The 144,179-nt window shown below is 36.4% G+C and overlaps 7 protein-coding genes across 9 annotated transcripts in view; 3 read left to right on the plus strand and 4 right to left on the minus strand.

Annotated features, from left to right (window-relative positions):
• Nucleotides 1–2,137: 2,137 nt before the first annotated feature.
• Nucleotides 2,138–10,391, minus strand: LOC149064775 (uncharacterized). Its single transcript, XM_089254787.1, has 8 exons — nucleotides 10,090–10,391; nucleotides 9,918–9,982; nucleotides 8,289–8,396; nucleotides 7,277–7,581; nucleotides 6,825–6,977; nucleotides 4,264–4,475; nucleotides 3,967–4,114; nucleotides 2,138–2,645 (listed from the first exon to the last, which is right to left on the minus strand). The coding sequence occupies exons 1-8, from the start codon at nucleotides 10,206–10,208 to the stop codon at nucleotides 2,424–2,426; spliced, it is 1,332 nt and encodes a 443-aa protein (XP_089110913.1). The 5' UTR covers nucleotides 10,209–10,391; the 3' UTR covers nucleotides 2,138–2,423.
• Nucleotides 10,392–10,441: 50 nt separating this feature from the next.
• Prx2 (Peroxiredoxin 2) lies at nucleotides 10,442–11,414 on the plus strand. The gene has a single exon (XM_089254788.1). The coding sequence runs from the start codon at nucleotides 10,683–10,685 to the stop codon at nucleotides 11,265–11,267; it is 585 nt and encodes a 194-aa protein (XP_089110914.1). The 5' UTR covers nucleotides 10,442–10,682; the 3' UTR covers nucleotides 11,268–11,414.
• A 6,942-nt stretch (nucleotides 11,415–18,356) lies between these two features.
• Nucleotides 18,357–30,069, plus strand: LOC149064777 (NAD(P)H oxidoreductase RTN4IP1, mitochondrial). Of its 2 annotated transcripts, none has more exons than XM_089254650.1 (10): nucleotides 18,357–18,426; nucleotides 21,029–21,259; nucleotides 22,243–22,394; nucleotides 23,792–23,860; nucleotides 24,008–24,132; nucleotides 26,327–26,375; nucleotides 26,766–26,902; nucleotides 27,593–27,776; nucleotides 28,095–28,187; nucleotides 29,686–30,069. In XM_089254650.1, exons 2-10 carry the CDS (start codon nucleotides 21,034–21,036, stop codon nucleotides 29,860–29,862), a joined length of 1,212 nt encoding a protein of 403 aa, XP_089110776.1. In that variant the 5' UTR covers nucleotides 18,357–18,426; nucleotides 21,029–21,033; the 3' UTR covers nucleotides 29,863–30,069. The 2 variants fall into 2 exon arrangements, with proteins under 2 accessions (XP_089110776.1, XP_089110777.1); XM_089254651.1 differs by lacking the exon at nucleotides 18,357–18,426 and adding an exon at nucleotides 19,173–19,276.
• An 827-nt stretch (nucleotides 30,070–30,896) lies between these two features.
• Nucleotides 30,897–44,019, minus strand: LOC149064778 (protein FAM76A-like). 2 transcript variants are annotated; one of them, XM_089254653.1, is made up of 9 exons: nucleotides 43,688–44,008; nucleotides 42,869–42,930; nucleotides 41,461–41,521; nucleotides 38,801–38,956; nucleotides 37,637–37,800; nucleotides 37,471–37,545; nucleotides 35,677–35,812; nucleotides 35,227–35,328; nucleotides 30,897–32,995 (listed from the first exon to the last, which is right to left on the minus strand). In XM_089254653.1, exons 1-9 carry the CDS (start codon nucleotides 43,766–43,768, stop codon nucleotides 32,906–32,908), a joined length of 927 nt encoding a protein of 308 aa, XP_089110779.1. In that variant the 5' UTR covers nucleotides 43,769–44,008; the 3' UTR covers nucleotides 30,897–32,905. The 2 variants fall into 2 exon arrangements, with proteins under 2 accessions (XP_089110779.1, XP_089110778.1); XM_089254652.1 differs by having other exon boundaries at nucleotides 30,898–32,995; nucleotides 37,637–37,812; nucleotides 43,688–44,019.
• A 2,492-nt stretch (nucleotides 44,020–46,511) lies between these two features.
• LOC149064779 (protein FAM76A-like) lies at nucleotides 46,512–58,492 on the plus strand. The gene is made up of 9 exons (XM_089254858.1): nucleotides 46,512–46,877; nucleotides 49,451–49,512; nucleotides 50,777–50,837; nucleotides 51,069–51,224; nucleotides 52,958–53,121; nucleotides 53,259–53,333; nucleotides 53,579–53,708; nucleotides 54,923–55,024; nucleotides 56,279–58,492. Exons 1-9 carry the CDS (start codon nucleotides 46,794–46,796, stop codon nucleotides 56,366–56,368), a joined length of 924 nt encoding a protein of 307 aa, XP_089110984.1. The 5' UTR covers nucleotides 46,512–46,793; the 3' UTR covers nucleotides 56,369–58,492.
• A 3,797-nt stretch (nucleotides 58,493–62,289) lies between these two features.
• LOC149064780 (uncharacterized) lies at nucleotides 62,290–68,518 on the minus strand. The gene is made up of 2 exons (XM_089255022.1): nucleotides 68,440–68,518; nucleotides 62,290–63,225 (listed from the first exon to the last, which is right to left on the minus strand). Exon 2 carries the CDS (start codon nucleotides 63,199–63,201, stop codon nucleotides 62,686–62,688), a length of 516 nt encoding a protein of 171 aa, XP_089111148.1. The 5' UTR covers nucleotides 63,202–63,225; nucleotides 68,440–68,518; the 3' UTR covers nucleotides 62,290–62,685.
• Nucleotides 68,519–98,264: 29,746 nt separating this feature from the next.
• Nucleotides 98,265–144,179, minus strand: part of LOC149064781 (uncharacterized protein ZK1073.1-like) — a 105,115-nt gene continuing 59,200 nt past the window's right edge. Inside the window, exons 3-13 of the mRNA XM_089255407.1 lie at nucleotides 126,577–126,640; nucleotides 118,300–118,417; nucleotides 116,086–116,148; nucleotides 114,416–114,476; nucleotides 113,864–113,950; nucleotides 113,171–113,248; nucleotides 106,337–106,446; nucleotides 103,507–103,545; nucleotides 103,198–103,333; nucleotides 102,984–103,035; nucleotides 98,265–100,897 (exon numbers count right to left, since the gene is read on the minus strand). Of these exons, the coding sequence (XP_089111533.1) occupies nucleotides 100,740–100,897; nucleotides 102,984–103,035; nucleotides 103,198–103,333; nucleotides 103,507–103,545; nucleotides 106,337–106,446; nucleotides 113,171–113,248; nucleotides 113,864–113,950; nucleotides 114,416–114,476; nucleotides 116,086–116,148; nucleotides 118,300–118,417; nucleotides 126,577–126,640 (966 nt within the window). The 3' untranslated portion in view covers nucleotides 98,265–100,739. The remainder of the gene's footprint in view (nucleotides 100,898–102,983; nucleotides 103,036–103,197; nucleotides 103,334–103,506; nucleotides 103,546–106,336; nucleotides 106,447–113,170; nucleotides 113,249–113,863; nucleotides 113,951–114,415; nucleotides 114,477–116,085; nucleotides 116,149–118,299; nucleotides 118,418–126,576; nucleotides 126,641–144,179) is intronic.

A 144,179-nucleotide genomic window follows, 5' to 3' on the forward strand; every position in this document is an offset into this window, starting at 1 on the left:
TCCATTGGAACACTTACATTGTCAAATTTACATATATACAGATTATTCTCTGAGAAATGTCCAAAAGAAACTATGAAACACGAAGAATTTTGTGGCTCATTTCAAAAGTAAAATACAAAAAAAAAAAAATCTTATTTCATTGATAACGTCATTGATTCACGTCAATAAAATACCTTTAGAAAAATATTTGTTTAATTTCTTTAAAAAAATTGGTAAAATTTAAACTTTTCTGAATGATGCTGAAATAAATTCTTAATTATTAAATGAAAATTTGCCAGGTAAAATAATTTTTTTTTTTTTTTTTAACATAGAGAACAAGAATAGACTAATTAGAAAATCTCAGTCTTGAAAAACTATTAAAATGTGACTGGGTAACTTTTCTGTAAGTTACCCAGAAATTCAATTCCCATTCTTTTGGGGGGTGTACTGAATTTGAAATGCTTGTTTTATGAAAATGTCAATCGGAGCGGAATTTTGTTTAAGCAAAATATTGGTTATAATTAAATTAAAAAATTCTATGGCAGATTAAATTATTTCTTTTGGACAGACAAGAATTCCTTTTGGCAGATGTCACATTTCAGTCAAGACTTTAATCATATTCAATATGGGAATATCTGTTTTTGGCCAATGAAACTCATGAATCTTGCTTGAAATCAAATACAATGTAGTTATTGCTATTCTGTTTATAATCTAATTTACATAGTATTACCATATGCTTAAAGACCAGGGGAAACGGGTATAAAACAGAAGCATGCAAACATCTATGCTACATTTATTTTTAATACGCAAGGATCTTTCCTGACAATTTTGAGTTCGATTTTTGTGGTGGTGAATTTCAGACCAGTAAATTAAATACAAGATAATATAGGATACAATTTTTCCAAGACCAAGTGTAACAAAGGAAACCGTTATTTTTTTTAAATGTTTGAAAATATTCCCTCGGGCTTTAGAAGAAAAAAAACGCATATCCTGTAAAACGCAATAGTAATTTAGATTAAAATGATTTTGTGGGGGAATGTTTGAAAAAAAATTAGATATGTGTGAAATATATAAAATTTATTGAATAAACATGTGAAAAACATTTTGTCTATGCGTTGAACTATCTACATGTATAAATGCTTCAATAAAGCAGTTATTCTTACGATGTCAAATTATTTTCTAGTTAATGTATCTAAGTCAAGGCTTGGAACTAGAGGGATAAGGCAAATTCTAAGAACAAAATTGAATATTGTGTTTGCGTTTCCCGTCAAAAAAAGTCCTAATTAAGGCTCTTGTACGCTTATGTTTAATACTTTTGATGTCTTTAAAAATCTATCACAACTATGCTTTCAATTTGTTCAAGATTTTTCCATCAACTTGTCCATTGGATTTAGTTGGAACAAAATATAAATTTAACAAAAATATTTTTCTTCCTAGGTTAGCAATAATTCAGTGGTGTTTGGTCAGAATATATATATCTCAAAACAGTGATTTTGAAGTCAAGTATTTTCATTGTCATTTAAAAATCGAAAATAAAGCATACACACAAATGAAAATATACATCAGCATGCTTAGCTGTACACACGTATTTTTGCACGTATCTCGTTTCTAATTGGTTATAATTAGCAAGACACTTTTAGATCAAAGTGTTTTTTTGTGATATCTTCTGACCAAATACCACAGAATTTTTTTTGTAAATGGCTTCACAACAATGCAAGCTTGTGAAGATTTATTTGAAAGACCTAATAATATACTCACTATCCAGTTGTGCCATCAAAATTAATAACTTGCCACATTTTCACATGTTACTGAATTCTGTTAAAAGAATCTGTGATTCATGTCTCAAAATTGTTTTCACATGCATGTCAGTCACATAGCAACTTTTATGCATTGGAATTTTTCAAAATCTTGTTGCTCTAAGAGAGACCTAGGTTTTGGTTTCTCTTATTCTCCAGCACATACTTTGAAACATCCATATCTTGAATTTCATTAACTTTGCAGATATGTGATCCTCTCTATCTGTTGCAAAAAATTGTTACGCGACCACTCTGCATACAATTATATAGTAAATATCCTGTATTCATTTGCTTTCTGAGACGCTTCTTTTAGGATCAGCCCTTATAAACACATATTTGTGTATTAAAAGGAAAAGAATATTCGTAAACAAACATTGATCAAAATTTTAATCAAATGTTGTAAAGTAGAAAAAAATATGAAACAAGATTGAAAATGAAATCAATAAATTTGGCATCTTGAGAAATTTTACTGATAGGATTTTTTCCACTCTTGGTATAAGACTTCCAACGAAAAGTTATAAAGAAATTGTCACAATCAAAAATAAAAATTTTCTCCAACACACACATGGTTATAGAAGGCACATGAATTTATCACATATTTACAACCAACTATTTGATTGCAATTGGTCTTTGAATATTTATCACTGTTCATCTATTGTAATGCACCCATACAAAGTCACTCGCTTTCAATTGCTTAGATGGTTCAATCCTTGCAGGTCTACTTGCAGTGACTGTCTTCAGTTGACCAGCCTCTATCGTTTTCCCTCGAGGCAGCAGTTCCTTATGCATCAAATGGTTATCTCTCTCTGTTGCAGCTGCTGCTGCAGTCATTTCTGGACATGATCCACTCGGGGATGTTTTCCCACTTTTCTGAAAGAGGATTTGAAATAAATTATAGAATTTTCATGGAGCAAGTTTTTATATTATGGAAATGGTTTATACAAGCTTTTCTATGCAAACACTAAAAACAGGACACAGCCATAGAGTGAATGCAGAGGAACCCATAAAAGACTATCTTCAGAATGGCCTTTTGAAGAGGTGAATACATATATAGAGAGAAAATGTCTGAACCACAGAAATAATTGGCCCTATAGGTAGATGTCTTCCAGATTTTACTGTGTGTGCATTCTTGGAATTCTCCAACTGAATCTCTGGGCAAAAACCAGCTGCTACTTAAATCCCATGACTATTGCTGAACACCTGCATAGAATGCCCAGTGAGAAATATTTTTTTTTTATAATTCTATGCAGTTTAAAAATTGTGATACTATTTTTAATCATTTTGGGATCAATTACCAAAGTCCAGAAAAGATAGCTATAAACCCAAAAAGAAAATTAAAGGAAGTGAAAAAAGTGGCTTTGTACAAGAGTGGTTCAATCTGACTGACTGGCATAGTTTTATTTTATGAAATTCTAAGGGAAACAATTTTGGAAATTTTTAAAGTTTTTCAAAAATTGGTCTTAGCAATGAGCTTGCCTTTCTCTTACAGCTAGGGTCACACGTCAAGCCTGGTCCAATAGTCATTCGCAGATATTCCAATGTCTGCTCATCCCCTGCTACAATGAAGTACCAGCAGCATAAGCTGGCTGCACACTGACCCAATATTTCTTGGCGACTATTTGCTTTCAAAACACTTTGTGTTATGACTTAAGGGTTTTAACCAATGTGGGGCCACAGATGGAAGGTGGCTCATTTGACTTGGAGTGGAGTCTGGAAGATCCTGATTATTCTCTTCTATCAGCCTGTCCCATACGTTCCAAGGTTGGTCATGTGTGAGTAGTGTGGCCGTTCCACCATAGGCAATGATCAACAAATGCTGGTTCAATACTCATCACAAGTTTCAGAACGAATTCCTGACAAGTACAGAGGTTTAACTATAATAAAATTGTGTCACAAACTTCATCAATATAAATAAAATGGCCTCTGACCTCAATTTATGTACATTTTGTTTTGTATCTCAAGTAAAACTATCTTTTGAATTTGTTGTTTTTTTTAATAATATGACTTTTCAACATTCCCAAGGCAGTGTCTTCCATTCACTTCAGATTACTGAGCACTACCATGTAAGCTAACATCTAAATAAAAAAAACCGATAGAATTCAGGTTTTACACTATCCACAATTTTCTCAGGGAAATGAAAATATAATAAATGAGCGAGCAATAGTTAAATAAAAAGCATGAAATAGCTCACATTCTTGAGCTGTTTGTGGAACTCAACAATTTCTTTTGCCTTCGATACCATCAGTTTTGAGACGTTGTGATACTCTTGGAAAGCTTCAACATGATCTTGATTATTTTGGTTGGTATTCTCTAGCTTGTGTTTCAAAGAGTCTTGTTTCCTGTTAAATGAACACATTAATCGAACATTAGTTTTGTAATAATGCAGAGATGAATCAAGAAAGGAATGTGGACTCAGATTTAATTACAATTCTAAGTTTACATGGCGAAATTAAAAGGACAAATTAAATTATAATAGACTTATACCAACACTGTCATATCAGAAAGCTCTTTAGCTAGTCTTTTCAGTTCTTTCTTCATTACTTTCACAGTTGTAACATCTTCAAATGATTGAACACTTTCACAGCAATGGTCAGATCGTTCGCTTGACTGGACAGTTTTACACAAACCTGCATTATGCGTTTTCATCATTCCAATGATACTCTGAACGTTTGCGGTCAAGGAATGACTGGCACCAGCTGACTGATTGAAGATGAAAAAATGGCATTCAAATTAATCTGGTATTTACCACATGCTCCATATAAAGCCTCCTCAGCCCTTAAAAGGTCATTTTAAATTTTATTTATTTATGACAGTAAAACTGCTTAATATTATTTTCTACAGACTGGTGAGTATAAATATGTTACTACCAAATTGTCGTCTAAATACTACAATGCGATAACTCAAAAATTTGTGATTTTTAGATAAGTACACAAAATGACACACCTCAGCGTGCACTTCGATATGCTGCAACAACCTAATCTCTCAAATTTGATTCAGCATTATTGAATAAACTAACAAATGAACCACAAGCAAGAAATATGAACATGCAAAACCTGTGTTGATGTAATATGAAAGGTTGTTGAACTAAAATTAACTTCATTGATTAACATTTTTCTCGTATAGATAAGTGTTTTTATTCGTGAAGGCAAAACCTCCTGTCATTTAAAGTAAATGCCTGGTGGCGACTCGGTATATCATATATGGTGCTGGATTTCTCAATTCACTCGAGGCACACAATCAAAGGGTCATTTAGCAACAACTAAATGAAAAACATATTCTATTGGCAAGATTGTTTCTTGCCCAATAAATAATGTATTTATGCATTTATTTGATGTGTTTCTGACTTGCATGATGTTGCTTAATAATTTAAGATTACACATTTTTATTCTTTCAAAGATTTAATAAGCTTTGATAAAATAATGAGCAATTTTTTTTTAGACTTTTTCACTTTTCCTATTAAAATTTCAAGTCCAACAATATTTATGTTGGTGCAGCATCTATTATTAAATCAGCTATTAGGGTATAGAATTCAAAACTTTATACAAAAAATTTGTTTTTTTAATCAGGGAAACCTTAGTGCTCCCATTGTCATACATTGAAATATATGACATTCATATTTATTATAGGTATCTTTTTCTCAGCCACCTCATTGGGCATTTTGCCTGTTGTGGCATTATATCTAAGTTTAGCACCCTATATTTTTCTGCAATTTTTTCCATGCACAAAATCTAGAAGTAGAACAGCTTTCTTTCTGCAGTGTATCTAGGGAGTGTAGGTTCAAGTCTATATTTACTATATCTCCTATATTTCTTTAATCTAGAAGTTTACCACATTTCAATAGCATGCATACTATATATGGGTTATTTTTACATTATTATCATTGAAGTTAAAAAAAAAAGCAAATTTAAATCAACGATTTTTTAACAAAACAAGTAATTTAAAAATGTCTACAACATGAATATTTTATTTAGCTAGGTAAATAAGTGCTGTTTAGTGTCTCCTGTAGGTGACACAAGGACTGAGGAGGTTATAATGAAGACAAAAAATTCCATTCATCTGTGAAATAAAGTATTCAATTTTAAAATAATCATTTTAAATCAGTTGTTTCCAGTAGCATACCTAAATAAAAAAGCTAATAAAAGTTGGCATACATGCCAAAAAATTCACACATCAGTTAATATATTGTTTCGAAACTTACGGCAAACTTTTAATGAATTACAGCAACTGCCATGAGAACAAACTTTAAGCTCAAGCTGTTATTACTGTTTTTTAAAAAGCAATGTTAAAATAAATTTTCTAAAACATTCTGTCCAGCTGAATAAGAAAAAAAGGAGGGATCTCTCCTATTTTAATTCCATACACTTTAATCCGGGGGAAAATACTGATCCTGAAAAAAAGATTTATTGTTGCCTAGTGGGCTGTTCTAATGAAAATTTCCACACAAGCGGTTGTGATTTTTCCCAAAAAGACATTATCGTCAACTCATGTATTTGAGTTAGTAATGAATACGATATTTTGGATACCGTTTGCTAAACATATCTGTGCTAGTTGATTTCACATGTAATTTTTGTTGCATATTGTCATAAAAACAACTTAATTACAAAGTAAATGCTGTTTATTTACATGTAGAAACTAATTTCTTCTAAATCGTACCTATAAAGCTTAACAGCTAGGTCCACTTGTAAAGTAATTCACTGATCATTTATCATTAAATGCTCAATAGTAATTTTATGTTAACGTTCTACGTAAAATTGGGGCTACTTTGCAGCACCCAAAAAAGCAGGATATCAAAAAATTATGATTTTTTTTTTAATCAGATTTTTTAAATTAAAATTAACTGACGGCTTATTGACTGAAACAAATCTTGTTAATCATTAAGAATGCATATTTTCATATCACCTATTTTTTTTCACCTGATCTCTGAAATTTAATTGAGTATTAATGAATAAAGTACAAATTTTTAACAATAAACAAACAAACTACAAGCAAAGAATACAAACACCAAAATTCTGTGTTTATGTGAAATGAAAGGTCATTGAATTTTCTAACCTGTCCCACAATAAATGGAATGTCAGAAAATTTCATATGGTAATGCGAGTGAGGGCTTGTTCTTAATCTTGTGCTTGATCCTTGATGGCCCATCGATGAAGGCATTGAGAAAATACTTCTGGCAGTTCTGGGTATGTCTCTTGTTTCTAAATGCTGCAGAAAAAGTAATAGTTCTCAGTGTGTGCTGAAAAGCTAATTTTAAAATCAATGTGAACAATAGTTTTGTTAAACAAAAAAAAAAAAAACCTGGTAACTCACCTTCAATTTTTATAGGCCTACTTTGCCCAGAAATTTATCTAAACTAATTACCTTTAGATTACTTTAGATTACCTTTCAATAAGATTGAAATATTTTGGAGACTTGCATTGGCGTATTGCAGAATTTTACTGTAAATTTACTTTATTGTCTCTACATAACTCCTAAATGTAATTAAAAATATATCAGGCACACACCTTTTGCGGTTCAGGTTCTGTGCTAATCTTCGCAATTTCAGCCACAGAGTTTTCCTCTACAGTAGAACGAATGAAAGGCAAAGTTCTCTCTGATGTTTGCGTCTCTTTCTGAAGTTTAGTAGGAAACATATCTAAATTATCATAAGCCTGAACTTCTTGTGGTGATGAAGAGATTGTCTTAGGAACACCATTTTGTTGTGAGGATTCGGCTCCAGATCGATTCTGAGAATGTTCTCTTATAATTTTACGGGTGTATTTCAGCTGCAATTCCAATAACCTAGATTGCACATCATCAATAGATAGATCTACACAAAGGAAAAAGAAGACTTAAAATCAATTATTTAGAAATAAAAATGAATGCAGCCCTATGAAATAGATTTATATTCAATTATAACTCAAAAAGAAAAAAAAAGTTGTATTTGTGGATCTAATTGTTTGAGATTTATTTCACACTGCAATATCAAAAAACATTTCACTGCTAAAACAAATTGCAAAGTTTGCACATGTCAAACCATAAGTACAAAACTTAGGCTTGTAAGGTAATCTGACCCTTTGGAGAATTTTATCTTTCCAGCAAGGCCATTCTTAAAATATCCCAATTAATTTAAAATATGATGTAGCACATGGGAAATGGATGCGATATGTATATAAATTCATCCTAACTTTTTTATGTAGAACCAACCCCCCCCCCCTTCCCCTCTGAACCAGTAAAAGTTGAGTATGATGATTGTGTCATTTCATGTGTTTATCATTCATACAGTCGAATCTTGTTTTAATGAATACCGTTATAGTGAAAGTCTACTTTTTGCGAACACGTTTCTAATCCCCAGATAAGTTTAGATAGAAACAATGCAAATAACTGGAATTCCCTTATAATGAAATTTTGTTGAAATAAAGTGATTTTACCGGTTTTTTGGAGTTTATTATACTGGGATTCAACTGTATCTGGCCACGAAAAAGTAGTGAAGTTCTTATGCAGCCTTAAAGAGTGAGAACTTTATGGAATAATTACCAGGTTCAACTTCAGCTTTTGGTTGATACTGAGGTTGTTGTTGACGTTGGGCCTTTGACTCCAGCTCCTTAATTCGTTCCCACAATTTTGAGAGAGCTTTGTGGACTCCTGTAATTGTTAAAAAAAAGTAAATGAGTGATAAGATAGAACATGAAGAGTGAAACTTTATTGAACATGAAACAGTTGCTGTTCTGTTTTCGATTCCCTGTATCCCATTCTTCCTTATTTTTGCAAAAGCAGATGTTTTGCCAAACATAGGAAAATTACTCTGGGACACTTTTCAATACCACACTTTCTTATATGAAAATATTTTCCCCACTAAAAGCTGCCACCTATTTGTTGTCGAATTTTTAATGATTGATAAATACATTTGCGTAATGTAAATGTATTTAGCTATTTATATGGATAGCATTTAATATATTCACGTGTCATTAGAATATATTTTATCTTCATTTGTTTTCAATAATTATTTTTTCCATTTTTGTAAGTTGTTTTCAAGTTCTTGTGCACCCTTTTAATTATTCCCTATTCCCCCTTAGGGAGCTCACCGCACAGGCTGGGAATCACTGACTGACATAACATACATGTGTCCTAAATCACTAAATCTTAGAAAAATTAATTCAGGTAATTAATTTAGCAGCCCACCCCTAAATACCAGAGCCAGGACCATCTTAACAACCCCATAGCCCCAGGACAAAAAGATGTTTTCAGGCTCCAACCTAGCAACCAATTTACACACTTAGGATACTCTACAACAGGGTTTTCAACCACTGCACTGTGAGAGGATCGTAGGTGTGCTGCAACAGTTTTTTAAATAAATTGACAAAATTATTTCTAAAGGAGTCCAATATCATTTTCATAACTTATCATTTTGTTTGAGAAATGTTAATTGTCTTTTTATTACAATTTAGGGAACAATTTAGCTATAAATTATTTTGTCTAAGTAATTAAATCATTAAAATTGTATATTTTTAAAAATTTCAATTCAAGTGTGTCACTACACTTCAAGCATGCAGAGTTGAAGAAGGTTGAAAAACTGCTCCAGAAAATCATAGTGACAAATCTCATTATCATGAGATCCTTATCCCTCTATGCACTTGAGGTCCCACGGGTAGGCAAGGCTGCAAATAGATACTCTGTTAGTTACGGCAAGGATTCATTTTGGATCCCCATGCAATGTTAAAGCAGTACGCAGCCCTGTCTGGGAAAAAGTTTCTTTCATAGGTCTCTTTTAAAATACACCCCCCCCCCCCCGATAAAAATAGCACCATCCTGGAATGGAGCCGTATCAGCACCATCCGCTGTGGGGGAGGGCACTTGTAACTCACTTAACTAATCTAATTATCATGAGCACCTCTACGCACTTGAGGCCCCACGGGTGGGCAGGGCTTCAGCTAGATACTTGGTTAGCTAGAAAAGCATTCACTTTGGATCCAGTGTAATGTTAAAGAAGCAGTAGGCGGCCCTGTATGGAGCTGGGCTACTACGCTGAATTTTTTTCACAGATGTGTTCAAAATACGATGAAAAATTATAACAATAATATCCATCCCGGTATGGGGAGCCCTGTCAACCTCCTCCACGTGGGGTGGGGGGAGGCGATCATGTAATTCAGTTGTATAAACACTCACGTTCACTTTCCGAAGCATGATAACCAGGTATAACACGATCAGGAATATCACCGATTTCATCCATCCTAGCAAAAAATAAACAAATAGTTTTGATAATTAATCAATAATTCATCGATCAAGTAATCAAGTCAAATCGCTAAACATGCCGAACTTGATTTACTCAAATAATTACTTCGAGTCTTGTTTTGTTGTTTTTTTTCCCCGGTTTTTAAAAAAATCCGAATAACCACTTTTCGCGGGAGATTTGACGGAAGGTAAACAAAATTGCTTGTTGCCACACACGCCAAACATAAAAAAGTAGCAATGAGGGGGAATAAAACTTGCAAATTCGATTTTCCTCAAAGTTTTCACATAAAACACGGATTATTTCCATAAAGTTTTTGAAAAAAACCAATAAAATTCACATTAGCAACTTTTTTGACATTGGTCAAGGAAATGACTGAATTTTATTGCTCACCCACCACCACCATCACTGGATCTTGCATCATGATCACCATCATCATCAAAACCGGTTGTGGTAGATGTGTGTGCAATAAAATTGAAGCCAGAAAGCCGGATATTTCTTTTTGTTCTTCCGTCTTTCATTGCGACCGGTTTGGTTAGGATTACGAGGAATTGTCGGTCATAAATAGGTAGGGTTTCCCCCACCCATTGTATTTTTTGCACTTCCGCAAAGAAATTCAGGGTTTCTTGTCGCATTTATAATACCCTTTCCAGACACAGTTGCATTTTTCTGTCTGAAGTTTTCCGTCTCGCGTGAAAGAAATGGCTCCCGAATTGACCAAGCCCGCACCCGATTTCTCGGGCGTCGCAGTAATCAACGGCGCGTTCAAAGACATCAAACTGCAGGATTACAAGGGCAAGTACGTGGTACTGTTCTTCTACCCGCTGGACTTCACGTTCGTCTGCCCGACCGAAATCATCGCGTTCAGCGACAGGGTCGAAGAATTCAAGAAGATCAACTGCGAGGTCATCGCCTGCTCTACGGACAGCCACTTCAGCCATCTTGCTTGGATCAACACTGCCCGGAAGGACGGCGGACTCGGTAAGATGAAGATCCCTCTTCTCGCCGACAAGTCCGCGAAGATTGCCAGGGATTACGGCGTCTACAAGGAGGATGACGGCATCGCCTTCAGGGGTCTCTTCATCATCGACGATTCCGGGAAGCTGAGACAGATAACCGTCAACGACCTGCCCGTGGGCCGCTCCGTCGACGAGACTCTCCGACTGGTTCAAGCTTTCCAGTACACCGACAAGCACGGCGAAGTTTGCCCGGCAGGTTGGAAACCCGGCGATGACACCATGAAGCCCGATCCGGATGGTAGCAAGGCCTATTTCGAGAAGCACTAAGATGGGTTTTTTTTCACGTTTTTTTTTTTTTTTTTCCAAACTTCAATTATGTGTTAGTAACAGTAGCTGTTTTTCTATGTTTTCAGTAACATATACTTGGTTTGAGGAGCATTTTAAGTTTAGATTAAAACACTTTTGTTTTGGTTATTCTGTGTAGGCCTATGTAATTTGTTGTTGATAATTTCTCTATTAGATAGAATTGTTTCAAACTTTTTAGAAATTTGGACATTAGGTCAGGTTTTCGCGAGTTTACCAGTTCGTTAAACCATGCATTTAATTTAGACTAACTGAAGTTGAAGTAGGTATAAATTTAACTAGTTTATCATGGAGTTTACATCATTTTCTAATATTCATTAATAGAAATTATCTGAATAGATATGTGCAGTTGAATGCTGTTAGCGCTAGAAGTTTAATTTAGTTAATGTGATTTTGATATAATACCAAGCTCGTTATAGCATCAGAATTGTGGGGAAACTGGTGGCATTAAATCCAGGTTGATTACATAGACGTAAACTTGTATTGGGCCCCGAAGTCTCCCTTAGGGGCTGTTCAAGTATTATGTAAGTAAATTTTTAGCTATTTTTGACCCCCCCCCCCCCCAGCAAAATTTCTTCATCAGCTCTGCCCCTCTGAATCCTAACTCACATTTTTATAAGGAAGGGGGAGGAGTTGATGACGTAAGCATTATTCAAACCCCCTTCCCCCCTTGTCATCAAAAGCCAGCAAATCAAACCTTCCCCCCCCCCCCCATCGATGACGTAATACTTGAACAGCCACTTAACTCTTCAAGTTACTTCGTCTATTGAAGTTACTTTTATTTTAGCATTGGCAATTAAATATTGTAAAGTTTATTTTTATCAATGGAATATACTTTCCATTGTATACCCCCTATACTTTTAGTTTGCACCTGAGGAAAATCTAAACCTTCATTAAAGGTATGGTATTTTGAAGAGGGTCTTTTGCTATGCTGTTTAAAACCAGTCATTTGGCTATGATGACATATGGCGTCGTGTCAATTTTTAGTCTATATCTCGTGTTACAACTGAATAATTCCTCGTACAGCTTTGAAATCAAATTGCTCGTTATATATATATACGAGGAGTATTAGTTTAATTGATGCCATGGTAAAAGTGTGCACCTAGTTCAATTACCACATGTTTTTTAAGTCTAGGATTTTTTTGGGGGTTCTTTGATAAATTGATTAGCAGGTAAAAATATTTTATACAATTGGTTTTTTAGAATAGTTTCTTGAATTTCGGTTCAATCTCATTAAGACCAATTTCTTTAATATGAAACTTTTTATATTGCACGTGATCAAATAGCTATTGTATTAATTTTTACAAACTAATTTGTTCATGAGAGCTGTTTTGTTTCAACGATATGTTAGGGTCTTTATTTGTTATATATAATTTAAAATGTTTTTTTTATTTTACAAAGAATCTGAAAGGTCAAAATTGAATTTCAGAGAATTGAGTCAGCAGTGAATATGTAGTTTTATCAGCTGTTTTTTAATTAGTATTCTAGGGTTAAGCATAATCAATAGCAGCTATGTTTGTTTTGTAATATATTTATTTACAATAACCCCAGAAGGCATGAAATGCACTTATACTGGAAGAAGAGAAAAAAAAAATCCTTGAGTTTTCTATGACCAAGGGTTTGAGAAACTTTACAAGAATTTTTATACTTACGTTTATATATACATGTGAATAAGTTTTGGATTTGGTTTAGGTTGAAAGAACCTTATATTAAATATAAAAGATTGAATATTTTATATTTGGGCGTAACATGCTATTGAGTCTGAGTCTGCATCAGTGAAAATTTTCAGCAAAAGGAATTCGTGAATATATATACCAGCCTATGTTTGAAATTTGGGCGAAAGAAAAACAAAAAAACAAGGCTTGACGAATCAAAAAATTCTATTTTGGTCACTATGGCAACATGGTGCCTATTGTCACGTCCTATATTAAAATAGTTACATTGTGTAGTTTTGTATTGCCTCCAAGGGTTTGAAGTATGCTATATCCCAGAAAACTTAATTTTTTGAACCAAGGGTTTTTGGATATAGAAATTGTGTGGGGTAAAAGTAATTTGTTTTTCGTGAGCAACTAACAAGTTTAAATAATACATTGCATTTGTGAATTTGGAAGCGGATAATCTATTCAATTTAAGGCTTTTTACACAAGTTAGACTTAATTATATAATCGACTAAATTTTAAGTACTATGCAGTACTATTCTATTGATTATGCTAGACGTTAAGGGCTGTTTGCATCGGTTTTTAGTTTCTAAAATGGTTTTGATTTAGCCGTAAAATTGACTGAAAAAAAAACCTGGTTTACATTCCATCTCCTTGCGTGGATCTTGGTACATCACAAGCAGTGAAATTTGTCCCGCCTGATATATTTTTTAAATAATTGCAGTAAAATTTTTATTTTAGACATCTTACTATAATTTTCAAGTTTGGAATTGAAATTGTGGAATTCTGTAGAAAATAATTTATATATTTTTTCAAAGTTGAATTTTTGTTTTTAAATTTAAATATTGTAAAAGGGTCTTGACATTTAAATTCCTGAATTGTGGGTTGAATAACATCATGCACCAGTAGACGTAGCCTCATATTGTCAATGAGCATTGACTGTTTGGAACAGTTATTTGAGAACTTGAGTGATTAATTTGATTTAAATGCTGTCTTTAAACAGGTCTTAAAACGCAGTGTTTCGCTTAAGCTAGATATGACTGGCTTATCATTAATTGTAACAGGAGTGTGTGTACTGAATTACAGTCAATGTTCATGAGTTATTTTAATGTAAAAAAAATATTTGTTTAAGCATTCAATTTTAAACAATACAACTTTGAATACATAAGTTTAATGAGTAGGTTTTAAAACAAATAGCTAAGTACATATTAACAATAGGTAATGTATTACCCATTGTTAAAATAGTTTTGAGTACATGTGCTTTAAACATACACGATTACTTGTTCAATAATTCTGAACTAAGAGTAATATAACCACTGGCGTATGCAAATAGGGTGGATGGTTTGGGGTTCTAACCCCCTTTTGAGCCAAGATTATATTGTGTAGTAAAAAGACCCACCCCAGAAGGAAAAAAATCAAACCCCGCTCGAGAAAATTCTGCGTATGCTTATGAATATAACTATTCAGGCTCAAAAAATTTTCATGTTAAAGTTGCTTTTATGATGAAGGTAAACTCATAAATCAATGATTAATCAAAATTTAAAGAAGCATTAACAATCACTTTTGTGATTGTTAATGCTTCTTTTAATTTTGATAAAAATTTAATTGTTAATTTTGCTTAAGCAAAAGTGAATCAGTTACTTTGACTTCACTATGCTAGATCTTCTAACACGGGAGAGTAGAAAAAAAGCATAGTATTTAGACCAGCAGTTCTCAACAGTGCTCTGTGTGCATTCACCAAGGGCTCAGCAGCTGCTTGAGGAAAATAGAAACTTATATTTTTTAAATTTACTATTTCTAACCAATAAAATAAATCTAACTTAGAATAAATAAAAAAAATAAGCCCAGGCTCAATTATAGAAATTAGATTAGAAAGGGCTCGGCAAGTCCAAGGTTGAGAATTGATTTAAATGGAAGTTTAAAAAGCCAATCCGTGCAAGTCAATTTTGTCTGAATCACTTGCATATTACAAGTGCCTCTTCATTGTTAAAATTTAGTTGCCAAAAAGCATTGTAGTTGCTTTCTTCATATTGGAATAGTAGATGGTGCCTGAAAGTTTAACCCCTCCATTTTCTTTAAAATCTTTTTAATATTCATTGACTAGTAATATCTGATTACTAAGTGTTAATCTGACCATCCAAGTAGTCACTGAAATTTTCAAAGCACTTAGTCATTGTTGAAGTAAGGGCAACTCTATAACCTAGCATTAGGAAAAAAAATATCTGGGTTGGGCACATTAAAATTGGAGTTGCATACTGTCAAACTAGACGCGACTCAGGCTGTCCCTTCCGGGATGTAAGGCTGGAGTTGCATACTCGCACACATGAATTTAAGTGATTTAAATTTTGTTTCGGCCATCAAAACACTTTCATCGATATTTAGTTTGTATAATCTTGACTCAAAAGCGCTGAAGTCTGTATGCAAATTGAATTAGGATGACTGAAATTATATTTCTCAATTTATTTGAAAACGAAAATTTAACGGGTCTGTGTGCCAAATTTTTTCATTCCTAGAATTGACATCGTGCCCCCCAGACTTCCAAGTCTATCTCCACCTATGACGTCGGGGCAAAATGTCCGTATATTTGCGTGCGTATTTAATACCGTGAAGTGTCATTTTGAGACTATTCTGAGGATCCGCGGGTGTGGCGAAAGTTTGAAAACCAACTGAGCTAGAGAAATCGAAATGTCTCGAATTGTCGCTAGAAGTCATCAAGGAAAAGCGACGTTGGGGGAAAAATGTTAGTGATGTGAATACGTTTTGAGCCTTGAATCGTGTTGGTAGGTATTGACTTAATCGAATTATCTCATCCTCATCATCGGTTTTGGATTCCAGTGCCGTCTTAACGCATGGCCCACCCAGGGCTAAAAAAAAAAATTCGTAGCTACATTTTTTCGATAATTCAATAGGTAGGGCTTCAGTGAAATCACTTGGCCTGCCCCCCACACCATCCCGCCAATGATGGTATCGTTTGTTAACTATTTTAAAGACAATGTCTGGTCTATTTTGGTTGTGAACTGCTCGAGATATAGCGGGAAACCATTTTTTACGAATCGGGGCAGCGGGACTGTTGTGCCCAGATGGAAAGAGATATTGAAGTCGGCGCGATATCATTGAATGCACCTTTTAGGAATGTGCATCTGACGATACCATTGTTTTTGACTTGCATTAGGTACTTCCTGAGATATGAGTGTTTAAACTTAAAGCTTAGTCTCTCCTAAACTTTTGTTCCATTGCCCCCTTAAAAAAAAAATTAACTCTCATTTCCCCATGGCCCCCCCACAAGGGGTGGGCTGACAATTCTCCAGTCCTGGGGCGATTTTCACCATTTTTTGTTTTTTCACGCTTCTCAACCTTTTTTGACTCGAGGAGCCCTTTTTTGTACATAAGTTTTACGGCAGAGAACTTGTAGGCCTCTTTTATTTATCTATCGAATTTACTGATTTATATTTTTCTCCAGTCGCTGCGGAGCACCGGTTGAGAACCCCTGCCCTGGACCATTCCATCGCCCCCGGGAATCGCTGGTTTAAAGGATTTCGTCACGCAATTATATTAGCTAATTGTATACGTATTCATGTCTAAAACGTATTTATAGTGAGTTGATTTCGTAATGCAAATTATAACTGCAAAAAATTTCAACTGCGATTTCCTTGGATCTTTTCTGCTACTTGCAGTAGATTGAAATGAATTTTACAATTTTTTCAAAAATGACTAGGCTGACTTTTTTTCAAAGAGGGGAATACGGAATCTGAAACACATAAGGGCGTGGTAGCCCAAGTCGATAGATACTAGCCTTAAGTACCAAGGGATGTTTAGTGATGTCGAGAGTTCGATACTGGGTTCGTCCGTCAGAAACGACACAACAAGGATTGCTACCGCAGGGAGTCCCTCACCGAGGGGTTAGCGCACTGTCACAAATGACAGCTTGAAGAAAACTGCCGTTTGGAATCGACTACAAATTGTAAGTCCCGGTCTAATTTGCCCTCCTGTGAGGAAAATGACCCTGGTGCGATAATGATCCAATACGTGAAATTGCCACAAGTGGGCGAAGTTGCCAATTATTACAGAAATTAACCAAAAAAACGCCTATGGCGGAAGATGAAGCAATTCCACAAATTATCAATTTTCGATAAAATTTATAAGTGGGTAATTACTAGTGGCCAAATTATACTAGGTGTCCCGGGAAATACGCCGCAGTATTTTTTGCCGTAAGGAGTTCATCGTGAGGTGACATGATTCATAGCCTACGTAAATTTTTTTAATTTTACTAAACTTATTTATAGATGAAAATTTTCATTAAAAAACGATTTTTTTTTATTAATTTTAACGTGACATTTGTGATGTTCATATGATTTTTTGGAAATTACAGGATTCAAAACTCAAACGTACAAACATTTAGGGGAAGTAGAGAAAACACAACAAATCACATAGGAATGTTTGACCGGAAACCTAAACTAGATCAGCTGGAGGACAAACGAAGATTCAGAAAGAACAAGCCAATAATGGGAGGAAAATTTTTTTACTTAGCGATACTTTCTTAACGCGTACTGTTCTCGAATTAAGTTTCACAAGTGATCATAGTTCTTACCATGCACAAAAAAAATAGAATGAACGCGATCATTAATTAGATTGTTTTAATTATAATTTTCATCTGACATTTGATTTTTTAACGGTTTTCTTTTGGGAAATGTACAGGGTGATTCAAAACTCAACGTACAAACTTTAGGGAAGATAGGAAACCCCAACCTGATCAGCTGGGGGATAAACGAAGATGTACAAATGACAAGCCAATAATGGGTGAAAAAAATCTTTATCATGTTCTCTATTATCGCTAAATAATCTTTACATGGCGTACTGTCCTCGTGTAAAGTATCACAAGTGCTCGAAGTTCTTACGGTCTACAGTTATGAATAAAACAAAATTGTGATTGTTTTGTGTTTAACTCCCCAAGCCACTTAAAAAGTTTGTACGTTGAGTTTTACCCTGTATAATTCAATTCTGTTAATTGCAATAGCTTTTCATTTCCCCTCCGTTCCCGATTTTTTTTTTCACATCTGTAATAACTAAATATAATTTTCAAATTTATACAAGTACAAAAAAAATATGGAAAAAAAATTTACCAAGGAGAGAGGAGAATGTGTCTAGAGTGAAAAAATGACCCACATTGTAACTGCAAGTAAATATCAGTATGAAAAACAATGTTGAACGGATAGGACTGAATACGTACATAAAAAAAAAAATTTGGAAACTTTTAAAATTTGTATTTTTTAACGGCAATTTTTCATATTTTGAATCACGATTCTCCCGTAATTTTTTTGAACAAATATGGTCAGGGAGGTTTCCGAATTCCTCGCGTCAGGGGTGAAAAAACCGTGAAATACAGAGCTGCCGGTATCGACCTATTACGGAGGAAAGTTTGTAAACAAACTAAAGTTGGACGCAAGTTTTCAAAGCAGAACTATTCGGTAACTATTTTTTCTTTTAAAATATATGTACTAACACTGATTTCATTGCTTTAAATATTTTTTGTTAATAAGTTTCCTTCAAAAGTTTTTTTTTTTAATAAGTTTTCCCGATTAGAGACGCGGTTTCTGGTTCTCGCAAGGGAATCTATATTTACAGCTATTAAGCATTTACTTTAATTCAAATCACTATTGTCTAATCCACACATACACAATTGATGGTGGGGGAGGAGTACTAACGTATGACCCGCCTAGTTCTTTGGTAACGCATATAGAATCGCTGAGTGGCCCACAGTCCACTCAGCTATTCTCTTACCTCGCAGTAAAGGTGGTTAGCTGAAGTTGGTTTTCTGTGGTTCTCAACTTCGAGGCGCGAATGCCAACCAATCAACTCCATCTGTTGCAAAAGGCGTCCGCGTAAAGCTCGTGACGTCACTGGAGGTTCATCTATAGCAATTGAATACAGCAGGCCAAAGCATATTCAATGGTTATAGGTGAGATGTCCTCCAGTGACGTCACGAGCTTAGCACGGAGGTCTACTGCTATAGATGATGTTGGCCGATCTCTCCGTTAAAGTCTCGCCACAGAGAGCAACAGGCCTACAAATGGTACAAATATTCAATCATTACACTTCACCTCTGAAATATAGATGGCAGCAAGGAAAAATTAGACAACATTAGATATGCACGCTTACATTTCCGGCACAACTCACTAGGTAGTAAATTTCCCATGGCGATAGACCTGAGTTGTGCTCAGTTTGTAAGAAAGAGGCTTGGTAAAACATCAACCGTGGGGGCCTGTTGGAAGTGCCTGGTCTGTTGAATCTTCACATGGGAGAAATATTTTAAATCTTGTGTGTGGCTTACACTACTTTTTTTTAAGTATTGTTTCCATAGGAACTGTAATAAAAATAATTTGTATACATCTTTTCATGTATATCCTCTATACCTGTGTTTCTCAATCACGGACCCTGAAATTCATATCGGGTAGCGAGTGATTAGCTGTTTCATTTTTCTTCATTCATCTTCTATTGATCGTGTGTTTGACCGGCATTTGACTCCAAAAAATTAATGAAACCGTGCCGAGGGCTTGAAAAGGTCGAGAACCACTGCTCTATATACTCTATGTATAGCACCGTGGCCTTTAACCCTCTGTCCGGCACAACTGATGTAATAGGCATAGCGTTCTTTTCTAGATTGCACTAGCGTTATTGAGTAGCTGTCTCTTAATCTAGCCAGGTTTGAGTGCAGAACATTCAGTTCACTCAAAACCTTACTGAGTGTGGGCCCACATTCAGTACATGGTTATTTGCCCTTCTCGACATATCCTCCTGGATCCATGCCTGTCATTAAGTGATTTTATTCTGTCCATTTTTCTGTTACCATCAACAACACCACCAGCTGTAATCATTTATAACATGCACACCAACTACTATGGCTTGTGTCATTTTTGATAAAAAAACAAATGCACACACTGTGGAACCTGGGCCATCGTATTTCTGCTTTCCCCGTATTTCTGCCCATGCTGACCAAGAAAAAATATCGGTGAGAGGTTATCATTATAAATCGAGAGGTAGCATTATAATCATTCACAACTAAATTTATAGTGTTGTTGGTGTCTCTTAATTGCCATTGTTGGTACTACCATAGAATACAGTTATAAGTATTTATTTGCGACAAAAAGTTATAATTGATGTATAAAATTCAGTTGTTCTATACTGTAAAGTGGTATAAAGTACTTTTGTGTACTACATGGAAAGTAGCTTCATGGCAGCTTCATTTACGAATTCAGACAGTAGATAGTGCAAAATACTGATATAATACACCCTCAAAAGAAGGAACAAACTGATGAGGAATTTGAAAATGTATCAAAGGTGATTCTGAATGAAATATAAGTAATATATCTAGAAAATATCTGTTTCCTCGATATCTTGTGCTGAGGGAAAAAAACAATCTCTAGGCTATCTTTCTCTACCAGTTACTGATGTCTGTCTCTACTTCAGTGCCTTGTGCCACAGTGCAAGAAATAAGGAAGGCAGGGGTCATGTCTCTGGTGGTGTAGAAGTGGGGTAGCGCCCGAGTGGTGTGGTGGTAAGATGCTTTTCTTCCACCGTGAAGGTTGCTGTCACGGGACCCGGGGAAGAAAATAGATAAGATTTTTCCCCTAACGAGCTTGAAGTGACCATCGATATATATGGTACCTTCATTTCCAACCCAATTCATTAATGCCGTAAATTGCAATATAGCAATATTGCCAGGTTTGGTAGTAGTAGTGGTGTAGATGGTAGCATGCTTGTCCAATTTGCATGAACGCTGGGTTTGAGTTCTGGCAGAGACCAGATGAATTTTCCTTCAGAGTTCACTTTGGCATAATATCCAGAAAATATGTTACCTTAATAAATATCGTTGTAGAGGGTTTTAAAATGTCAAAAAACGTATCGTTATAGAGGGGGTTTATCATAGTGAAGGATATCATTGTGTATCGAGAAGAGTTTAATATTAGACTATAGGCAATTCCAAACAATATTTGAAAAAATATTGTGGAGGGATCGAGTATCGTTGTTGTTTCCACTATTTTATAAAATTTTCATTAATTTTCTCCCCAGAAACAATGATGTTCAAGCAAATTGCTTGCCATCTCTTTAAGAGAAGGCAGTGTAAGTTATGCAGTGGGATGCACACTGGTATGATGCAAGCATGGCAAACATTAGAATTTGGCAGCTCAGATGCACTACAACTCAACACAGCAGTAGAAATTCCAGCATTGAGAGCTCCAACTGATATCCTAGTCAAAGTTCATGCATCAAGCATGAATCCTCTTGATGTTATGATGCTAGGTAAGTATTAGCTTTTTTTTATCAAACAATATAATTTTTATGCCTGAGGAGCTGCGGTGCGAAAATTTTTTTTCCAAATGTTTACCAATCGACTGCTTTTACAAGGGGACACCAGTATCGATTGGTAAGGGACAATGCGAGGTTATGGTGTCACAAGGAATTTTTCTCTAATAGGGTTGTTAATAAATGGAATAGCTTACCTCTGGACGTAGTAAATTGTAACACAATGGACACATTTAAAAAGAAAAAATATGATAAACATGTTGGGGTAAATCAAAAAGCTATTCATAATTAGTCTAAGACAACCATAATATTCTTTATGGGAATTGTATAATATTTTATCATGCGTATATATTGTTTATAATTTTTGTGATTGTGTTTTTAATTGGGTTGCTGTATTTTTGAATTATGTGACATCCATATTTGTTATGGGCAACTTTTTCTCAGCCAACTCGTTGGGCATTTTGCCTGTTGTGGCGTTGTATTTATATTAAATGTTCGTTTATAGTTGCAAGTGACAAGTCCAGTGAAAGCAGGCATATAGAATGCATATAAGTTTTGGTTTCGAGTGATAAATAAAATCTGAGATTTATATCCTATCATGTTGAAAAATATTCACTGTGGTTGATAATGAAACTTTTAGATGGGTCCACCATTTTAAGTTCCTCCAGGACAAAAGAACATTTATGTACAATTTCTAGTGTATATTTAAAGCCGGGGAGGGGAGGGCAATCACCCCCTGATGACAGGCCTGCTTTTAGAAAAGAATTTTTTTATACATCAGTCGTTTCTTTTTCACTGGGAATGTCAAGATTTTTAGGTATTGTCTAGCAATCTGAGGGGTATAAATCGGTAAATATTTTGTGATATACAGGTATTGGTGGGAAAAGAGATATGAATCACAAAAGCCTGTATTGAATTTGTGTTTACTTTAAAGGATTTTTTTTTATTAAATTCATTCTTTTATCCAATAAATATTTCAGATGGATATGGTACTACAGTTCTTCATTATTTGCGTGGATTGTATGAACTGTCTCTGACACCTAAACAATTTCCCCTGACTTTGGGCAGAGATTTCTCTGGAACGATTGTTCAGATTGGAAGCCTTGTCAAAAATCTTAAAGTTGGTGATGAAGTAAGTGAGAAATAGGTGTTTTTTTTTTCTTTTAAAATACTTTTGTTTATTTTCTAAAGCTGAAATTTTTTCTTAAATTTTTACATTTTCAATAAAATTTTTCTTATCTGATCTTCAATGAGACCTTTGCTCACCCTGTCATTCAATTGATTGATTGAGGAATGATACCTTTTTTTAAAAAGATTTTATTATTGAACTACACAAAAACTCATTGAGACCCTCCCCTGATCTTGTACGAGTGGGCAAACAATGGGGCATATCTTATAATCCGTTTGCTGAATGTTCTCATGGATACGTATAATGAAAAGCTCTTACATCAAAAAATGTATCTGGTCAATTTTTTTCTCCATAGAGAGCCTATCGTTGCTGACTTTTTTTTCCTCCAAATGCTGTAAATAGGTGAGAAATAATGTTCTCACTCAAACTGTGAAAAGGTCATTTTTGAAAAAAATGTACAAGATTTTCTTTCATTATAGGATGATGATACATTCAATTTCTGTGAGGCCAGGATCGATCATTCAAAAAGGAAAATTACCAGCATATTTAAAATTCTACGGAGGAAGTTTTATAAAATGCGTGAAATATTTAGGTAACAATGGAAAATAAACACCATTGATTCCTTCTCCATGAATTGATTTCTTTATCGAAATGTGTTGCAATATGTCGCAAATTTATAAACAATCAGAGAATTAAAACAGATGAAAAAAGCATCAACAAAAAATATCAACTACACATTTGTTGTGTTTTTCAATTTTTTGTTGGCATTTGTTGTGATAGCTGGATTTCTGGTCCTTTCCATCCGAGACCATTTCATTTTTTTAACTTTTGAGAACGGAACCCATAGTAATCAAAATGATCATAAGGATCAGGTTTATTTAAATTATTGAAAAAATGTTGTTTTCACCAGTTTTTATTGATCTTATTGTATTATTTTATTATATTAATATTGTAAGTGTACATACAATTCATAGTACTCAAATATATTCAAAGTTCCAATTTGCTATAGAAAGGCACAAACATAACCCTCCTAAAAAAATAAGTTTTGTTATAATGAGGAGAAAATTTACAACATTAAATTACTCCTAGAAGAAATATTACCTCAGTTTTCAAGTTTTCTACTTCAGATTTCAAACATAGTTGATGATGACACTACTTGGACACACATACACATAATTTATAAGTTTCGCTAAAACACTTCTGACACTGCTCCCCCACCTTTGAAATTAAAATTGTAAATTCCATATATATGTGATAGATCACGGTTGAGGATGGTTAGTAATGTAAAGCCCACCTGATTAATTTCATAATAAGAAGCAAAAGCTTTTGATGCCATGAAAAAAAAATTCAACTTGCATGCTATTGTTTCAGTCATGTTTGATTGTGCTTTTGTTTTATAGGTTTATGGCGTGATTGGCGCTCAAAGACCAGGTTCTCATGCAAATTACATCACAACTCCAGCCCCTTATGTAAGCATGAGGATTTTTATTTTATAACTGAATTAACTGATTGTAATAATTTTGTTTGTGATTATATATGTTGTAAGACACTAGTGAGAAATTTACATAATCTTCATTTTTCATTATTCCATTCATTCCATTAAAATGATTTTGTAGGTTGCCAAAAAGCCAGAGACTTTGAGTCATACTGAATCTGCATCACTAGCATATGCAGGCCTTACAGCATGGTCTGCATTAAGTACATTTGGTGGTCTGTGTTCCAGTTCAGCATATTCAAAAAGGTTGGCATTGATTTTTTTTCTGAGAATTAAAATCCATTTCCAATCACAGCATTTAATTTCATTCACAATATAATGTCTTGAGTTATGAGTATAATTTGTTCCTGAATTATAATCATGAAAAACCAGTATCTTTAAATAACTTTCTCATAGAGAATGTACTAATAGAGGTCTCTAACTTGTTCCACATACCTACAATGCTAATAATCATTTCCAAATGAATTAGCATTGATACTGTACAATGCATTTTATATAGAACTAGCTGTAACCCTCGGCTTTGCTCACGTGAATTTGGTCATCTGAAAATTGTTCTGCAATGAGTTCCCCCATATAACATTTGCATCCCATTGGGGATTAAATTTTCAGAAATCCTCTCGTAGAGGGATTCTCTGTATTACAAAATTACAAATACTGACCAAATTTCATATTTATAGCTTCTGCTGTTTGGACTCAACAATGATTGTGGTATATAACTTTTGAACCTCCCCCCCCCCCCCTCCACATATCAGATGTTGAATTTTGAAATATCTTTTTTTAGTGAGTTTCTCTACATTACAAACTAAAACTACTGGCCAAATTTCATAATTATAGTTTCAGCGGTTTTGGCTTAGCATGATTTCGCTATATAACCTTTGAACCCTCTTATGACCCTCCCCTCCCTTATGGGTAGAATTTCAAAAATCCTCTTCTTAGTTTGTTTTTACGTCATCAAATAAAACATGTTTTTTTTTCAGAAAAAAATTCAGGCCTGAGTTTCTTGTGTTATTTTACTTTTTTTTGAAATCGTGTCAATCTTTTACTGACTAGCTATATTGTAACAACACATTTGTATACTCATGTGAGAGAACGAGAAAAGACAAACTCGGGACTAAAATAAATTATAGAAAAGGGTCTGTGATTGAATGTATGTATTATTTGGCATTAGTATTCATAATTAGGACGAATTGAAAGGGATACAGTGGTAAGCTCACAATCTAGGCAGACACCAGAGTTTGATAATAGAGCAAATAAGCATCAATATTGGGATTTTAAAAAATTATAAGGGATATGTGAAATCTATCCTCCGAAGGGACCCATAACATTGGTGCCCATGTCTAGCAGACATGGTTGTAGAGCTACAAAATCAACGATGGTTTCTTTCATGGTCAATCAACTCAGAATTTAGATTAGTGAGAGCAAATTTTGTGTTTTTACTGTGTTCATCTACCTTATGTAGTGCCATCAAAGCATAGAAAGCTGTTCATTCATGGAAGGTAAATGACGAAAAGCAAAACAAACTTATTGATGATTTTATCACTCGCGTAAGCAACGTTCACTCAAATTTTTTCATTTTCCCAGTTCCAATCTCTTTTGTTTGTGGGTGGTAAGGCTACCTGTCATATGCACCAATAGTGTGTTTAGTATTTTTGCATGCACAGGATGCATTTTTGATGTACTTAGCCATGCCAGCGAAGCTTTTTTTCTGGAGCGTGCTTCATAGTAGGGGAGGTGCCATAGGATCTCTAATACAAACTGACTAAAGGGAAAAGGATCGATCGCCAGATGTTCTCAACAGAACACTGAACATTATTTGCTACTGAGAGGCTTCATGTCAATTTTGGCATGCCTGGGGCATTGTAATTGAAAGTTTTTCTTTTCCATGATTTGTTCACATGAGTGGTAAGCACCTTTTATGCATCTCTTACAATGTTGGGTGGGAACGGAGCCTGTTTATTATGTATTTTTCTGGTTTGACTGTGCTGCAGTGCTCTAATGTCATCAGTCAGTTGAGCGCAAGATTATTTGCTGGCATCTTTACTGTGAAGCTATAGATAGAATAAGATGCAATAAAATAATTTGTGCTCTACTGATCAAGAGCTCATCAGATAACATGATGGGAAATGAGTTAATTCAGTCTGCATTTATTCCCATACAAAATCATAAGCGATTAGTTGAAGATGTTTGCTTCATTCATTAATGAAATATGGAAAAGAAAAAAAAAATTCAACCTAATTTCCCTGAAATTAATGTTCTGTTTGGTAAAAGATGCCAGTGAAAGCCTTGTGCTTCACTTTTTTCCTATGGTTTTATTTATCTTGATTTGGTTTGTATTTGTTAAGTAATTTCTTCTAAATGAATTTTTTATGTCTTTCTATGTATAAATTCTTAATTATGGATATGGTGATCTGGCAAATACTGTGTTTTTATATATATACAGAGTAGCTGTATTTGGAGGTTCAGGAGGTGTTGGAACTGTTGCAATACAGGTAATATCACCTAGATTAATGTTTGAAAGTTTTATTTGTACCATCATATATTAGTGATCAGCATAGCACTCTCTGACACAGCATTGTGAATCAAAACAGACATTAAATTTTGAAAAATTAGCATGATTTATGTGTCCTAAAACATTTTATTTTGAAAATAATATTAGATGATGGTTCTCCCCTCACTAAATCTATTTTGACCTATTTTTCTCAATACAAAAATTATTACTATTGGATTTTTTTTTAAAATCTTTTTTGTATCCTTTCGATTAAAATTTCAGTGCAAAGAAACAATGTTTACATAAGTTTCAATTTTCATAATTTATTTTTGCCATCAGAATTTTCTGAATATTTCATGTAAAGAACTATTCTGTATTTAATTTATTGAAGATTTTGAGGACATGGGGTGCTAATATCACAGCTACATGTTCAACCGATGCAGTGGATATGGTGCAATCTCTAGGTGTGGATGAAGTCATAGATTACACTCAACAGAATGTTAAGTCTGTATTACAGAGTTCAGAAAAGTATGAAGTGATTTTCTTAATTTTTTCATAAACTGTGTCTTTGAAATTGCTCTTCTTAGGACTTTGATTAGATAGTGATAATTCTTGTGTTTTTAATTTTTATTTGCTGGCAGACGTTTAAAAGAATTCTTGAGTATACAGTAGAACCCTTATTTAGCAAGGAGCTGAGAACCAATAAAAATACTTGCTACATTTGTATTTAAAAAATGTAATTGATGAAATTAAGTGCTTTAGCAAGTGCGTGTAATATAATATCGCTAGTTGACCACTGTTAAGTAATACTGGTTGTAATTATTTCAGAAATGTTGAATACCTAATAAATAGAAAACAATACTTTAACTAAGTAAGATTGATGGAAAATAACTCAAGTTCACAGGCATGCACATTAGTAGATTTCTTCTTAAATTCTTATTGATCATCAACGCCCCTTTCCCTCATGGAACCCAGTACAAATCTCGGCAAACTGTGAGTCTAGAATGAATCTTAAGGTTTTTTGTTTTTCAGTAGAAAAGAGCTCGTGAAAAATCATGGTAAAAAAAATCTATCAATTAGTTGATGAAATTAATCTCAAGTTAATAGTCGAAGCAATTAAAATAACTGCTATCTCAGGTTTGTAACATTGAACTACCCGCTTCCCCCATGCGTACTATAAAGTTCCATCAGAATAAAAAAATATTTTTTCTTTCACAGGTTTGATTTTATATTGGATACAGTGAATGGTAAAGCTTATGAGCAGTGCTTAGATTTATTGAAAAAATGGAAAAATGCCAAGTATGTGACAACTGTATCACCGACACTCAGAAATGCTGATCAATATGGAATTGTTCAAGGAACAATAAAATCATTTCTGGAAGCAGCTACAGATACTGTTGCGGTATTTATTAAACTCACAATTTTTATTCAATTCGAAACAATAAATACAAAATTACAGGTACAAAATAAATGCAGAAGCACGATTAGAATACAAAATTAAAATTATTATATTGTAATAATTGTATTGTAAGTAGTCAAGGCGTAAAGGTATGAGGTTCTCTATTAGATTTTATTGTTTGAATAATCAATTTCCCAATTTCTTCACTGTGTAATTTTCAAGTGGTAGCAATAACTGAGGTACAGTTTGTTTTACAATGTTTGTTTTTTAATGCAATGAACACTTTTTATGATCTCTAATGGTCAATCTGTTTTTCTTCAGAGTGTTAAAGATGGTCGCTCATATAGATGGGCTTATGTTTTGCCAAACTGTTGTGCTTTGAAGAAAATTGCTGAAATGGCAGATAAAAAACAGGTTAACCCAAGATTTTTATAATGCTTTTAATATGAAAAAAAAAGAATTTTTGTGTAATATTTTTCTACTATTTTTTTGTGTTCTCAGTTCATGTTTCGATGCAGAATCATACTCATTATTTCTTCTGGTGTTAAAAAGTTTAACTGAAATTACCTTGGTGATCTTGATCTGATGTACTGAATTAGGGAATTAATGTTTGGAAACTTTGATAACCAGTTTATATCAAGATGGCATTAAAAAAATTGTATTATCAACATAGTATGAGGATGTTAAAGTCAGAGTGGTGTGAGTCACATTTTTAACAATTCTGACTTAAGGCTGGAAATGCAATCTAGAAGTGCTAAACTGTTGAAAGAAAAACTGAACCAAGTCCCAGCTTCAGTAGTTTGCCACTAGATTGGAAAATCAAAAATTTTTTAACATGAGACTCTATCACAACAATTCTAATAAAACCTTTTTCTCAGAGGATTAATTGGTATGAAAATTAATAGACTTACAATCTGACATTAAACTTGGCTATTACTAAACCACACATGCACCTCACCCACATTCCTCTGCGGAATTTCTAATGAATTGGTGATTCATTAAATTCAGCTGTAGAACCCTCTACCTGTTTTTTGGGTTGACATAAAATATGTTTAAGAATTCTTACAGAATAATTAGTTGTCCAGTTTGTGATAGTTTTGGTATGGTAGCTAATATTATTTGTAAGAGACAAAAAATGGCCAGGGCCAGGTGTCAGCAATATACTGTTTTAACATAATTTCCTTTGTCATAGGTGTAAAATTATACTGTGTAGCCATGTGGTTATAGTAAAAGACTTGTATTGCAAGTGCCTAAATTTGAACCCCACCAGCAGCAAATTGGCTGAATGGTTTTCTGTGGTTCTTAACTTTGAGGGGTGAATGTATGCCGACTCCCCCCCCCCCCTTCTTACAAATTCTTGCCTCAGAGAGCAACAGAGCTACAACAGTACAAATATTAAATCATTACAGTTCACTCACAATTTTAATATAGATGGCAGCACCAGATGAACACTCAGACTGTTAGGTGCATGCACATTATCCACACAACTCATTCCTCAGTAAATTGCCTATGGCAATATACCAGAGTTGTGCTCAATTTGAAAGAAAGAAAATATTTCTCACATTTTCTTAATACCTATAGAAATATTGGGTTTGCAGCCCTTCTAATATCTTTGAGCTCTTTCAATGTTTCAAATAACTTCATGCCTATGATCATTTAGTTATTTTATCTCAACAAACCTTCTCCCTTTGATTCAATCAAGAGAAACTAATCCATACAAGGTGCAGATAACTGGATTTCATACAAAGATGAATTTTTGGAAAGGATATTCTACAGGCTTCTCTTGGGAATTAAACCAATGTTCTCTCTCAATCTGGGTAAAAGTGTTATACCACTGTACTACAGATGTGTAACTGGTAAAACAGTGTAATGATTATGTAAGCTGATTATATAAGTAGTATTTTAATTTCAGATCTTGCCAGTGATTGATAAAGTCTATACATTTGAAGATGCTCCAGCCGCTTATAAGAAAATGTGTGAGGGTCATGCTAGGGGAAAGATAGTTATTGATCATGAAGATATTGCTGAAGGTGTTTGCGAGAAAGATGCAGAGCCAAACGAACAAGGTAAAATGGCTTTGCAGAATTGATTACCTGACTGAAATATTTGCTATGGTGTATGAGCCATGAAATTGATCTGATGTAGACAATACTGTTTACATTCCTGATCTGTGTACAAAGTTTTATAAATGTTAGATATCTGACGATAAGCAAGTTTTGAATGTAGCAATTACCTGTGGAAGCATAATTTGTTACTCCTAGGCTGTAATCAGATTTACAAGAGTAAACTTGTCTGGAAATAAGTTTATCTGTGATTTCTTAAAATATGTATGAGTTTCACAATATAATTGAAAACGAAATAAGAGCAAAGTATTATGAAGACTTTTTAAAGCTTTTGAGACAATCTAGACGGAATAAAATCTATACATTAAACTTTAGTAGGAATATATGGCATAGGCTTTAAATATGCCTGCTCTTTTGGTTATAGCCTAGAATAGTGGTAAATCCCTCTTGTCAATTGTGTTTTTTGAATTTAATGGGCAAAGTAGTTACCAGCTTTAATAATGCATATTTTCTATCAATACTGTCAGATCTCTGTAAATGGTCATCACTTTTAACGTCACCTTGTTTATAATATTAGTTTTCAATTTTTTTTTACCAGCACAAGTAGTACATTGGTAGATTACGATCGTAATCAAGCTACCCCTCCTATGAAGTCATTTTTATTCTATATTTCAGGGATGACATATCAAGGTCTAGACCAGTAGTTGTCAAACTTTTTATCACCCATGGTTCCCTTGCTCAATTCATGATTAATCTGCGGCTTCCCAGAATAATTTAGTAGATATTTTCCACTCATAAAAGAAATAATTCAAAGTGTAAAAAAGTAGGCATATAAATTAATATCTCCAGCTTGTCACAATGTCCCGACAAAGGTTGCAATACCTCTAGGAACCGTGATGCCCACTTTGAGAAACACTCGTCTCGACTGTATTGTCAGATTCTCAAGAGACTCTTGTAACCAGGTTTGATTTTCAGAGATAAAACTGTGCGTTAGATTAGGGTAAATACAGTACACATTAGAATGAATAATTTCAAACATAAAAACTAAAAAGGCTCGCAATGAGGAATGGTCAAAAGGTTTATTGATTTACATGAAATAAATAAGAAATGAATGAAATTTTGTATATATAAACAAAAGTCCATCAAATGTATACATAATAAAATGTAATTTATACAATGTATTTAACAAAATGCAATTGTGTCTAGTAATAAAAATATATATTTTTTTTATTAGTTAAATGCATTGAAAGTGGATGAGAGAACATCACAATTTAAAAATAAATATGTTAAGTATAATTTCACATTTTCATTAAAATTCAACACTTTCCAAATGATCTTAAAACATTTGGCACAGAGTTTCTTTTTCAGACAAAAACATGAAACAATTTTTTTTCCCATACAGTCAACAAGCAGTGCATCAATATAAATTAGCATGACAAATTTTTTTATAATGTCAAAGGCTTTGAATTATTAATGTTTAAAATCATGAAGTGAAAACAAAAAAAATTAATATCTTTGAGATTCTTGAACAGAATTATACAGATTTTTGGCTATACTAAATTGAAGTTTTTTCAATCACATTCCTTCTTCAGAATCATTCATTTTGGGTTTTCTACTTAAATTTGTTTTTATCTTTCATATTTGTTATGAGGGAACACATATAACACATATTATGGCTGGACGCATGTGGTCAGATACAGTGAATTCCACTTATAACATTCTAACTTAATACATTTTCCCTCTTAGTAAGACTAATTTTCGTGGGCCCAATATTCATCAACATTTACCATTTAAAGCGTTCTTTCATTTACATTTTTTCATGATTTTTTTGGAAAAAGTTATAAGTAAGATCCATTGTATTTATGGCTCACAATAGTTTTTATCTGAATATTTTCTGTAAGTTTCTGGTATTTCTTTCTATCCTTCATATCTTTGATCATCTGTTGTTATTAATTCCATGAAATTTTTACGTGCTTCAACCATGAAGAATAGAATTGCTATAGCTTGAGGTTTTTCTCCTCCTATCAATTTAATTTGAATATTAAGCTTATATCAACTCAAAATTGTAGCTTTATTCAAGTTTTCATGATTATGAATTTGATTATTCAGAAAAAATAATCGTGTTTTTTTTTGCCGATTATTTGAACTAAAGTGCCTAAAAAGGAAGGCAGACTTATTGTCCTCCATCTTGGAGTGGCAAAACCAGTTTTTTTGTTCAAAGTAACATCTAATCATTAGGATGGAGCATCTATTATCTAAAGCAATAATACTGATGTCACACTTGGGTTCAAAGATGGTAGATAAGTCAGTGTGGGATTTCAAGGAGCCCTAATTTGGATCTTTGGAGTTTAGATAATTTGATTCATGCTTGCACCATTCATGTCTAGGAAAGAAAATGTTGATGAACAAAGCTTTCTTTTAATGAAAAATCATATGTGTGAATACAAGAAATTATTCAAAAACTAATTATAATAAAAAAATTGTGAGAATCTAAGAAAGAAATCTATGATTTCTTTGAAAAAATAAAATGTGCTTGAGACTGCAATTATAATGTACAAATTTTTTCACAAGTCACGAAATAACATTCATTCTTTGATTATATGTTTTATGGAATGTAAAAATTGAAGTTTAGGGGAAAAACATTTAAAATTCATATAACTTTTGTAAAAATATATATAATACACTGAAATAACTCATTCAAGCAAAAATCTTTTTCAATTTAAAAATTCAACTAAGTCTTTTTGTTCAATAACTAACTACTTAAAAAATTCTCATAACATATTGTTTGAAACTCTTTCTTAACAAGGGAAAGAAGGCAATTAAATAAGTAGTCCCAGATCTTTAATACCACATTAAATAATGATTCTAACAAAATAAAATTGCAATCTGAAAAAATACATATATTTACTTAATTCAAGCAAATTCAAATCAACTATAAAATATTTGTACATCAATCACAAATCATTTGGAAAAAATAATTTTTTTCAGTAGAAATTAATACTAAAAAGTTTTTAGTTATTAAAAGAAAAATAATAAAAATAATAAGGCCTATATCAAGAAAGGCTTTACTCATAAACGTTGTGGACTGTCTGTACTGTTTTTATTCTTGTTTACTTTTGAGAGAGTGGTAACTTGCTTTTGCAGTTCTCGAACTTTAATCTAAACAAAATAAGTGAAAAAATGAAAATAAGTAGCTGGCTGGCACATTCATATACAATTGTAAAAGTATGGACTGGAGTTCTGGGCAGTCATGAATAAGGACAAAATTAAAATACAATCGATGTAATATAAATGTTATTAATTATTGTTTCAATTTCAAAACAATGCAAATCGATAAATAGGCCTATTGTATTTTAATTTTGCAATGCCATTAATTTTTTTTGATTTACTCCAAAATACTTATGTCTATTTCAATTTTAAATCTTTTAATGCTCATATTGACTCACAATGTGCATCTGTGCAATATTGCAAGATTTTTTTTATGCAAAGTTTGGAAACAACAAAAAAAAAAAAACTGTTAGCTAACACATAAATCTAGATAGAAAGTTTATGATTGCAAGCTCTGAGCTTTGATAGGCGCTTTGCCTATCAAAAGCCATCAGTTGCTGTGCAGTTGTCTGGTCATAGTGACAGACTTGAATCACAAGAACCAGGGTTCGAACCCCACCGGCAGCACAGTGGGAGGCTAACTGAAGTTGGTTAACTTTGGGGTGCAAATGCAAGCCGATCTGCCCATTAAAAGTTCTTGCCATGGAGAGTAACAGAACCTAAAATGGTACAAATATTTTTTTAGTTACACCTCACTCATAATTTGAAAAATAGATGGCGACACTTAAAAAACCATGCACACCACCAGATATGCAATCAAAATGTTAAGCACACTTCCAGCACAACTCATTTGGTACTAAATTGCCCATGGTGGGGTTACACTCAGTTTGAAAGAAAGACAAAGCCATCATAATGGGCTATATAACCCCAAATTCGGGAAAACAGCGATTCAGGGCATTTTTTTTCCTAATTTCAATATTTTTTCCATAGAAATTTTTTTAATGGAAATCAGGGTCATTTGTAGCCTCTTCTGTAGTTACCTCTTGGGTAGTTTTTTGACTGAAATATGAATGTTTTTGATACAGTGAAAAGAAAATGTTATCCTGCTTTTTTATTACAAAGTATTCGATACTCAATAAACCCATGTTTGGATGCAATAGATTTAAGAGGTACATCACAAGCAATTTTTTAAATATCAGAGGAATAGTTTTAATTTTTTTTTTCTGTTGTGAATTTTATGGGTTTTTTTTTTTTGGCTAGATAGAGTTTTGTACCCAAGAAATAATCAATTACAGTAGAACCTCTCGATGATGGACACCCATAGGAAAACTTTTGTTTGCTAATGGGGAGTGCTCGCTATTGGGGAGGTACAATATACACTAGAACCTCGTTTATACGACTTGCACATTTATAGGACGTTTGCTTCAGTCGCAATTGGTTTGTATATGTTCCTGTGTGTAAAAGTGATAGTGGTGGTTATTATATACGTGCATAATCATTGTCTCGATAAAAAAGTTTGATTAAATTTCACTATATTTATCACTTTCGCTGGCAATTATGCACAATTCTCAAATAAACTTGAAAAGTCTGATAATTTAGAGAAAAAAATTATACATTAAACCAATTAATTATTTTTACCCGTACATGATACGTGCACTACACATATTTTGCAATAAAAATTGAATTAATATAAGTGTGAAGAAGAAATAAACGTTCATAACAACATTATCAGTCTTGTAATATGTTGCCTTTCTTCACATGTATCAACATGTGCAAACAAAAGTAACATTACCATTCGGGATCACCATCCTGGACCATAGTTATGTTCAGTTAATCAAGTAATTAATTGATTTATCATCATATTTACCAATATGAGCTTGGGATTATACATAATCACCGTTGAATGTGGTAAATTCTGGATTATGAACAAAAATTCACAAATTAGAGTTTGGAAAAAAAATTAGAGATTGCCTGATTTTACTGTCTGCTAACTGGGAGTGAAATGCAATAAAGCCCTATTCCATGGGACTGGGTATTAGAAAAGTGTCGGCTAACGGCACGTGTTTGTTAAGGAAGGTTCCTTTGTAGCATGTTTACACACACTTTTCATTAGTTCTCTATTTAAAGGTAGAGCTTTCGTGTATGCACTGATTCTCTTCAGTGCCAAAAAAATTAAAATTCTTCAAATTTCAATCTTATCAATAGTGAAGAAAAAAATGTTTTGCTTTCCTGACTGATCAGGTATATGGTTAAGATTTTTCTTATATTATAAACATTGCTGGTTGAGAAATTGTTTCAATTGTTAGCACAGGATGAAAGTAAATGACTTTTTTTTGCCTTACCTGTAAATCGTCAACAACATCATTATGCTGCTTGGTCATGGTTTGAATTTTTAGTTTCAGTTCTGTTTCAAGGATGCCATTCTGCGCCTTAACTTCTGAAAACTTTAAAGTTAAGAAATTAAATCACTGACAGGAGGAGAAATAGTGAGGGAGTATCATTGTTTATGACTGAATATTATATTTTTTTATAGTTCATAAAAAATAATTTTAATAAGGTTTTTATAAACATTATCGATTGAAAAAGAGTCTTTTGGGGCAAAAGCTGTTAAGTTCATTTTCCTCTCAATGTTTTCCCAATACTAGATGTTGGCATCATCAGAAGGTGAATGCTACTTAGACACCTTTTCATGATGGTGGCAACCACTAGTGTTGGAAAACGCTGCAAATAAAATAAATTTGTGCAGAGGACAGTCTTCTTTCCTGAAAAGACTGAAAACTAATTTTATTCACCTGTTTGTCTTTTGCACACATCTGGGCATCTTTTTGGACAAGCTGCTTCTGTAGAGAAGAAATTTGGTCTTTTAGCTGAGCCAATGCCGCAACATGATCACTCATTGATGGGTCAAGAAGGCTGCTTTCACTGGAACTTAATAATAATAATAATTACAATAACATTTTGAAAGAGAGGACAAGAGTGAAATGAATGAAAAGAAATCTAATCCCAATTTTCAGGTTCCCAGGCCAATTTATTTTCCCTGAGTATTTTCCTATACTAGAAATGCTTCCCTAGAGTTGGTTTTAAACATAATCATGGAAAATAATTCAAAGATATTGAATAGACTGTCTTATTGAGCTAATGAGCCAAAGTGAAATGTAAAACAAAAAATATAGATGATGAGGGGTTTTTTTTTACTCTCCACACCAATGAAGGATATTTATGGGCTGCATATCATGGTTCTCTTTTGAACACATTTGATAGTTGATTGATAGTTAGTCTTGATAGTTTTATTACATTTAAGTAGGATGTGATAGTTCTCAAGAATCTTGACCAACAAATCAGTCATTTTGTGCCTGATTTGTTGCCACAAAAAAACGATAAATTATATTGGGATCTAACCAATTCCTAATATCTGCACCTTGATGCCACCTTCTAGAATTTAGATCCAGACAAATCCCAAGTTACCATGGCCACTAAGAAGTCTACAATGCAAAACTTTCTGAATTTGTGTAACCATTTCCACCAATAAAAAAATTCTTTTGGCTATTCTTGAAAAAAAATTTGGTTCCTAGAAAATTGGGTTGGCGCTGTCTTTTTCGATTTGTGAAATCCTACGCCCCAAAGCAGAATGCGCAGGGGAAACTGCAGTGTATGTTGCTGAACAATCTGGAGAAATTTTAAGAAAAGTATAGAAAATACTATTATTGGGAATTTTTACCACTACTGAATCAGACATTCACCTCGTCCTTATTCCTCTGCAGAACCTCTAATGTATTGGTACATGTTGGAATGTGCGTGTATGTGTAGTGAACCTGACGTGAAGTTTGTTTCTGTGTAATGCTTGTTATGTGTAGTGATGCCATCTGCCATTAATTGTTTTCTAACTATGGGTGAAGTGTAATGATTGAATAATTGTATTGTTGTAGGCTTGTTGCTCTTTGTGTCTAGACTTTTTAACAGGGAGATCGGCTTGCATTCGTGTCTTGAAGTTGGGAACCACAGAAAACCAACTTCAGCCGACCACCACTATGGTGACGGTGGGGTTCGAACCGGGGAATTTTTACAGCAGAACATTTCCAGTCAGTTAAGGGTTCATTGCAGAACAATGCAAAATATTCTGCTTCGGAGGTCATTTGATATCAAGAAAAATCATTCAAGTTCTGTAATTTATAATGTAAAATACCAAAAAATGAAACGATTTACCCCTCCTTTCATGTAAGGGAAAGCTATATTAATCTACATATATAATTTTTCTATTTATTCTTTATACAAATCAACAGTTACAGACCGATCTTCGCCAAATTTTGCATATCTACTAAACAGGACCTGACTTCAATGATAGGCTACTTTAAAAGCTTGCCAGAACTTTTAATGGGCAAAAACTGTCGGGCAACATTGCTTTGTGAGCCTCAACAATGACTTTTGGAATGCTTACTTTGGTTGTGGGGGGGTTCCCAAACAATGAGTTTCCAACATGTTTATTTCTCTACAATAGTTTTTTATTTCCCATGCTGCCAAGTATATGGTGAAGTGCCGAGCATTTTTGCTAGTGACAATAAAGACAAATCTTATTTTTGTTATATTACCTTGTTGGTAGGATACCATTAGTAGATTTCACGTTTTCTAACTTTATTTTCTTGCTTGGGCTATGTTCTTTTTTTCTGCAAAAATTTAACATTGATTTGAGCTAAAGAATAACAATATGCATCATATTTACATTGCAAATAAACAAAAAAAGGAAAGGATAGGTACTTGTGTTTGCTAGAATGACTTGAATGTGAGCGTTTGTGTGCATGATGATGACTGGACTTGCTGAGGGACATTACAGCACGATGGCTCGAACTGTTCTGCTTCGCTTTAGCCAATGCTCTCTTGTAAGACAGGGTACATAACCAGCACAATAACTTCCCATCTACCTGTACGCAATACTAAATTGTTTATATGCAAAAATTATTAATACAGCCAAAAAATTTTCATAATAAATGTAAATGAAAATAATTTTAAAAAAAACGGCTCTCGCAAATCTATTTATTATCTGCATTTTTCTTTGTTTTGATATAGTAGAATATTTTTTGATAACTAGCTTCAAGAGAATTATTCAATGGATTTCTCAACTTCTCCAATAAAATTTTGTTTTCAACTTATTATTGATGAATTTTTCAAACTTACCTCAATTTATTTTTGCCATTTTGCATTCATGTTTTGGAGAATTAAATGTAAAAATTTAATATTTGTTATTGAATATAGATTTGATTAGTATATCGGACTCGCTTAAGACTTACAGAACCTAGAGGTAAGACAAATCTTTTCTTAAAATTTCATTATTTTAGAGAAGACAGCACAGTGTTTATCAGATCTATTGGATATATTTAGGCATTTTAAGTTGGGCAAAGCTTTTTACATCTAGAATTTGAACTGCATATGGTTTTCGTAACAAGACAATTATTGAGCCTCAATAGCTAACTAGATACGGTAAAACCTTGATATAGTAATACTCTGTGGAGACAGAGAAAAAAATATCATTGTAGACAGACTATTGTTAAATTGAGAGGCAGCAGAGAGAGTTTAATATTAGACTATAGGCATTTCCAAGCAAGGCGTGAAAAAATATCGTAAGGGGATTTATTGTTATATCGAGTATCGCTACAGCAAGGTTTCACTGTACTTAATATAAATATTATACATAAAAATAATAAATTATCCACATTTTCTACAGAGCTACATTAAAATTTTAACGATATTTATCTGAAAAAAAAACAGTAAAAAAAATCAAGTTACCTGAAATATACATATTGGAACATAATGTGGTTATATACATTATTATTTTAATAATAGCTAAAGCAATAAAACAAATTTGAAATATTTTTATGTACGACAAAAAAAAAACAAATAAACAATGCCAATATTTTGCAATACCTTCTTCCGACTGTCATCACGCCGATCAAATGCACATCTCTGCTTACATTGCTCACAAGTGACTGGAGACCCATATTTCTTTTCCGAGTTGGTACACCGCTGGCATTTTGAACCAATGAAGGCAGCAATTATGTTGCAGTAAATGCATGCAGTTGGCTGTTTATAGAGGAGGAAAAATGTCAGACTTTTAAAAATTTGATTAGTAAACAAAATTAAAGTTGATCTGTTATTTTTCATTATCAAAAGACCAATATTTAGTCATATGTGCAATGCTTCTAATTTACCAGGGAGCCTTCTAATTTTGTAGTCTTATTAAAATCTTCAGATCTGAAACCAGATTATTTCAATTGTTTGTATCTTAACCTTTCAAGTACCACTAATGTTTTAACCCTATAACAGCGGTTCTCAACCTTTTTTGACTCGCAAAGCCCTATTCAGTACACACACACACACAACTTTTATATCAGATCCCTGTTTGACTCGAGGAGCCCTTTTTGTATATAATTTTTATGGTGGAACCTTGTAGGCCATTTTTTCATTTATCTATCAAGTATTTTATTTTCCTTAAGCTGCCGCGGAGCCCCTGGGAAATGCACACGGAGCACAGGTTGAGAACGGCTGCCCTATATCATAACTTATATACGTTGTTGGGTGTTGGTATTTTCAAGTGTAAGGCAACTAGTTTTTTAAATACAGTCAAACCCTGATTCAACGTATCAGAAAAAACTGATAATTTTATTACTTAAATCAAAGAAATTTTTAAATCTGGGTCAAATTTATCAGGAGCATAAACACACTCGACACAGCAAATTGTAAAAGCTACTTGCTGTAGGGTTGCTGTTACAACTCATTTTTGACACCAATTGAAAAAAAAAAACTTGAGAATGGAGTTGGGATGCATGAAAAAATTGCTTGAATAAAAGTATGTTTGGTGCACATCCATATTTTTATCGAATTCTGTCAAAGAATTTTTATCGATTTCTGCTCCCCACTTTTGTTTGTTGTCTCTAAAGAAGAGTTGAGGGTCAAATCCTGGGAAGTTAAATCTTGGGATTGTGGTTTTGAGCAATCAGTAAAAAAAAAATTAAGGATAATTTGAAAAAAAAAATTGTTATATCGAGGGTTTTTATTCATTAAATATGGGTTTGGCCTTTGTTTTTGCCAGAATTTCAGGAAAAAAATTGTTAAATCAAGGAATTTGTTGAATCAGAGTTTGTTATATTGGGGTCTGACTAGAAGTTTATTTATAAAATTCAGTTATGTATTTCACCCCTGTGACAGTGTTTACTACATTGCACAAAAATGTAATTCAGTAAAACACTGCTTTTATTAAATTTTACCTACAAAATGTATAAAACAAATTGTGGCTTTCTTCGTGGTAACATAAATAAATATTCACCATATTTGAATTGGTGTTTTTTTTATTGAAAGTAACAAAACTTATCAGGCTAATTAATTCATTACACACTTAATTTTTTTAATTGTTTTTAAAGTTTTTATTAAAACATAGTTTCCCAAACTTTTTGTTTAACCCCCCCCCCCCTTTCTTCAGAATTTTTTTCCTTCTCTTGCTCACAAACTCAAATAAAACCCATAGGACCTATGTTATACTTGTAGCTCTATCGCCTTCCCCAGACCATTCAATGCAGCCCCTTTCCTCAAAGGGTAACACTGCTTACTTTGGGAAAAGCTGAATTAGAACTAAAATGGCCTACCAAAAAATTTACATTATACTTATTTCATTTTTTTAATAATGTGTTACTGAAAGGGTTAACAGGAAAAATCTCTTCAATGTGTACTTTGCAAAAATGAGAAATCCTTGCAATCCTTTTTGAAGAAAAAATATGGGGAATTAGAGGATTTCAAGTACTGCCAATTGCCATCAAGTATGATGCCAAAAGTGAATAAAGTTGTCAGTGATTGTAAATTCGTCAAAAAAATGTCAATAGTGGAAATCCAAGCAAATCAGTAAACAGTAAATTAGAGGTGCACGATTAGTAGATTAGGTAGGGGATGCTTTATGCGACAGAAAAAATATTCATAAGTATTTTTAGTCATTATTATAAAAATATAATTTCAAAATTTAACAATTGGCAAAATAATTTTAATCCTTGATTTCAGTGAACAAAAATTCAAATGAGCTTTGCAAATAAAATGGCGATCTTTATAAAAAAAAAAAAAGGAGGGTGGCCACAATTATGGGAAACTACAGCAATGTCCTGGAAAACGGGCCATATCATCAATATATGAAATCTCGAACAATCCCCATTTTTCTCTCGTTTGCATGGCATGCTTTCTACAGCAGCAAAATATTTTTCATGTGAAAAACTACAGATTTTTCAAGTCTGGGAATCGGCACCTATGGCTTATTAACAAAAGACTAATTAATGATAATGTCTTTTTTAATAAGGTCCTGTTCTTTTTTATGAAAATACTACTTCAAATATAGTTTAAAAAAAGTTTTTTTTATTAAAGTCTACTTATATATATATGTGTGTGTGTATGTACTTTTTTTTTGATAAATAAAAGAAATTTAGAAGCATTTTCCCTGAATTACATGACTGTTACTTTTAATATCAGATAACAATTTTCATCTTAAAACTATGTGTTTCGGTGACGCTGTTGTGAAAGAAGATATTAAAACTTATGCATGCATGTACCTTTCCATATGCTTTGACATTTGATTCACACTTCCGACAAACTGTGGTACTTCCTTTTGAGCTAAAAATAAAAAAATTCAATAATGTGAACATCAAGAACATACATAAAAAATATTGCAGATAATATATTGAGATGGAAGCCCTATGAAAATGTTTGAACCCTGTGTGTTTTAACAATTCTAACATATGCCTATAATTTTTTTTCTTCAATAGCTTTTAGCTGTTTCTCAAAGAAATAAAATATTGATTTTTTTTCTTGAAACTGTGTGAACAAATTTAAAAATTTTTAAGCAAAAATGAAATTTAAAAACAACTTATTTGAGAGAAAATTTAAGGTTGAAAATTTTAATTCAAGCACTAAAATAATTTCCAAGCACTTAGAAATGAGTTCTTTAATGTGGGAAATTTTTTTTTTGCACTTGAAAATTGCACGCTGTCATATGTATTTAATTTCTGAATTATATCAGTTATTATTAAAGATGGAACAAATGTTCAGTGTTTAGCCTTTCGCTGAATATTTGGTTCAACCAAATATCTGTGTAAATGTAAGTACATCGAGCTAACTAAAAAAAAATTATATATTAATTGTAATTTTTCTTATAAAAATGAAAAATTTACTGATTATATTTAATTTTTCTTATAAATTAAAAATTTACCGTCTATATTTTATTGAATGGTATATTCTCCCCTCAACCAATAGAAAATTCTACTGCAATAACCTACAAGTGCGCATGAAGTACACAAGTTTACTGCTGAAGGATTTATGTAAAGATACATATTAAGCTACTAAAAGAGGCTAAGAACATTTAAAGAAGAAAAATAAGAAAATACGTTATAAATCTTATGATGCATTACTAGTTGAGAGTAAAAATAATGGTTGAAATTTTCTTAATTAGATGTAAAATAGGAAAGTGGTGAAAAAAAAATTTATTCCTTAAGTAATATTAAAATATGATATATTATTTGGTTAAATTTGATTGTCAGTACCATACCAATGAAAATCTTTTGAATTATCAATTTTAATGTTTATTGAAATAAGTTGCATAATTAAAATTCAATATCCTAAATTTAAAATTACCAGCAATTTTATTTTTGATTAAAAACACCAATTCTATTCATAATTGTGATGAATTTTAAGAAAATTTATATTCATCTGCTAAATATTTGGCCAAATCATTATTTATCCTATCCTTTTTTATCATGTACAAATTTTAAGTTAATGATTGCTATACTCTCTGGAAAGTTGAATTTGAAAGGGAATAATGTACAGTTTTTTTGTTGTAAAAAGTAACTGGAGGTACTGGGTTACTCTCTTTGTATTAAGATACAACCTGTATATTAATTCACTTGACATTTCTGTTGAAAACTAGTCTAGTACCTGAAATTATACTGAGAATAGCTAGCTTACCAATCTTGGAACTCGGTCCGGCAGTATGTACACTTGATAAGAGTAAATGTTCCACGGCAGTCCTGTTAGGGAAATCAGAAAAAATAGATAAAAATAATAATTAGCACAAAAGAAAAAAAATCAAAGTACAGCAATACAGATTTCAAATGTATCAAGACATGCTAAAATATTATGAACGACACTTTTATTCTATTATTAAAATTGTGTATCAAGAAAAGTCAAAACGAAACGTAAATTTCTCTCTCACATTATAACCCAATTTTACATCACATTTACTTTTGGATCCTTTTCTAAACGCACACAAAGGCTAACATAAGCGGTGATGATTTAAATATCTAAAATTTATATTTTTAAAATTAAAAGAAAATATGTTTTATCAATTTTTTTATATGTTGTTTTTAGTTTTGAGTAAATGTAGGTTATTTATCAAAATTTCTTTATAAGGGGATTCACTGTACCCATCTATTTTCTCAATGACAGATTAATATCTGAGGCACGAATGCTAATTTTTCTTTATTTCATATACTTACGTGGGTATGATAACAATGTTGTCCAGTTATCCCTAGAAGGCTATTCATCTTGTGATTTCAATTGAGTTAAACCCCATGATAGGTTCACGATGAATCATTTAATGCATTTATTACCTCAGCTAAATGCTTGGTTTAAATTCCTTCTCTAATCAATCTATATTTTTGCACGTATCAACATTCTTAAGATGGTTTTACGAATTGAAAGTATGTATTATGTATCTGATTTAGCAGCTGTCAAAGATATAGCATCTAGATGTATCTTCAGAATAATTAAAATATGAAATCTTACTTTGCATAACTGGTGTCCAGTTGACAGTTCTTCAAAAGGATATCTTTGCATGCATTTTGTGCATGCGAAAAGAGCTTCCATAATATTTAATTTTTTTAAATCAATAAATAGAATTAGTAAGCTTTCAGAAATTTTACTCTTTTTTTTTAAAGGTCTCAAGAATCGAAAAGATTTTTCAAGAAATTGTAAACAGTACTACGAAAATGTTTTCGTCAATCAGAAAAACAGAAGAAAAAGTAAATAAATTAAATGTCAGTTGTTGATCTACGGTTAGCAAGACAACAAGTGATCAGCAGTAAACACGCACACGGAAACAATGACATTATCGGTCTGTTGCCAGATTTCAAACTCGGTCGAGAACCGCAGTATTTGAAACGTTTCTTATGACGTCAGTGGTAGTCGCGAAGAGAGCGCTCCTCCAACACCACACTAGAAATACATTTTTAAGGTGTTGGCTCCTCGCAGGTAGAACTCCTTAATACAGTATATGAAGTCGTCTTACTCCCAGGGCAAATAGTAGTACATAGTCTGTTGTAGTACTAGGTATAATATCCTTGCCCCACAGATGTGGGCGAAACGTTAGGAAGGAAATGCCTTAACCATGGCCTAATAGCCAGGAAACCGCTTGCAAGTCATAAAACCGTAGTCTCGATAATTTGAGGTGAATGGGACCGAAGCCACCTCGGATTATCAAAAACTCGAATTATCCGAAAACAAAAAATGCTTTAAAATGTTGGTTTTACTAAAAAGAAAAAGACAAGCAAAAGTGGAACAAGCATACTTGCTGAATTTTTGTTCTTGAATACGATATAGATGCCATAGGATGTTTTTCAAAAACTTAAGAATGTGAAAAGGGCGCGAAGATGAGAGATGATTGAAAAAGAGCTGGGAATGGGATTGGTGGGGAACAACACTGATAGCTTTCGACAGCTTTTCCAATGACTTTACGTAAGGCGTCAGTGGGGTTTGACCCCTAGTTGGCCTTGCCGAAGGCTCGTCAAAGAAGGGTCTCGCGTATGTGAGAATTTTTTTCTTGAGCCGCCCCTGTTCGTGAACTTGGGGATGAGAAAACAAATCAATTGACTGACAGCTTTTTTCTCAGCTCAAGATGTCAAGGTAACATTTTTCTGGACAACATGCCGAGGTGAGATCGGACGGAAAAGCCATCTGATCTCTGCCGGGATTCGAACCCAGGCCCTCTTGCATACCGAGCAAACATGCCACCATGTACACCACCAGAGACACGACCTTGCCTTCCTTATTTCATGCACTGTGGCATGAGGCCCTCTTAACTTCAGCAAATAGCCCCCAGGCAGCACGGTAGAAATAGACGGCTTTCATGCACAATAACCAGAAAAATGTTTCCTTGAATAAAATCAATTATTTTCCCTCTTGCTCTATATTTTACCAACCGTATACGGAAACCGGTAGTACAATGGTGGTCGGCTGAAGTTGGTTTTCTGCTGGACCGTGGCATGCATTCTTGGGGGCGGGGGAGAGAGAGAGAGAGAAAGAGAAACCGCAGCCCCGTATTTCTACCCATATGCTTAAGTGATCTGGATATACACTGTTATAGCTTAAATGGTCTGGAATTGCACCGGGAGTCATTGAAGTAAACTGGAAATGGGCCACTGGCAATTGAGTGATTTGCTAATTTTTCTTGGGCCACTTGAGTGGTTTGGTTATTCATCGCGGGCCACATCAGATGATTCCAAGGGCCACAGGTTGAGCATGTGTGTTGTAAAGTCTGCCACTTGATACACCAAAAGACTGCTGGGAAAGCAAACAGCTCGGATTTTTCGTTGCTGAATTTTTTGTTTTGCAAAGGCATCAATGGAAATCATTTTTATTTCCAAACGGGGACTCCAACTAATTGCCAATCTTCCGTATCTTAACTTAAGGTGGCTATACACGTAACTGCACACTTGACAAGCATACATGAGCACTCTTTTTGCACAAGCATTCTAGAGCGTGTATATTTGTTGGCTAATGGCCCGCTTTCAGGGCCAGTCACCTCGGTAAAATTTTGAGTCTGGTCTGGTCTGGCATCGTTGGTAAACTAGTGGCGTGAACTAATTTTATAATGCACGTTTGTTCAAGCCCCGCGTTTTCGCAAGCATAACCATGCGAGTACCCATATTAGCCTACGCGCCCCAGTGAGCTGTGCTTGCGAGTGATTGAATTAGCAGTTGAGATGATCAGTGTGCAAATGAGTGAGTAATTGAGCAAATGTGTGCATGGAAGAGCAATTGAGGTCAGTATGGAAACGAGTGGGCAAACGAATGAGCAAATGAATCAGTGAATGAGCTAAGTAAAGAGAGCAATTAAGTGAGTGATCCAGTAAGCAAATGAGTGCCCCTAGGGCGCTCACTCATTTGCTCGTCACTGATTTGCTGATTCGCTCACTCAATTGTGAAGAATTCTTTGTCAGCGAATTTTCCGTAAATAGCTTCAGTGTACGAACTGGTGCTTGTGCCGCGTGGAGACGAAAGGGAAGTTGTCAAGCTTCATTGACTTGAAATTCTGGCGGGGTGGGGGGGGGCACATGATGATAATGTCAGTTCATATATACGAAAATGCATTAGATCAGTCGGCTTTAACCTCGACGCTGGGGGGGGCATTGCTTCCCCCCTCTCCGTATTTCCGCCCATGTCTTGAGCTTGCAGTTACGTCTGTAGCCGCCCTCACGTATTTGAGTCTTTGATGCCATAGTCACGTTTGTTTCCTCAATGACATATGGTCATCGTCACATATGTTGAAGTCTTCTGGTCGTTTTTTCTTCCCTTTTTCTTAAATATGTAGAAAAGAAACTGGCAACAGCTTCATCCTACGTACTTATTGTTGTTGTGTGCGTGTTTATCGGGGGGCAAAGCGATCCTTGCGTGTGTTTTTCTTTTTATCTTCAAAGTAATACCGGGTTTTGATAGTCTCACTTATCCGGGTTCTGTTTATTTGAGTTCATTAAGAACCGGTTGTTTTTCGATTCCGTTCCATTGACATCCGCATGACACTCCGTTCGTGAAATTTCGATCGGAAGCGAAATAGGGCATTTAAAACAAACGTCAAGCGATCACCTAATTGTTCTTTGGTCTCTTTCATCTGTGATATGGCAGCAGCTCTTTTCGCATGCACGAAGTGTATGCAGAGATATCCCTTCGAAGATCTTTCTCCGGGTCATCAGCTATGCAAAGTAAGATATCAATATCCGTTATATAATCGATGAGAAAAGTTATTGCTATTAGTTTCTATGAATTTTCGCCAACTGAGCTTATTGGCGGGCGCCAAGCATTTGTTGAATGGTGTTTTCTCTTTTCCTTCCAATGATTTCATAAGCGAGGTTGCCGCCAAATGGGTGATTTTTTTTATTAGGTAAGGTTCTCTGACCAGTTGGCGACGCCAAACATCTTCAACATCATAGAAAATGACTGCCAAAAGAAAAGTTGCACAACATTCAAGTACCCCCTCCCCGAAATAAGCTCTATAATCCAAAATGCAAAAAAAAAGTAACATCAGCGATCAAAACCAACCAAATTCTTTGTGTTAATTGCTCTTCAAAACCATTTTAGTGATACATTTTGGACAAGAAACCATGCTTTTGCTGGTGTGAGACCAGTTTCTGTTGAAAACTAGGAACAGCTATAGTAGATAATCCCTTTTTTTCTTTGACGACTTCCTTTCTAGATTTTCGGTGATTTTCTTGCTGGTTGATGATAGTCGCAATTTCCTTCTGTGTGATTTTTTCCACCCCGGTTTGCTATTATTATTTTCTTAGGCCTTCTAGGCTGCCATTCCTTGTTTTATTGTTGGTTATCATGTAGAGGTGGCGTCACCTTTTGAGGTCGCTAGTGATAAATAGGCTTTTGTATAGAGCGCTGCACAGTGTTATCGGAAAATATAATTTTGAATGGCAATTCCATTTTTAAACCAGACATGCACCTCGTCCATATTCCTCTGAGGAACTTCTAATGAATTGATACATGTTGGAATGTGTGTGTACGTATAGTGAACCTTCCATGAAGTTTGCTTCTGTGTAATGCTTGTTATATGTAGTGCTGCCATCTGCAATCAATTTTTTAAACAAGTTTTTTCTCAACTTATACTGATTGAAGTGTACTGAATGAATAATTATACTGTTGTAGGCCTGTTTAGTCTGTGACGAGACTTTTTGACAGCGAGATCGGCTCGCATTCGCGCCTCAAAGTTGGGAACTGCAGAAAACCAACTTTAGCCGACCACCACTGTGGCAACTGTGGGTGCGACAACCCAGCATAATTACCCAGGATTCTGGTCTGGCGAAATCGGTGGGGTTTGAACCTGGATCCTCGCGATGCAAGTCTGTCACTATGACCACTTGACTAAGGGTGGTTTCACTCCTGTCCCAAATTTTAAGGGGTCGGGAAAAATGAAAAAAAAAAGACGATAAAAACAAATGACAAAAACACTAACAAAAAGACATTCTGGAACATGCTAGAAAAAAAATCCCCAAATGAAAAACTGATTTTACAAAGGAGCTGCTGCTCTGTTTATTGATTTGCAAACGTGCTGTGGGCAACTTGATTAACACTGCAGGATTAATTGATCTGGAACGGTACCGCAGATTACGTAAGTGATTTGTAAATGTGTCAAAGGTCATTTAAACAATGTGTTATTGTGCTGCAAGCTGCTCTGGAACTGTGCCACGGTTCACAAAAGTGAACTAAGTATGTGTTTTGGGGGGAAAGCTTATCTTTCCATAAGTGTACCAATGTAGCAATTTTTTTTTATGTTTAAACTAGTGATTCTGTGACAGCTGCATCTGTATAAGTTTTGGCAATCCTTTATTCAGTTTTTCGTGTATAATTTTTTTTGTAGTTTTACGCATTTCCCACCACATTTCTATCGATTATTACGTATTGTAAAGGGAAGGTAGGCTTTCATGGCCAAAGTTTATAGTAAATTTCATACCTTTCAATCTGCGTGTGTGTGTTATGGCGTGTTCCAAGCTTCTTTGAAGCAGATTTTTCGTGTACTACTGCGGTGGACATCTTCAATGCTGTTTTTGGTGAGCAAAGAGATGAAACGAGCTCCTTTCCAGTCTCCAAGCTTTTGCTTGGAAAGGATCAAATTTATTGTTGTCACGTCAAGCAAATGACATGTTGAGATTGATAGGATGTGGTGACTTCTAATTGGGTGGGATCGGAGTCTTCAAATTTGAATGGTGAGGGGGGGAGGGTCCAAATTCGGAAGAGTTGATTTTCTAACCACCCTGATCTTGGTATTTTGGATTGTCATGTGCCATATCTTGCTTAAGCGCAGCCTTTCTTTGTTCCTGATGAAATTATCTCTTTGCTTAGTGATCTCAATAGCTTTGCAGTTTAACTGTAGTTTAACAGTTTAACTACAAAGCTATTGAGTAGATACATTCGAGGGGGTCTGGTGCCGCAATTGAGAGGGTTCGAAAGGTTCACTCCATCTAAGCATGGAGAGCTCGATAAATCTGGAAAAAATTCAAGTGCCAATCAAGTATTTTTGGAGCCAATAGTATTTGTTTTTGCTCCAGCTAGTAATTACACATAGAAAATTTTAGGCGTCAATATCAATTTATTAGTTGCCATGGCTATCTGGGATTATTATTTGGTCATTGTGCTCTTGTGTTTAGTATTATGTATGTTAGGAAATGTGTCAGTGGGCGAAAATATAAAACTCTTAACATGTTTTGAGCATATTTCTTTTGTGTAAGGGCTTATAATTTTTTATAATTGCTATTTTATATTTTCCCCACAGGACTGTCGTGGTGCCTTCCCTCTGGTGAAATGCACATACTGCCGTACTGAATTTCAAGACAGGTAAAAATTTTTTGCTTCACCTAATTCAATTTGATCCTAGTGTAAGAGAAATTCAGGCATTCCAAAGTGGTTCAGTGAAGTTGTCTTGTAAAACAGTTTGTTTGTTAGTAGGTTTATGTCAGAGCTAGATAAACCCCAGGCACCAGGTCACCATGTTGACTAAGTAATTAGTGTTGGGGACTAAAATTTTCTATGTATCATTATTAATTTGGAATCTGAGGACAATACAAGAATTTTCAAATTTATATCAGTGTGTCGGTCTATTTTGAAGACGGTCACCATGTCCTGGAAAAGCCTAAAGAAATATTGATTCTGGCAGGTTTTTTGTGGGGGAAAAACGTTTGGCACCTATAAATCTTTTTGCGATTTGTCAAGCCCTGGTTTATGTTGTTTTACATGAAAACAAACTTTTCCTACAAGATGAATTAACCAATGAAATCCAGCAATTTTCGAGAAATACAGAATAGAAACTAGACTGTGGGTTTAGTTTTCAAAGGATAAATATTAGGTAAACATTTTTTTTGCTAGGTAATGAGAGAAACGTTGAAGAAGAAATGAAAGTCATTGATTTATTTTTTAAATTAAAACAAAACATTTTATGGATGTTTCCATCCAAGACAATTTTTAATTAATTTTTATCCTTTGAGAACTTAACCCACTGTGTAGGCCTATCGAAATTATAGTAAGGATCTAGTTTTTATCACATCATGTGATTTTCATTTCCTATTTGTCGAAAATCATTGGATTTCTTTGGCTTTATGTTTTGCCAATACCAAATCAAGATAGTTATCACTAGCACATTGTTTTATATTTCAGATGTTATTTAGGGGTCTGTCCAGCCGAAATCTGGGTCTGAAAAGCAGACCCTTCACTAATTTTAGATCTGAAAAAATGGACCCTTCACAAGAAGCAAATTAACAAAACTATAATCTTGGTGTTTCATTTTATTTGTTGATAAATTAACTAGATTGTCTCGCTTTCCGCAAAATTACCTACTTTACATTTTCACGGATGTGAGGAAACTTTTCACTAAAATAAAACCCTGCAAAAAAAAAAAAAAAAAATTGGTCAGACCCCTTACTATTTAATTAAAAAGGTGGATGTAGCAAATAGTTTTACCATAATGTACCAAATAATTTTTTGAATTCTTTTAACAAAATGTTTACGATTGATTCAGTTTTTTTATGAATGGTTCTTTTCTTTCACTATTGTGCTAGTTTTATATATTGCAATTTCGGTTTTTAACGTGTGGTATTTTCTTCAGTTCAAAAGGAAGCACCGTAGTCTGTCGGAAATGTGAATCGAATGTTAAAGCATATGGGAAGGTAAATATGTTTTCTACTCCTTAACTATATGATTTTTATTTTATTTTTACTGTTTTTTCTGGGATTCTGTTAATTTAATCAATAAATTTCAATAAAAAAGAAAAGATATTCTTGAGATTTGACTATTAAATTAAAAATAATCACTATAAATATTTTTATCATTCCTGTTCATGAAAAAAAATCAGAATGTGTTGCTATATTATGCTCTTTTATCCCCTTTTTTTCTGACAGCCAACAGCATGTATTTATTGTAATATTATTGCTGCCTTCATCGGTTCCAAGTGCCAGCGCTGCACAAACTCTGAAAAGAAGTATGGGGCCCCGGTTACATGCGAGCAGTGTAAACAGCGATGTGCATTTGATCGGCATGATGAAAGTCGCAAAAAAGTACTTCAAAATATTTCTCTCCTTCTCTCTTGAAAATCTATCTCATTTATTGTGTAAAAACTAGGTTACCGTATATACTCGTATATAAGCCCATTTGTGTGTAAGGTGACAACCCCCCCCCCCCAAATTAAAGATCACCAAAATGATAGAAAATTAATAATATACCGATAAAAAAAATTTTAAACCGTAAAAAATGTATAAACCAATCCTAAAAAATTCTATGTATTTTTGAGGGAAATGTATGCTTCCAAGATATAAAAGTTATAATGAAAATGAACAAAACCTTCCAAATATTTTTAGTCTACTCATTTACCACTTTATGTGACAGCATTAAAACATTTTCTATCATATCAATAGCTACAGTATGGGCAAAAAGGCATGGTTGGACAAAATTGTCAGTTTACAGGTCATATAAGAGATTGTTCGTGGGGCCACAAACTATTGTAATCGTCATGCTGTATGGATTGGTACCTTTTTTTTAACCCCTTTGACGTAGAACTGTCTTCATGTAGGGGCTCACCTGCGCACTGCCTGTTGGCTTCTTGGTGTATGGGGGGGGGGGAGCCCTAGAGGACCCAGTAATGCTGAAAACATGGCTTCATTTTAGTATTTTTGTCTTCCGCAACTCGGCGAACAAGTTTACCCATTTTGTGGGCCGGAATTAGAGCACTTCGCTGTATGAGAAAGGGGATGTTGATAAAACTCTGGCTGAATTGTTTTTGTCAAAAAACTGACCTGTGTATAAGTCAATCCTCCCAATACATGAAAGATTTTCGGAACAAAAAAAATTGGCTTAAATATACATGGTATATTTTTATATGCTCACAGTCAATTTTGCTTTCATTGTTATTTTAGGTTATTTCAGGCTTTCAGAATTTGGATGTTCATATTTTAGTTTACCATGTATGTGGCCTAAATATTTTTATATAATATTTGTTGTTTTATACAGCAATTTGAAAAAAAAAGTGGAAAAGTCAGCCTAGAAGTACCTGTACAAGGATGACGTCACTCTCCACTACCTTACAAAGGTTTTTAACAACTGGCTGTTGTGAAGATGAATTTTTGGAAGGAGAAAATTCAACTACCTTTGCAGGAAATCAAACACATGCCCTTTCACTTTTTGGGTGAATGCCCTAGACCACCAGACTACAAAGGCAACGAATCTCTCAATCTTTCCTTGGAGCTCAGGTGCAATAAACAGAACCATACGAGGGCACAGGCCAAGCTTGCAACTGCTTATATGGCAACCAGATGGTGACTTATTCAAGGGGATGATGTCACTCTCCGCTACTATACGAAGGTAGCGGAAAGTAACATGGTGCATGCAACACTGAAAGTTTCAGTGAAACCACAAGGGGCCAAGATTACTAATCCTATGTGACATATAGCCATATTAATTACCATTAAGCTATATTGAACAGTCAGTTTACAAAAATGACCACCAGCGTTGTGAGCCATGTGTTGAAGGCTCCTGGGTTATTGTTATCAAAAACAGTCCCAGTGTGATTATATTGAGTAGTATATACTGTATTTTAATGATACTAATATTTGTTGAATACAAAAGAAATCAAATATGTGAAAGTTAGATTTGATCCTGGGGGAAGTGCCATAAAGAGAGCGATACTTGACATATTTTTTTTATCCTTTTGCACACCGCAGTGCATATGTTTTAGTGTTGCATGTTCTGAAAAAAGTACCGCATGAATATTAATATGTATATACATTTATTTCAGCTGGATGGTAAAATGATGTGTTGGTTATGTACGTTATCTTACAAGAGAGCTTTGGCAAAAACCAAACAAAACAGTTCGAGTCATCATGGAGCTGTTTCCCTCAGCAAGTCCAGCCATCATCATGCACATAAGCGTTCACATTCAGGTCATTCCGGCAAACATAAGTAGGCTACTTACTGATCATCTCATTCGAGTATTTTTATTCTTGTAATGATGTTCCACAATTTTTTATTCATGATTTCATGCAATATCGTTAATCTTACGTGATACTGATAATGGTTATATTCATATTGTTTTCTAGAAAAAAAGAGCATAGCCCAAGTAAGAAAATAAAATCTGAAAATGTGAAGTCCATGAATGGTACTTTACCTACAAGGTTAGTTGATGTGTGGTTCATTGTCAGATTGTAACTTTTTTTTTGTTATTATGGTAGACTTTCAAAACAGGTGATATTTTTCTTGCTCATAATTAGCGCTATTGATAAATACTGAAAAATTGAGTTTTTTCAGCTGTTTCTATTGTTTAAAAATGTGATGCTATCATTGGACTTGATTTTTATTTATTTATTTGAAATGAAAGATAGGTTTTGTTTTATCAATTGTATTTGTCTTTTCTTTTCAGTGAAAGCAGTCTTCTTGATCCATCGATGAGTGACCATGTTGCTGCATTGGCGCAGCTTAAAGATCAGATCTCTTCCTTACAAAAGCAACTTGCCCAGAAAGATGCTCAGATGTTTACAAAGGAGAAACAGGTTAATGATCTCAGTTATCTAGTAACAGAAAATATTTATTCATGTTTTCATCTTCCCCCACCCCTGCTGTAAAATATACATGCTCAACTCGTAGCCAGCAGGTCACGTGTGTCCCTCGGAGTCATCTGACATGGCCTAAACCTTAAATCTATTTTGTAAAAATGAACTAAATGCCACATTGTCACTTAAGTGACCTGCCATGCAGTTCCATATTACTTAAATGACCCCCAGCACATTCAGAGGGCACTCAAGTGACCTGTGGCACATTAACAGATCACTTAAATGACCTGCAGTGCAGTTCCACATCACTTAAGTGGTCCATTGCACATTACCAGATCACCTGATTGGTCTGCAGTACATTTCCATATGGTCTAGTGGTCATAGTGACAGACTCCTTGCATCGCGAAGACCTGGGCTTAAACCCCCCATTGTTGCTACAGTAGTGGTCAGCTGAAGTTGGTTTACTGTGGTTCCTAACTTTGAGGTGTGAATGCGAGCCGATCTCCCCATTAAAAAGTCTCGCCGCAGAGAGCAACAGGCCTACAATAGTAAAATCTTCAATCATTATGCTTCACTCATAGTTAGAAAAATTGATGATATATGACAGCATTACACAGATACAAACTTCACATTAGGTTCATAACACATATATTCACATTCTGACATGTACCAATTCATTCGAAATTCTGTAGAGGAAAGTTCATGAGATGCATGTGCAATTAAGTAGCAGTAGTAGTACATTTCTCCATATCCCTGGCACATTCCCAGATCACTGAAGTAACCCACAGCACATTTATAGATCACTCAAGTTACCTGTGGCACATTAAAAGACCCACAGTACAGTTTCACATTGCTTAAGGGATCCCTGGCATGTTCCCAGATTGTTAAGTGGTCTTTGGCATATTCCCAGATTGCTAAGGGGTGCATAACACATTTCCAGATCATTTGAGTGCTTCGTAGCACATTTCCAGATAACTTGAGGGGTTCCTAGCACATTCCCAAATCACGTAAGCAACCCATATCAGTTAAGTGGTCTGCGGCTCATTTCCAGATCACTTAAGTAGCCCGCTGCACATTTACAGATCAATTAAGTGGCCAGCGACATGTTTTCAAACCAATGGAATGGTCCCATACTGTTCAAAAACTTGAGCACCCTGGTATATATATGATATGGCGGTGATCTTCCCCCTTTAACTCATGAATTACCTTTGAAGTTTGCAGAGATGAAGGCACAACATGGGGTCCTGGAAAGAGAACTGAAAATGAAGATTCAATCTATGACAAAGCAGCATAGTGATGTTGTTGAAGATTTACAGGTATGATTTTATTTTTATTAACTCGTACTTGACAGTGTATGTGTAAACTTCTGTTTAAAAAAAATTTGACCATTCCAGAAACTTGCAAGATCAGTCTGCTTGCTTAAGTTAGGAAGCCCATTTTCACAGTATGGCTGTAATTTACCACCCATCTCATCATCCATGAGACTCTTAAGCATTAAAGAAAAAAACCTACATTTGTATGTGTAATTGGCAGCCTCCCAAATAGCCAAATTGGGTTTTCTATTTTGTTCAAAACAATTGAAACTTCTGAATAAGAATGGATTATTACAAGTATTTTTGTGCATCAATCTCAATTATTTAAATAGGCATTGTAAGTGTTTGTTGGTTATGTATGTAAACCAGGTGGGATCCAGGGTAAATGGGGCCTATAGCTCCTCCCAAAAACTGAAATATAGGAAAATTTGTTTTTCTCTTAAAATATGGGATGGACCTACAAACCTAATCAGTTAGTCACCCACTCCTGAGAAGATAAATCACCCTGTATTTTCTCCAGATGTAAACTTAGATGACTTCAACCCTAACACAACATGTATAAAAAGATGCAGGATTTCTTGTTTGTTTGTGCTTTAACAGCATCAGAAGGGGGGGGGGGCTGTAGAAATATCACGGCATTGTGTGTGTGATGCTCTTATGAGGGGTATGAGCAAAGAAGGGGGTACTCTTGATGGCAAATAAAATCAATTCCAATTTGATTGATATCTGAGGCAATGATATTTGTGATAAATCAATTTTTTGTAATAATAAAAAATTAAGAACACAATGAAGAAATGACATCAAAACTATTTTTTATCAGTTGAGTTCACACTATTCAAGCGTGTACTCTTCTGGCATGTTCTTTTGCTCATTTGGTCTATGTCCATACCACTTTAGTTGCCTGTTTGGCTTGGAAGGCTTCCGAAAGTCAAATGATGAAGCCATGTAAGTCAGGTGGTTTGAACAATTCAATGTTAGATCTCTTTGATGTGCCAAAAAAAGATAGAATTTATTGGGCTACTAACTAATTTGTCATGACATTTTTGCCTCATGACTTGTCATCTCGTCTACTTTACTCATCAACTCCCACGAGTACGACGCTGAGCACAAATAGTGTGTACCCACAGTTAACGACAGTCACAATGCATATACATTTTTGTTTCTACTAAAGAAATTATGTGTTATTTTTAGGGTTATTCATTTCATAAATGTTTGTACATTGACTATTAAGATTTCTTATTTTTTATTTTCTACTAGGCTAAAGTTCGTGTGTTGCAAAAGCAAGTTGTCACTCTTGGCAGAGCAAACAAAAATAAAATTAGCACTGACAGCCCTCAACGTTTATGAACATTATCATCTCAATCCTTAGTTAGTTATTTTCAAATCACTGGGAAACCAAATGTGTGTGTGTGTGTGTGTATATTTATATACAGTGCCTCATAATGAATATCCTACCTTAAAAATTCTACCACAGTTTTCTTTGAGAAAAAAAAGAATTATGGCAGAAACGTGTCTATAGCATGATAACTGCGAGTTTGATATGGGGAGAGATAATTAAATGAAGAAATTTACTGCTCTGTGTGCAATTTGAATGTCTAGATGAACATGGAAGTTACGAATCGGTACATCTAGTATGCAGTAATGGCCACATTTTCCCAACAAAAACATTCTATTGAATGGAAAAAGTGTTCTTTAAACTGAACCAGAGATATCTGGTGTGACAATGATTGACATAAATCATGTTAAGATTGACGAATTTAAATTCTGTCTCTACAGCGGCGGTATTATAATTTTTCTGTAGGCCTATGTATAACAATCAAAATGATGGCACAATAGCATGTTGAATGATATCTTTCAAGAGGATAACATGCGATTGCACGAAGCTTTTATCAGTGGTCATGCCTTGTGAGATGTCCAAATGAAATCCTTCACCGATTCAATCCTAAAATCAGTGACCTATTGGCTGCTGAGTGAATGATTTTCAGTAGCCTTAAAATGAAGATGAGCACGTGTTGACTATGGGTCAGTACTAGGCTCTAGTACATTAGGATATGATGCAAACACATTTCGGATCAATGCCACGCGCTGAATCCCTATGTATCAGTCCTAATACTTATCAATAACTTCATAAATTCGAAGCATAAGCCAGAAGACATGTATTTGGAAAAAAAAATTGATTAGTTACTTAATTCTGTGTTGTATGTCAAGTTTCATTTCAAGCATTCCCTCATTGTGCGACATTTCTCTCCCCCTCCCCCCTGTGAGGTAGTGCATATTTATACATGTATTCACCCCTATTTATTAGTTTTATTTATTTCATTCAGACGTTGACTTTTAATATAATGTGTCAAAATTGAATGTTTTATTATGGTTGTGCTTTTGATTTCCCTAGGCCAAAAAAATACTTTTTTGGCGATATATTTTAAATACAATGAAACTCCTATATAATCATACTTAAGGAACTGTTATAAATGATATATTGTTTTGGATGGAATTTATTAACACTATGAGTTATGTTTATTGGGACCATAGGTGAAGATACAAATGGAGTATTGGGGGGAGGGGTGTCCCAACATCAATGATGGAGTGACTGATCTTATGTATATGCTTATACACTGGCTTCCAAAAAGCACACAATGCTTGCTCCTCAGGATTGGATGGTGAGTGGAATACAAACAAGTGGTACTCTGGCAAACAGTCCCCTTCATGAAGAGCCTTCAGCACAGTACCAGCAGATATTGTCTTATCAAGTGATGCTGCAACCATGTATGTAACAGTTCTGGAGGTCATCTGTCGATTGCACTTGGCTACTATACCAATATACAGATCATCAGAGGTGTTGGCAACCTTTGGTTGACCGAGAACAGGTCTGCAGACAATGGTTTGACTTGTTTGGAATTGCTTCCATAATCATAACATTGCTGTATTAACTAAGCGGAATTGATGAGTGACCGCCATAATGGTTACATCCATGGTTGCAGAGTCACTTGATAAGACAGTATCTACCAGTACTGTACAGCAAAGGCTCCATATGAAGGGACTGTACTCCAGGGTACCACTTGTGTGTGTTTGACTCACCCATCCAATCCAGAGGGGGAGCAAGATTAAAGTGGTGTCGTGTTATATAAGCCATTGTGTGCTTCCCTTTTGGAAGTGAATGTACATGAATTGACATCATCTTGCTTGTCCATCAGCCTTTCAACCCTATCTCCCTCTTATGGTCAGGACTGAAGAATAAATATTGCTATTTAGGCCTTTAATTATAAAAGAGGGCATCGTTATATATATAGGATTTTCACTGAATATATGTTATTTATCGTTAGGATTTATTAGTTTTGCAATCACTGATTTTTCTCATCTTTGTCGATTTCTTTTGTTTGACATCAGTCATTATGTTATGGCTTGTTGGTCCATTATGATGTGTTTTAACCAATATTTATATTCGATAAATAAAAAGTTATTATGATTGAATGTATGTGTAGTGTTTAGTGGGGAGTATTTTTCTTCTAATTTAATGTATCATAATTTTGTTTTTTTACAAGAAACAAGGTGAAAGTTTCTGTAAAAACACATAAAATGGAAAAAAGGATAAAAGCTTTTCTCCTATTTTACTTGAACAGGGATGGGTACATAGGTCAGTCTAAATTGTGTAATGTGGATGAGAAACAATGTTATTTCAATAAGAATGCCATCTTATTGAAGTTGGCATTTCAATGCATATTATGGAAATTGTGTCACAAATATTCAGGATGTAATACAAGTTCACATTTATGGGCAGATGTAGCGACAGTTGAATATGCCACTCTTGCAGAAATTCTATGCAGTAGCACACCTTATATGATGAAGAATGAATCTCTTAGTCTTCAATCTATCACAGTTAAAAAAATTTTGTCTCGTATGGTAGTGATTTTCTTTAATTTTAAACCTTTCATCGGCATCAACGAGATCACACCACCTTAAAAGCCTTTTATTTTAGCATTGACAAACCCAGACACTTTGTTGAGCTGATTTCTCAGTGAATCAAATTTTCCAATCTCCCTTCTGCACCTGCTGAAAATCAGAAGTTAGCCTACTTCATAAAAAAGAAGCTGACATTTTGCTGGAAGTTTATTGATTGTTTCTATGCCAGGTGTTAATGGAATTGAGGCTAAATGATTATGAAGAAAATGATCGCCATTTAGTGATCTACACTTGTAAAAGCCTTTGAATTTAATCTGTTTATTCCCAACATTGGGCCCATGCCCTAAAAGTGGACAGTTTGAGTTCTATGAAGACTTTTAACCTTTTGAGCTCTATTTTTTTGTATCGGTTCAGATTTGTAATATTTAAACTACTACTTGATAACTTCTTGCTCTGGTTTTCTCTTTCAGTTGAAGGGGGTTTGACTAAGGGTTCTAAATGTTTTGTGTTCCACGGAAAATTTGTGCCAGAAAGATTAAATCCACAGACCCCCCCCCCCCTGCTAATAAAATGAAGAAAAACGAAGGCCACAGACTCCTTTAAAAAATAATATTCTGTGTAAAGCTTTGAAAAGACTGCGTCAATTCAACTATGAAGTTTTATTGGGGTGGTGGAGACATCTGGATTTCAGATATGCTTTGGTGAGGCATGGTCTTTTTAAAAAAAGGTTGGGAAACATTGATTTAATCGGATTGCAATAGGTCTGCAATTTGATTCCCTTTAGAAAAACCACAAGTCTTTTCCTTTTTCCAAGTTCACCTCGGCATAGCATCTAGAAAAAAGTGTATTTCTCTATGATTTGTTAAGGTTTGAAGACTCCAGATAATTTTTTATTGTTAAAATTAATTTGCTTTAAACCACTATTCGCTTTTGTCGTCATTTCTAAGCAAAGCGACCATTTCGAAGAAATCATAATGTGATATGACCCATGTTTGCGAAGGACAATATCACGCACCGTAAGAAATATTGCACCGAGACCGATTCCATCTATTAGTCAAAGTTGTAACTAATTTCACAAACCGGCTTATTTGGACCCCACAGTGGTGGTAAGCTGAAGGTTTGGTTTTCTGTGTTTTCCAACTTCAAGGTGTAAATGTGGGCCGATACCCCGTTAAAAAGTCTCGCCACAGAGAGCAAACAAGCCTACAATGATACAATTATTCAATCATACTTCACTCATAGTAAGGAAAACTGATGGCAGATGGCGGCGCTACAAATAACTAGCATTACCCAGTTCATAACACGTACATTCCAACCAACTCCAATTCGCTGGAAGTTACGCAGAGGAATGGGGACGAGTTGCGTGTGTGGCTTAGTAGTTGTAGTCTTTTCCATTAAACGAATTGCAGTGTTTATTTCATCTTTTTGTCTACCACTGTTTCCACGTTTTGCATTTCAGAGTTAGGGAGTTCTTTCTAAAACACTGTGTGTGTGAAGTAAATATTTATATTTTGAATCGTAGAGAGAGAGAGAGTTGTGAAAACAATCTATATCCACGATTTCGGTCCGTTTCAAGCTTCTAAAAAAAAGGGACATCTTTTTTTGAAAGAGTCGGGACGGACAACAGAAAATACAGAAAGCCCCGTCAAGTACGGGTGTGACTTGAAAGAAAAAAAGCTATAGTTTTATTACATAATATAGGAAGAACGGCAAAATATCTTACACAGTCAATGAAAATTCCATCATATGGTAGATGGTGGTGACGCCTGCGTCGGCTGGAAATTGAACGAAATTTCTAAGATAAGGTTTCGTCTCTGTACATGTTCTCGAATACAGGGTGATACTGATATTCCTTTACACATATATACTCGTGGGCAAAACTTTAAAGACTGGTGGAGCACATCTAAACGAGTAATTTTCGTCATACAATGTATACAGGTAGTCGGGACGCAAGAGGTTAAATCACAGACGGCGTCGTCGTTGTAATCATGTAATCATTAACGCTGGTTTCGGCACTTCTCTTTGGAAGCCCGACGACTATACCGGGAGTGTTTTCCAACAAGAGTCGTGCCAGATTGATAAAACCTTTAAGTGGTTGCGGTGTCTGTGCCGAACAGGCTCCTTCTAGTGTCCTGTTCCTAAGTTTAAATTGTAAAACCGGAACTTCGCATTAGTGACAGTGACGTCTGCAGAGGTGCCTTTACATGGGGGGGGGGGGCTTGGCAGGCTATAGCCCCCTCCTCCCAGGGGTGTAGAGAAAATTAGTTAAATAGGAGAAGGTGACAAAGTTTTTTTATATAGCACACAGGTGGTAAAACCATAAATCTGTTTCTGTCTATAGAGCGAGGGACTAAGGCAGTCAATGAATGATCACACCAGTACCTAGACAGTTTGCTAGCACGTGGGTGACCTAAAGAGTGCTCAAGAGCTTTTTGTGTAAGTGAACAAAAGACTAACCTCGATAGCAAAGGACTAGGTCGGTAAGTGACCTGGAGAGTGCCATGTGAGTGATAAAAATGAGTGATGAACTTTGATACAGAAGCGTATATTTACCGGAGTGAGGGGGGGGGGGGCAAGCCAAGCACGCAATCGTTCAGGGCGAAAAATATGTGGTATGAATGGTCAGTAAAATTAGACTAGAATGGGAGAAGAGAGCGCCGAAATTTATATAAAGCCCACAGCCGGAAAAACCTTTAATTTTTCCCCTGCGTCTAGCTGTTCACTGCTTGCATTACTACTGTAGATTCAGAGCTGGGGAAATCCCAGACACCCGAAATTGGTATTGTTGCCTAAAAGTTTTTCTTTGTGTAGTTACTAAATTGCAGGCTGAGACCAGCACAAAATGTTTGGAATTTAGCAGCGTATCTGCCAACGTGAAAGAGGGTCACTGTCCTCTGAAAAAGTCCAAAGGAGAGCATTATTTTGGACCTTTTTCTTTGGGTAAAATTTTTTTTTTGATGCCTAAAATTTTTTTCTGGTTCCTAGATTGTTTTTGTGATTTGTCTAACAATGTTATAAATATAGAATTAGTATAGAGTTTTTATTCTTAGTCTATATGGCAGTGTTTCTCAGAGTGTGCATCGCGGCTCCTAGTTGCGTCGCCAACCTTTGTCAGAGGCGTCGTGGCGAGCAGGAGATATTAATTTGTGTGTCTATTATATACACACACTTGAAGCAGTGCCGTCTTAACGCATGGGCCCACCCAGGCACGGCCCGGGGGCCTCACAAAAATGAGATTCATTTGAAATTTTCTAGAATTCACCTGGTAGGGCCTCAGAAAAACCACTTGGCCCGGGGGCCCATGATGCTCTTAAGACGGCCCTGACTTGAAGTGGTTCTTTTATAAGTAAAAATATCTACCTCCTAACTCTATTCTGGGGAATCATCAATTGGGCAAGGCAACCACGGGTGACAAAAGTTTGAGAAACTGGTCTATGGGTATGACCATACCATTGTACGACGAAAATTGTGTGTTCAGATGTCTTGCTCTCCTTATAAAGTTTATTACGTTAAAGTTATTACATCGCTCCTTATAAAGTTTCCCGGGATTTCTGATTCACCCTGTATGCACTGTATTATATACTCTACACTGTACAATTTTCCTAGGGTGATATTAATAGATCTCTCGCCTGCATTTCAACTGTTTAGTCGATAAACACGACGTGGACAAGGTTTTTTTGCTCTTCTCGTCACCAACAGCAAGAAACCTTTTGAATACAGTTCTACCGAATCTTTTCTTATATACACGCCCCACACCGGACTCATCATTTGGCGCTGGACAGCTGCGCAATATCTTGCGTGAATCGCAATCCGTAGTCATTATTCAAGGCGCAGCAACAGAGGCAACTCATCCTCGGACCGTGGCACCGATGGAAATTCTGCTGGTGCCTCCTGGAAGCCAGGGCAATGCGGTGTCTCCGGCATATCGCGCAGGGGCATCGTAGATCGGGTAAGACCTGTGACGTCGCCCGGAACAGGAAGTATTCCGTGCTCGGAACCGTTATCCACGCCGGCATGTTCCAAAGCTGGGGTGATGGCGTGGCCGTGGCTTGCTGGTTCGTCAGTGTCGTTGACGTCGTGTCTATTCCACCCAGCGCAGGAAGCTGATGGTTATGCTGGTGGAAGTCCTGCTTGGGTCTCGGCGACGGTTCTTGCCAGAAAGAGGCCGGCAATTTCCTCTGCCGTAAGGGAGTCACTGTCGCTACGCTGTTGCTGCTTGCGGCCTCGGCTGTAGATGGCGGTGGTTTGTCGCTTGAAGACGGATGACTGGTGTTAGCCATTTTACGGCGGAGTCTCTGATGGACCTGAAACGAAATTTGTCAGTGTTGAGGATATCAATTACATTAAACCTCTGAGAAGATATTTCTTCCGAAGTGCACACACGAAACATTAGTTACGACTAGGGTTCGGATTTCTGTCCGCATTTTTTTTTTCATATTTCGCTATTTTTACGTGATAGAGCATATTTTCAAAATTGTAAGGCATATTTCGCATATTTCATAGTTTTCGATGAAAAGTTAATTTTTACCCACTATTCAAATTCTGCTTCAGACTGGTTTTTCCGGTTCCCGCCTCTGACGAGAGCTCTTAAGCCGGATTTGCCTAGGAGTAGGCTTTTTTCGCCGGGTGTGAATCGAACTGAATCATTTCGCGTCGGTAGAAGCGTGTTACATAATCACGCTACGCATTTTTGTTTTCCTAGCGTGGCGCGCAAGATCAGGGTGGCTTTATAATAGCATATGGCCCAGAAATCAGCTACTATGTCGTCTGCTTGTTTCGGTTTGAAGGGAAGTGAAAAAAAAAACAAAAATGAAGTGATGCGAGGATCCGGGTTCGAACCCCACAGTGGTGGTCGGCTGAAGTTGGTTTTCTGTGGTTCCCAACTTCAAGGCGCAAATGCGAGCCGATCTCCCCGTTTAAAAGTCTCGCCACAGAGAGCAACAGTCCTACAACGGTAAATCATTCAACCATAACACTTCACTCATAGTTAGTAAAACTGGGGGCAGATGACAGCACTACACATAACAAGCATTACACAGAAACAAACTTTACGTCAGGTTGCACTACACGTACACGCACATTCCCGCATGTACCGATTCATTGGGGGGGGGGTTCGCGGGGGGGGGGGTGCATGTGTGGTGTAGCAGTAGTAGGTAGGGGCTCGGGGATCCATGATGTTCTTAAGTCAGCCACCTCGTTGGGCAATTTGCCTGTTGTGGCGTTGTATTTGTATTTGTATTTGTATCCAGAAGATCGGTGAAACGAACGGCGCACGACGCATTTAGCTCCTTCAGAAACAGTCGGCCAATCACGGCCAAAGTGCTGTCGTGAGGCGTATTGCGCTCTGTAAGGAAACAGTCATACTTTTTTTCAAACCGAGCACAACTCAGGTCTATCACCATCTATGGCCGATTTACTACCTAGTGAGTTGCGCCGGAAGTGTATCTGTGTGTGTGTACCTACCAGTCTGAGTACGTATGTAGTGTTGTGTTTGATTTTTTAGTGCTGCCATCTATATTTCAGAAGTGAAGTGAGTGATGTGTTATGATCGAATTACATTTGTACTGTTTGTAGGTCTGCTGCTCTCTTTTCAAAATGTAGATCGGCTCGCATTCGCGCCTTGAAGTTGAGAACCACAGAAAACCAACTTCAGTCGCGATCACCACTGCGGCAACGGTGGGGTTCGAACCCGGGACCTCGCGACGCGAGTCCGTCACTAAGACCACTACTACTACTACTAAATCGCACATGTACCTCGTCCATATTCCTCTGCGGAACCTCTGACGAATTGGTACATGCGGGAATGTGCGTGTACGTGTAGTGAAACCGGACGTGAATTTTGTTTCTGTGTAATGCTTGTTATGTGTAGTGTTGCCATCTGCCACCAGTTTTTCTAACTATGAGTGAAGTGTAATGATTGAATAATTAATCGTTTTAGGCCTGTTGCTCTCTGTGGCGAGATTTTTTTCATGGGGCGATCGGTTCGCATTTGCGCCTCGAAGTTGGGAACCGCACTAAGACCACTCGACCGCCACAGCGGCAACAGTCATACTGCTTTTCCTATTGGTGAGTAGACGGTGTGTCGAGCAGCAGCGCGATTCACGTTGCACGCGGCACAGAAAACCTGCCCCTAAGAAAACCCGGCTTTAGGGCAAGGATTTTTATGCGCTATAGCTGAAACGTCGTTGCTGATTGGTAAAAAAATCCTGAAATTCACGTTTTTCGACCAATCAACAATGTCATTGAATTTTTAGAGCATAAAAAAATACTAGCCCTTCAACGACACTAATGTGTGGCTGCAAATAGATTAATTTGAGTTAAATTAAAAGGAAAAATTGGCTGAAATTGATCCACGGGGGCAATTTTTTTATCGTTTGTAGGAAATTTTGAGAGTTTTTACCAAATAAAAAGAATTACTCTTTCATATATATATATATATATATATATATATATACACTCATGTCCATAAATTAAGGATAATTCAGAATCACACGGAAATCGAAATCTGAAGTAAAACTTTCACCTGTAGAATTATCACACACATCTGCAAGAATGATATGCAAATTTCAGGAAGCCACCAGATGATGCCGATAGTACGTCACAATGACGAGAGTGTAAGAGGGGGGGGGGTATATAAGGAATGGTGGCAAAGAAGTGAAATTGTTCACAAGAGTTCTGTAAGGCGCTCGGTGCCATAAGCGAATAGTTATGACACAGAGGGCGCATGTGGATGATTTTTTACGTGGTAGAATTATCGGCCGCCTGGAATGTGGACGTACTCAGATGGAAGTATCCGAGGAACTTGGAATTGCCCAAAGTGTTATCTCTAGGCTTTGGCAACGATTCCAAGATAACGGAAATGTCAGTAGACGTTACAGTACAGGTAGCCCCCGAGTTACAACGCCGAATGAAGACCGGTATTTGGCAGTAACTGCCAAAAGAAGCAGACGGAGCGCAGCATCCGACCTGTCTCGTCAGCTATCTGCAGCCACGGGTACCACAGTTTCAAGGCAAACCGTGTACAGACGTTTGGGAGATATTGGTCTATATGCTCGCAGGCCTGTCAGATGTGTTCCGCTCACGGCAACTCACTGTCGGCAGCGATTAGCCTGGAGTAGAGAACATGCAATGTGGACATCGTCACAGTGGGCTTGTGTGATATTTTCCGATGAGTCCAGGTTTATCTTGCAGTCTGATTCACGTCGGACTTTCATATGGAGAACGCCAGGTACCCGTTACCACCAAGACAACATCATTGAACGACACCGTTACGGTGGTGCAGCATTGCTCGTTTGGGGTGGAATTATACTGGGTTCCAGAACAGATCTGCATGTTCAAACGGGAACCACGAAAGCCCAAATTTATCAGGACATCATTCTGGAACAACATGTACGTTTGTTTAGGGATGACAACGCCCGTCCTCACCAAGCAAACATCGTAAACGAATGCCTTGAATCTGAGGATATAACCCGTATGGAATGGCCAGCATTCTCACCTGACTTGAATCCGATAGAGCATGTGTGGGACATGCTTGGCCGACGAGTTGCAGTCCGTCAACCACCTCCTACATACATGTGTACCGGAAATGTGTGACTTAAGAACATCATGGATCCCCGAGCCATTTTTTTTTGGAGGCCCTACCTACTACTGCTACACCACACATGCAACCCCACCCCCCCGCGGAACCCCCAACGATATCGGTACATGCGGGAATGTGCGTGTAGTGAAACCTGACGTGAAGTTTTTTTTTGTGTCTCTGTAATGCTTGTTATGTGTAGTGCTGCCATCTGCCACCAGTTTTTCTAACTATGAGTGAAGTGTCATGATTGAATAATTAATCGTTGTAAGCTTGTTGCTCTCTGCGGCGAGACTTTTTTAATGGGGTGATCGGTCCGCATTTGCGCCTCGAAGTTGGGAACCACAGAAAATCAACTTCAGTCGACCACTACTATGGGGTTCGAACCCGGATCCTCGCATCGCGTGTCCGTCACTATAACCACTCGACCACCACAGCGGAGTGCTCAAGCATGTGAGTGATCATAACAGTGACTTCAGAGGCATATTTACTGGGAGCGGGGGGGGGGGCATACGAGCTGTAGCGCGGCCATTTGAGGAATGAGTGGTCAAGAAAATTGGACTAGGTTGAAGGAAGGCAAAATCTTCATAGTCCACAGGAGGCTCAAAGATAAATGCGGCTCTGGATGTAAAGAACCGCATTAACTTCCATTCGATTTCGCTATATTTGGTTTTTATTACTGACACGACGGAACAATTTTTTTTTTTTTGACGTAAATAGAAATTGCAAAAGTGTCCTCATCCCACAACAATGCAACTTCCCAATCGTGTAGTGTATCTTTAACAATTTGGGGAAATATTTCGCAGACCAACGATTGAAGAACACTGAACTGTAAACTTAAAAAAAAAACCCATTTTAAATCAACAGAAATAGATAAATATAGCATATAAAAGTATTTTCTCTTTCAATATTTTAATTTATTTTTAATATTAAATTTTTTAAAGTTTTTCATTGTTTTTCATCACACACGGGATTCCTATGCCCATGCCTGCGTAAACTTCTGCTACTTATCCCGCTAAGACACCACTGGCTACAGCACACATGGCAATAATTGATGTTATGATATGATTGCAAAAAGTTTCCTGAATGTAAATGAACGTAGTTTTAAATGGAATTCTCAGATTTGATACAGAGTCAAAAACGGCAAAAATCGACAAATATTTCAATTAGTTTCTCCTTTATCAAAAAAAAAAATATAAAAAAATAAAAAACACCCTTCGTGAGAGAAAACACAAACCGAATACACCTAATTACACCTTTTTTTTTTTCAATTTTCACGAATTTTTAAAGTATCTACGAACGTATACTACTATATTTACTAAAGTATCTACGAACGTATACTACTATATTTACTAAAGTATCTACGAACGTATACTACCATATTTACTAAAGTATCTACCGAACAACCCGGTATAATAACACATTAGCTTCATGTTTAATTATTTTGAAAGTACGGATGTTTCCAAACAATGAATGAAATTTATGAAAGGAGAGATGAAAAACAACGATGTACTTTTTTTTTTACGTGCGTAAAAATTACTTCAAAAAGCGTACTATAAACCACTATAACAATGTAATTATTAATTGATAATAAATATCATGCAGAGTACCCTGATTAACAAATTTATTATTTTAGTTTTGTTATTCATCAAGCGGAAAACAATCAAAAAAGTCTAAATGATAAGTAAAATGAAGGAGAAAAAAAACAAAAAAATATATAAATATTTCTATAGTTAGAAGTATCAAATATTATAGTTTTTGAGTTTGTTTATTATTATAAGAGTGCGTTATGGATTTTGTACATTTCATTAGCATATTTCAATTACTATAATCCATGAATTAAAGTAATACAATTTTTGGAAAGAAAAATTGTTAATATTTTTAAATCTGTGCTGGATAATTTCCTTTTAATTAGTGAGAAATGCTTTGTAAAATTACTTACCGCGTTCAGTTTTCCTACAGGAGAGAAAGAGAGAAGATTGTCTGAAACTCTTCACAAACTTCTGACCAACAAATGACGGTAACAAATCCTCCCATAGCGATAATCCCAAACTTTATCAAATCTCGCCAAATCTAACTACAATCTCGCCAAGTCCCGACACCAAATTGCCTTTCAAGAAATTTTGGATGTAGGAAAAAAAGTAACTTTATATATATATATCTACAAAATATATATATGGAAATGAAATTTGTTGTGACTTATTTTCTTTATCGATTAAAGATGCTTGACCAGAAGAATACAAAGTGTTTTCCTAGAACATGGGTTTTCAACTAGTGTTACGCGGAACCATGGGGTTCCGTGAAAGCTTCTTTTTGGGGTCCCACATGATCAAACATCACGGAGCTCTTTATAATCCTGGAACCCACAGAGTTTTCAAAGAAAATGTTCTTGTCCCTAATACTCACAAAGCTATTTTGAATTTTAACGAGGGGTAGTATCTTTAAAAAAAATATCAGCAAATTGAAAGAGCAGTGTAAATTAGGGAGAGAAACATTGCCAGTTAGTTTTTACGCTGCTTTTTTCCCCACTTTCTTCCGTTTTTTGAATCCAAATATCTCAGCGAATATTGCACTTGGAAACGTGGTTTGGACTCAGGAGAGACAGGGCAACAACTTTTTTAATTGGGTGTTTGAGGACAGGGTGTCCGTATAAGAAGTTTTTACTTAATATTTTAATAACTATACGACTCCTTGCAACGTGAATGACGTATCTAAAAGTTTCTGCGTGTTCTTTGGGTACCTTCTCTAATTGGAAGTATAGCCCATAGAATAGCCCAAACGGTTTGGCAGTAAAATGCGGCGAGGGGAATTAAGTAATGGCCTGTATATATATACAGGGTGATTCAGAAAAGATAGGAAAAACTATAAGAGGTGGGAGTATACACCAATACTGTAATTGTCATCAAAGTTCTAACATGAAACGCAACGGCCGCTCAGCAAACGTTACAACGGGATTCCTGTTGAAATTTATCGGGAGAAAAAGAACAACACCATGCATGCAAATGTGCAAAAAAAACAAAAAAACCTGGGGAAGAAGAAAAAACATTATACACAAAATCTGCGTCACAGTGAATAAAAGGCACGGACTCAGCATTACTAAAGTGCGCCATTATCACGTACGTTACAACTGTTAGAACGATTGCACGCTAGAATAAATTCACAGGGCTGGCGTCCGCTTGCCCTTAGACAATGCATTTTTTGATGACAATTGTTTGTATTGGTGTGTACTATATCACCTCTTAAAGTTTTTCCCATCTTTTCTGGATCACCACTATGTAATAACATTGAATTGGAACTAGTGCTGCCACCTATCAAATAAAACTGTTGTGATTCTTCGATAGTAGTCGATGACCAATTTTTAATTAGTGCACTGCATAGAAAAAAATTAATAAAATTGTGATATTGATATAAATATTTTTCAAGCAATAATATCAATTAAGTTATCCAGTTGGCTTAAATGCTTTAACAGTTGATGTTTGCATAAGGTAAATTAAGATCAGTAAAATGCGTAAAACAATCTTGCGATCGTTTGTGAAACTGTTTTTTTTTTGCATGAGATTTCTTTTGCCAGCCATCGTACGGCATGGGACAAGGTATCTAATGCTTATATTTCATTACTTGAATATGATATGAACGCACGTAGTGACGACCTAATAGTTGCCATACTAAAAACTCTCGACATGCATTCGTCCCGTACGAGACCTGCAGAGATTAAATCGTCTTCAAGAGGCGCGTGCAGTGGTAACAATTCTTTCTGTGAACTTATTGAACTGGGCTTTAGGCTCGTAAACTGTGAAGTTGATTATGACAAATACGAAATTGAGGATGCTATGATATGGAAACTGGGTGAAGTGCTCGATGCCGAGGCATCATCTTGTGGTATATTTCGCAAAAACAGCCCTTCTCCCCGTCAATCATCTGATGACGATGCAAATAGCGTCAATGGAAAGGGAGGTCAGAAGAAAAAGAGAAATAAGAAGAAAAAGAAGAGAGATAATGGCCCGAAGGACATTATTTGTGAACCCATTATTGTAGAAAGGTGTGAGGTGCCCCAGGGTACCCTGTGTAATGATGGTTCAAACGAATCCCCACTTGTTAGTGCCTACGCTGTGGCCAGCGCATCAAAGGTCGATTTGGCTAATGCTGTAACAGCCAGTAATGACGTGGTCGCTCCAGCCAATGGGCAAACAGCTACTTGTGACGGCATTGCTACAGCCAATCAGGACTCAACCAGCAATAAGACGCGCAGGAGCGATGTCACTGAAGCTATACTATCAACAAGTACTGTAGGAAATGCGGGAAATACAGGACAAAATATCGGAAACTCTGGAAATAATTCAAAAAATGAAGAAATTGATGATCCAGACCCTGATAATCCTAATCAATGGAGAGAAGTCTCTTATAAGAAAGTTCGCATTCCCCCATTGACTCTTACCAAGTATGGGAACTGGATGGAATTGCTGCAAAAAATTAAAAGCACCTGCCAAGAGACTTTTTCGGCAAAAACAGCCGGTAAAAATATGATGTTGTTTTTGAACTGTGAAAATGACCACCGTGCGATTACAAAAATGTTCGATGCGAATTACATAAAGTATAGCACATACATGCTCCATTCAGATAGGACAATAAAAGTGGTTATCAAGGACTTAGAAAGAAACATCCCCGGTGAAGTGATCAAAGAGTCGCTGGAAGCCGAGGGCTTCGAAATCATAAATGTTGCTCAGTTAAAAAGCCATAGAGGACAGGGCCCTGACAGAATAGTAGTACCAATTCCGATTTGGCTAGTGGAAATGCCCCGAAAAAATCGGAGTAAGGAAATTTATAAGTTGACTTCTTTGAACTACATCAGAATTCGAGTTGAGATGTATAGAAAACGCCAGGGTGTGGTCCAGTGTTTCAATTGTCAGGCCTGGCGACATACATCGAAGTCATGTCATAATGATCCACGCTGTGTCAAGTGTCCAGGGGAACATCACTCCTCTGAATGCAGTCTGAAGCGGGGTGAGCAAGACCCGATATGCACCAACTGTGGAGGAAAACACAGTGCAAATTATAGAGGCTGTTTATCGTGCCCCACTAGCAAAGGCAGAATGGCCAGAAATGAAAATATGACAAGACGTCCAGATATACCAACAAACAGACCAAATATTGGTATGCATAATCTTGAAAATGATAGACAATCCGACAAGTTGAGACCAAGTCACAAATCTCAATATAAATCTCAAGATGACCATGATGATGACTGCTCAAGCGTCAGTTCAGCTAGAGGCTGGCCCAAAGGATGGAAGGGAAGGTTCAACGAACCTAAAAGGACTTCTACTGTACCAACGGCCGAGGCAGTGCCAACTCATGATGACGAGAATGCCGTGGTTCAGCGGGCTACCGACGAGGTGGTGCCTTTTGCCAAAATACTGAGGTCCCCTCCTCGACGAAGTGAATCACCGGCAACATCTGTTAGAGACGTGCGGGTCTCCAAAGCAGCTTCCAATAGCAGTAAAGTAAACTTCAATGTGGTGAAACCAACAGCTTCGAATCAACGATCTGACATGTGTGGTGGCAACCGTGTGGAAAAAGAACCCACGAAAATAGCAAATAACGATATCAATATGAACTCTAATAGCATAATTTTCCCGATTCAACAACTAATATCTATTACGAAGGACTGCTTTCTGAAAATCCTCAGATCTACTTCAAACGAGGAGAAAATAGAAATCTTCTTCAACTGTTTTCTAACTGCAGCTGAACAATTATTTGCTTCAACACTCACAAATGTCTAGTACACCAAATGTTGTGTTGCATAACATGAAGATCATGGCTTGGAATGCCCAAAGCTTGGTCTCTAGCATGACTGAGTTCAGGGACATCCTTGACACTGAGGGTGTTCATTTGGCACTGGTGGGGGAAACTTGGCTTCGTCCTTATCACACTGCCAAAGTAGCAAATTATGACTGTATCAGACAGGATAGAAGCTTTGGTCCAGGAGGAGGAGTAGCTATATATGTAAAGCGACACATTAATTATGATATTATTCAGCTACCTCCCTCGACACAATGTGAGGTAATAGCAATAGAGATCTACGTAAACAATCAAAAAATTAGGATAGGAGTGTGCTATAAACCTCCGAGAAATACTATAGACATTCCACTTTTTAACGAATTTTTCAATTGTCAGTACCCAGTGATAATGTGTGGCGACATGAATGCTAAATCCTTTCTGTGGAACTCGTACTCTACAAACACCCAAGGCAGGGTGCTCGAAAATTTTTGTATCAGAAAGAGCATTCAACCTTATGTGCCATACACTCCAACTCATTTTCCTGACCAGGCTGGCCAGTCACCAGATATTCTTGACATAGCGCTTGCTAAGAACCTTACATTTGCTATGTCGGTTCACGTTCAACCTGTCACGGATTCTGATCACAACCCTATATTTCTGGTAGCGGATTTCAATATTCCTTTTATATGTAAACCAAAGAAAATAGTGATATGGCCATTATTTAAGCGAAAGCTGGCCAGAATCACCTTGCCTTCCTTCACGGGTGGCAATATTGATCAAATTGAATCTGACTTATTGTTTCTCACAGAAACCATCACTAACACTGCTAAGGAATCCACCCGAGATGCTCCCACTAATAATCCACTGGGTATTCCCCGCTGGATTAAGGAACGCATCAAATTAAAAAACAAATTTAGGAGGAAATGGCAAAGAACGTTAAATCCGTACTACCAAGATAGATACAGATCTATAAAAAGAGAAGTATCTAGAGAAATCAAAGAATTTATGAGTGAGCGTTACTTCAGCTTTTTACGTGAGGCAAATTGTGCTGATGGCACGTTATACAAAGTGTATAAAACATGTAAGCCCACTTATTCGAGGATTCCTCCGATTGTCGGCACAAACAGAACAGTATATAGTGACAGTGATAAAGCGGAAGTATTTGCTGACACATATGAGAGACAGTTCTCTCCATGTGATAACACTCCTCCTCAGCTTATTGCCAGTGTTGACAGAGAAGTTCAAGTATTCTTTAGGGATATTCCCCCAGAACAACCCTCTGCTTTATTTCCTACGAACACTGAAGAAGTAACAAACATGATCAAAAACCTCAAAAAGAAAAAAGCACCTGGTCAGGACACCATCACCAACAACACTATCAAGAATCTCCCCGAAAATATGGTTCGCCAGCTGGTCAACATATTCAACGAATTACTTCATACAAACCACTTTCCGGCAGAATGGAAACTCGCTAAAGTTAAGGTCATCCCCAAAGCTGGACATGACCTACACTATCCACAGAATTGGGGCCCAATCTCACTTCTCAGTTCATTAGGGAAACTTTTTGAGAGAGTGGTAGCCATCAGACTACACAAATTTGTAGAGGACAATAACATTATCGGTCCAGAGCAGCACGGTTTCCGCAGCAAGCACTCGACCACCACTCAATTATTGCGGTTCGTAGAACGAATTCAAGAAGCCAAAATTTATAAAAACACTGCAGCAGTAGCCTTTTTCGATTTAAAGAAATCTTTTGATAAAGTTTGGCACAATGGGCTGCTGTTTAAGATGATTCGCATGGGAATGCCGTATAACATCATCAAATTTGTGAGCAATTATCTCGACTCGCGCTCTTTCCGAGTACAGATAAATGACTCAATATCTAATTCTAGACAGATTCGTTCATCAATAGCTCAGGGAAGTGTGTTAGGTCCTATCCTACACAATTTTCATATGAATGACTTCCCAGTTGCCCCTAAGGGTTTCACCGCTCTTTATGCCGACGATAGTGCCCTTTGTTGCACAGATAGGGACCCTGGCAAGGCCCTTTCAAACTTGCAAGAAATGGTAGGATTGGTCGAGCGCTGGTGTGTGCGAACCCGTGTTGAACTGAATGCAGATAAAACCAAATTCATGTAGTTCACTAACAAGTCCTCATTACCACAACAAGCACACATAGAGGTACAAGGAGTTATAATCAACCCAGTCATTCACAATAAATATTTGGGGGTGATAATGGACAAGAGATTCAATTTCTCCCGGCAGTGTGTTGATGCCATCCGTAGGGCGACCGTGGCCTCGGTCATGCTCAACAGACTAAGCCACAGGCACTCAAGTCTTTCAATTCGAAATCAAATTATTCTGTATAAGATAGCAATTAGACCGATTCTTCTGTATGCTGCGCCTGTCTGGTTGTTCTCGAAGAAAATGAATATCATCGCTCTGGAGAGATTTCAGAACAAGACTCTGAGGAGATACACCGGACTACCTTGGTACGCTAGAAACGTTAATATCAGACGTGATTCCGGAGTGGCTGATGTAACGTCATATGCAAAGAAACTGGCAAAGAACTTATTTGATAAATTGAACGATTCTGAATTTCCACACCTTGCGGAGATTTCATCATACGACAGTAGACACAAAGCACGATTAAAAAGACCAAAAAATTTTCTACACATGCCTCGACCTGTGTTGCCAGGTCTCTGAAGATTTGAAAACTTTTGAAAGGAAAAAAAAAAACCCTTGGGTCTCAGGTGAACCTACGTCTTCACCCACCTTATTAGAATCTAACTATCATTGCAAAGCGCACTACTGCACAGGAATTGGCAGAGTCATGATGAAGGGGGTTTGATGGATTATAACTATCCATTGGAACCCCGTTTCACCAATTACGGTTTTCGGTTTTGTGATCGTTAAGAAATGTTATCTGTGTTCAAGATCGGCCAATGACTTTTGGTTCCCAGATTGACTACATGTGAGGAACAGTTCTGCCCTAGGCATGCTGTCCAAAATGGCATTTTCTTAAAGAGTGAAGTCGTACTATGTATAAATCTATCCTTCGACCAATTATGACATATGCAGCCCCGGTCTGGGCCTACGCAAGTCATGGCAACATGCAAAAACAACAATCTCAGCAAAACGAGATCCTGAGGTCTCTTGTGAGGGCACCTAAATTTATACGTGGAGCTGACATCAGGAAAGACCTGGGTACACCCCTTATACTAGACTTCATCAAAGGAGCTATCTAACAACCCACTATGACAAACTACAGAACTCTGAATATGGCCATCTCAATGAGATAGTGGATTACGACCCATTACAGAGAACAATATACCATATGCCAAAAAGGGTATTGCACACTGACTGGACACTCTACTGATAAAGAAAATTAGGTATTCTATTATTATTTTTGTTATAAATGTTTTCGAGAAAAAAATTGAATTAGAAAGAAGAGGAGATTTATATTGTGCATTTCTATTTTTATTAGTTCTGTATAAGTCATCCTATTATGTCCCACTTTACCTACTTTGCCACTGGTATATTGTACTCATTATTGTATCCGTATGTGTTATCTCTGTATCTTATATACACTGAAGAGCCAAAAAAACTGGTTAACATGCCTAATATCGTGTAGGGTCCCCGCAGAAGTGCTGCAACACGACGTGGCATGGACTCGACTAATGTCTGAAGTAGTGCTGGAGTTAATTGACAACATGAATCCTGCACAGCTGTCCATAAATCCGTAGGAGTAAGAGGGGGGGGGGGTGGAGATCTCTTCTGAACAGCACGTTGCAAGGCATCCCAGATATGTTCAATAATGTTCATGTCTGGGGATTTTGGTGGCCAGCGGAAGTATCTGAAGTCAGAAGTGTGTTCCTGGAGCCACTTTGTACCAATTCTGGACGTGTGGGGTGTCGCATTGTCCTGCTGAAATTGTCCAAGTCCGTCGGAATGCACAATGGACATGAATGGGTGCAGGTGATCAGACAGGATGCTTACGTACCTGTCAGAGTCGTATCTAGACGTATCAGGGGTCCCATATCACGCCAACTGCACACGCCCCATACCATCACAGAGCCTCCACCAGCTTGAACAGTCCCCTGTTGACATGTAGGGTCCATGGATTCATGAGGTTGTCTCCATACCCGTACACGTCCAGTCCATCAGCTCGAAGCAATTGGAACCAAGACTAGGCAACGTGTTTCCAGTCCTCAACAGTCCAATGTCGGTGTTGTCGGGCCCAGGCGAGGCGTAAAGCTTTGTGTCGTGCAGTCATCAAGGGTACACGAGTGGGCCTTTGGCTCCAAAAGCCCATATCGATGATGTTTCGTTGAATGGTTCGCACACTGACACTTGTTGATGGCCCAGCATTGAAATCTGCAGCAATTTGCGGAAGGGTTGCACGTTTGTCACGTTTAATGATTCTCGTCATGATCTTTTTCCGGCCGCAGCGATCTTGTAGATTTAATTTTTTACCGGGTTCCCGATATTCACGGTACACTCGTGAAATGGTCGTACGTGAAAATCCAAATTTCATCGCTACCTCGGAGATGATATGTTCCATCTCTCGTGCGCCGACTATAACACCACGTTCAAGCTCACTTAAATCTCGATAACCTGCCATTTTTTGTAGCAGCAGTAACCGCTCTAACAACTATGCCAGACACTTGTTATGTTATATAGGCGTTGCCGACCGCAGCGCCGTACTCTGATTGGTTCCATATCTCTTTATTTGCATACGCATGCCTGTACCAGTTTTTTTGGCTCTTTAGTTTATGTTGTATGTGTTATATGATTTTTGTCTACCAACGATTTTTTTTTTTTTTAATATTGAATATTTTAATTTATTGTGACTTTTTGGAGCGCAAACTATTTATACATGTACAATCTTCTCTTTCTTATATTTGCTCATGTTACTGATGTTAATTTACCATACACAAACAACAACTGTTAACATTTCAAAGCAAATTTGACAATTCAACTAATATTATTAGTTATAAAATATTTATTAATATCATGCAATATTAACTTTTTCTATGTGGCTTTTTTTTGATAGGTGACAGCAGTAGTTCCGGTGCAATGATGTTTTACGTGTAATCTATATATATATAAACGAATGTCTGTTTGTCCTTTATGCATTACTACACCATTCATCCGATCGCCATGAAACTTTGGGAAGTTGTTGAGTTGACTCCCGCGAAGGTTTCTGGCATAGTTTTTTTTTTTGAATTTTTTTTCCCCCTTTCCTTCATTTTCCTTTCTTGTGAGATCGCAGCAACGCGCGACGGGTAAGCGAGTATAATATAAATACACAGTAACTGTACCCTGTGCACTTATTTCCAATATTTTCTAGAAGACACATTTTCACTTGGGTGACCATACATCCCATATTTCCCGGGACAGTCCCGGTTTTTCCTGTTTTTTTGGCCCTCCCGACTTTTTAGCGAAAGTGTCCCGGTTTTCCCGTTTTTTACACGAACTTTACTTGAATTTTTATTCTTTATTGAAGTCAAAGGATGAAATTATTTTCCCACTAAGATATTATAATATGATAACTGCAATTATAAACAAGAATATTAATCTCTCACATTTGTCTTTGGTGGACGTTTTATTTCGTGGAATTCATTTAAATCCACTGCAATTTGCAGGAATGCTTTATTTCCCGCCATTTTGATTTTTACGTAAGAAATTACTCCATACTTATTTGGAAAAATTACTCCACATGCTACAGTACGGACCCTAGGCTGGAATCTTTAGTGAGCCTCCAAGTCAGACTGTTAACGGGTCCATTTATTATGAATTTGTAGTGGGAAAAACAAAAAAAATGATGAGGAAAAAAAAGCATCTAGAGCCTCCGGGCTGGAGCCCTGTCAGTCCCGCCCCCTCCCTTGTGAGGGACATGCGGGGACCTCATTGCATAGGGACTTCCACGATAAGGTCTGGCACAATGGTTTATGACAATAAATATGTTTTATTAGATGTGGTGCCCGAGCCCTCTTTCATTTTGCCCTGGGGCTATGATGCTTTTGAGAGGGGAGTAGGGACCTTTTTTGGATAAATATTCAAATATGTTTGTTTGAGAGTTGTGTAGAACAGGGATTCCACGAGAAACTTTACGTTGGAAACCCCCTGCCCTAGAAATGTGTAAGAGGAATGTAAATTTTATGGTTCATTTAAAAATTCATGTAAAATGAGAAAAATTATCAGTGAAAAAGAAGTGTTTTTTTTTTGGTAGCTCGAATCTTCCGAAAAGTGACCGACGCTGGACACCAATGAAATGGCGTCCGACATGAAAATACAGGATGATTCAAAACTCAACGTACAAACTTTTAGGGGAGGTAAAAAACACAAAACAGAATCACATAGGAATGTATCACAGTTTTTTTTTTTGTGCATAACTGTGGATAGTAAGAACTTTGAGCACTTGTTCTGGAACTTAACATGTACACGTGCTGTCCTCGTGCGCTAAATAGTTTTCCCACCCATTATTGGCTTGTCATTTCTGCATCTTCGTTTATCCTCCGGAATCAGGTTGGGGTTTTCAGTCATGCATTCCTATATATGTGATTCTGTTTTGTTTTTGGGTTTCTATCTCTCCCCCACTAAAAATTTGTACGTTGAGTTTTGAATCACCCTGTATACAATTCCGAATGATTTGGCCTGCTAAGCACAACTAATACCAAGAAATGGTTTTATTGGCCCTTGTTTTTGAGATATTACCCTGTCAACTGTTGAAAAGGCCTTTACGAGCGTAATTATAAAAACCACGTCCGCAACTGGGGGGGGGGGGGGTTACTGGCAGGTCTGCTGCCCCGGGCACTGGTCCAGAGGGGGGGGGCACAATTTTCACCCTTTAACCTCTGCTTCGACGTTACTAGGGGCCGCCAAAATGCGTGCTTGTCCCGGATGACCAGACATCTAGTTGCCGTCCTGGTACAAGCCACTGCAAAACGAAATAACTGAACGCGTCAGACGCCGATAAAGGAACTATTGTGCTTTAATACATTTGCATTTCTATGTATTTTTTTTTTGTTGTATTTTTATGTGTGTGCCTCTATATGGTGGTGAAACTTCTTTATATCTGTGTTGCTTTTTCTGTACATGTTGTTTTCCATGCTCTTATGCAGTGTTTCAGTATATTGTATTGTTTTATTATATGGTGTTTCATGATGCGCCAGAGTCTGTACCAGCTGACGTTATCGACTGACAGAACCGGTTAATTGCCATTGGCTACCTTGATATTTAAAGATCGCACTATTAGTTTAAAAGTATTAGAGCAGTAAAGTCACGCACCAGATCCGAGACCACGCCCACTGAGCCAAAGCGGCAACTTCAAAGGGATGAGACAGCCCTCGCTACATAGCCTGCTTGGAGCTAGAAACCGCAGAAAACTAACTTTAGCTGGCTAACACTACGCCGCCAACGGGATTCAAATACAAATACAAAGCCACAACAGGCAAAATGCCCAACGAGGTGGCTGAGAAAAAGATGCCTATAAAAATATGGATGGCATATATTTCAAAAATACAGCAACCCAATTAAAAATGCAATAAACCTGGATCCTCGTGCCCATCGTAATGCTCACCTGACCGCATATAGCAACCATAGGCTTAGAAAGAAAACCGTGTATAACAGCGTTTCTCAACCATTCTGAACCCAAGGAGCCCCAGTAAAATTTCTGAAACAATTCGACGGACCACTTCGTCCCGTATTACGATACATTCATGTATTTTGGTTGGTTATGAATTTTTTTATACATTTGTGTGTGTGTCCCGTTTTTTCAACGATGTTTATTTGAATTTGTAATGGTCACCAAAATCAAGAATAAACAGCGCTTTCATAATTTATTACGATAGTTATAGATAATAATTTATGGCTATAAATAATATTCAACTCACATATTTCTCAAGTTCAATGTTTTTTTTTTGCTCAATTTTTCAGCAATTTTCGCCATAAGCGGGGATTTTGCCGACTTATGGCAAAGTTTTTGATGCCAATTGACGACGTTCCGTATTTTACCGCATTCATTTAATATAATCGATCCTAATTTCACTTTTCTTTCTCAATGACATGTGGTCATTAAGTCATTTAAATGTTTTCCGTCTATTGTTTTTTGTCAAATACATTTTTGTTTACTGCGACCTGTAGCAGCCAATTGTTAGTCCCCCACCCTACATCCATTTCATCGGCAATTAGCAAATCCGTCGTGTATGGGCATTTTTGGCTTCAATTTGTGATATGGATCGCAATTTCCCGCATTTTGCTTGATAAGGCATGGTGAACCTAAGTATGAAGGTACAGCTTTTATTTGAACTCATATGGATATTATTTTTATCAATTAAAATAACCGAATAATTTTCCATTAAGTTGGAATTGAGTTATCAAGTCTGCCTGCGGACCTCCAATGCCATCGTCACGGACCGTCACTGGTGCACGGACCATAGGTTGAGAAACGTTGGCGTATAATATTATAGTATGAAGGCCTCAATCTGAAAGACGCGGGGGATCCTAAATGTAGTTATAACTTCGCAGTACGGTTCAGGGCTGGACAAATCTATTGCACGAGGCATGCACGGAGCATGTAAAATTTCGCTTGGGCATGTTTGTGGGAAATTTTGAGAGTTCAAAACAAATGAGAAATGCAAATATATACATGGTGTCCCAAATTGTTTGCACGGCGGATATCTCTGTAACCGTTGATTTTCGAAACAAACTTTCAGTTACGAAAAGTTTTCAAATGACGTGCAGTTACTTGAAATCTCAAAATTTGTTTGAGGGGTCGTCTACATGAAAAGATAAAAAAGTTAACTTTCTGTACAGTCCCCGTGTGCTCAAAAACTCGACTGGAAAGTTTTTGTGTTGTCTTTCCTAATGTAAAATAAAAAAAAAAAATTACACATTCCCAAGTGCAATAGTTACCGAGATATTCGAATTTGAAAAACGGAGGGAAGTTTGGAAAAAAAGCAGCGTTAAATGCGGATAGAAACGGTTTACCCGTATTTAACGCTGTTTACCCCCCCCCCCCCCACCTCTCCCCCCATTTCTCGAGTTCAAATATTTCAGGGAATATTGAACTTAGAAATGTGGAACTTTTTTTTTTGTTGGTATCGGGAGAGACAAGGCATCAACTTTGTAATTGGGTCCTTGAGCACAGGGTGTCTGTATAAAAAGTTAACATTTTCATTTTAATAACTATAGAAGAGTCCTTGCAACACATAAATGACATATCTGAGTACTACACGTTATTTGGATATCTTTTGTAATTGGAAGTATGCTTTTACGGTCGGGATTAAACTATAAAGGTTTCTTCAAAGTTCTTTTATAAAACTTGAAAAATGCAAGCTACACTATGAAAGTTGGATAAATGATCTTTTACAAAACTTGAAAGAAACAATCAGTAAGCCTATTGGTTATATTCGCTCGAATGTAATCCATACGCCTATTGGTTTAATTTTCCAAGTTTTCTAAAAGAACATTTATGAAACGTTTATAGTGTAATCCCGGCCTTACTGTTATAGGAAATTTTGAGATTTCACATCAAACAAAGGAATAATTTGACTTTTTTAAATGTAGTAGTTCAATGCCCTTAATTTTCTACATTATCTGCATGTTTTCATCAATAGATAGCAGCACATTCGTCGCGATTGTTGGGCAAAATTTGCTCTAAAGGGGGAAAACTAAGCAATATTTTTTTCGGGCATTCAAAATATTGATTCTCTTGATTTTTTTAAGTTACATGCCCGGTTTCTCGGGCAGGTAATTTTTTTTTTTTAGATTTTTCCAGCCCCGGTACGGTTCCAGAAAATATTGGTTTCGACTTGTCAAAAGGGCCAAATTTTACAGAGAATCAAAAAAGCTATATTCCCCGTAAGTCTCATATTCGTCAGTAGGTGGAATATTCGCTCATAAGTACCAAAGATGACTCCAGAGAAAATTCACCCTCAAAAATTAAAAAGAAAAATCAATTTCCCGTAAATTTCATTTTTAAATCTGGAATCCATGAATTATGACGTTACTTCTCATCTAAATATTTCCAATACAAATACCAAAATGGAATCCGAATTTAAATTCCCTTTTTTTTCCCTTGTCCCTCCTCCTTTGAAGGTAAAAGTCATAAATTTTAAGTGCATTTTTTTCTCCCCCATCATCTTCGGAGAAATGTCGGTTTGTCTTCCAGGAAGTAGGGAGAAAGTAAACCCTACCCCCATATCTCTAACTGATTCATTTTCTCATTCATCCATTGCTCTCTCTCTCTCTCTCTCTCTCTCATAGGTTTGTGGAATTCGGCATCCGGGCAACCAACAGAAAAGATGCAATCTTCTCTATCTATATAAGCCCAAAGGATAGAGAGATGGAGAGGGTATGCGTGTGCGGCTCCTTCACGCCGCACATACTACAACCACCGAAATTTTTGGAGATCTCCAGGCAAGGAAAGGAGCCGACGCCGCCGCTCCTTTTGCCTCCCAATAAACGCTGAGAGACAAAGAATTCTATTCCCCTGAGCAGCAGCAGAAGCACCGGCATTTTAGTTGGAATCTGCATTTTTGCCCGACCTCTCCCTCTTGTCAGTTGCCTATACCATCCATAGCTGTCGTAAGAGGGTATCCCGTGGCATGCGACCGGGGTACATACTACGAATTCCGCACATTCCCTCAACCTGGCATACCGATCGAGCTTTCGTCGAGAGCTGCAAGAGGCTGCTTGCTTCTGTCTGTGTGTGTGTATATATGCTACGATCTTTACCCCCGTTTGGATAAAGCCAAAGGCTTCCCGGGGGGGGGGGCTTCCTTGCACATTTCTACACTACCTCCACCTCCCAAAGACTCTTACAAACATATATGTATACGCCACTGTCTCGCTGACGACGACGACGACGCAAGAACTCTGGTAATTCGTCGCGCACACACACGCACAAAAATTTCCACTTCCGTCGGAGGATGGAGGCTTCCTTTCTGTAGTGGTGAGTGGAGTTTTGGCTGGTGTTTTGGCGGTGGAGGATTCCACCAACATGGATAGAATGGCTTAAGAAAGATAGGTAGGCGGCAGCAGCGAGAAGCACCAAAACGTTGGTGAAAGGGCGGTGGGTCCGAGGTTATTGCAGTTCCGAAGACATTGTCCCTCCTTCTTCTTCCTCGTGGCGGGGCAAGATGGCTTCGGTTTTAAGGAGTAGAATTCAGCGACGTGGGTAAGAAAACGGTGGAAGGAGAGCACGAGAGAGAGAGCTTTTCCAATTAGATTGGAATGAGCCAGTAAAACGCTTCTTTTCCCGCTTATCATGAGGAGGTACTAGGGGGCTCCGGCTAAAATGCTAAAAATGCTATTAGGTTCATTTCTAACAGTCGCTGAAATTGCAGAATTCTCCGGTCTCTCATACCATACATACCCTTTCCCTACCTTATACTCCGCCAATTTTTTTTTTCTTTATTTTCTTATTATTTCTGTTTTCTGTATGTGGTACCTACTCCAGTTTTGCGCACCACCACCCGCTTTTTCCTGAGACTTTTATCAGCGTTATATGTGGTATGTCTGTCGCTGCTGCCATCACAGCAGAGACGATGATATAGCTTGGAGCAGCAGAAGCAGAATCCTTCGCGGTTTGAATATTTTCGTGGAATTCCTTTTACCATGCGAGAGAAAGAGAGAGAGAGCTTAATGTATGTGCTTGGGGTTCGAATTCCTGGTTGTTTTGAAGTCTGGCATTTTCTAAGGTTGCATATACGATTGATTGTTTTATGCGGAGTTTGAGGTTAAAAAAAACATACATATATATATATCCTTAAGAATTTAAGGGGAGAAGATGTATTATACGTCGGCAAAAACGAGGAATCCATGATGATATAGGTGAGATTAAATTCTTTCAGAAAAAAAGATTTGGCAATATATGCTCTCGTTCTATTTCCTTAAGATCTTTGGGTATTAAATTTCAGATCGTAATATTTTTGGGATGCTTTTAAACTGTATGCATAGGGCTGTTAAGAAGCTGTTCATCTGAAAATCTATGCTACCATGCCACAACTGGAATATAATATGTTTTTTTCTTAACTAGAGTCGAAATTGGATAATTCGAATCTCAGGAGAACATAAAAAAAATTGTTTGAATTATTCAATTCACCAGCATTGGATACAAAACTTTCACGCGTGGCGAAAACTCAAAAATGCTTGATAATTATGAAAATTTACCGAATACTATCACTTACTATGCCAGTTTCCCCGTTGTTGCAACTAGTGTACAAAACGTAAATTATCACGAAAACTATTTCATTTGTGAAATTATCACGAAAACTATTTCATTTGTGAAATTATCACGAAAACTATTTCATTTGTAAAATTATCTCATGAAAACTATTTCATTTGTAAAATTATCTCATGAAAACTATTTCATTTGTAAAATTATCAAGAGCGTGCGCGCGCGCGATAACGCTTTCGATAAGATACTCCCCTTAAAGTACCAAAGGATATTCAGAGGTATCATGAGTTCGATACCCGATTTGTCCTAGTCACTAAATCACTAGTCAGAAATTTCCTGACGTGAAAGCACGGTATAACAGATACGGTGAAAACATGACCACAGAAGAAGGATGCTATCGTAGGGAGTCCCACACGAACAGGTTAGGGCACAAAGACCAACACAACAACACACAGGCACAAATAGACCTCGTAAGCTTTCCAGGTAGGATAGCAGTACCTACATGCTAACCATATGCTTTGCGGTTTTTTAAAATTTGTTTTCTGCTGAAGGGGATTGTTGATCTTTAACATGATACTTGCATAAAAGCAACTTATAAAGACTTACAAACATTCTTACACACAACTTAGAAATATGCAAAATTCACAAAGGCTGAATAACTCATGAATAAGAAAGCAAATTACCGAGTAATGATCGCGCTTAACTTAAGTTTTTTGATGTCCTCCAACACATTTTTGATAACCAAGTATGTTCGTCACTTGATCGAATGGAATTATACGACCTGATTTTTGAAATTTCGGTCCATCTTTCTTAGATTTCAAGATAGCATAAAAAGTTTCTGAAGTTTCCACCAGGTGGCGTTCTAACCTTTCTTATCATTCGGCGCATAATCGTGGTATCGATGTCGATATACCACTACACTACTTTCATGCTTCTATCTGCCACATTTCAGGAGTTATTCAAGATTATAAGAAATTCAAAATTTCAAATGTTCTTTATTTCTTAAATATTTGCTCCCGGACATCCCAAAATGATTCTTGGAGATACAAAATGATTGCAAGAGGCTGCACATGTCATTATATACGAGATCTTCAAGTGGTCATAACTTTTGAATGGATGAATATACAGCGATGGAAGAAGCGTCTAGGTATACTAAATCTAAAACGTCTACTAAATCGGACATGCGCTACACGCCGACAACAACCAAAACGCCCTCTGGAGGGAAGTTCTTAAACTTTTTCATCTTGTCGTGACAAATAAGCAGGAATCGAACAAAATTATAGCTTAAATTTTGAGAAATTCTATTGAATAAGGTGGTAATATGAATGTTCACTCAGAATGTTAGTTATTTTATTCAATTTTAGTTATTATTCAATGAATATTATTTATTATTTTAGCACAATAATTATTATATTCAAAAATAGGCCAAGTACTTCTTGTGCCCACTGCTAAGACCGGTAGAACGGCGAATTCAGTTCCATTCAGCTAAGCAATTTATGCCAAACAGTCTGCAATCTCGCAGTATTGCTTTAGCTCGTCATGGGAAAGTTCAAGAATTCCTGGGTAGAGTTTGCGGGGAATGGGTTCTGCCGGTTTGACCGATGTTGACGAAATCAGGGGCACGATTAACAAACTAAAAAAGTTTCTGGTCATGATGAAATTTCAAATCTCGCTCTTTAAAATCTTTCTATCCTCAAATCATTCACTAATATGTTCAATAGCATGCTTCAGACAAGCTATTTTCCCAATGTCTGGAAACTTTCTATCGTCAAACCTCTTCATAAATCTGGAACTGACCCACTTTTCTCTCAAAATTTCAGATCTATCAGCTTACTCAGTAACATTTCTAAAGACTTTGAACGTACCTTTATTTCACGTCTTGACGCTTTCCTGTACTTCAACAACATTCTTCGAAATGAGCAGTACGGATTCAGGCGGAGGCATTCTTACGTTACTCAGCTGCACAGAGTTACCGAGTTCGTGATGACTGCGTTCAACTACAAGAAACATGTCTGTGCTCTCTGTCTGGATATATGTGAGGCTTTCGATAAAACAAATCACACGACCTTATTATCCGAACTAATTGATCTGGGTGTGCCTGACTATTTCATCATCTTTTTAAACAGTTACCTTTCGAATCGAAGATTCCAAGTCAAAAATGGCAACTGTCTCTCAACTGTTAGACCAATAAGAGCCTCTGTCCCGCAGGGTTCTTGTTTGGGACTGCTGCTCTTTGCATTACACATCAATGACTTTCCAGCTCCTCAACGCGAAATGCTTGGTCTATTTGCTGATGATGCCATCCTATTGACCAATCACAAAAAAGGGGGAAAATGTATTGAAAATTTACAAGAATAAGCTAAAGACATTGAACACTGGTGCCAAGACAACGATATAAAATAAAATCATCAAAAATGTGAATATATTCTCTTTACTAGACGGTAAAAGTTTCTCCCATATACACTGCTGGCCACCGTAAATGCAACACCCTGAAGGAAGCATGCAAATAATATGAAATTTACAACATGCATTAGCGGAGGTGAGATATGCAAATGATTAGAATTTCAGCGCAGACGCACATCACGCGCGCCTGTGGCGCCACTTCAAAGCGCTATTTAAGGCTTGGAGATTTCGACGATTTGAAGTACGGTAATTGTGTTTTTCTTGTGGTTTTTTCAAAAAAACGATCAATTATGCCTCGTAGAAAACAGCGATCATCTTTTGATCAAGTATCCGAGTTCGGCAGAGGAAGGATAGTGGCCTACCGAGATTGTGGATTATCTTTCAGGGAAATCGGTAGTCGTGTTGGACGAAACCAAACAACTGTAATGCGGATATGTGACCGTTGGATGCAGGAGGGTACGACGGACCGACGTGTTCGATCGCATCCACCTCAGTGCACCACTTCACGTGATGACAGGCGTATTGTGCGTATGGCAGTGACGGATCGCTCAGCCACATCACGAACCATAGCACTGCACATTCAGTCTGTACCGCATCATCCAGTGTCTGCGCGTACCATTCGACGCCGTTTACAGCAGAGTGGTCTGTCCGCAAGACGTCCATTGCTTCGTCTACCCTTGACGCAGAACCACAGACGTCTCCGCCGCCAATGGTGCGTGAAAGAAGGATGTGGACGGCACAATGGAATGAAATTGTCTTTACTGACGAGTCACGCTTCTGTCTGCAACACCACGATGGTCGGATTCGAGTCTGGAGACACCGTGGAGAGAGGATGCTGAACAGCTGCGTTATGCACCGCCACACTGGTCCTGCACCGGGTATTATGGTATGGGGCGGTATTGGATATCACTCTCGCACTCCTCTAGTACGCATTGCCGGTACTTTAAAAAGCCAGCGCTACATCTCCGAGGTGTTGGAGTCAGTTGTCCTTCCTTACCTTCATGGCTTGCCCACAGCCATATTTCAACAGGATAATACGCGACCACACGTGGCACGCATTGTCCAAAGGTTCTTCGTCAATCGCTAGATTGAATTGCTTCCTTGGCCAGCTCGCTCTCCGGATCTTTCGCCGATAGAAAACATGTGGTCCATGGTTGCTCAACGATTGACCCAGATTACATCCCCAGCTGCCACACCAGATCAACTTTGGCAACGCGTGGAAGCTGCTTGGTCTGCTGTACCCCAAGAACACATCCAAAGTCTCTTTGAATCAATGCCGAGGCGTGTGGCAGCGGTGATCTCCAACAATGGCGGCTACTCTGGCTACTGATTTTGGCAGGAACCACACTTCACAGAAGTCTATAAATTTAATCATTTGATGCTTGGTCAACATGTTATCTACAAAATAAATATTGTTGCGATATCTCTTGTCTTTCTTGGTGTTGCAATTTGGGTGGCCAGCAGTGTACATCGGCAACAAGGTGTTAACAAGAAAACTCCAGGTCCAATATCTAGGATGTATACTAGATAAGTCGCTCTCATTTTCTCCTCAGGTGACGCACGTAAGAAATAAGGCCTCACAAACAGTTGGGATGTTTATCCAGATGGATTTTATCCAGAATCACATTCCCCTAACACTTTGAGGAATAAAGTAATTCTTTTTAAAACTATTATTCGTTCTATTCTGACATATGCTGCCCCAGTGTGGGCTCATGCCAGTCTCACAAATATGAAAGGTTTACAGGCGCAGCAGAACATCATTCTTCGCCACTTTACCAGAGCCCCCTGGTATGTGAGAGGAAAAAACATCCGTAAAGATCTTGACTTACCACTAATCTTGGACTATATCGAGCTTGCCAATGCTCATTTTGACAGGCTACGATCTTCTGAATATCAGCATCTTAGAGAAATTGTCTATTATGGCCCTAGAATCCCCACAGTACACTCTAGGCCAATGGACTTCCTAAGCGTGGACTGGGTGACGAATTGATGTAATTTTCAGAACATTTTCATGATTTTTTTTTCAAACAATGTATCAATTTACTATCAGTTTCATTTCATATTGCAGATGCTGTGATCGCAATTCAGAGGCATTTATATCTGTTTTGTTTTTTTCGCAAGTAATCACATTTATCTCATTTATTCATAATTTGCTCTTGCATTGTCTTCATTGTGCATAGCTTGCAGTTGAATTTTCTCCTTATTTTTGCAATGTCAGCAAAATGGTTATTTTCCGCATATATATTCTAGATTTTTATTGTTATAATTTCATTATTCTTATTATTTATTATTATTAATATACACTGCTGGCCACCCAAATTGCAACACCAAGAAAGACAAGAGATATCGCAACAATATTTATTTTGTAGATAACATGTTGACCAAGCATCAAATGATTAAATTTATAGACTTCTGTGAAGTGTGGTTCCTGCCAAAATCAGTAGCCAGAGTAGCCGCCATTGTTGGAGATCACCGCTGCCACACGCCTCGGCATTGATTCAAAGAGACTTTGGATGTGTTCTTGGGGTACAGCAGACCAAGCAGCTTCCACGCGTTGCCAAAGTTGATCTGGTGTGGCAGCTGGGGATGTAATCTGGGTCAATCGTTGAGCAACCATGGACCACATGTTTTCTATCAGCGAAAGATCCGGAGAGCGAGCTGGCCAGGGAAGCAATTCAATCTGGCGATTGACGAAGAACCTTTGGACAATGCGTGCCACGTGTGGTCGCGCGTTATCCTGTTGAAATATGGCTGTGGGCAAGCCCTGAAGGTAAGGAAGGACAACTGGCTCCAACACCTCGGAGATGTAGCGCTGGCTTTTTAAAGTACCGGCAATGCGTACTAGAGGAGTGCGAGAGTGATATCCAATACCGCCCCATACCATAATACCCGGTGCAGGACCAGTGTGGCGGTGCATAACGCAGCTGTTCAGCATCCTCTCTCCACGGTGTCTCAAGACTCGAATCCGACCATCGTGGTGTTGCAGACAGAAGCGTGACTCGTCAGTAAAGACAATTTCATTCCATTGTGCCGTCCACATCCTTCTTTCATCGCACCATTGGCGGCGGAGACGTCTGTGGTTCTGCGTCAAGGGTAGACGAAGCAATGGACGTCTTGCGGACAGACCACTCTGCTGTAAACGGCGTCGAATGGTACGCGCAGACACTGGATGATGCGGTACAGACTGAATGTGCTGTGCTATGGTTCGTGATGTGGCTGAGCGATCCGTCACTGCCATACGCACAATACGCCTGTCATCACGTGAAATGGTGCACTGAGGTGGATGCGATCGAACACGCCGGTCCGTCGTACCCTCCTGCATCCAACGATCACATATCCACATTACAGTTGTTTGGTTTCGTCCAACACGACTACCGATTTCCCTGAAAGATAATCCACAATCTCGGTAGGCCACTATCCTTCCTCTGTCGAACTCGGATACTTGATCAAAAGATGATCGCTGTTTTCTACGAGGCATAATTGATCGTTTTTTTGAAAAAACCGCAAGAAAAACACAATTGCCGTACTTCAAATCGTCGAAATCTCCAACCCTTAAATAGCGCTTTGCAGTGGCGCCACAGGCGCGCGTGATGTGCGTCTGCGCTGAAATTCTAATCATTTGCATATCTCACCTCCGCTAATGCATGTTGTAAATTTCATATTATTTGCATGCTTCCTTCAGGGTGTTGCATTTACGGTGGCCAGCAGTGTATATATATATATATATTTTTTTTTTGGATGAACAAATAATGCATCAAATTCATGTGATATTGCAATTGATGTGATTACAATACAGAGATGGTGCGTGTCATTGTCTTCATTATAACTTTTTTTTCGACGTTCTTGATTATGGTTATATTACTGATGCCGGTTTTACAGTACCTGTACTGCCGAGAGTGAACTTGTTTACACAAAAATTTTGTCATGAACGAATCTTTTTATTGATTTAAACATTTCTGATTGGTGTCTCTCGATTATGTAAAATTTTATAATCTTTGGGGTTTTTGGGAAGCATATCATCAACTACTTCCCTTATGACATTTCCCCCTTGTTCTTCGACTGTGTTGTGTTTCATTGCGATGAGCATTCATTTCGCAAAGATTTATATAAACAATACTGTCCTGGCTCTTTCAGTCTCTACACATACATACACTACATACCTTACACACATGCACAAACTTGTCTTTTTCCTTCACATACCACCCCTGGTAATCTGTAAGTCGCCAGAGAGCCTGCAAAGGCTGGGCAGCGACGGAAACGTTCAATTCTGGTCTGGTCCTGCTACATTTCTCCATGCCCGAAATTTTCACCTGGCATGTGTATAATTTTCCTGACCACATGCTCGACGCAAGCGTTTAAAAAAAAAGCCATTGCTCTTTTATATTTTTGTATGTAGTATATCTCAGTCTGGATTTTCTTCTTAAAATTTCAATTATTTTGGATTTTATTGCGCAAATAAATAATTAATTTTTTTTTTTTTTGAAGTAAGTAAATCCAGTGAGATAACATTTAGTAGTACTATTTTTTGGACATGTAAAATATCGATTCGGGCATCTATTTTTTTAATGGCTTTACATACAGATTCTCCGGAACTGAAAAACAAAAGCTTGCATTTCTGATTCTGCTCAAACTGGATTCAAAACTCGTAGATCATACATGCTGAACGGTGGACCAAATATGACCCTCGGAGTCATCTCATAAGGCTCGCTGTCTCAAAGCTAATTTTGCATAGAAAGAATTAAGCAGCACACATTCCAGATTCCTTAAGTGATACGCGTGACATATTCCCAGATCTCTTATAAGTAACTCGAGGAACATTTATAGATCACTCAAGCGTCCAGCGGGGCAGTTCCAGATCACTCGATCTGCATATTTTCATCAATAGATAGCAGCAGCACATCGTTCTGATTGCTTATTAAAAATTTGTTCGAAACGGAGGAAACTAAGCAATATTTTTCGTTCCTGTAAAATATTGATTCTGGAAGTGTATTTTTTTAAGCTACATGCCAGGTCGGGCAGGTAAATTTTTTTCAGATTTGTCCAGCCCTGATGTGGTCCAAAAAAATGCTGTCGATTTCAACTTGTCAAAAGAGCTAAATTTTTCGGAGTATCGAATAAGTTGCTTTTCTCGTAAGTATCATATTGGTTAGCAGTTCTCATATTCGTATGTTCCAGATCATTATTAAAGATCACTTAAGTGACCCCCTCCACAGTTCCAGATCACTTAAGTGACTTGCGGTATATTTACAGATGATCGGGGCACAGTTTCAGAGCACTTAAGTGACCCGCGGCACAGTTTCAGATCGCTCAAGCGCCCCACCGCACACTTTCACGTTATTTTAATGAAATTTACAGATCCACTTAAGTAGCCTGCGGTTCTCTGTTTCAGATAACTTAATTAAGTGGCCCACGGCACGTTTTCAAATCAATGAAGTGGACCGCACTCTCCTAAAGATTAAACACCCCTGTGTCGTAGACTATATTTTTTATCCACCTCCCCTTCACGTGGCTCGTAATATTTTGCAGCTCGGTGCAGTTGCACCCCACTTGAATTCAGTTCTAAGAGATACTAACCGCTGCCCCGGCAAACATATTTCGCCATACGGGGTTCCCCGAAGGGAGCATTTATTTTCTCCACATGAATTCAGTCCTAAATGTATGATGGATGCCGCAAAACGCGTATAAAACACAAATTTCAGTTTCAGGAACGACTTACAGAATCGATCAGCTATATGATGATTTTCTTGTTTCCGCGCAATGGAAGTACGTAATATTTCTTAACCGTGCCATGCATCTCGTAAACATTCTTAAGTTTCGGAATCTGGTAAACCCGATTTTATGGTCGTTTTCTGTGTTGTGTGGAATTTTTCAGATACACCGTCATCTGTTGAGTGAAATTTTGTAACAATTTATTCGATAATAAAAGACAAATTTGCTCGTGAAAAATATTTAAATTTTTTCCATGATGTTAGTTACAGAAAATAGAAATAACTATAATAATGAAACATGAAACCGAATTATAAATTTGATGTTAATTTAATTTACCGGTAATTTTTTATATGAATAATTATTTTTTCCATTACCTAAGGCCGGGGTTACACTGTAAAAAATACTTGAGAAATTCAACCAATAAGATTGCCGATGCGCTTATTGGTTAAATTTTTATAAAAGATATTTTATAAAACTTGCAAAATACAACTAATAAGCTGATCTGTTGCATTTGCTCGAATATATAACCGATCAGTTCATTGGTTGTATTTTTCAAGTTTTATGAAAGCACTTTTACAGTGGAATGCCGGCCTAAAAAAGGATCGTTGGTAAATCGTACTAAATTCATCACATTTGCCGGTCATTATGTGTATCGCCATTTCGTATTGGTAAACATGGGTAAATTAGTCCTATTGCCGCGATAAGATTTATTATGTAGATGACCGTAGAGCCAGATTCTAAATTCTATAGTTTTTCCGAACATCCCAAAATAAAATTCCTATAATTAATTCCAATTTGACGAGAATTTTGAAATTGGACCTCGATATAACGAACTCCTATCAAACAAATATTACGGTCGCAGCCCGATGTAATGATCAAACGTTCATTTAACGAATTTTACGATCGTCCCCGATATAACGAACGGATAAGGGGGAAGATCTACTGAACTCTTTTCTCTTTGGTCGGGATTACACTATAAAAGTTTTGTAAAAGCTCTTTGATAAAGCTTGAAAAATTCAACCAATGAGATCACCGGTTTCACTTGCTCGAAAGCAACCGATGAGCTTATTGGTTGAAGTTTTATAAAAGATCTTTTATCAAACTTTTATAGTGTAATCCCGGCCTTTGACTGAACCACATATACACCTCGTGCCGAGAGCGACGGTGTCTAGCTCTGTACCCGGGCGAGAACGTGAGTTTGCTTGAATTTTCTGCTATTTCTCTTTCACTACATAAATGGTGGAGAAAGTTGCCTATTTTCAAAATACGGTAGAACCCCAATATAACGAATCAGTTAAAACCTATATTTTTATTCGTTAAATCCGGGACAATCATTATATCGGGATTGCGATCGACACATATATTCGCACATGGGCAGGATTCGAATAAAAAAATCGTTAAATCATGGAATTCATTAAATGGGAGTGGGTTATATCGGGAGAACCGACTATATTTATCAAACATACTAGACATTTTTTTCCTTCACATTTATTAGATGAAGGGTGCTCAACGTTTAGGACAGTGCGGGCCACTTCATTGGTTCGAAAACGTGTCGCGGGCCACTCGAGTGATCTATAAATGTGCCGCGGATCACATAAACGATCTGTAAATGTGGCACAGATCACTCAAAAGATTCAAAACTTATGTGCCGCGGGTAACTTAAGTTATGTAGAACTGCAACGTGGGCCATTTAAGTGCTCTGGAACTGTGCCGAAGATACTTAAGTGATCTACAAATATGCCACGGGGCACTTAAGTGGTCTATAGATGCGCCGCGGACCGCTCGAGTGATCCGGGAAACAGTAGCGGATGCATGTATTAGATTCGCCAGTTATAATAGGATATTATACATAATCACCGGTAAAAAAGCAATAAATTTATAATACTTACAAGAACGATTAACGATTGTGCTAACAAGCGATTTATGACAGAACTTATCTCTGGCATCATAAACGCGTTAGCGGCATCACGCAACACATCCCGGCATCCACCAATTCATTGGAATGTTCAAGAAGTGTATGTACGGTACTTGCGTTAGTAGAAGCAGCTCCGGCTGACAAATGTTTAATTTGATATGGATATGCATGGTGAGAGCTGAATTCTCACATCGAATATTATTGATTTTAGCGCAATTTTATTACTATGCAAAAAGTACCTCGGCACCAATTAAACATGCTCAAGTGCATTTTTTCAGTGTTTTCAAAACTAAAGTTTGGCCCACAAGCAAGTCATTTTTGGTGAAATACGGTCAGAGCTGAAACTAGTGGGAAAAGGCGAGCCTCTTGTGCTCCGGGCAACGGACCGGGGAAGAGGGTTGTGCACATTTCACCCTTTAACCTTAACATTACAGGGGAGAGCTAAAGGGTATACGGGGTGCTACTGTAAGGGCTAATGCTGCATTCAAAAATTACCCTGTACCAGTTTTGAGAGTGAAAAAAAATCTAAATTTTCATACGGTCCCCTTGTCCTCCTTCCACTTAGAAAGCTCTTCCCTGTATCTCCTGAGGCCGGTAGAAAAAATTCCATGTTTCTAACTGCAAAATTCGCTAAGATATTTGAATTTAAAAAAAAAAGAAAAGTTATGAAAGAAAGATCAGCAAAAATCGCATTTATTCTGCCCTTTCTCAAATTTTCTCCGAATTTTGAATTCAAATATCTCAGTGAATATTAAAATTAGGAACTTGGAATTATTTCTGTTGGCCTCAGAAGAAACAGGGCAACAACTTTTTCTTATTGGAAGTTAGAGGACAGGGGAAACGTATAAAAATTAAGATTTTTTTTTATTTTGTTACACACTGTAGTTTGACTCTCAGAACTGGTACTGGGTAATTTTTGAACGTCTGTTAGGCATTTTTTAAATTGGAACCATTCTTCTACGACGGTTGATGAGATAAAGGCCGCATTAACACTTACCGCACACCCTGTATATAAATGCGGTTTGTGAAAAAGTTATTCTCACGAAAGGGAAGTTTTGTTTTTGGTACAGAAAAAAATCAGCTCGAATTTTGCCGATAGAGGACACTGCACGAAATTAAATCATAAAAAAAAATTCTGAATCTGAACTCCTTTCTTCAATATATTTTGTGTTCAAAACGTTCGTAAAACTTCTGGGATTCGGGACCGAGGTGAAACAATTTCACGAGAAGTGATTCATCTACCAATGTCGACATCACAATGTAAACCTTGTGTAAGTGCCAGTGACAGGAAAATTCTGTGGTGTTTGGTCAGAACATGATATCGCCAAAAAATGGATTTTTGATCTAAAAGTAAGTCTTGCTAATTATAACTAATTAGACGTGAGATAAATGCACAAATACGTGCGTACGGCTGAACAACATTCTGATGCATGATATTTTCATTTGTACTTGTGTGGTATGTTTTATTTTTGATTTTTTTTAATGAAAATGCTCGTATCTCAAAACTGTGATTTTGGAGTTATCATGTTCTGACCAAACACCACAGAATTCAGATACGAGCTGTTAATCGTACATCCTGCATTTCATAGGACTCTAATTTGCATATATACAACGATTTGCTTCTGTGCAGCGCCCTCTGTCGGCAAAAATTTGAATCTATTTCTTCCCTGAACCAAAAGAAATTCCCCTTCGCGAGAATAACTTTTTTCTCAAACCGCATTCATAAAACCAAATCCTCCAATTTTCATGGAATTTTGAATTATTTACGAATTTATGACACCCTGTATATATTCTCTAATTAGTTTTTCCTTTCATTATTTCTCTATTCTCGGGCAGATATACGGGGGGGGGGGGGCGTGGGGGGTACTGCCTCCCCCCCAGCATCAAAGGTGAAGTTGACTGATCTAATGTATATATGCATATATGAATTTACATTATCATCATCGTGCCCCCCCCCCCAGACTTCCAAGTCTCTCTCCGCCTATGTCAAAAGTGTTAATTATCTACCATTCGATGTAATCGATTATTTCGCTCAAAATTAGGGAGTTTATTGTTTTGCTATTATCAATATCTTTAAAAAACTAAAACCAGAAACTCAAATAGACATAATGAATTACTGGAAATAAAATTTAAAAAAAAAAAGAGAAATACAGTGTGTCCCATAAATTTGTAAATAGTTTAAAAATTGAAGGAATTGGTTAAGTCGAGTGTTATTAATAGTTGAAAAAAGTTATTCTCACGAAGAGGTATAGGTTTTTTTTTTGTACCGACAATTTAGTTCAAACTTTTGCTGATAGGGAGTGGTTGCACGAAAGCAAATCAAGAGTGATTGGACCCGAACATTTTCTTCAATCTCTTCTGTGTTCGAAACGTTCGTAAAGATTTAGCCGGCATTTCACGTGACTGAGGTGAAACAACTTCACTTATTCATCCTCGTCGCTCCAGAGGTCCACATATGTGGAGGTTTGACGGTTTCGAATGGTTTTTAAATGATTCTTTTTACAGGTTAACACATGAGGCACAGATATGTGTGTACGTAACGCCAAAGGTCTTAGTAAAGATATCGACCCAAATTATTTATTTAATTAAAACAAATGAAAATTTCTTTTTTGCCCTTTAAGCGGTTTTTCAAAATTTTCGTGAGCCGCAGTAGTAGTGGTGTTTTGGATCGTTCTGGCTGCACCGCACCAAAAATTGTTCCGTTCTGGCTGCACCCTCGCATTATAACTGCCACATGGAAAATAAAAGCGTGTTAAGAACCCGAGATATTTTGGGGTGATCGAAGTAGAGCAGATCAAGTTTGACGAGATATTTCGGGATTGCAGCTGTAAGGGTTAAAAGACTTTTCGACGTACAATAAACAGAAATCAATATTTTTTTAGTAGCCTCTTTTGGTTGAGGGGTGAAGAGGTTATCCATTAATGTCAACATCACAATGCAAAACTTATGTAATCGCCAGCAACAGGAAAATTCAGAAATGAGCTGCTAATTGTATCACACCCTACATTTAATGACTCTGATTTGCATATTTGCAATGATCTGCACTCTCTGTCGACGAAAATTCGAAATGTTTTTTGTAAATAACCAAAAAACATTCCCCTTTTCGAGAGGACACCCTATAGCAGGGGTTCTTAACCATTTTTTATAGCCGCGACCCAAAACAACAACATCAGCTTTGCGATCCATAAAACTTCTTGTTCTTCGAAATTAATGAAAACAGTGACGCAATAAGTGGACGCATTTATAACAAAACCGCAAGGGGATTTATACACCCATCTCGGAAGCCTCTGCGAATCAAGTTTTGGTCTTCACCTAATAGCTCACGAATCCCTGGCTACTAGTGCATTTGTGCGCCCATCTCGAAGCCCCTGCGAATCAAGTATCGAGTTTGGGTCGTGATGCACAGCTCAAAAATCCCTGGTTGCCAGTAGATCCGTACGACCCATCTCGGAATTCCCTGCGAATCCAGTTTGGGCCATCACTCATAGCTCAAAAATCCCTGGCTACCAGTGGATTTGTACGACTCATCTCGAGAAATCCTGCAAATCAAGTTTTTATCGTAATCTATAGCTCAAGAATTCCTTGCTGCCAGTAGATTCGTACGGCCTCTGCGAATTAGAAAGGGACAGGAGCTCAGTATCTCAGGAGCCCCTGGATGTTAGTGGATTTTAACGACCCATCTCTGAAGCCATGGTGACAAGTTTGGGTCGCGACCCATTAGGTTAAGAACCCCTGCCCTATAGAATTAAAGACTCAGAAACAAACAGTACAATAAAAATTGAGAATATCAAATAGTTTTATTCTTAACCATTATCATTTTTTTCCCTTTCAGTTTCCAATGCAAGTGATAAAGGCAAACAGTGAGGTTTATTATTATTATTATTTTTTTGTCCTTTGCTGTACACATTACATATTTGTGGCCAAAAAAAAGCGAGATAGAGAACATCACTCACCTAAATATGTATGTATATTCTATATATCGTGCGTATTGCGTTTCTGAATGTATATATAGTATCAAAGGGAGGAAAAAAAAATTGGGAAATAAAATGGCTGTTGAAATACATTTTCTTATCGTACACTCACATTGCTTTCTCGTAACTATCGACAGGAAATTTAGGAATTTGCGATAGAAAATTGAAATACAGTTTAAATTTTCAACGGTGCATAAATCTCACAGAGAGAGAAAAAAAAAGTAGGAAAATTCCTACTTTTCCAAATTTTCGGGGGGGGGGGGCTCAAAAATGAACAACAAGGACGAAATCAATCACGTTCATTATTAATCAAATGCATTATAATTTGAATTTTATTAACATTTACCTTAAATAAGGGTCTCGTATCCACCTACTAAGAACCTGAGAATGAACAGATTCAAGATGGATGGCTTTAACATATAGGATGTTTATAATTAGGCATTGACTTTATTCAGAGCGCTCTATACAGAGTTATATTCGTATTTGACAATGGTGATTCTCAACCGGGAGGAGGATATGCGGACCTGGCATGGGGGTGTGGAGAGTTCACGGTTACAAATTTTACAAGAGAAGTAATTTCATGTTATTAAGAGGAGGGCACAGAGACCCATAACAAAAAATACAAATTTGAAGTATTTAAGTGAAATTTAGTAGAAATTTTTTTTTTTACAGTTCTATTAGTCTTATTTATTGGTTTTAGTCGATTCTCAAATTATTTTTGTTTATTTTTTGCAAATTATTTTTCCTATTTATTTATTTTTGCTCGGCCCTCAAAATTACTTCTGTCCTTTTGCGGTCCGCAAGGGTTGAAGAACACTGTTTTCTAGCTCACTATAAGCCATCTTAATTATTGCTCAGCTCGGTATAATTTATTTTCTCATCCACTATAGTCACTTAAATCCTGAAATTCCATAGTAAAAACCCTCAAGAACGCTCTGAATTTATAAAATTAAAATTATTTAAAACTATAATGATCCGTACTTCTCGATGAATTGCGTTAGTATCTAGAACCGAAAGTTAATGATCGAGATGATTCGATTGATTGATTCCATACGAAAAGTAGGATATTTCTGAGGAACATGGGAAGGTACATTTGGATACAAATACCGGGTCTTCAACAAATATGGGAAAAGAGAAACACACACGCACACATAAAAAAAAAAGGCTTTCATAAAGCCTCTTAGAAAAAAAAAATGAATGCACATATACAGAAGTAGTACTACTAAAATATATATGTAAATATGCACACACAAACACGCTTATTCTTGATACACTTTTTTTTTTCTTCTCTTTTAGTATCTATATATATATATTGAAATACAATATTCAACTATTTTTAGTGGAGATGCTAAAAAAATGTTGACCTCTGAAATAGTCTCATTCAATTATATCATCTCTATGCTATACAAAAATGGGCGATAAAGCGATAACTGGCTATAAAGTTTAATAATATATATGTATATATATATATATCACCAGAAGTTCAATATATAATGATTTTTTTTTTGTAATTATTATTATTATTGTACAGAACAGTCCAGTTATATAGAAAATTCTCGAAAAAAGCCCTATATAGTATAACGAAGCCTTTTTTTTTTCCTCTCTTATTTTCCTAAAATTTTAAAGTCGAGAGGGGAATAGTTTTCATCTTCTCTTTTTTTTATTAAGAAACATAAAAACCACACAAGCGATATTCACAAAAAAATTGAAGCTGCTGCTGCTGAGACCGCCATATTGTGCCACGTGTTGCCATATATAATTTTTTTTTTTTTGCATGTGTATCTACAAAGTTTAAAACTTGTCGTAATCAGATCCCTGTTAAGCCACCTACTTAGCTAACATATATAGTATATATATATGGAAACACGATCAGTCGTCGTCGATCGATCATCGATAATAATCGATCGTGGCACGAACATCAAGATGTGCCCTCAATTATTATTATTTTCATTTTTTTTTACTGACAGAAGGCTTGCTAAATATACTTCCTTAAAAGATTTGAAGAAAACAGCAACAAAAAATGGCATGGGAAGAAAACATTGGTTTAATGTAATTATTGAAAACCAAGAAATAAACGTAAATAAGGATATACACATTTTTCTAGACTCGATCTCGATACCTATTAATTGTTATCGAGAAGAAGTCTAAAGGAAAGATTCTGTAATAAGAGGGAAGGAAAGGAATGAAGGAAAATATACGTTTGAGAGAAATAGAGAGAGAGAGATTTGTTTGCGGTGTGGTTGTAAAAAAATGTAAAACAAGGGGAAGGAAAGAAACGTTCTTCACTTCTGAGGAATAGTGAGGGAGAGACGCCTTGGTCTTGGCATGTCGTACTCTTCCATCGAGAGTGTTCTCCGCCGACCAATGGCACCGAGGGATTTGGGATCTCCTCCTGAGAACGTTCTTTGCCTTTCCACTCCAGGCATGGTAACTGAAGTTACTGCAAATGACCAAACACACAAATATATATTATATGTATAATATTGCGAATATATATCAAATACAATGTATTTCATTCAAGAGGGGTTGTGCCGAAAGTTTCGTTTTCCCCTTGCTTATGCAAAGAGTAAATTAAAAAACCATATTTATTTGATATCTTTATGACGTAGTGGCATATACAGGGTGTAACTAAACTGATGTCCAAAACTGTAAGTGGTGATAGAACTCGTCTAAACAAACAACTTTCACCATACAATGTGGGGTCGGAAAGCAACCGGCGTGCCGCGAGAGGGCACCTGCGTGGTGAAAATGAAAAACTCGGTTGAAGACGAATAAGAAAGGACAAAGAATGTATATTATCGAAAACTTTACAACAAATGCTCAAATGAGCCACTACCAGCTGTAATACAGGCGTTACAAAGGAGACGGGGTGAATCGCGTACACGTTGGAAGAACAATCTACCTGTTCGGAAAGGCAATGTCCAGATAGTTGCGCATAATCCTGAGGAAATGTGCTGGAAACACATAATCACTCGAAGATTTGCTGGTACATTTCGTAGTAAATCAGACAGCACCTGCTGAAGGACGAATAGCACCTGATTAAACGTTTCATTCGCTTCAAAGAAAGCGCCCTCTCGCGGCTCGTTGCTGACCTCATTTTATGGTGAATGTTGTTTGTTTTGACGAGTTCTCTATCACCCCTTACAGTTCTGACCATCAATTTAGTTACATCCTGTATAGGTTTAGACAACTGGCTGATGCGAAGATGAATTAAGGAAAAAAAATTCAACTGCCTCAGTGGAGAATCGAACCACCATCCACTCGCAGTCTGGGCGATTGTGCTAGACCAGCGGTTCTCTACCTTTTTTGACTCACGGAGCCCTTCTTGTTAAAAAATTTCTATGACGAAGAGTCTATATTTTTGATTTATTCACCAAAGTTACGTACTACTTAAAATTATTTATATATTTTTTATTAAAAAATTTACTGTTGCGCACACTGTTGTGCACTAAGTGCACACGGAACCCCAAGAGCTCAGCGGAGCACCGGTTGAGAACCTCTGTGCTAGACTATTACATACACAAGCAACGGGCATCTTTCTTCAGAACATATATAGGCTACTATATAACAACCACTTTTTTACTCACGGGCCAAATGTGGCCCTCGGAGTCATCTGATGTAGCCCGTGGCACATTTCCAGATCATTTAAGTTGCCACCGGTGCATATATAGATCACATAAGCAATCCCAAAAACATTTACAAATCGCTTGAGCGACCCACATCTCCAGTTCACTCAAGTGGCAAGTGGTACATTTGCAGATTACTTATGTGGCTGGCGGGGCGCATTCCCAGATCACTTGAGTGGCCCGCAGCTCGCTTAGAGATCACCTGAGTAGCTCGCAGCACACTCATAGATCACTTAAGTTTAAGTAGTTCTTTTCATATTTCGAGATCATTCAAATTGCCCACGATTCATTTCCAGATCAATCAAGCGGCTCACGGTACACTTTCGGATGATCTGAAAGACTTGCAGCACACTTCCAAATCACCTAAGTGGCTCGAGGCACATTTCCATGTAACTAAATGGCTAGCAACACGTTTCTAAACCAGTAAAGTGGCCCGTATTTCCTATAAGGTTGAACACTCTCGGCCGAATGGGACCCTACATGGACAGTCAGACCTAACTGATCTAATAGCTCATATATATATATAATGACAATTGTGAGGGGGCGGTGGTTCGATTCCCCGCTGAGACAGTTGAATTTTTACTGAATTTGTCTTCGCATCAACCAGTTGCTAAGACTTTGTATAAATAGTAGAGAATGAAATAACTTTAATATACAGTCGAATCCCGTTTTAACGAATACCGATATAGCGAAAATCTCGTTTTAACGAACACTTTTCTAATCCCCCAGATAAGTTTACATAGAAACAATGCAAAAAACCTGGAATTCCTTTATAACAAAAATTCGTTATAACGAAGTGATTTCTCCGATCTCTTGGAATTCGTTATGACGGGATTCGACTAATTAAGGTCACGTATTTTATAAATATTTGAAGTATACAGTAATATAAGCTACACTTACAATAGCCAAGGCCTTTCACGAAGAGAAGCAAGCTTTGAGCCAGTTTTTCGGGCTTTGGTGGAGAAGAAACAAACAGAAACAATAATTAGTGAATGTACACAACAAATATTATTTACAGTTTTTTCACATGACCAGTCGAATTTGTGAGGCCTAATATTGAATACGACAGTTTTTATGCACAAGGGGAAAAAAAACACTGAAGCCACACACTCACCGCTTGTGCAAATACATCACCGACACTGTCAAGTTTGAGAAAAGACGTCTTTTGCTTGTCCATGCGACTGTATAGGGTTTGGACGGCCTGAAGATGCGCTGCTCGGCCTCCACTCACAAGCATCACATCCATAGCTCTTGAAATAAGAAAAGGAGGGAATGCACGATAAGAATGAATGCTCGACGAGGTAGCGAATCTGCGAGTCATCAAATCAATATACCCCTATCTATTTAATTACATGTCCTAGGATCTTATATTATCAGTTTTTTATCGTATAGGATCAAATAACATACGGTAATGATTACTTACTTCAAGTTGGTTTCAATGGCACTTGTGATATCTTTACGGCTGTGTAAGAAAATCAGCGAAGAAACGTTAGTGGAAAATTTAAAAAAAAAACATGTATCAAAATCGAAATTAAAACTAATTTTTTACTATGTATTATGCAGTGGCGACTCGTCGCAGAAAATTCTGGGGGGGGGGGCACCGAAATTATTTTCCATTTTGTTATGGGTCCGATTTTCGCATTGGTAAAAGTGGCATTTGCCCAAGAACTTATGGTTTGTGGAGCCCCAAAACAAAAACAATGTATATACGCTGATTAACCTAACATCTTTTTGCCCTTAGTAGCTGGCGGGGCGGGGGGGGGGGACTTGGTTCCATGGGACTAATAAAAATTTAAGGTGGTGGAAAAAAGTTTAAGGGGGGGACAACCGAAAAACCGTCATATCTCGAAAACCTGTTGACGTAAATACATGAAAACTTAAGTCATAATTACAAGTGGAACTAAACTAACTTTTCACTGTTAAAGTGAAAAAATAACTGACGAGTGCTACATTGTCTTAGAAAAATATTGTTGAATTTATAGTAAAGGTCAAAACCTGGAAAAAAAGTATAAGTACACTGGAAAATTATGCACAAAATCATTGCACGAACCAAGCAAATCACACTTTTTCTCTATAATCTTTATCATCTCTATCATTCTGGATGTCATCGATCGAGAGAATCATAGATAACTTGCTGTGGAATCTTCTTCCAAGCCTGTTTGATTGCTGCCACAAGGTCATGTTTATTTTCGCACTGCGAACCATTTTTATATACTTTTCGTGCCATAGCATACCACAAGTTCTCTAGGATGTAGATAGATAGATAGAACCGCTCACAACCCAGGACTTGACAGTAATATTTAAAACCATCAGGTCGATGAAAGTTGTTCTTCTCATCAGAGAAAACAACATCATTCCACTTCATAAGAAACTTTCATAAAGAAACGTTTGCACTACGTTTTTGCATACTGGATACATTCGCATTGTTTTTTCAACTCATTGCACACTTTTCGACTTGTACAAGGGAAGTTGTATTTCTTCGGAATTATACAGAGAATATATTTCTTTTTCGCGTAAAAACTACGAATAATCGTCTTTTTTTGACCGAATGGTAAGAGAAAGAAGCCTTCTTGTGCAATCTTTCAGTCCATAATTCTCGGTCCCATTTGTAAAGCTTTAACCAACAGTCTCAAATTTTTTCATGACTAGGCATCGCAGTTTCTCTGAGAGCATGCATTTTACCTTTTTCAGTGTCCAATAAATATGTTGTCTTTGGTATTCTTCACACTTACAGAACAAAAATTTAACTCCACAGCGCATGTTTCATCAGAACAGTCTAGGCTGTTAGGCCAACATGAAATAAATGCAAATTTCTTTACCCGACGTCAGAAAACAAACGTGTCCTTATACTTTTTTCCAGGTTGACCTTAACTATACTTTAAACAATTTTTTTTTTCTGGAGCAGTGCAGAACTCATCAAAATTATTTTCAGTAGAAAGTGTTTACTTCCGCTTAAAATTATCAGTTTAAAATTTCCATGTGTTTACATCGTCAGGTTTTCGAGATATGTTTTTCGGTTGTCCTTTTTTCCCCAGCACTTTACACCGATGGTCTCGGATACGGATATAATCCAAATTTTTTGTTCGTTAATAATTTTTTACATTTTCTGTACATCTCTATATATATATATGTGCCTTACAAAAATAACAATACTCTTCATTAAAGTAACATTAACGTGAATAAGTGAGTCTAACCACAACTTTTCAACAGTGTTATAATAACCCGGTGGTTCCCCAAACTTTTTCCACCTGCCAGTCCGCAAACCATTTCTCCCCCCCCCCCCATTTATTTTTTGTTTATAAGCAAATAATTTCTCCCATTTATTTTTTGCCGGTACGCTATTTCTGTCATGTAGGTTTTGCCAGCTCTCAAATGATTTTCCCATTTATTTAATTTTTGCTGGTCAATAAATTATTTCTCCCATTTTGGTCGGTCTGAAAATATATTCTTCCATTTTCGCCGGCCCGTCAAATTGTTCAACCAATTCACCACGGTTGTGAAAAACTGAACAATACTATTATAGATAGATAGATAGAACCGCTCCTAACCCCGGACTGATACAAAGCAACTTACTTCCGTTACCTCAAAAGAGGCAGGGTTGTCTCGGAAAAAGTTTAAAATTTATACAAGTGACCTCCTTTGCCCCGTGATTGCAAGTATCGATTGCAAGTATCGTTCTCCCCCCAGAAGACAGACATCAACTCGATGTAACGTACAACCCATTTGACTAAAAATGGATAGCTGAACCCAATGACCAGGGGAAAAAATTGCACGTGCGCCCAGTGGCACATGAGGGCCGGAGACCGCAGCCTGGGATTTCAAAAGAAGTGTGGAGAAGACTTGTGGGGCAAGTAAGAAGAAGTTTATGTTGAAATGGGGGAGATTTGAGATTGGTCTAAATACACAATGTATACAAAATATATACCGCGCATCCACTGTGATGGGAAACGAAGACTCCGTCCTTAGTGTTGGGCAGTTTTGTTTCCCTTCCCTTTTACGGAATATCCAATATAGACACACAGAAAAGACACAGAGCCTTCCCTGCGACGACGGGAATAATCAAACACAGCCTCCGTTGACAGTGCCGGACATTCACATTTGAATTGCTCACATGTTATTTGCATTACATAAATTTCTCTTTTTTTTATAGTATTGGGAATGCACCTAAATATTACTATGAAAGTAATACATATTGGGAACAAATAGAATACTGTTATAAATCATACCAAAAAAAAGAAAAAAGTAACCCTTACTTCATATATGCTTCGACAAACTTCCTAAGATTCCTAGGATTGATCTTGTTTTTCAGTTTTTCTGTGTAATCATGAATTAAGGTCTCTTTGTTCTCCACTGTCTCAAGTTGCTACACATCGAAACAAAAAAAAAAAATGTTTACAGATCAGAATTATAAGAAAAAATTATACTCATTTTAAATGGATTTACATTCTGTATTACATTTTATATGGATGGCATTATATTTTTGAGATAAGTAGCCATTGGAAGAAAAAAAATCAGTTCAATGATGACAGAGGCTACTCAAATTAGTTAAAGAGCATTCATATCTGATATTTGCTACAGTTTCCCACAGCGTGAGAATTATATGTATAGTGCGCCTGAATAAGAACATTAAACATTTACGACGATTAATCTATTAGACTGAATGTAATTTAGATAATATGTAAATGATAAATAAATCATTCTTATATATTGCATGGTGTCCCATATATTCGTAAACAGTTTAAATTTCCTAAAAATTAAAGGAATTGGTAATTTGCATGTGGTTTATCAAAAAGTTATTCTTATGAAGGGTTTTTTTCTAAACAGAAAAAAAAGCGATTTAGTTTAAATTTCGTTTATAGAGGGCGCTGCGCGAAAGCAAATCAGATTCCTATGAAATGCAGGTTATACAATTAACAGCTCATTTCTGAATTTTCCCGTTACTGGCGCTTACATAAGGTTTTCGTTGTAATGTTGACATTGGTGGACAAAGTTGGGGAAGTTGTTTCACCTGAACCACAAGCAGACGACTTAAGACTTACGAACGTTTCGGACACAGAAGAGATTGAAGAAAGATTCAGGTACAATTAGGGTAATCAGACATCCTATTCTTTACTGCCATTTCAAGCGTCCTCCTACGTTTTTGAAAACCCGTCCTCTTGTCTTCCTATTCTGATTTCCGGAACTATTATTATTTTTTTATACATGGGGAATGTTTTTCTTCCTCACAAAAGACAAAAGTTGTTGGCTGACGAAAACCTCTCGTCATTCTCCAGGCAAAGCAATAAAATTGATCAAACGGTGAAAACGACTCATTTTCAGCGAAGGGAGACATCATTATTATTTTTCTTGCCGGTTCTGTTTTAGTTGAGAAAAATTATTGTGGTGGTGATTTTTTTTTTTCGCGTCAGTATAGTGATGCCACTTGTGAAAATTTGGAAAAGTGGCGTTACCAAGGGTGCACGTGCAGGCGTCGTCCTTTCTAAATTTTCGAATCTGTTAATCTTAGATACAAACTTCTGTGATTTACTTTTGCTCAGCGTCTTCTATCAACAAAAATTTGAAACAACTTTTTTTCTGTACGAAACACTTTTACCCTTCGTGAAAGTAACTTTTTTTTGGCAAACTGCATTCAAATGTACCAATTTATTCAACTTTTATGAATTTCTAAACTTCTTACGAAGTTATGGGATGCACTGTGTTTACATAGAAAAAAATATATAAAAAATGTATAAGAAAACTCAATTAGTCATTATAAAAAAATGCAATTTAAATTGCAATATAAACATGCATATATTGTGCACAATAGGTGAAAAATTTCGTGTTCTATAAAATCTAGCGGAAAAGAAATATATATCAAGCATTTTTTATTATTCCTCTACTGTACTGAAATTATTTATTTATTGTGCGATTGGTGAATATATGCAAAATAAAAGTGCCTAACTATATATGCAGCGACATCATAAATGAATTTCAAAGAAAAAAATCATTCGTAACTATAAATTGCAACGAGCACTAAGAAAAAAAAAGTGAGCAAAAAATCACAATTTTTTATAATTGATCATATAACGTTACTTACAATATGCTGCTTCTTTAATCACAGGTGAATGGATTATAGTATTATCATTATTGGAGGAAAGAAGGAAAAACTTTCGGATAGAACTCAAAATGGGATATAATAATCAAAGAACGGGTTTTTCATAGTCAATGGATTATGATAAAATGGATTATGAAATCAATGGATTATATTAATAATAATATATTAGGCAACGTTAATGGATAAGATACATTCTCAGTGGGAAATAGTTTCAATTAAGACATTTATATATTGCTGACTAGAATAAATGATGAAACATGGCAGGACTTGCTGCAGTACTTCGGGGTCTATACTATTTGTATTTTATAAGGAGCAGTCTCAATTCTTATCGAAAAAAGTATGTACTTTTATGAAATTAGAAAAGTGAAGAATGAAAAAAAAATTTCGTAAAACTGATCAAATTCTCATTAGTTTGGTTTTTGGTGAAACCAGTATTATTGTTTTTTATATAAGAACAGCGATTTGACACACACGAATTCAATGAGTATATGAACAGCATACATATTCTTCAATTGCTGGTCAGTGGACAGATGCCGGAGAACAATACTTTCCGCCACTCCACGAGGAGAAATTTCGACCAATTCATATAGCCTATATAGAAATTTAGATTTAATTTAAATATATTGTATACCGTCCCTATATTAGTTTTAATTTGTCTTGGCCGTCACAGCAGTTACGAATCTCTCTCTCTCTCTCTGCCGGTCTACAAATAATTTTTCCAATTTATTTTTTGCCGGTCCGCAAATGATTTCTCCTACTAATTTATTTTTTGGTGGTTCGCGAATTTTTTCTCTTATTTATTTATTTTTTGCTGGTCTGCAAATTATTCCTCTTATTCATTTATTGACGGTCTTCAAATTATTTCTCCCACTTATTTTTGGTGGTCCGCAAATTATTCTCTTTTGTTCTGATTTCTTCTCCCACTTATTTGTTTTTTTGTCGGTCCGCGAATTATTTTTCCCCTCGTATTTATTTTCTTCCGGTCTGCAAAATATTTCTCCAACTTATGTTTTGTTTTCGCTGTTTCTTCATTTATTTCTCTCATTAATTTTATTTCTGCTGGTCCATAAATGTATTTCTTTCATTCATTCATTTTTCGCCGGTCCATGAATTTTTCTCATTAATTAATGTTTTTTGTCAGCTCGAAAATTATACGGCCCATTTATAAATTTTCTGTCGGTCTGAAAATTATTGCTTCTATTTATTATTTCTACTATTGATTAATTTTTTGCCGTTCCGCAAAATTGTTCAACTACTTTCACCGGTCCGTAGCTCTAAAAAGGTTGAATAACACTGGACTACAGCATGTTATGATTAAAAAAAACAAAATTTTTCTGCTCTTGAAATACATTGCAAACGAGTAGCAGAAAAATTTTAACGCGTGTATGAAGGTAGAAGAAAAAAAATAAAAACTTGATCAAAATCGGTTGATAAAAAAAAGTAAGATGCTAACAAAATGATGGATGATCGAAAAAGAAAAAGGAATATTCTTTCATGTGAAAACATGCGAAGAACATGTGCTATATGTTTTACGTCATGCACAGACTATGACTATCTATAATTAATGAAAACATGCATGTTGGCGAGAATCTATTTGCTTCCAGTTTTTACCTCCTGTATTTTTGCGATTCATGTCACGCACGAGATAGAGATGGTCGAAGACGCCACAACAACACATTCAGCCGAAAGATAAAAAAGAAAGAAAGAAAAAGAAAAGAGAAAAACATGGGAGAAAAAGAGATAACACAGAAGGTTTCAGAGGGTATTCAATCACATCATGTTTCTTTTTTATAATGCATCACAGAGAAAAAAAATTAAATATATATAAAGCAATGCACATCAATAGCAGGTTATAAAGACATCAATTTTTACATGGATTTTAATGTTAAAAATATTTACTCAACAATAAGATTGTGATCAGAATCATTCTCGAAGCCATATCACATCAGAATCAACTTCTAAATACACAAATGTCATTATCATGTTTAAAATTTTCATGTTAATTCCGTACATCACGATACCGATTATTTTTGACCCGTATCAGCAGTTATTTCCAATGAAATCTTTGTACACATAAAGGAATATGCAATTAAACAAATCAACATTTCTTCATTAGAGAAAAATATAATGGTCATGAAATGAGAGGGAAAAAACTTCAATAATGGTATTATATATAGTTATAATGAAATATTGATTATTATTATATACTCACTCTCTTTATGATGATGAAAAATAAGAGGACATGATACTATATATTTTTATACGTCCCAGAACTCTGTATACCTCTAAAATTAGGGGGAGAATTGTAAATACCAATACACACAGTTTTTGCGAGACTTGCGAATCCTACTAGTGATTCGAGGGATACGGGCGTTACCCCCCCCCCCACCCCCACTTCGGAAGTTGCCAAAATATGACAACCTTGCTCACATCCCGATGAACGATAAACGACAGGATTAGGGTAACCATGTTTTATTGAAGAAAATATGGGAAATTGAAACCATAAAAATACGGGACATCTCCGATGCTTGCCAAAAATACTGGAAATTGTCGGCGAAATTGTCAAATATATTGCTCATTAACCCTTGGGGAAAAATACATGGCTGCAGCAAGTCTGTTGACATGTATTTTCATGGGGAAAAAAACTGAAAAATTGAACATTACAAATATTTGAGAAGAATCTTTATACATAATTAAAGTATATTTATTTTAACGAAATTTATAAATTATGCCAATCATCTTCACCACCCGAGATTCCAGTAGAATTATGAATCAAAGTAAGCTTTATTATAAAAACGGTACATTTTTATAGGAAAAAAATTCAGGAAGCCAACAGTCACGGAAAAATACAGGAATGTCCCGTATACGGCTCATATTAGTAAGTTGTAGTGTCAAACATTTCATGTTTTCTTTTAAGAGATAAACATCGTCTCAATGCGATGAGCTCAAATTCTACGAATTTCTTGGAGGAAAAACAGTAAAAACCACAATCAGAAGTGACGAAAATGTGTCGTTATATCCGGGTCGTTGTGTTTTCATCGACTGCAAGATTCATTAACATTATTCTCTATAAGAACCAATCCAAACGGCCAATTATTGACGTTATAACCAAGGTGTCGTTACAAACAAGTTTGACCGTATGCGTGTATGGAGAGAATATTTTCCCGTCTCTTTCTAAGGCCTACGTTAAGAATTTGTTTCCCACCTCTTTTTTTCTCATGTGGCTTATATTGTACGATAACATGCGATAAAAAAATAGCAATTTGCGACTTTTGGTTCCATTGAATAATTTGTTTATCCTATCATCCCTCTCATTTTAGAGCAAGGGGTGTCACACTCAGTTGCTTCTTGGGCCATTTGCTTCGAAATTGTCTTCCAAGTGGGCCGCCAATTATTCAAAACTACCTGAAGTATCCGGGTCTGATTTTTCAGGAAAATTGAAATAATGAGAAGACTATTGATTGACTTTTTGAAAAATATGAATCATACCAACATTTTGACATCTTAACTTTTAGCTTCCCTCCCCCACCCCAGAAATGTATCATTTGAAATTTACGTTGCAAAAGTTTGTTTTTTTTCTCTCTTCTTTTTCTTGCCCCAAAAAAATATTCAGCAGTTTGTTTACATTCGTACCTCGTGCTATTAGCATGCAGTGCTCAGATTTAATACTATCGTGAGCATGACTAGATGCTAAAAAACATTATTCATTGAATCATGATAATAATTTTTAGTTTAGTTTTTGAACTAATTTTCAAAAAAGTCAGAACTATTAACCATATGCTGAAAAAAGAAAAAGTTAGAAATATGAAAAAGAACAAACATTCAAGGGCGGGGGGGGGGGGGGGGGGTGAAGAAAAACTTCGTATCTAGAGCCCTGCGTACATGGAAAATGAAAAATTCGGTTTCCTTCACTTCGCAATAGGGAAAAATCGCAAAGGATAATTAGGAAAGGGAAATGCACCACAAAAATCCTCATATGGAAGAGAATGCAAATATTTCCTCCTCTTTCTTTACTGTTCTTACCCTGCGAGGGATAAAAGTCATCAGTCGGGTTCCAGAACTCCCAATGCTACCGCAATATTGCACATGTAAACGGGGTTTATGGGTACTCCCCAGCGCGACCCAACCCGCAAGGGTAAAAGGCTTATATCCCTGGAGGGACAGAGCCTGGGCCGTGACTGGTTTGTCGGGTTTATGGGTACACACGCCTTATGTGCACATTCATACTGGTAGATGTGAGCACACTTTCCTCGCATTTTTAGCGGTACTTACGCTTCCTACGCATTTAACATGGGGTGCGCAAGGCTCCTAAGCATTTAATGGAGGTAATTAAAGTACGTATATTCAAAGTTGGGAACCACTGATCTATGTGAACACAGAAATCAGTTCAAGTAAAAATTTCGGTGATTACACTTGATATGGTTGAAGGAACAAAAACTCTCTGAACAGGCCCATTCTGATTGTAAATTTTGGGACTGAGGATAATATACTCATTTATTAAATCAAAAATCTTATTGTCTTTGATACATATTGAATTCCGTAATTTCTAAAAATCACGCCGCATTACCGTCAGCACCGTGTTTGAGTAAAATAGCCTAATAAGAACAGAAACTACACGGTACACGTAAACGCCGCACTTGTGAAAAAATTTCCTGATAAAATCTGAAGCCGATAAAAAAAAAAAATTCTCCTAAATGGTTCATTAACACAAACATGATGCAAAAATATTTTCTGATAAAATTTGAAGCCAGTCGGAATGCTTCATCAACAGAAACGCGACATGCTTTAAAAGTGGAACTTTTTAAATTTACAAATTCCGTGGCGGTTATTCTAGAAATTACGGTACATAAAATACGAATCAATGGAGTAATATATTTTTACAAATGACATTCCCATATATTTGAATGCCGTGATAACCATCAATACGGTAACCCGTAAAATATAATAAATAATAATGTTTCTTTTCCCATAAAAGAAGGAAAGACATACGTACAGCTCCAAATTTGTGGAGGACCAGGTATTGCTCTGCTGATGGGTTCATCCCAACATTTGAAAGTTTCCAGTTCATGAACTGCAAAAAATATTTGAATTCCATTATATATGTTTGTCGAAATGATGAAAAATAATTTTCTAAAACTTTCACACACGCAGGAAAAAGTCGTTGTTATCATTGTTTTTGCAAGAATGTCGAAGTAACACCGTACTTTTTTTATTTTTCTTCATCATGAATTTTTAAGAAATACGAATGATTCTCTGGAAGTTTGTTTTTCCCTAATTATATATCTTTATTTCAATGGCCATACAGAGAGAAGCTGAAAGTTTAAAAATCTTTCTACACTTTAAACTAAAAATTAAAGAAAAGAAAATTTTGTAACTAGAGACAAAAAAAGCATAAACATTTTAATCTGGGAGCCGAAGATGTGAGAAACTGGTATGTTGCATTTGGATGGATGAATTTTTTTAATGATATTCTAGAAAAAAATATTTGTAAAAAGTTTGTAGAAACTTTCTGATTATGTTAATCATAGTTTTCTACGCAATACTTTTTCAGTACCGCAGTAATAATTGTTTAGAATAATAAAACAATTACTCGTGTAGGATGTGCGATTCTTAAGAAAAAAGTCATTGTTCTCAGTAATATTTCATTTCGCGTAATCTCTTATAGTAGTATTAACTATCACATTACCTTTTCTTTGAAATACTGCATCACTCCAACACTTGCTGCAACACAATGTATGAGTGCGAGACCCAGAACTCGTGTAGGATGTGCAAGCTGTTATCACGTAATTTAAAAAGAAAAAAATCATCAAAATTTATAAAAATAATTCATTTTAGTAGTTTTCGCTTCTATCGACAGAAGAAGAAAATTCTCATGTTTGAATTTTAAAAAATACAATAATTTAAAATAAATTTATAATTTCACAAGATTCGCACCAAAAACCCGTGGTCTTTTTTTCAATATTATACATAGTATATCCATTACTAACGCCATCTACCGATAGAAAATAAGGACCGAAACTAAATTCTTCATAATCTATCAATAGATGGCAGCATATTATGTTCACGACTAAGTCTTAAAGATTCGAGAACGATTTAGGAAATTCATCGTAATACTTAGGAGGAAAAAATCAATTTATAAATTATTGAAACTAATTTATACATTTTTTTGGGAAAAAAAATTATAACGATAAAAGCGTATATTCAAATGAAAATCAGGTAATAAGAATGCAATACTTACTGCAAATCGTACTAAAATATTGGCACCAGCTCCTTCACCAAATCCCACCACAAGTTTGACTCTAGTTATAAAATTGAAAGAGTAATATTAAAGTTAGGAGAATGTATTAGAGAACTCCAGAAAACAAAAACAAAAATACATATTTGAATTACAGCAGGGGGTCTTCAACCCAGCCCACGGGCCAAATGTGACCCGCCGAGTATTTTTAGAAAACAGATACTTTATATATAGCAAAACGATTAAATTTTAAAAAAATCGTTAAAGAAAGCTTTGGCCACAGAAATCTGTACCTGCTGTATTTAGAAGTGTGAGATACTTTCCAGATTCAATACTAACGCTGTGCATTTGATATAATAAAAGGACAATCGCAACGAACTTGGGGGACCCTGAGCCAAAACACTCTTTGAGGAAGATTTCACGTAGGCCAAATAGTTTGAGAGATCGAATTCGGCATCCAAAAGGTATTCATATAATTACAGAATTTACAGATATGCTTAAAACACACCTTAATGAAAGAAATAATTTGAGTGTTACAGAAAAAAATAATTTCATAATTGATGAAAATTTATAATTAATGAAAAAAAAGTGGCAGAATTTACTGAAAGAAATAATTGTAGAATTACTGATACAAATAATTTCAGAATTGTCAAGAGTAATTTCAGAATTGTTAAAAGTGATAATTCATAAAAAAATTAAGAATTTTCGGAAAAGAAGAAATAATTTCATAATGAAAATTTATAATTAATGAAAAAAAAACCTCATAATTATCGGGACAAATTTTAGATTTAATGAAAAGGAAGCTGGTGATTAATGAAAGGAAGCTGATGATTAATGGAAGGAAGCTATTTGAAAATAAAAATTCAAATTTAGTGAAAGAAATAAATGCAAAGTAAATAAAAGTGTTCAATAAAATTCGGAGAGAACCTGTTTTGATTGCCGAGAACACCACAATGTAACTTGGTGACCCACGGGATTCGTGGAAAATTTAATTTTCTCCCGCAATGTCTGAGAGGTTGAAGACCCGTAAACAACAGGGTGATCCAAAACAGTGCTTTTCACGACTGCGGACTGGTGAGAGTGGTTGAGAAATTCCATGGATTGGCAGAAAAATGGGGGAATAAATTTGCGAACCGGACAAAACTGATTAAATGGAAGAAATAATTTAGGACCAAAAAAAAAAAAACAAAGTGTGTGGAAACATTCTTCCGATTTTTTTTTTCAAATTTCCATCATACTACTCGTGCTGTGTCTCAGGTTGTGTTTAGACATTGAACTTTGGGCTTTTTTAAGGAAAAAAATTTAAATTTTCAATTTGCTCTGAAATTTTTCGCTGCACACCTACGATCCTCTCATGGCGCACCGCTTGAAAACCCCTACTTTACGGCCTGTCTAACTTTTGAATCACCGTGTATTTAGTAGATTTTCTTCTATTGAAGTTGTTGCATTCTCAAGTGAAACTTGAAAGCATGCATTCAACTTCGCAACATCGGAAAGGGGAGGGGAATAGGCGGAGAAACTTGTTATACAGTTTACACACAAATATACAGTGTATGTGGATGCTTTTATCTTATGCTCAGTCCAATGATTCATGCTGAACTATAATTCCGCCAAAAAGCAACAATGACACCGGTGAAGTCAGTATTTTATTAAAAAAAATACGTAATACTTACTTGAGATGATCTAACACGTGTACAAGATCTTCACCAATCTGCTGTATAGTAGGAAACTGAAAGCTAAAGGAAACAGAACGAACATTTTATATGTTACGCACAAATGTAAAAAACTGGTTATATTATTTTATAAAAGTAATTAAATAAATTTAAAAGTAATTTTATAAGATAAAATTTTTAAATATGGAGACCAGCTCGAGTTCACTCATGGATGGAGATACTGCCCTTTTCTCTAACGAAAATGATGGACCCACCTTCACTGGAACCTTCCCAAACTTTTGTAGCTTTCTGAAAGATAGTTACGGCCAAGCGCAGATTCATGGCAGTTTAACTGAAGGGGCAACGCATTGCGTGGATCAGGTGCGAATACAGGGTAATGCGTTTTGAGGTACGAATTATTGTGTAGGTTCTCAAAGTGTGCGTCGCCGAACTTTTTTCAGAGGCGTAATTGCTCTGGGGGTTGGTTGCTGCTGTTGCGACCTCTGCGTGGTGGCTCTCCCAGCCTGGATGCTGAAAGGCTTTTCCAGCATGACTTCTTAACCGCTTATATCCCCTTTTCGGACACAGTGGGAGTAATGTTCTGGTTTGGTGGTGGTGGAAAAACCACTTGGCCCGGGGGCCCATGATGCTCTCAAGACGACCCTGCCAGCTGGTGGCCACCCCGTACTAAACCATTCTGGGGAGCCACAGATGAACCATTAATAGAACAAAAAATCAGTGGGTGACAAATGCTTGAGAACCACTGGTGTCTGATGGGACAAATGAATTTTTCCCCATCTCATTCAGCTCTCGGGTGGGACCCATAGACTAAAGATATATTATTCTAACTCTGTTTTGGGACCCAAGAGGATTCCCCTCTGGATCCGCATCGGATGTGAAATCGTCGGATCCATTGGCGTACGGAAATGGGGGTTTTGGGGTTCTAACTACCCCTCAAGCCAAGATTCCAGTATTATTTTGCAGGAAAAACGTGATTCCTCCCCCCCTCCCCTTGAGAAAATTCTAAGTACGCCTATGGTTAGATCATCACATGTATTTTACAGGAGACGGGCCAATTTTTCCCATATTATTTTTCTCTTGGGAGTGGGGTGATCGCTCCCCTTCGGATCCGCGCCTTGTTACGGCTGTGGTAAGCTCAAGAACACTAATTATGTACATTGTGCCAACACCCTGTGGACATACATACAGTGATATAAAAAGTTCAGTAATATCGGTACTTGTTACAGATTTCGGCACCAATTGGAAATTTAATTTTGTTTTCGGAAACACTTTCAGCTTTCAAATTAACACGATACATTTTGTTTGTTTTCGAGTGATCTTTCAGCAAATGACGATGAATATAAATTTCAAACGCATTGGTGAGAAAGACACGCCCAATTTGAAAAAATTATAACAAAAAATATAAATCCTTAAAATTATATTGTTTGTATTGCGCATGAGGAAAATGTTTTTAAAATTGTTCTTAAAAAAATGTTACCTCAATGGTTATTTAGTAATTTTACGTCATTTGTGCTGCCATCTGTCGATATGATACTCTACTTCTACTTTCGGGAGTGTTTGATATTTTGCTTGTAGATGGCAGCAGGAGTTTCACCATCGAATTATATATATTTGCAATATTTTCTCTCCCGTCATTATATTATTTCAATTATTATTCTCTACCATATTTTATGATGGTGATATAGGGTAACCATGCGATTCGTATTTCCCGGGATATTCCCGTATTAACCCCGACTTCTTCCACAAAAATGTCCCGTTTTTTTTTTTCAGAATACTTAAATTTTTATTCTTCACTGAAATCAAAGACTAGAATTCTTTTCCCATCTTGAAAATTATTATGATAACTATGACAAAAATGTGATTGTATTCATCTCATATATTTGTCATGTTAAATGTTTTTTTTCGTACAGTTTTGAACCCGTAATTATATTTTAATATAGTATTATAAATGTATATTGTATTTCATACAGCACTGTAAAACCCCTCTTAACGGACATCCCTGAGATGCGGTCACCCCCCTCTTTTACGGCCAAATAATAATTTCCACATACAACGAAACTATACTTTTCAAACTCCTGATTAACGGTCACCCCTCTTTCACGGACGAATTTTCTTGTCCCACAGAAGAGAAGTTTCACTGTATATTTACAGTATTACACTATATATCACTGTATATTTCACGTTTACAGAGTATTAAACAATAATTATACTCACTCTGCTGGTAAATCATCAGCGTGGTCTTCCTGCCCCGGAACATCGACATGAATGAAGACCGATCTCGGTTTGATTTCTGACATACAGGGATGCTCGACAAAGTCTTGGAATGTCGTGTCTACAAACACATGAAACAGTTTTTATTACTTCAGTACAACATGCATTACGTATAATATTTAATTCATACGTAACTCAACCCACCCACCCCCCTTTTCCCACGGAAGTTAGGGAGACACCCAGGGCGCACATATATTAATAAACATTGCATTGATAACGAGTAGAGGAGAAATGTAGTGTTCCGTGATCGCTCGCAGAGTTCCATGAATGCCGAGTTACGTGATCATCAGGAACAGCTCAATTACCTCCGCGAAAAAGTAAAAAGAATCTTATTTTTTTGTAGATAAAATTGTATTATACTTATATAGCGCTGTAAATTTGTATTGAAATGATACTAAAAGATTTATTCTCTGAAAAAACAAAGGAAAAAAATCATGAAAAGAAATTTGTACAGATTTTTGTCTATGTATTGTGGCATATTGCTATATGCTAAGGTGGTGGAAAAAGTTTAAGGGGACAACCGAAAAAAAAACCTGGTGAATATAATATACAGTATAGATCCCAATAGCATATATATATATATACATACAATTTTAGACCCCAGTAGCATACCGATACAGGACGATGTAGAGGCTTCGATACCGGTCGACGTAGAAATGGCATACATTTGACAACGTAGTTCGACACAGAGAAATCGTATATACTCGTATATAAGCCGAGTTTTTTTGTGGAAAAATTCGTTCCTCAAGGGGAGGGGGGGGGTCGGCTTATACTCGGGTCAGTTTTTGATGACAAAATATTGACCTCCGAAATCAGTAGATATTTTTGTAGCAGAGTTCGAGAAACCGGCATTATTGACATGGGATATGTTCAAACCCACAGAAACCGATAATGTCAATCGAGGCAAAGAAATCGAAAACATCATTTTCTTTGATACCAGGTGGGCTAACGTCGATTGCACAGCCTTTAGATGTGAGCATCAACAAGCCTCTCAAAGACTATTTAAGGAATTTATGGATCGAATGGATGAGTTCTGGATAAAGAAACTACAAAAAGTAGTGCCTTGAAGAAACCTGACATTAGCCTAGTGTGCCAGTGGATACATGAGGCGTGGAAGTCTGTTTCCGCCGAAATTATCATCCGATCCTTCAAAAAGTGTTGCATCAGCAATGCGATGGACGGAACTGAAAATGATATTCTCTTTGAAAGTGACAATGACGATGACCGCCCAGATGAGGATAAAAACGAAGATGCCGCACCCCCTATCATGATCTGATGGACTACGATAAGCTTGACTACGATAAGCGATGACTCAGAAAAAAAACGATTAAAAAGTTTGAATCATTTTCTAATGTAAAGATATTTCATTTTGCATGAAAATGTAACAATTTTTTCTTACAATGCACGGATTTTTTTGGGGTCGGCTTATACACGGGTTTTCAATTTATTGTGGTTTTGGTGGTCCTGAAGTGAGGGGGAGGGGGGTCGGCTTATACACGAGTATATACGGTATTTGAAAAAGAACTAATTATTGTAAAAGATATTTTCTCCTTCGAAACGAAATGCTGTAAAAATGGGAATAAAACTATTTTAATGAAAGAAAGATGTCGCCGTGTTGTACCGCTGTGTCAAGAAAGTTTCTGACAAGGACGAACCGGGTATCGAACTCGCGGCACCTCTAAACATCCTTTGGTACTTCAGGAGAGTGTCTCATCGACCTGGGCTACCGCACCTCTTGAGGCAATGCATTTTTATTATATCGTTCGCGATATCGGACACGTAAAAATTTCCGACGTCGGATCGGTATCGGTACGATAGCCTAACCATATCGTTGTGCTGCATCGCTCGAGTGATGATTACGGGTGGAACCGAACATTTTCCGGTGGAAATAATTTTAATGAGTGCTCCGTTGCTCCAGAAAAAAAAATTGTTTAAATTATAATAACGGCCAAAACCTGGGAAAAAAGCATAAGGACACGAGTGTTTCCTGGAAAAGAAATTTTCACTTTTCTCATGTTGGCATAACACCAGAGACTGTTTTGATCAGTCGTGCTCTGTGGAATCGAATTTTCTTTTCCTGAAAGTGGGAAGATGGCCAAAGACAACATATTTATTAGATATTGAAGGAGAGAAGCACTTGCTCTCAGAGAGAAAGTGATGCTTGCTCATTGCAAGAAGAATTAAAAGATTGAAGACTGTTGTTTCAAGTTTTATAAATGGGAGCGAGAATTTTGTACTGAAAGCTTGCACAAGAAAGCTTCTTTCTCCTACCATTTCGTCAGTGAAAAAAACGACTATTCACGGTCTCCTTACGTAAAAAAAAACTCTGTGCTCCAGATGAAATACAACTTGTCTTGCCAAATTTAGAAGAAACAGAAATGCAACTTATCTTGCACACATCGAACTGCGCCTAGTGTGATAAAAAAGCATTCAAATGTCTAGTATGCAAAACCGAGATGAAAATCTCTTCTTTATAAAACAGCTCAGAGAAGAGCAATGTGAATTGGCCAAACAGCGTGTATTTTTCGGAGCCAAGTGGGATGAAGCTGTTTTCTTTGATGAGAAGCAATTTAGATAAACTCGATGGTTTTAAATATCACTGACCTATGTATGCAATGACAGAACTATTTTTTTGAAAATATAGGCATACCAAGACAGATTCGGCGCAGAATTTCTATTTTTTGAGGCACTTCTCATAACTTATAGACAGTTTTTGTTTCAACAGGACAATGCTCCTGCACATTGGCGTACGCAAGGGGGACGACGACGACTTGGGGTTCCATCACCCCTGAACTCGACACCCCCCCCCGGGGATTATTTTCCTCTTACCCCCCCACCCCCAATTTTTTTCCGTAAATACGCCTCTGTCCATAGCAACTTTTATTACTTTTATAGATAGGTCTATGCTAAAATGATAATACTAAATTTTATAGATAATGTTGACTTTTAGACCCCGGCGCTTCAGTGAGCTTCCCCCTGTTGAAGTTCTATGCAGGCCATCTTGACATTGTAGGGCCCCCAATGATGTTCTGAGGGCCTCGTACTTAGCTGGAAGTAACAAGCACTACAAATTTGCATGCATACTCTCGAAATTTCCATAATAGTACCAGATCTCATCATGTAAGCTCTGGAGAATCATGTATACACCTGAAGATCCCGGGACCATACCATGCCCGGATGTGGCCCGTGCTTTAAGAGGAGCCCTGGTTCATTGGAAAATTCCCCCCAATTCTGAAAATAGCCATACTTTTTTTCTCACTTTTTTTCTTCACTTTTAAGTCTGATTTTTTTTTGCGCCCGAACTGATTTTTTACAGCTCTCTGAGGCCCTTTAAACCACTTTTCATGACTCCCCGTCCACTTGTTTTCTTTCCATGCCCCCCTTAAATTATCCCAGAACCACGAGGGGGCCATATGGGCCCCGATTGAAAACCACTGCCCTTGTGTTGCATACTGACTTGTAAAGAAATGCAAATGATACACTGTACACAAAAACAAACATGATCTTATCGCAGTCATCAAACAAGCTTCAAGACGGTTACACAAATATTTATGGCTTATCATCTCTATCAATGGCATCCCGAATGATAAAGATTATAAAGAAAAAAAAGTGTCTTTCTCTTGATTAAAACAAAGTTTTTGCACATAATCTTCAATAATTCTAAAAATACCTTTCATTAACTATGAACTTTTTCACGAAATGCGAATTTCTTTCCGACCAATTCTGAAATTATTTCTTTCAATAAGTAGGAAATCATTTCTCATCGATTCTAAAATTTTTCTCATCGATTCTGAAAATTTTGCTCATCAATACTGAAATTTTTTCTCATTAATTCTGAAATTTTTCTCAATAATTCGAAATTATTTCTCTCATTAGTTCTGCAAGCAAATCGGAAACTATACTTATTTTATAATTCTTTAACAACTTTTTTCATCGAGGCTTTTTTCAGCATAAGTACTGTAATTGAACTACAAAATGTGTCTAATTTTTGGGGGGGGGGGGTATCGCCTTGAACACGAGTATATACGGCATGTTTGAAGTTCATCCTAATAGTAAGTAACGAAAGGATGGATTTCTGTCATAACTGTTAATTTTATCTTTAGCAAAATCAATTATTTTATTGTTATTATTTGCGATCGGGATTTGGATATATAGTCGAACCTCGCTATAGTGAACCCGGGATATAGTGAACTCTCGGTCATAGTGAACTTTTTCAGTGGTCCCAACTGAACACCTATTTAACTAATTTTAATCATTCAAGAAATTTGGATATAGTGAAACTTGGGACATAGTGAACTTTTTATTGGGTCCGCAGTCGGTTCACTGTAACGGGGTTCGACTGTAGTAAGTACTTACATTGTGATAATGAAAAAAGAGTTGAAGAAAGATTTACTGAGTCAAAACTGGAATTCAACAAGATCGTTTATCTCTTTAATCATTTTTTCGCATCTCCTCAAGATATCTTATAGCCCTCTCGATACCTCGCGTTAAAAAAAATATGAGTAAATAACGATATATCGAACCTTGACGGAGATAAATCGTGCGCTTATCATTATCTACGAATCTGATGTAGAGAGAGAGAGAAAGTGGAGGTGCTACCTCTACATCTTGTGGAATAAAAAAAAAGTAATAGTTTTAGAGTGTGCGCTGGATGATGATCTTCAGATGTGAAAATGACCGAAGTCCTTCTTAATCGCGATAATTTTCGAGCAAGAAGTTTGCGATTTATCTCTATGATAAGTCGGTGCACGGGGCAGAGGTTATTCAATTACAACGGCATAATTAAAAGTGCAAGGTTAATCTATTTATCGGGATAAATCGAACTGGCCATAATGAAAAACCTCACTCACTTCATGTTACCGGTTTCTCTCACGTTATTTGATAACCAATATTGTCCACTCTATATTTGTAGAAAGGGTTTCTAAACGTCTCCTATATGAACGGAATCACCTGGTATTGATTGAAATGATGTCGGCCCCTGGCACGTTTCGCTCCAGCCATTTCGCCTACCCTGACCGCGTGAGTGGGTGAGTTATCATATGAGTGATCAAGTGAATGCGTGAGTGATCGTATGAGTGACCAATTGAAGAAGTGAGTGACCGAAGGAGTGGACAAGTGAGTGCATGGGTGACCGTATGAGTGAGTGACAGAACGTGACCGTAGGAGAGACCAAGTGAAAGTGGTCACTCATATAGCTACCAACTAGGCCCCTCGTATGGCTACCAACTAGGCCACTCATATGGCTACCAACTAGGCCCCTCGTATGGCTACCAACTAGGCCACTCGTATGACTACCAACTAGGTCACTTGTATGGCTACCAACTAGGCCACTCGTATGACTATCAACTAGGTCACTCATATGGATGCCAACTAGGTCACTTGTATGGCTACCAACTAGGCCACTCGTATGACTATCAACTAGGTCACTCATATGGATGCCAACCAGATCACTCATACGGCCACTCTCTTGGTCACTCATACGGTCATTCACTTTTCCACTCATACGGTCATTTACTTTTCCACTCATACGGTCATTCACTTTTCCACTCATACGGTTACTCACTTGGTCACTCATACGGTCACCAACTTAATCACTAATACGGTCGTGCACACTTTCAGGCACTTAGTCAATTATACGGTCACTCATACGGTCAATCACTCACTCATACACTCACTCCCTTGATCATTCATATGGTCATTCATTAACACATACAGTCACTCATACACTCACTTCCTTGATCATTCATATGGTCATTCATTAACACATACAGTCACTCATTCACTCACTTGGCCACTCATATGGTCAATCACTCACTCATACACTTACTCCCTTGATCATTCATATGCTCATTCATTAACACACACAGTCACTCATTCACTCACTTGGCCACTCATACGGTCAATCACTCACTCATACACTCACTCCCTTGATCATTCATATGGTCATTCATTAACACATACAGTCACTTGGCCACTCAATTGGTCACTCACTCAACCATACGGTCATTCATACGGTCGTTAGCTCAATCACTTGGTCATTCACACAGTCAGCCACTTACTTGATCACTCACTCTATGACTCATACATTCGAGGCAGGAGAAATGTATCGGGGACAAAACGTCGGGGGCGAAATTTCCGGATCCCAATAATGTTTGAGTATCCGAAAATTCAGAGTGCTTGTTTGTCTCGCATTTTGATCTTTAGAGAAAAAATTAAAGCGATAAAAGTTTTGGAATTTTGAAACCACTTTTATTTTTTTGTGTGGGTCTCTATTTTGCTTCTCGATCTTACCTTACAAGTTCTTGACCTTTCTCAGCCGCGAACCAGAATCAATAACACGATCAGCTTCGCGGCGACCCACGGGACTGTTTTTTTCCCCCCCTCAAGATCAGTGAAACCAGCTACAGAATAAGTGCATTTATAACACTTATGAATGGACTGTAAGTGGATTGATACAACTCATCTAGGACGTCCATGCGAATCAAGTTTGGGTCGTGACCCATAGCTCAAGAATCCCTAGCTGCAAGTGAATTTGTACGACTCATCCAGGAAGCCTCTGAAACTCAAGTTTAGGTCACGACCCACAGGTTAAGAACTTTTGATCTTTCACCCACTAGGCAGTTTATAGCTTCTTTACGGTGCTTAATTTCTAATGAACTGGTACACATGCAGGAACATGTTGTGTGTGTCTGTATGCGTCGCTCTAATTTACTTATGTTTTCAGAGTTTTGAGTGTTTTGTATCATACTGGTGCTGCCATCTGTCTTCCATACTTCTAAGTGAAAATGGAAAAATGCCTTAATTTCCATCTTTCGATGCGAGTACCATCACCACATGCCCGCAAAAAACTGGCGACTATGATCAATAGATGGCGCAGACAATAAAAGTCGAATTCACGGGATGATCTCAGTGGTTTTTTTTTCTGTCGCTACTACCATGGGTTCCAGATTGTTCTGTTATCATTGGTTACTGACAGATGAAAAAAAGACTAAAGTCTCGGTCTATTGTTCGAACAATTCTGGTATTGGAAGAGTATTGCAACCTCAATTACAGTAGTGGTGCTATCTGTTGCGCGGACAGCATCAATCAACTTTTCACTGGATCGTGATTTTCGTGCGTCGGCAGGTGCCAGTCCCCAAGTTAACAGCTCACGGAGGTAAACATCAGAGCCATATAACAAAGGCTGTCTCATGAGGCACTAGAATCGGCACCAGCTGACGCCACGCGTGACGTCATTCCCCTGCAGAACCGAGTGCGCCCGCTTTGCTATCTTGTTAATTACGATAGTTCGCAAAACCGCTGTTACTGCCCATTTTGCTGAATTTTTTCTGAAATTACCTTTTTCGATTATTTTCATTAGTATCTGTTTATTTATTGGCTTGCTCTTCGTGCAACCGTTCAAACATTTAAAATAAGAAGTTCTGCATTTGCTCATGACATGAGCTAACTTCCACTAAGAATATTTTTCTCTGATCCATTTCAGTTGAATCACGCATGTCACCTTTAATTGGGTTGATTGAAAGTCAACTCGAGACAGATAATTTCAATTATCTTCTGAACTTTCTAATAATTTTTTATTCCTTTTTCTTTCCGTCTGATTTAGGTGTACCTTTTAAAAGTCTCACACTTCATTATTAACAATGCAACCTGCAACATAAAAACATGGGGAATCAAATATAAGTATACTTACAGTTTACTCGATCGAGATCGAGCCTCTTATATTTGGACAATCATATTTTGCAAGTTTCTGTGTTGTTTTAGGAAAAGTATGATAAGTGGCTTGAATCCCTTTTCTTTGTCTTCCGATAATTTTTCTTGCACGTTGCAATCGCACAAGAACTCATATTTGTTTAACAATGATTTTACAGAAGAATCACAAAAAAATATCATAAAAGTACCACCCGTACACACCAGTGATACTAAAACAACACCATAAACGAGAAATACTTAAAACAGTAAAATAAGCAACTGAAATTTTTTAAACGATTCTCTTCAATACAGTACGTTTCGCAAGCTGATGTCAGCGAGAAAATAGTAGCAGTTCCGAGACCCACACCCACCGAGCCGAGGCGGCAAGCGCAACATCAAAGAGATGAAACAGCCATTACTATATAGCCCACGGTAAGCATGCCGTGATTTAATTTCAGAGATACGGCTACAATATCCGTAGATTAATTAAATACGTAGTTTCGTGTATATATACAGTAATGAAATACTTACGATTGCTACCGATGTCATGAACTGTTAAGAATATCGCTTTTTTTTCGACATTCGTCAAGTCACCCTGTAAGAGAAAAAGAAAAACCAGGTCAAATAAACACAATTTTGAAAAATGCACGAAACCTATTAACGACAAAAATAATATCTAAATCTGATTAATTTCCAAATTTATGACCAATTCTTAAATTATTATTTTTTGAAAAATAATAATTTCAGGGTAAGTACCAGTAATAATTTATGAAAATTCTTAATTAATGAAAATAATTTCGCAGAATTAGTAACAGAAATAGTTAATGAAAATTCATTGTTGAGAAAAATAATTTCGAGAAATAATTATTTTGAGAAATAATAATTTTGAGAAATATTAAAAGAAATAATAATTTTGAGAAATATTAAAAGAAATAATTTTGAGAAATATTAAAAGAAATAATTTTGAGAAATATTAAAAGAAATAATTTTGAGAAATAATAATTTTGAGAAATATTAAAAGAAATAATTTTGAGAAATATTAAAAGAAATAATTTTGAGAAATATTAAAAGAAATAATTTTGAGAAATATTAAAAGAAATAATTTTGAGAAATATTAAAAGAAATAATTTTGAGAAATATTAAAAGAAATAATTTCGATAAATATTAAAAAATGATAATTTTGAGAAACATTGAAAAAAAAAGTGTAATTCCCCAGAAATTCTGAAACATAAAATATGAAAATCTTTTAAATCATTTGATCCTTTTTGTCGCACCACGGTCATTTTCTGCACACGAGGGGTAATTAGACCGGGACCTACAATTTATTGCCGATTCCGAATGGCAGGCTTGTTTTTATGCTCATCGAGAGGTTGGTGCGCTAACTCCTCGATGGGGGACTCCCTGCGGTAGCAGTTTTTCATGCGCTCATGTCACCGTTGAATCATTTAAAGTAAGTTAATTACAGAATAAGCAAAAAGAAATAAATCAAAAAATATATGATTCCGGAATTGGTGAAAGAATGGATTTCAGAATAAATAAAATCTTACTATCACTATCAATCAATTTTGTTTGTTGCTCTTGTTTTTACTCGGGGCCATGTTTAGCCAATCCGTTAAGACGCCACTATACATGCAAGTTGTTTGATTATTCCCATCGAACTTTCATAGTATAATAATAATTTTGTAACCTTGAATATTTGCATGAGCTCATGGTGATATTTGTACCCAATATTACCTTCACAGTAATGTTTATGTGCATTACCAATAGTATAAAAAGGGAAATTTTTGTAATGTAAATAATATATGTGAGTAAAAAATTATTCAAATGTGAATGCCCAGCACTGTCAACGGAGGCTCTGTTTGATTATTCCCGTCTCAGTGGAGGCTCTGTGTGTTTTCTGTGTGTGTATATTGCATATTCCGTAAAAGGAAAGAGGAACAAAACTGCCCAGCACTGTGGACGAAGGCCTTGTTTCTTCGTTTCCCGTCACAGTGGAGGCGCTTTATATATTTTGTATACATATTGTATTTAGACCACGGGGCAAATCTCTCCCACTTCAGCATGTCAACTTCTTCTTCTTACTTGCCCACAAGTCTTTTCCACACTTCTTTCTAAATGCCAGGCTGTGGTCTCCGGTCCTTACGTGTCACTGGGCGCACGTGCAATTTTTCTCCCTAGTCATTCGGTTCAGCTGTCCATTTCAGTCAAATGTCTTGTACGTTGCATCGAATTGATGGCTGTCTTCATGGGGGAGAACAACGCGAGTGATTCGATACTTGCAAGCACGGAGCAAAGGGGGCCACTGGTATAAATCTTTAACTTTTTCCTAGACAACCCTGCCTCTTTTGAGGTAGTTGCTTTGCATCAGTCCGGAGTTGTGAGCGGTTCTATCTATCTATCTATACATACAAAGTCTTTGTAGATCATGATTCCATCTCACAATTCTAAACACCGCAGTATCACTTGGTGTGCTAGCCCGCGGCCCTCATTGGAAGTAATCTGTAAAATCTGTAAATGTACCGCGAGTCACTCAAGGGATCTGTAAATGTGCAGCGAGTCACTCAAATAATCTGAAAATATACCCCGGTTCCCTTAAGAGATCCGGGAATGCTCCGAGGATCACTTAAGTGATCTGTAAATGTTCCGATTATAGTTCATTTTTACAAAACCAGGATTGAAGTCGCGGTCCACATCAGACGTGGGTCGTGGTTTCGACATATATGGTGCAAAAATATTCATCTGAAACAGCCGAAGTAAATCATCGAGAAAAACATCATGGATGCGATTCATGATTTCACTGTTTTCAACGAAATGGTTAGAAATAAGAAAAGCAATGGATTATTCAGACTAATTACATCTCAACTGAAATTACTTAAACTTTTCATTTTTTTGCCTTTAAGGCATTAATTATCGTTATTATTGTTATTTGCCGCCAAGATGTGGAAGAAGTTTGGTGTCCTGCTAAATCGTGTACATCAATCAAATCCGTTCTCAGTCATCAAGGGAGGATGGCGCCGTTAACAGACAGAACTAAGTTATCATGGTGCCGCCGAAAAGTGGATAGCATCGAGCTGCTACGGCGCCATAATACTTCAGAGACATATCGACTCTTCGCTTAAAAGATGGCGCGAGCTCATTTCAGAAGTCGCCAAAAGAACCAGTGGCGTAACTGTATTTTATGAGCAACTCTTTTCGTATTTTCTGCAGTGAAAGCCCCCTTTTATTACGTGCCTATACAGCGGAGAACTCCCGTTTAATCGTATCTATTTAATCTTTTAAATCTTTATTGAAAAATACTATCAGTTTCGGTCTAGTAACCGACATTTTCGTTATTGAAATTTGTGTAGTAAAGTTTTTTTTTTTTACACACGTCAATCATTTCACCATCGCACACTGATGTTTTTTCTACCACCACTGCCAAAGAGTTTGCTCCACTGCATCATCCGAAGCCGGCGGCGTCATTTCTAATGGAACGAGTTCGAAATTGCTGTGCACACACACACGCACGCACACAATACTGTGTGTGTGTGTGTGTGGCTCCGGTCCTCTCTCTCCTTCAGTCACTGCCATCTTGCGTCTCACCATTCATCCAAGCATCCATTGTCCTGAAGGAAGACCAGCGCATGCGTATTGGTGGGGCAACAACCTCTCGATGCCGCCCTCCTGACATTTAGATGGGAGAACGAAGAGAGAGAGAGAGAGAGAGAGGATGGTGGCCGGCCGAATGGAGAAGGGATGCCCTGGAGCAAAACCGGGTATCCAAGAGAAAGGGAGGGGGCATTGGGTGTGCTGTGCGCGTGTAAATTGGGAGTAGCATGGAAATGCATCATGGGGGAAAAGGGCAGAGGAAAACCCCATAACTTCTGATAACCATTGGGACGGCTGACACTGAAATGCAGTCCGGGATGCGGGAACGTCTCCGGTATCATGGATCACGGTCAAATGTGAAAGCACCCGCATCAGATTTTTTTTTGTTTTTGGCAAGTCGTCGATACCTGACAGAGGAACGTTCCCTACATTCAAATAAAACCAATATATTCAATAATAAATTTAGTTTTCGTTAGCCGAGGTATCACTATATTTGTCCGCATCAATTAATTAATTGATTAATAAAATTCAGGCAGAAATACATTTCCCCTGAAAGAGATTCACCGCATTGCACTTTTGAGTCTCACACAGAAAGTAACAATACCAACAACTTCATCAATACTCTCGATGATCATAATAAGGTGCAAAATGACTGATGTTATTTTTCATCATCCGAAGAACGAATGCAAGTGACAAAGTTAAAACGAAATTCAAGACGAATCTGAGCGAAATATAAAAAAAATTGTATTCTCTTGGAGTGGTTTCAAAATCTTTTCCAGCTCAAAATATCAATATAGAAAGATTTATCGTAGTAAAGTATATCGTTGTGTCGATAATAATACAGTAATTCAACAGTAAACTACAGGTAAAGCCTAACAAGGTTTGGAAAAATATCGTTGAAGAGCATGGCCGCATTTGGCGCTCGAAGATTTTTGTCGTGACCCACCGATCATTTTCAAAAAATGGTTGAAAACATTGAAAAAATAATACTTCTAGAGCTAATGAAAGAAATGATTTCAGAGTCGATGAAAAAATTTCGGAATCGATGGAAAAATTTCGGAATCGATGGGAAAATTTCGGAATCGATGATAAACTTTCGGAATCGATTGAAGAATTTGACGATGAAGAAAATAATTCTAGAATAAATGAAAAATAATTTCGGAATTGGTGAAACAATTTCGGAATTGGTGAAACAATTTCGGAATCGATGAAAAAATTTCGAAATCGCTGAAAGTATTAGATGATGAAAAAAATAAACTCTGGAATAAATGAAAAATAATTTCGGAATTGATGAAAGAATTGCAGAATTAATGAAAAAAAGTAATTCTAGAAAAAAAATAAATAATTTTGGAATTGACAAAAACTTAGAATTCATGAAAGAAATCATTTAAAAATATTTGAAACAAATAATTTCAGAATCAGTGAAAAAATAATTTACAAATCAATAAGAGAAATAATTTCATATTTTCTGATAGAAATTATTTCACAATCAATATAAAAGAATAATTGCATAATTATTGTAAGAAATTATTTCAAGACACATTGAGAAGGAAAATAGTTTTTAAAAATTATCGAAATAAATAACCAAAGAATCATTTAAAGTGATTTCAGATTAAAATAATCTCAGAATTAATTAACTTAATCAGTAACTAATCAAAAACTTTTTCAGAACTAGTAAAAAAAAAATTGTTTCAGAACTAATCAAAATTGATAATTTATAAAAGAAATAATATCAGAATAAATAAAAGTCTTCATTTTTGTCCGTTTAACTCGAGTCTCTTGTGCCGCTTCTATCAAGATGCCACTAAATTACGTGAGTTGGTTGGGCTTCATGAGAAGTTTTAATTTGGCCCACCGTGTGTCTGAAAGGATGAAGACCCCTGTTATAGAGGGATTTATCGTAATATACACTATCGTTGTAGCAAGATTTCACTTCATATTATTAAAAAAAATAAATGTGTGATTTTACTTGGTTACCAGTTCATTTTGAATATGTAGTGTGAACATTGAGCCTGGAAGGGGTAAGAAGCAAAAGACAAGGACTAAATCACCATGACGGAAGGGGGGAAACTGATATCAATCTTATGTCTAGACTGGAATCTGATATTAACAGGTGACTTGGCCCTAGTCCAAACGTCCGTAATATTTTTCTCCTCTGTCAACCACTCTTCCATTAAAACGTTGCTAATTCATCTTGTTGGAAATCTTCATCCCAGAAGGCCACTTTTCTACAAATTACAGAAAGCCCACCATGGGAAGTCATTCAACTTTTCGAATATTATACCGGGTGATGCTGAACTCGGGGTGGGAGGGGGAGTTAATGGTATTTTTTGGGAAAGAATGTTTGGGTGCAAGAGACGCTTTACACCTGGGGTTGCACAACCCCTCCGTCCCGCGAAAGGTGTAACGCGTTCTGGAAAAAAAGTATCTATACAGGGTGAACGTGACATGCCCTGCCAAACGAAAGAGGGTGGTAGACGAGTTCAAGGGGAACAAGAAAACACCCTACAACCCTGTACTATCCCGAACCGTTTTCGAGTTATGGTGGATATAGTTACTCTGTGTGACTATCTTTTGAAGCTAAAAAATTTCCACAGTTTTCACAATCTTTGGCGGTTTCCTGTGCTTTTTCTTGATGGCATCTTCGATTTATGCACTTTTGACTCTTCCAGCACGAAACCATTGCAATACATTGGTCGACATCGTCAAAATCAGATGTTTTTCTTTAGTTTTCTGGTTAACCTTCCTTTTTTTCACCAATCTTTTTCACCTTCATCAGAATTTTGATTAATGATTGAGAAATTCGAGCTCAACCATCTGAAATTCAGAAATTTCATTCTCTTTGGCAATTTTAGATTGAATTTTTTTTCCATTGCATCCAAATCTTTTAAACTGTTGAACAAATAGGAATCTTTCCTTTTCGCGATCATTTTTCTAATTTTGAGACAATGCATAAAGCCATGGTATTTGTGCAGATTCTATGAGGTTCCTATTTTCGTTGAAAATGTAAGCGCCCTCTAAGGACTCATTAAAGAACAAAAACAATGATTCAATGTACTGGAAACAGCTTAGATACTCTGAAGCCCCAGTCCAGGTTTTTTGCAATTCTCAACTGGCAAAATATTTGTTATGCTTTCCAGATGCTTTACCTAATAAAATATTGTGTGTGTGTGTGTGTGTGTGTGCGTGTATATATATATATATATATAGAGATTAATATTATAATTTTTGTTAAAATTTTAGACTTGAAATAGCATAGCTGATAATTGACGACGACAAGATACAGAATTTGAATGCAAAATTTTGGAGCAATAATTTGTTGTAGCATATGAAATTTTTTGAAGTTGAAAAGTTGAAAATCATCAAATCCAGCGATTTTCAATGCAGACCAAATTTTTACATTCTGCTGCAAATTATTACTTCAAAATTCTTCATTCAAATTCCGTATCTTGTCATCGTCAATTTTGCTATCAGCTATATGCTACTTCAAATATAAAATTTTAACAAAAATTATAACACTATACAGTATATTTCAGCTATCTATGTTGCTGGTATGGATATGATTTGACAATTCTATTCAATTTTCAAGTTCATTTCAATATCAATATGTTTCTGTAGTTTTTTAAATTTTTTTTTATAATTTAATTTTTTTGGTACTCGTGTATGTATATATGCATACATAGTGATTAATATATATTTACCGTTGTCGTGTGAATCAACATTCGATTTAGCGGTAAAGAGTTGATATTATTCTATTAAGTGGGGAACATTATCACTGCGGGAAAAATTTTAGTTTCACAGGATTTTATCTGTTTTAAACGGGATATTTGTGCATCCGTTACCCTATTAAGCGGAGCCGACTGTACATTCAGTTTAGAAACCACCTGAAACCAAAGATAAAAAATATCCCAGACTATGTTCTTCTCCGGAAGTACTTGGTAACACTTCCCCTGATTTTGTAACAGCAGCAGCATCGAACAGAAAACGGGGGACTTTATCCTTTATAAAATATTCGAGAACACACTTATTGTAGGCAAGACAATAAGACAGAACTTCCAAGAAAACATAAGAACAAACAAAAGTAATCTTTCTTTTTTTTATATATTCTCGATGATCAAAGTATAAACATGGAGGTCGTGCGAAAGGTTCCATAAAAACCCAAAGAGCCAAAAGGTCGAGCCTCTCTGCCTCTTGTGAAGAAGCCTTTTTTATTTATCATTAATATTCGAAATCATTAGTAAAAGAACTCTTGAGATGGATTTTGCCAAGTTCTTCTCTACATCGTAATTTCTTTTCTTTCTTTCTTTTTTAATATTCTATATTTATTTTTTTTTCTTTAGGTCTATCTGCTGTTGAGAAATTAAAAAGTGATAACGAACCGCCTACTACTTATTACATACTTACTACACGTGCATGTCTCTTATCAAAATTTAGGCTTCCTCTATAAAAAGAGATAAGGCAGCCAAACTCGGTAGAGAGAAGGAGGGAGGGAGGGATGATGTGATATCAAGTTCGAGGAAATGTAGTGGATATTGAATTGGGTCAGTTTTTTTATTTTTGCGGTCCTTAATATACATTTATTTATATCTATCTTTTCTAGATATTGACCATTAGTTTTGCTCTTTGACCGGAAACGAAGTTGGTACCAGATATTAATTAATGGTAGTTCAAGGATCTTTCGATACCATGGAATCAAACTTGCAATGAAACTCTCATTTTCTTGATATCTATACTCATCAGTATGACTTTAACAACCCTTCTATGATGGACGTGGATCAGATTTTATGCAACACAATTTTATCTTGAAGAACACTGACATAAATTATCTCAGTAACACGTGTGAATGTGGTAGAAACTTGTTCAATGTTAGCGAATGCTTTACCTCCCTGCCACCAAAGTGAAGTGATAACTAGTCGTAGGCTACTGCAGGATAGTTTTTGAACGGGTCGCTGATCCCAGTGAGATAAAATGACATAATTTTGAATTTTCTCTTACTTCAAAATAACGCAATATAGCCACACGACTGGCTTTTGGCATGATTTCTATCTCAATAACGAAACTTCTCTCGAAGTCTACTGGTACGTAAATCAATTCCTTGAGCTATCTATTCGACCCGCACGCCCCCCCCCCCGCCACCGGTCCCCCTTGCCACATCTGGAGTAAATTGCAGAAAAATGTAGAAAAAATACTTTGTCTGTAAAAATCCAACTATGAATGCAATTGAATGGACTAATTTGCAAAAGAAACAGTAACTTTTGATACATTGCATCTACTAGCTTTGAACCAGATAAACAATGGATATGTATCAGTTTATGAAGAAGTGGGGGCAAGGGGTAAAATTTCGATTAATAAATTGCCCGCTTTTCCACCATATTACTTACGAAGGACACAAATCTGTGAATTTTCTGGGAAATTATACGGTTGTGGCTTATACACCGGAGTGTTGCCCCTGATGCGACCCGTAACGCTGCAGCTGACCATTATATTGGTCCTTGAACAATGAGAAGGTTGCCGACCCTGGTATATAGTAGCCTTACTCATGACGACCATTGCCGCTTTGATATGTTTCCGGCTCGGATATACTCAAGCTTTATACATACAAGTGATAAAACTTTTATCCAAAATTATTGGTGGAGAGCGCAAACTTCTATAAGTTTGCAACAGGTGAATGAATTCATTTTTGTACCGAATTGACAGCCAAAGGGACCCAAAGTCCCGAATTAAACAGGAGAAAGAGTTTCCATCTCAATAACGAAACTTCTCTCGAAGTCTACTGGTACGTAAATCAATTCCTTGAGTCTAATTAAATTAAACTTTAACCAATTCTTAAATTATTTCTTTCATTAATTCTGAATTGTCATCCATTCTGGAATTATTTCTTTCATTAATTCTGAATTGTCATCTATTCTGGAATTATTTCTTTCATAAGCTCTGGAATTATTTTTCTTTAGCGCTCTGGAGCTATCTTTCATTTGTTCTAGAATTATTTCTTTCATTAGTTATGAAATTGTTTTCATTAGTTATGAAATTGTGTTTTCATTAGTTATGAAATTGTGTTTTCATTAGTTATGAAATTGTGTTTTCATTAGTTATGAAATTGTGTTTTCATTAGTTATGAAATTGTGTTTTCATTAGTTATGAAATTGTGTTTTCATTAGTTATGAAATTATCTCTTTCATTAGTTATGAAATTATCTCTTTCATTAGTTATGAAATTATCTCTTTCATTAGTTATGAAATTATCTCTTTCATTAGTTATGAAATTATCTCTTTCATTAGTTATGAAATTATCTCTTTCATTAGTTATGAAATTATCTCTTTCATTAGTTATGAAATTATCTCTTTCATTAGTTATGAAATTATCTCTTTCATTAGTTATGAAATTATCTCTTTCATTAGTTATGAAATTATCTCTTTCATTTCTTCTAGAATTATTTCTTTTATTGGTGCTGGATTTTCCTCACAATTCTGGAATTATTATTTTTCAATTAATTCTGAATTTTCATCAGTTACGGAATTCATAATTGATTGATATCGTTCATTAACTCTGGAGTTATTTCTTCCATTAGCTACGAAATTATCTCTTCCATTGTTCTAGAGTTATTTCTTTCATTGATTCTGGGATTAATACTGAATTCGAAAATTATTTCTTCAAATTATTTTTCTTCGTTTTTTTCTCATCAATTCTAGATTTTTAGATTTTTACTTGTTCTGGAATTATTTCTTCCGATCGTGTTTTGCAATTGCTTCTTTCATTAAGTTGAATTTTTTTTTTCCGTTCTGAATTTATATGAATTCAAAATTTTCCTTAACGCATAAATTGATTTTTTCATTCTATAATTTCTATATAATAGTGCATGAATTTTTGAATTCCAATTTCCCGTATTTCCAAAAATACATTCCAGGCTAGAAGGGGTACGCAAACATTTTTAGGCCATTGAAACTGTTTAGCCACATTAGCGACGCAACGTTATTATTTCCGCACTGGGACCTGCGAACGGTAAGGCGGTCCTGATTCGTCAGTAGAAGAGGTGTAAATGAAATATGTTCAGCACTCCATTACCAATTAGATTCTCATTCGCATCTTCTACTTTTCGACTCGGCGTCATCTAGCGCTTTTTCCGTACGTAAAAAATATATATATATATATATATATATATATATATATATATATATATATATATATATATATATATATATATATATATATATATATATATATATATATATATATATATATATATATATATATATATGGGGAAAACTCTCGGTTCTTATATATATATATATATGTATATATGAGAACCTATGTAATATTAATAATAGAGCATTTATACGAGAGTCTTCTCGTTGCCCGTCGTTTTCCGGAACAAGGTAGGGATATTTAGCACATGGAGAGCACTCACCATTGTATTGATGTAATGTGCTGCATTACTAAGAAGTGTATATGTTAAATTCCCGCGTGTTTAAACAGTAGTTATCTACGGCTGATCAATCCCGTCTTCCACTCAAAATTCATTGGAGAGGGCACAAAATATACGTTTTCTCCTGATGGGGGGAGTTAAATGCATTTTTTTAATCCCTAATTGTGAGCCAAAGGGATCCAAAAAGCCCCAAATCAAACGGGAGAGGGAGGTCCAAAATTATCGGAAGCGTTTATCAATTCTGAAATTATTTCTTCCATTAGTTCTGAATTTTCATAAATTCTGGAACAATTTCTTTCATTAATTATGAATTTGATTCAATTCTGTATTCATTTCTTTCATGAATTCTGGTTTTATTTTTTTCATTAGTTTTCGTCAATTCTGGTTTTATTTCTTTCATTAGGTCTGAATTTTCATCAATATGGATCTATTGCTTTTATTAATTCTTAATTATCATTAATTTTGTATCCATATTTTTCGACATTCTTTTTCCCCCGTGATAAAGTATCAATTTTTGAATTCTAATTTCCCCCACTTCCTAAGATACATTCCGGGGCTGGAAGGATGCGCAAACATTTTTAGGCCGCCGAAATTGTTAAGTCGCTCTGGCCCCTTTATTATTACCGCACCGGGACCCGCCAATTGTAAGGGCGGTTCTGATTCTTCAGTAGGAGAAGACGTGCAAATGCAATGTATGTTTGGCACCCCATTACTAATCAGATTCGCATTCGCATCATCCACTTTTCGACTCGGCGTCATCTGGCCTCTTCCGTACGTAAAATTATGGAAATTCTACAGTGATAATAATAATAATTAACTGTTTACTGCATATATATACGACGCATATGCACAATAGGAGACCCTATAATCGTAATAATAGTGCCTTTATATGAGAGTCTTCTCGTTGTCCGTCGTTTTCCGGAACCTGGTAGGAGATATTTGGCATCTAGAGACCACTCACGAATGCACTCGTGTAATGTGCTGCACTACTAAGAAGTGTATTTGTTAAATTTCGGTGGTGCTGAAACAGCAATTATCTACGGCCGATCAATCCCCGTTTCCCACTCAAAATTCAATTGGTTTCTCCATCTTACGAAAACAGACCAAGAATCCCTCCTTACGCCCTCACACAATCCCTCTCTCTCCCTCTTTCTGTCTGTGGCGAATAATTTATAATTTGAAACTAAGTCTGTTCGAAGAGAGAGAGAGAGGCTTTAAAGTCTCTTCTCTCTCTAATAGGATTAGAATTTTAAGGAGTTGGCGTTAAACTGTACTCTACAATATAACGATGGACGATTTCCTAGAAACAACAACGGTTTATTTCGAGATTGGCGATACAGAATTATTGATGCATCGATAATACTTACAACGGGGCTTTTTTCTTTTGTTTTTGCTATTTCATAAGAAAACTTGAGCAGTTACGTTTCAAACCATAACTCTGTTACAGCTGTATAGAGTGTCCCATAAATTCGTCAACAATTTAAAAATTCAGAAAAATTGAAGGAATTTGTATATTTCAATGCGGTATATTCTCATGAAGAGGAATGTTTTTCTTTTTTTACAAAGAAAACATTTTAGTTCAAATTTTCAACAATAGACGATGTGGCACGTAATTCCAGCAGAGGTTATTGGACCTGTACTTTCCTTCAAACTCTTCTGTGTCTGAAACGTTCGTAAAGCTCTAACCGGTGATTCCAGACTGAGATAAAACAATTCAGGTATGGTACTTTATCCATCAATATTAACATCACAACGAGAACCTTATGCGAGCGCCTGTAACAGGAAAATCGAGGAATGAGTTGTTAATGGTACACCGTGCATTTATAGGACTGCGCTGCTTGTGTGCAGCGCTCTCTGCCGACAAAAATTTGAACTATTTTTGTACCAAAACAGATTCCCCTTCCTTAGAATAACTTTTCGCAAACCGCACTCAAATATACCGATTCTCAATTTCTATGAATTTTCAAACTATTTAATAATTTATGGGGCACCCTGTACTAATTCTAAATTAATGTGGGAATCCAAAAAGTGTTTCAGACAAAACACCCGATTAAAATTGCAAAGAATTTCAAATTTTAAAATTTAAAATTTAATTTTAAATCAGATTGAATTAATGAAATCTCAACCTTTTGCTTCATTTCATGAACTTAATAGTGTTTCCTTTATTTTGAATCGATAACTTATTCAATTACATTGATGCCATCGTATTTTATCATGCGCGCAAGCTGTTTTTAATGCATATTTTTGAAAATTTACAAAAAATTAAGTATCAGAGATATGTGAAATTTTATACTGCCATAGGATAGCTCATACAATCAAGAACATGTTTAAAAAATGTGAAATAAATCAATTGTTTAATGGTATTTCCTGTTAGAAAAGGTATGAGACACTCTTAAGATATAAAGAGAGCCTTGATTTTTTGAATATGTTTACATTGGAAGAGCGCAGGTGTCGGAGGAATATGACTGAAGTCTTCAAAATTTTGAACGAGGATGAACCATGAGCTATTACTGCACCGTCAATCGAATGCTTCGACAATGGAATAAGTGAATTTGTGAAGGACAATTTTCCAGGTTGTGGCGCCACAGGGAATTTTTCTCTAATAGGGTTTTGAACAAATGGAATAGATTACCCACGGAGACCGTTAATTCTAACTCAATTGAAACGTTTAAAAAGAAATACGATGAACATATTGGGATAAATCGCGAATCTATCCATACTTAGATAAGACAACAATAATCTTTTTCATGTGCAGTGCCGTATATAGTATTAATTATTAATTTTTTTATTGCTCTTATTGGATTGCTGGTTTTTTGATATGGTTTAGAGAGATAAGAGATATGTGCAGGCTGATTCAAAACTCAAAGTAGAAACTTATAGGGGAGATAGAACACATAAAAACAGAATTACACAGGAATGTTTGACTGGAAACCCCAACCTGATCAACTGGAGGATAAACGAAGATGCAGAAAGGACAAGCCAATAACGGGTGGAAAAATTCTTTATTTAGCGATACTTTACACGAGGACAGTACGTGCGCACGTTTAGTTTCACAGCAAATGCTCAAATTTCTTACCATCCACAGTTACGCACGCTTCACAACGGTGAGGCATTGGTTGTCGAACCCTTTCAAAAATACCCGGTATTTCGCGGACGTTTGCAGTTGCGACGTGGATGGCACTTGTGAAACTTAACGTGCACGAGTACTGTGTTGCTAAATAAAGAGTTTTTCCACCCATTATTGGCTTGTCGTTTCTGCAGCTTCGTTTATCCTCCAGCTGATCTGGTTGGGGTTTCCAGTCATACATTCCTATGTGATTCCGTTTTGTGTTTTCTACCTCCCCTAAAAGTTTGTACGATGAGTTTTGAATCCCCCTGTATATATTCAATATCCACATATTTTTATAGGCATCTTTTTTCCGGCCACATTTTGCCAGTTGTGGCCTTTGTATTTGTATTATCAAAGCTATTCAGTCGACCAATTGAACAATTGAAATTCTCAATTATTAGATCACTGCTTACCTCAATGTCTTCCCGGACTCGTCAGTACTTCCCACTAATTGCAAAAAAATTTTAGCACGATTTTTTTAGTCATTCGGAAATGACTTTAACTGTCCCGTTTTTCCTTAGTCACTGGGGGAGGGACAAAAACCGAATAAAATCTTCACATATCATTGGGGAAACCGAGCGGGTTAAAAAATTTTACTTTTCTGTATTAAGAGATGGTATGTTTTCGGCCCGAAATATACTAAGAAATTGAATTTTCTGGATGTTATGCCGAAACAATATTTGGAAAGAAAAATGATTTGTCTCCTCCTCGAATTGAACCTACTTCACTAAACACCGGCCATATCGTTATATTGCAATTTACTGCCATTAATGAGAGGGGTTGGAAATGAAGGAGCTGTCTTTCGGTGGTCGCCTCAAGTTCGTTAGAGAATGTATTTTAATCCTCCCTCGGATTCGAACGCGGGACTGCCACCATCACGGTGGTAGACGAGCATCTTACCACCACGACACCTGGTCCTCCTTGCATACCGGGCAAGTGCGCTAACCAATACACCAGAGACTTCAATACCTTATAACACGCATTAGTAGCGTGAAGCGCCGAGTGGAGACAAAGCAGCCTTCCTTAACTACAACAATTTTCGCCCCAGTGAGCGTTTTTGTATTAAAAGATGGTACGTTTCTGGCCCGAAATACTTTTCTGGGTCCATTCCTTGTCAGAAGTGCCAAAAGAGTTATTTTTACGAGGAACATACGCTATGCTAGAAGTCATCATGTTTAATTGTTGAAGAGAGAAAGAAAAACTGGATTTTTTTTTTTCTGACGTTATAGCAAATGCTTCTTGATTTTCAACTCGCTATAACCGATTACTTTTTGTATCTTTAACATTAGCTATCTGGCAATTACTTGCAAATCCCTTGTTATATCCCGAGATTCTCATTGTATATAAGCCGTACTCATCTCTCTCTCTATATCGATATTAATTTCTCTTTTCCCTTTTCTGCTTTCCCCCTTTTATTATTTGTACCGACAAGCGTATAACAATTATTATTTTTCGGGGTTCGTAAGCTAGCTTCGCCCCATGATGTTTTGTGTCTGTGTTTCAACGGAACGGATAAAATTATCTATCTGTCTGGAATATTCCTAACGCTAGATACGTTATAGTTAACATCGGGCGTCTCCTAATGTTTCTTCCGGATTCCAGACGCTGTCTCATCGATACGCTAACGTAATATACCTAAATACGTATATATGTATGTTTATACGTATCTTAGCGTGTTGTCTCCCTCCTATGTCAACAGAATTTCCAACCATCAAATGGGAATTGTATTTCGTGACACTCCCCGATCTCTCTCGGTTCAGTGATCGGGAAAACACAAATCGTGAGAGTCGAGGCGGATCAATACCAACAGGGGCGACATGATGTCCAATGACCGCAGCACTTTCTTTTACAAAGGGATGCGCCTCCGCCATCAACTTGGAGGAAAAAGCTGAGAGAGGAAATTCAATCGACCCGGACAAAAGTAGAAATTATGCATATTTGCGGAAAACGTACACACAGTAATACAAATATAGGAGCGCCATTTTTCAAGTCGTTGCGTCGTCGTCTTTCTCTTATATATTTCATACTCAATAACCAAACTTAAATGATTGTGTCCATCCATATGTGTATAATTTTCCAAATTTATGTCAAAATTGTTCACAGAGTAGTAAGGGAAGTCACTAAGCCTCGTTTCACTGACGAACCGTTGATCCTGGAGGCATACTTCCAGTTGGAAAAAGTATAAAAATAACATGTAGTAGTCAGATATGTCATTCATGTAGCAAGGGGTTGTGTTGTGTAGTTATTAAAATAGAAAAAAATAACTTTTTATACAGTCCCCGTGTGAACCAAAACCCAACTAGAAAGTTGTTGCCCTGTCTCTCCTGATGCCAACAAAAAAAAAATTCCACGTTTTTAAGTACAATATTCACTGGGATATTTTTAAATTCAAAGAACGGAGAAAGATGGGGGGAAAACAGCGTTGAAAAAATACCGAAAAACCGTTTTCTCCGCATGTTTGTTTCCAACTTTCCTTCGTTATTGGAATTCGAATATTTTAGTAAATATTGCACTGTAAAACGTGGATTTTGTTTCTGCATCAGGAGAGACAGGGCAACAACTTTCTAATTGGGTTTTGAGGCACACGGGGATGGTTTAAAAAGTTAATTCTTTTTATTTTTATAACCATACAACCCCTTGCAACGTGAATGATATATCTGAGTATTATACGTTATTTAAATACCTTTTATATGCTATTTTAAATCAGTTTCTGTTAATTCAAATGCTTTTTTGAAGGTGTAAATGAAGATGTAACTCAAAATTTCTGAGGAAGAAAATTTTTGTGCTCCTCCAAGCCTTTTGTGCCCCCTTCAAAGACTGATTCTGCGTACGCCCCTGCCCCTTTGAAAATCCCAGGACCGCGAACAGTTGAGAACCCCTCCTCCAGTGGTAAATGTGTCCGCGAACTGATTTCTTTTATATTCTCTCAGATTCTTCCACGCCGCTTTACTAGAGAGTTATCCAAGTTTCTCAGTTTTCCGATGTAGTTACGGATTTCATCGGACCCTTTCAGATCCTTCATGCACAAACAGGAACGTAACTAGGCAGGTGCAACAGGCGCACCCGCACAGGGCCCACTTGGAAAGGGGCCCAGAATGAGCCAGACGGGGCTAATGCACAGGGGTACAGGAATGGATAACTACGGCCCTGTGCACAAATGTAAGAGTTTTTTTCTCACCATAGAATTTTTTTCTAACGTCAGGGAGGTGAGCCCTGACATGAAGGATTGTGTAAGTTTTGAGTCAGAAATATTGTAAATATGAGCTTTGGGGGCTTTCATCAGAGAGCTGCCCTTGAAAGAATTGAGCTTTCAAATGTGGGGAGGGTTTAAAATGGCTTCCAGGAGAAAATGACTCCGGGAAAAATGTAATTTCATTACATAAAATTTTTAGAAATAAAATTCTGGAAAAAAATATATGTCAAGATTAATATACCCTACATCATATTGGCTGAACAAACTTGAATGAGAACTGTTTCTTTACTTATGAAGTTCCAAAACTTGACAAAAAAATGGGAGGAGGAACGATTTGCTGACATTTTTTTTAATGTAAGTGCGTTTTGTGTATCAGAAATGCAAAAACAACTTGTAAATTCCAAAAAAAATAAATAAAAAAATATTGAATGCTCGTGTCTGAAAGGGACAAAATGCTCAACTATGAACAAGAGAAACTTTAATTACAGACACCTTTCATACGCTTTTTCTTTCTCAATGCTAATGTAGTTATCGCTTTAGAATCAAAATCTTTTTCAAGTTTGTCCTTACTTCCTTTACTTTAAACGAGTAATATTTATCTCAAATTCATTACATCACTTGAAATTCCTACAAAATATAGCGGCCGCGGCTCTTTAATTGGAGAGGAATCCGAAGAATTTTTACATAACATTTGGTTTGATACAGACTTTTAAGTATTTTCGGGGAATGATGATGTTAATTGGTGAATTAGGATCATGAATTTTGGAAAAATGGGGAGGGAGAGAGAGAGAGAGAGAAATTGTTACGGAGTATAATATAAT

Source organism: Pholcus phalangioides, unplaced genomic scaffold (genome assembly GCF_987345545.1).
Source record: "Pholcus phalangioides strain wild (caught in Gottingen) unplaced genomic scaffold, Ppha-v1.0 ptg000042l_1, whole genome shotgun sequence".
Classification (NCBI taxonomy): Eukaryota; Metazoa; Arthropoda; class Arachnida; order Araneae; family Pholcidae; genus Pholcus; species Pholcus phalangioides.

What these genes read in the sequence shown, in the direction of transcription:
- LOC149064779 (XM_089254858.1), top strand. Translation starts at nt 46,794, where the DNA reads ATGGCAGCAGCTCTTTTCGCATGCACGAAGTGTATGCAGAGATATCCC. An exon ending in CGGGTCATCAGCTATGCAAA is followed by an intron (nt 46,878 to 49,450) that starts GTAAGATATCAA and finishes TTTTCCCCACAG; the next exon opens with GACTGTCGTGGTGCCTTCCC. An exon ending in ATGATGAAAGTCGCAAAAAA is followed by an intron (nt 51,225 to 52,957) that starts GTACTTCAAAAT and finishes CATTTATTTCAG; the next exon opens with CTGGATGGTAAAATGATGTG.
- LOC149064775 (XM_089254787.1), bottom strand. Translation starts at nt 10,208, where the DNA reads ATGTTTGGCGTGTGTGGCAACAAGCAATTTTGTTTACCTTCCGTCAAA. An exon ending in ACAACAAAACAAGACTCGAA is followed by an intron (nt 9,983 to 10,089) that starts GTAATTATTTGA and finishes ATTTTTTGCTAG; the next exon opens with GATGGATGAAATCGGTGATA. An exon ending in TTCCATTTATTGTGGGACAG is followed by an intron (nt 4,476 to 6,824) that starts GTTAGAAAATTC and finishes ATCTTCAATCAG; the next exon opens with TCAGCTGGTGCCAGTCATTC.
- LOC149064778 (XM_089254652.1), bottom strand. Translation starts at nt 43,768, where the DNA reads ATGGAAGCTCTTTTCGCATGCACAAAATGCATGCAAAGATATCCTTTT. An exon ending in CGGACCGAGTTCCAAGATTG is followed by an intron (nt 41,522 to 42,868) that starts GTAAGCTAGCTA and finishes TTTTATTTTTAG; the next exon opens with CTCAAAAGGAAGTACCACAG. An exon ending in ATGTCAAAGCATATGGAAAG is followed by an intron (nt 38,957 to 41,460) that starts GTACATGCATGC and finishes CTCTATAAACAG; the next exon opens with CCAACTGCATGCATTTACTG.
- LOC149064777 (XM_089254650.1), top strand. Translation starts at nt 21,034, where the DNA reads ATGATGTTCAAGCAAATTGCTTGCCATCTCTTTAAGAGAAGGCAGTGT. An exon ending in TCACAACTCCAGCCCCTTAT is followed by an intron (nt 23,861 to 24,007) that starts GTAAGCATGAGG and finishes ATGATTTTGTAG; the next exon opens with GTTGCCAAAAAGCCAGAGAC. An exon ending in GTATTACAGAGTTCAGAAAA is followed by an intron (nt 26,903 to 27,592) that starts GTATGAAGTGAT and finishes TTTCTTTCACAG; the next exon opens with GTTTGATTTTATATTGGATA.
- Prx2 (XM_089254788.1), top strand. Translation starts at nt 10,683, where the DNA reads ATGGCTCCCGAATTGACCAAGCCCGCACCCGATTTCTCGGGCGTCGCA.
- LOC149064780 (XM_089255022.1), bottom strand. Translation starts at nt 63,201, where the DNA reads ATGGCTAACACCAGTCATCCGTCTTCAAGCGACAAACCACCGCCATCT.